The 144,179-nt window shown below is 41.9% G+C and overlaps 1 protein-coding gene and 1 pseudogene across 4 annotated transcripts; both read left to right on the top strand.

Moving 5' to 3' along the window:
* The first annotated feature begins 21,241 nt into the window (after positions 1-21,241).
* LOC102390767 lies at positions 21,242-23,272 on the top strand (annotated as a pseudogene).
* Positions 23,273-27,461: 4,189 nt separating this feature from the next.
* SLC28A3 (solute carrier family 28 member 3) lies at positions 27,462-104,396 on the top strand. Of its 4 annotated transcripts, none has more exons than XM_006059093.4 (20): positions 27,462-27,716; positions 30,916-30,978; positions 31,141-31,270; positions 66,316-66,414; positions 70,260-70,342; positions 73,320-73,411; positions 75,272-75,461; positions 76,517-76,661; positions 77,893-78,006; positions 79,978-80,055; positions 82,771-82,851; positions 86,831-86,911; positions 88,815-88,940; positions 90,589-90,719; positions 92,605-92,773; positions 93,174-93,371; positions 98,998-99,079; positions 100,544-100,642; positions 100,879-100,999; positions 102,756-104,396. In XM_006059093.4, exons 3-20 carry the CDS (start codon positions 31,193-31,195, stop codon positions 102,880-102,882), a joined length of 2,094 nt encoding a protein of 697 aa, XP_006059155.2. In that variant the 5' UTR covers positions 27,462-27,716; positions 30,916-30,978; positions 31,141-31,192; the 3' UTR covers positions 102,883-104,396. The 4 variants fall into 4 exon arrangements, with proteins under 4 accessions (XP_006059155.2, XP_025137740.2, XP_006059156.2 ...); XM_025281955.3 differs by having other exon boundaries at positions 30,908-30,978; XM_006059094.4 differs by lacking the exon at positions 30,916-30,978.
* Positions 104,397-144,179: the final 39,783 nt, after the last annotated feature.

Genomic DNA, 144,179 nt, shown 5'->3' with positions numbered 1-144,179 from the left:
TGGAAGACGGAAACAGATTCTTTAAAATGGGTTTATCCACACCCAGTCAGCAGGAGTCATTAAAGCATGCTTCGAGGTGAGCTGGGGAAAGAACCTGGCATCTGGCCCTCCACTAGGGGAGGAAGCACCAGAGGTCATCTGCAGTTCCCCTGGTAGGTACAGATATCACAATTTCCTTTTCCTTTTCTGAAATGCTTATATTTGTATAACTCAACAAGTGTGCAATGGCTGTTGCTCAGAATTAGCCCTGTGACCCTATTTGCAGGTTTATTCTTAGAGGCCAATCTGTTTTTTAAAAGATAATAATTATGATTTATCTATTTTTGGTTACACTGTGTCTTGGTTGCTCCACTCAGGCTTTCTCTAATTGCAGCGAGAGGGGGCTACTCTATCACTGTGGTGCATGGGCTTCTCATTGCAGTGGCTTCTCTTGTTGCAGAGCACAGGCTGTAGGTGCACAGGCTTTAGTAGTTCCAACACACCGGCTCAGCAGCTACGGCATGCAGGCTCCAGGGCTCGCAGGTTTCAGTAGTTGTGGCCCACAGGCTTGAGTTGCCCAAGGCACATGGAATCTTCCCAGATCAGAGTTCTAACTCATGTTCCCTGCCTTGGCAGGTGGATTCCCATCCACTGTGCATGCCTGCTATGTAGCTTCAGTTGTGTCCAATGCTTTGTGACCCTATGGACTATAGCCCACCAGGCTCTTATGTCCATGGGATTCTCCAGGCAAGAATGCTGGAGTGGGTTGCCATGACCTCCTCCAGGGGATCCTCCCGACCCAGAGATTGAACCCACATCTCATATCTCCTGCATTAGCAGGCAGATTCTTTACCACTAATGCCACCTGGAAAGCCCAGCCACGAAAGTCCTAAAAGATCAGTCTTGTTTGGGATTAATTGTTGACAATCAGCTCATTTAAAAAGTGTTTCTTGGGAATTCCTGGCTGTGTTTCATTGCCGTGGGCCCCAATTCAATCCCTTGCCCCAGGAAGATCTGCAAGGGGTGCAGCTGCTACTGCTAAGTCACTTCAATCGTGTCTGACTCTGTGCGACCCCATAGACGGCAGCCCACCAGACTTCCCCGTCCTTGGGATTCTCCAGGCAAGAACACTGGAGTGGGTTGCCATTTCCTTCTCCAATGCATGAAAGTGAAAAGTGAAAGTGAAGTCATGGTGCAAAGTGGCCCCCAAAAAAACTGCTTCTTGAGAAAAAAGAAAAAGTAAAACAAGAAAGAAAGAAAAAAATAAATAAATAAATAAATAAATAAAAAATAAAAACAAAAAGTGTTTCTTGAGAGGAAGAAAACTAACATTTACTGAGTGCCTACTCTCTTCCAGCCATCGTGTTGGGGGTTTTAAGTGTGTCATTCATTTAATCCTCATAATGAAACGTCAGAGCTCTTGGGATTACCCTTGATCAGTTTTCATCCTCTTCACTCTACATGTCTATATATAGTCAACTCACATTTCTATCTCCAGCTTGATTTCGGAGGGCCACTATCAGAACTCACTCAAACTTTTCTCCGCGTCTCTACATCCATATGACCCATGGAAAATCTCAAGTATTTCCAAGACCCTCCTGCCCATCCCACCTCACCTCAACCATTAAACTCTGATATGGTCTATCTCAGTAAATGACAGTGAAATCAACTTCAAGGCTCTGTATCTTTTTTCAAATTGCCACTCCCCATACCTTCTTCTTTAATGAAACTCTCCCAGTAGCTTCTGTGGTTCTTAGACTAGAATACAGATGCCTGAAGGGAACACGTCCAAGACTTGCTCTGTTTTCTCCCATTCTAGCCTCAAAGGCCTTGAAGTTCGAGATTCCTTTCCAATCCAGGAACTTTATCACCTCCAGCTCCATAGAGATTTAACATGAGATTAGTCTCTAAGTTTTTTGCAGTTTAATACTTTAAAATGAGGCCTTAGCATTCATTCCTAGGCTCTAATATATGTCATAGCTTAGACATATATGTATGTCTAATATATGTCATACCTTAGTCTCAAAGACATTTTAGTATGACATCCCTTATTTGTGGAATCTAAAAAGAAATGATACGAATGAACTTATTTACCAAACATAAGCAGACTGACAGACTTCAGAGAATGAATTTATGGTTGCCAGGGCAAAGAATTATGGGAAGGGATAGTCAGGGAGTTTGGGGTCGACATGTATACACTGCTATATTTGAAATGGGTAACCAGCAAGGACCTACGGTATAGTGCAGGGAACTCTGCTCAATGTTATGTGGCAGCCTCAATAGGAGGGGAGTTTAGGGGAGAATGGATACATTTATATATGCACGGCTGAGTTCCTTTGGTGTCTACCTGAAACTATCACAACATTGGTAATTGGCTATACTCCAATGCAAAATAGAAATTGGGTTTAAAAAAAAATAAAATATAAAAGTTTTTACAAAGGTCCCCCCCCCCAAAAAAAAAAAAAAAAACAAATAAAAAAAGACATTTTAATTTGAGTACTCTGGTTTAGTTCAGTTCAGTTCAGTCACTCAGTCGTATTCGACTCTGCAACCCCATGAATCACAGCATGCCAGGCCTCCCTGTCCATCACTAACTCCCGGAGTCTACACAAACCCATGTCCATCAAGTCAGTGATGTCATCTAGTCATCTCATCCTCTGTCATCCCCTTCTCCTGCCCCCAATCCTTCCCAGCATCAGGGTCTTTTCCAATAAGTCAACTCTTCCCATGAGATTATTCTCATATGCATGCTTCCTCCCAAGTTCAGTTCATTTCAGTCACTCAGTCGTATCCGACTCTTCGCGACCCCATGAATCACAGCACACCAGGCCTCCCTGTCCATCACCAACACCCAGAGTTCACTCAAACTCATGTCCATTGAGTCGGTGATGCCATCCAGCCATCTCATCCTCTGTCATCCCCTTCTCCTTCTGCCCCCAATCCCTCCCAGCATCAGGGTCTTTTCCAATGAGTCAACTCTTCTCATGAGGTGGCCAAAGTATTGGAGTTTCAGCTTCAGCATCAGTCCTTCCAATGAACACCCACGACTGATCTCCTTTAGGATGGACTGGTTGGATCTCCTTGCAGTCCAAGGGACTCTCAAGAGTCTTCTCCAACACCACACTTCGAAAGCATCAATTCTTCGGCACTCAGCTTTCTTCACAGTCCAACTCTCACATCCATACATGACCACTGGAAAAACCATAGCCTTGACTAGACGGACCTTTGTTGGCAAAGTAATGTCTCTGCTTTTCAATATGCTACCTAGGTTGCTCATAACTTTCCTTCCAAGGAGTAAGCATCTTTTAATTCCATGGTTGGAGTCACCATCTGCAGTGATATTGGAGCACCAAAAAATAAAGTCTGACACGGTTTCCAGTTTCCCCATCTATTTCCCATGAAGTGATGGGACCAGATGCCATGATCTTCGTTTTCTGAATGTTGAGCTTTAAGCCAACTTTTTCACTTTCATCAAGAGGCTTTTTAGTTCCTCTTCACTTTCTGCCATAAGGGTGGTGTCATCTGCATATCCGAGGTTATTGAGATTTCTCCCGGCAATCTTGATTCCAGCTTGTGTTTCTTCCAATCCAGCGTATCTCATAATGTACTCTGCATAGAAGTTAAATAAACAGGGTAACAATATACAGCCTGATGTACTCCTTTTCCTATTTGGAACCAGTCTGTTTTTCCATGTCCAGTTCTAACTGTTGCTTCCTCACCTGTATACAGGTTTCTTAAGAGGCAGGTCAGGTGTTCTGGTCTTCCCATCTCTTGAAGAATTTTCCACAGTTTATTGTGATCCACACAGTCAAAGGCTTTGGCATAGTCAATAAAGCAGAAATAGATGTTTTTCTGGAACTCTCTTGCTTTTTCCATGATCCAGTGGATGTTGGCAATTTGATCTCTGGTTCCTCTGCCTTTTCTAAAACCAGCTTGAACATCTGGAAGTTCACGGTTCACATATTGCTGAAGCCCTTCCTCCCAAACACATCCACAAATGGGATAATAGTACAGATATAAAGTTCTGCAACTCACTTTTTTTTTCACCATACTCTGCAGAATCCTTTAATATCGTAAGTCCTTATAGACATGCCTTATTCTAACTTCTACTTATTCTCTCATGGTATGAAATACCATAATTCACCATTTCTCCTATAAACCATTCTAATGTTTTTCTCTTAATAAGTCATCATGAATATATTTGACCATCTGTCCTTTAAGATTTGTGTATTTCTGTAAGACAGATTCTTATATGTGTAATGTTGGATCATATGAAAGGAGCATTTTTAAAATGTTTGTCTGTTCTGTTTGGCTGCCCCAAACCAAAGTCTAGAGTTGGAAGAAGTATTAGAGGGCATGGGGTCAATTATACTTTATAACAGAGGAGGAATCTTGGAACAGAAAGGTGACACATGGAGATCAGAACAGGGTTAGGATGAGAGCACAGGTTAGAGATACTGATTTAGAAAGTGTCACAAAGGTAGGGGCAGGGGGGAACTGGGAATCTAGAGAAAGATGACATCTAAAGAAGCAATCACTCCCGCCCCAGGGGAAGTAGAGGGACAGTAGCAATTGGAATGAAGAGAATCAGACTGGAGAGAAGGTCAAGGAAAGTGTAGTGCCATCAACAGAGCCAGGGGCCAGAGAAATTAAGGAGAATGAGACTTATGGAAAGACTCCTGGGTTTGGCCAGGAGGGTTTATTTTGTTTTTTTTGGTAGAGAGGTTTGGTCAGATACTTATCAATGATGTGTTCGAGATTTCAACACAGAAACAAGTACCACTTATTGCCTATGTTCTTTTAAAGCCCTCTAAACCACCCAAGACAGAGGGCGAAGAGCCAGGGTCACACAGCTGGTGAGGGGCTGAAACCTGTTCTCTACACTGCCATGTTCCCCTGCCTCCTGCACCACAGGAAACCGCATGTCTCTCCTGAATCACTTCCAAGGATCTGACTTCCAAATGTGTTGAGTCCTCAAGTCTTCCCCTATCCCTTTCTAACGGCTTATGGGGTGTCCAAAAAACTCACTTAACGCCCAGGTACCACCCACCCAGCCTGCTACACAGACCATGCCCAGCAGGACATGCCCACTCTGGGCCACATTCACAGCCTCCAGCAGACCTGTGAGCCAGGCTGACCTGGAGCCCCTGATTGGCTCATTGCTTGTATCTAGTGCCTGCTAGGCACCCTGCTTACTAAAGGCATGATGAATGATCTCTGTAAGAATTATTAGAAAATGTCGCCTTTCTGGTTCATTATTTTGCACATTCATTCAAAAATCTCACTCAATTCTTAATAGTAAGAGGCAGTCCCACCTCCCAGTGATGGAGAACTTGTGGAGTTCTCTGCCTACTGCTAGGCTCAGAGGAGAAACATGTGAAAAGACACAGCCTTAGCATCCAAGGATTTCAGAGACTAGCAAAAGATTTAAGAAAAGTAGATAATCACTGCAAAGTGCATTTAGCTCTGGATACAATACCACTTTGCTAATCTTGTTTAATCCTCACAGCCTCAAATAAATATGTAACAGGAATCAGTGGTACAAATGAAATTAAGCAAACTCCACATGTGAGTTTTAAAATTCTCCATATAGCCCCTTCACTCCTTTTTTTATGTTAAAAAACATTTATTTGGCTGTGTCAGGTCTTAAACTGTAGCAAGCAGGATCTTTGCTGTGGCATGTGGGATCTTTCATTGCAGCACATGATTTTCCAGTTGTGGCTTGTGGGCTTAGTTGCTCTATAGCATGGGGGATCTTAGTTCCCTGACCAAGGACTGAACCTGTGTCCACTGCACTGGCAGGTGAATTCTTAACCACTGGACCACATTTTACTCCCTTTTTGCTTAGAGTAATTGGTTGCCCAGATCTCTGCATCTAAACTTTTCTTCCTTCCATTGATCTTGCTTTGGTTCTCTATACATAGAGCAAGTATCATTAACGATGCTGAAAGTCAATGCAGTATAAAATGAAAGCGTGTGTATAAGAGGGTTGTGAAAGTTGGAGGTGGGTAAATAGGTGGGAGTCCCTGAGAGTAGGTGGATCCCAGAAGCCTGGCCCATGTCACCTGGGGAAGCCAAAAAGGCATCACAAAGGAGGAGGCCCTTGAGGGGGAGAGGCTTGAAGTGTGGGGTGAGTTTTGCCTGGTGAACTACAGGTGGACAGTAAATGAGGAAGTGAGGGTGCCAGGGTGATGTTCCATACAGAGAAATCACATGTGCAAAGCATGAACTCAAGGAGTTCAGTCTGGCTGATCACATTGTTGTCGAGGGATGAAAGATAATGCCTTCTGGAGGGGGCAAAGATCAAGACTTTACCTATTTGGCTTAGGTGTTTTATTTCCCCTGTGGATGAAATGTCACATGAGAAATACTTCTTGGGCAGTCACATGAAGATAAACTATTGTAGAAAAGAACTAGAGGCAATAAGTTAGCAAAAAGTTATGGCTATACTTTAGGTGAGAGGAGGTGATTGTCTGAATTGAGCAGGTACTAAAGGTGATTGAGTGTAAGATGTGAGAATAAACTTTCCCCCAAAGTTCTGACTTGGGAAGCAGGGTGAATGGCAGTGCCACATACAGATAAAGGAGACAGGAATGGGAACCTGTTTGGGTGGTTGGTTTCAGGGTCGGTCACACTGAGTTGGTAGTGCCTATGAGACAGCCAAGTGGAGATGATTCCAAATATGGGTGCAGAGCATCTGCCTTCTGGAAATTTGGACTTCCTTTGCTTCCTTTGGGGGCTTCACAGGTGGCACTAGTGGTAATGAACCTACCTGCCAATGCAAGAGACATAAGAGATACAGGTTCTTCATATCCTCCTTCTCTCTCTCTCCACTAGTTCTTATGGAATTATGGATCTTTAAGAATGATACTGAAAGCTCAAGATGCTTTCTCCAGAACTGCATGTGTGGATGCATGCATAAGCAAAATCCTCCTGTGTTTTCCCCTGATTCTCGCAAAAGGACCATTCTCATAACACTTCTGACACCAGCTGGGTGTCCTACGACTCAACTCTGATACCATCTACCTGGAGACAGCATCAAATCCCACAGGTTAAGGGCTCAGTCCTTCAAGACCTCCCACGCTCCCATTTCAGATGCCAATCATGAGTCCATGATATCACCTGTGCTTCTGATCAGTACAGGTTCCCATGGCACTTTTATCAGGTTGGATTAATTAGAAAAATCCCAAGAGTCTCCATGGCTTGATCTTTCTGGTGACCAGCCTCCATCCTAGAGCCACCTAGGAGCCCACCCAGAGTTGCCTCAGTAGAACAAAAGATGCTCTTCATGTTTAGGAATTTACAAGAGTTTCAGGAGCTCTGTGCTCGGAAAGGGGAAGGAAGACCAAATGTGTATGTGTTACAATAAATCACCATATCACAACTTGCATGCAGAATGTTTGGATGACTTCTAGAGATTCCATTCAGAGAAAGTCTGTAAATCAGTAAATCATACATCTGTGGCAGAAGCCCTGGGGACACTAATTCCCCACGTGGGTGGAGGAAGGGAAGTGACAAAGGCAACTAAGAGGGAGTGGCCAAGGGTGGAGAAGTACCAGGAAAGGGCAGCGGAAGTGCAGGGTAACTGCAACCAAAGTGGGCCAAGATTCAGCATCACAATAAGGATTGCCCAAGGCTTATGGATTTGCAGTGAGGAGGAGTCACTGGTGACCTCAGTGGATGAGGCCCCTATAGTGTGATCAGGCTCAAGATGTGGAGAAGTGACCTGCAGAGGAAGTGGATTTAAGGAAGAGTTGATTCATTGGAAAAGACTCTGATGCTGGGAGGGATTGGGGGCAGGAGGAGAAGGGGACGACAGAGGATGAGATGGCTGGATGGCATCACTGACTGGATGGATGTGAGTCTGAGTGAACTCCGGGAGTTGTTGATGGACAGGGAGGCCTGGTGTGATGCGATTCATGGGGTTGCAAGGAGTCAGACACGACTGAGCGACTGAACTGAGCTGAACTGAACCATTTCTTTCATTAAGGGTCTGTTCAGATCTGAGGTCATTATCCACAGATCAGCATTGACTGCCCTGCACATCTGAAATGCTTCTACCAGTGACAAACAACCAGTTCAGTTAAGTCACTCGGTCATGTCCAACTCTTTGCCACCCCATGAATGGCAGCACGCAGGCCTTCCTGTCCATCACCAACTCCCGGAGTTCACTCAGACTCACGTCCATCCAGTCAGTGATGCCATCCAGCCATCTCATCCTCTGTCGTCCCCTTCTCCTCCTGCCCCCAATCCCTCCCAGCATCAGAGTCTTTTCCAGTGAGTCAACTCTTCGCATGAAGTGGCCAAAGTACTGGAGTTTCAGCTTTAGCATCATTCCTTCCAAAGAAATCCCAGGGCTGATCTCCTTCTGGATGGACTGGTTGGATCTCCTTGCAGTCCAAGGGACTCTCAACAGTCTTCTCCAACACCACACTTCAAAAGCATCAATTCTTTGGTGCTCAGCCTTCTTCACAGTCCAACTCTCACATCCATACATGACCACAGGAAAAACCATAGCCTTGACTAGATGGACCTTTGTTGGCAAAGTAATAGCTCTGCTTTTCAATATGCTATCTAGGTTGGTCATAACTTTCCTTCCAAGGAGTAAGCGTCTTTTAATTCCATGGCTGCAGTCACCATCTGCAGTGATTTTGGAGCCCAAAAAAATAAAGTCTGACCCTGTTTCCACTGTTTCCCCATCTATTTCCAATGAAGTGATGGGACCGGATGCCATGATCTTCGTTTTCTGAATGTTGAGCTTTAAGCCAACTTTTTCACTCTCCACTTTCACTTTCATCAAGAGGCTTTTTAGTTCCTCTTCACTTTCTGCCATAAGGGTGGTGTCATCTGCATATCTGAGGTTATTGAGATTTCTCCCGGCAATCTTGATTCCAGCTTGTGCTTCTTCCAATCCAGCATTTCTCATGATGTACTCTGCATAGAAATTAAATAAGCAGGGTGACAATATGCAGCCTTGACGTACTCCTTTTCCTATTTGGAACCAGTCTGTTGTTCCACATCCAGTTCTAACTGTTGCTTCCTGACCTGCATACAGATTTCTCAAGAGGCAGGTCAGGCGGTTTGGTATTCCCATCTCTTGAAGAATTTTCCACAGTTTATTGTGATCCACACAGTTAAAGGCTTTGGCATAGTCAATAAAGCAGAAATAGATGTTTTTCTGGAACTCTCTTGCTTTTTCCATGATCCAGTGGATGTTGGCAATTTGATCTCTGGTTCCTCTGCCTTTTCTAAAACCAGCTTGAACATCTGGAAGTTCACAGTTCACATATTGCTGAAGCCTGACTTGGAGAATTTTGAGCATTACTTTACTAGCATGTGAGATGCGTGCAATTGTGGGGTAGTTTGAGCATTCTTTGGCATTGCCTTTCTTTGGGATTGGAATGAAAACTGACCTTTTCCAGTCCTCTGGTCACTGCTGAGTTTTCCAAATTTGCTGCCATATTGAGTGCAGCACTTTGAAAGCATCATCTTTCAGGATTTGAAAGAGCTCCACTGGAATTCCATCACCTCCACTAGCTTTGTTCGTAGTGGTGCTTTCTAAGGCCCACTTGACTTCACATTCCAGGATGTCTGGCTCTAGGTCAGTGATCACACCATCGTGATTATCTGGGTCGTGAAGATCCTTTTTGTACAGTTCTTCTGTGTATTCTTGCCACCTCTTCTTAATATCTTCTGCTTCTGTTAGGTCCATACCATTTCTGTCCTTTATCGAGCCCATCTTTGCATGAAATGTTCCCTTGGTATCTCTAATTGTCTTGAAGAGATCTCTAGTCTTTCCCATTCTGTTGTTTTCCTCTATCTCTTTGCATTGATGGCTGAAGAAGGTTTTCTTATCTCTTCTTGCTATTCTTTGGAACTCTGCATTCAGATGCTTATATCTTTGCTTTTCTCCTTTGCTTTTCACTTTTCTTCTTTTCACAGCTATTTGTAAGGCCTCCCCAGACAGCCATTTTGCTCTTTTGCATTTCTTTTCCATGGGGATGGTCTTAATCCCTGTTTCCTGTACAATGTCACGAACATTGTCATTCCATGGAATGTCATTCCATAGTTCATCAGGCACTCTATCTATCAGAGCTAGGCCCTTAAATCTATTTCTCACTTCCACTGTATAATCATAAGGGATTTGATTTAGGTCATACCTGAATGGTCTAGTGGTTTTCCCTACTTTCTTCAATTTCAGTCTGAATTTGGCAATAAGAAGTTCATGATCTGAACCACAGTCAGCTCCTGGTCTTGTTTTTGCTGACTGTATAGAGCTTCTCCATCTTTGGCTGCAAAGAATATAATCAATCTGATTTCAGTGTTGACCATCCGGTGATGTCCATGTATAGAGTCTTCTCTTTTGTTTTTGAGGTCAGAGCGTCGGAGGTCAGGGGAGGCGGCCGGGGGGAGCTACCCCACGCCCCCATGCCCCCATGCCCGAGGCCAGGGGCGGCTGGGAGGAGCAACCCCACGCCCGAGGCCAGGGGCGGCGGCCGGGCGGACCAACCCCACGTCCAAGGAGCCGTGGCTGTGCCGGCGCAGGAGGGCCTAGAGGAGCTATCCCACGTTGAAGGTCAGGAAGGGCAGCAGTGAGGAGATACCCCTAGTCCAAGGTAAGGTGCAGTGGCTGCGCTTTGCTGGAACAGCCATGAAGAGATACCCCACGCCCAAGGTAAGAGAAACCCAAGTAAGACGGTAGGTGTTGCAAGAGGGCATCAGAGAGCAGACACACTGTGAGGGCATACTCACAGAAAATTAGTCAATCTAATCACACTAGGACCACAGCCTTGTCCAACTCAATGAAACTAAGCTATGCCCGTGGGGCAACCCAAGATGGGTGGGTCATGGTGGAGAGATCTGACAGAATGTAGTCCACTGGAGAAGGGAATGGCAAACCACTTCAGTATTCTTGCCTTGAGAACCCCATGAACAGTATGAAAAGGCAAAATGATAGGATACTGAAAGAGGAACTCCCCAGGTCAGAAGGTGCCCAATATGCTACTGGAGATCAGTGGAGAAATAACTCCAGAAAGAATGAAGGGATGGAGCCAAAGCAAAAAGAATACCCAGCTGTGGATGTGACTGGTGATAGAAGCAAGGTCCGATGCTGTAAAGAGCAATATTGCATAGGAACCTGGAATGTCAGGTCCATGAATCAAGGCAAATTGGAAGTGGTCAAAAAAGAGATGGCAAGAGTGAATGTCGACATTCTAGGAATCAGCGAACTAAAATGGACTGGAATGGGTGAATTTAACTCAGATGGCCATTATATCTACTACTGCGGGCAGGAATCCCTCAGAAGAAATGGAGTAGCCATCATGGTCAACAAAAGAGTCTGAAATGCAGTACTTGGATGCAATCTCAAAAGCGACAGAATGATCTCTGTTCTTTTCCAAAGCAAACCATTCAATATCACAGTAATCCAAGTCTATGCCCCAACCAGTAACGCTGAAGAAGCTGAACGGTTCTATGAAGACCTACAAGACCTTTTAGAACTAACACCCAAAAAAGATGTCCTTTTCATTATAGGGGACTGGAATGCAAAAGTAGGAAGTCAAGAAACCCCTGGAGTAACAGGCAAATTTGGCCTTGGAATACGGAATGAAGCAGAGCAAAGACTAATAGAGTTTTGCCAAGAAAATGCACTGGTCATAACAAACAACCAGTAGCCTAGATATTATTTAGACAGTTCAAGTCTCTTGAGAAATGAAAATCAGGCCTAAGAATAGAACATTTTGAGGAAAGAGTGAGGAGATCTGAGAGGGCAGTGAGTAGAGAAGAAAAATAAAATGAACAAAGAGAATTGTGAGTTGGTCTATGTGGATTGTTGGAGGATGGAGGGAATGAAAAGAGCTCACCCAACTGGAAAGGTATCTTGAAACCATATAATCAGTGGTAAGTTTATTACAGGGTAACCCCCAGGGTGGGATTGGGTGAACCATGACTTAGAAGCATTCACAGATGTACTCCACACCCCCAGGGGCCATTGAGACAATTTTATAGTTAACCTCAGGTATGGGGGTAAGTGGGCTTCCCTGGTGGCTCAGTGGTAAAGAATTTGCCTGCCAGTGCAGGAGATGCAGGAGATACGGGTTCAATCCTCGGGACAGGAAGACACCCTGGAGGAGGAGGAAATGGCAACCTGCTCCAGTATTCTTGCCTAGGAAATCCCATGGACAGAGAAGCATGCTATAGTCTGTGTGGTCACAAAAGGGTCAGACACGATTTAGTGACTAAAAACAACAATGAGGTAAGGGCTTGGAAATAGGGTGTGTGTTCTTAAATCAAGATGATTGAATGGGTGACTAGTCTCATGGGTGCCAGGAATACATTCTCAAAGGTCTTCATCATTGTTAGGGGACTAACAGAGCATAAAAGCCACCTGGTCCTGATGATTAATAAACAATATGTATTATCTGCAAAGCCATTGACAACAGAGAAGTGATTCACTGCACAGCACATTTCTGGGTAGGGTCAGCAGAAAGATAGGGAGGACTATATGGGCCCAAGATGGTGTCCATTACGCTAACAGCCACACATGGGTTCACATTTTTTTTTCCTTTAGAGACTAAAATTTGAGTTATTTTCTATTTTACACATGAAATCAGAAATTAATAAACTTGTTGGGTAAAGTCATTTCGCTTAGAGACAATAGACGCATAAGATATGACAGTTTCCTGTCAGCAAAGAGAGCAGAAATGTGCTTGGTTTATAATTAAAGGATAAAAAAATTATTACTCAGCTTTAAAAATATACATGCATTTAAATAACCCACATCTGCAGTGAGGCTAATCCACTGCACATGGAGGTTATAATTGGAAAATGGATGAAAGAGCAACAGGAAACTTTAAAAAAAGAAGAAGAAGAAAGAAAAAACCTTATTGTACAGAAGAGTGTGAAAAAACAGCCTTGTGCCTTGGTTCTTGGAATTAATGCTTCCTGTTTATGAATTACTAATTCTTCTTGGAACCACATGGAAAGGCCCTTTTTTACTGGGTGTCACTGTGTGGACTCAAACAAATGCCTGAGCGCCCACACTTCAGAGTTTGTCTCCACTTCTTACTCATGATCTGATCTCCTGATCCACTCCATATTATCAGGCTCACTTCACAGGAGTCTTGGGGCCTTAGCAGAACTTCTTTGATCAAGATTGCAAACTTTCTGTGCACTTAGAAAATCCTATGTATCATTTTTGTTGATCAATTTATAATTATTTATATCTATATTCTTAGCTATAAGAACAGTACAGTTAATACTTCTACGATAGTTCTGATAATGTGCCAACCATTAGTTGAAATGCTTTTCATACCAATTCACTCAATCTTTATAACATATGAATAAAGAAAGACGGACTGAGTCAATAAGTCACAGATAGGAATGAGCCCAGATAATCTGGTTGTTAACCACGACCACCTTGTTCTAACCTATATACTCACCACCCAGAAAGTGCAAGAGTAGAATAAAAACAACCATGTTCCCACCAGGCAAAAGTAACAACTTTCAATCCAATTTGATTTATAACATTTCTTTGTTAAAGAACCCAAATACTGCACACAGATAGCCAACTCTGTTGTCAAGGGACCCCACGGCCACTGACCCAGCCTTCCTTGTCTTGCTCTGAGACAATCACTGTCATAAATTTAATTGCTATTCTTCCAATCTGATCTGTAGAGATGCCACAGGCACTTTCAAGTAAACCAATGCCCTCTATTATTACCTGTTTGCTACCTGTTTAAGGAACTCTAGACTTCAAAACCTCCCCACTAAAAAACCCTACACTTGTTACAGTCAATCAGTTCAGTCACTCAGTCGTGTCTGACTCTGTGCGACACCATGAATCACAACACACCAGAATCACACACCCCATGAATCAGAGACCCCATGAATCTTTGCACACCCTGTCCATCACCAACTCCCAGAGTTCACTCAAACTCATGTCCATCGAGTCAGTGATGCCATCCAGCCATCTCATCCTCTGTCTTCCCCTTTCTCCTCCCACCCCCAATCTCTCCCAGCACCAGACTCTTTTCCATTGAGTCAACTCTTCGCATGAGGTGGCCAAAGTATTGGAGTTTCAGCTTTAGCATCAGTCCTTCCAAAGAAATCCCAGGGCTGATCTCCTTCAGAATGGACTGGTTGGATCTCCTTGCAGTCCAAGGGACTCTCAAGAGTCTTCTCCAACACCACACTTCAAAAGCATCAATTCTTTGGCACTCAGCTTTCTTCACAGTCCAACTCTCACATCTATACATGACCACAGGAAAAACCATAGCCTTGACTAGATGGACCTTTGTTGGCAAAGTAATATCTCTGCTTTTGAATATGCTATCTAGGTTGGTCATAACTTTCCTTCCAAGGAGTAAGCATCTTTTAATTTCATGGCTGCAGCCACCATCTGCAGTGATTTTGGAGCCCAAAAACATAAAGTCTGACCCTGTTTCCACTGTTTCCCCATCTATTTCCCATGAAGTGATGGGACCAGATGCCATGATCTTCGTTTTCTGAATGTTGAGCTTTAAGCCAACTTTTTCATCTCCTCTTTTACTTTCATCAAGAGGCTTTTTAGTTTCTCTTCACTTTCTGCCATATAGGGATGTCATCTGCATATCTGAGGTTATTGAGATTTCTCCCAGCAATCTTGATTCCAGCTTGTGCTTCTTCCAGCCCAGCATATCTCATGATGTACTCTGCATATAAGTGAAATAAGCAGGGTGACAATATACAGCCTTGATGTACTCCTTTTCCTATTTGGAACCAGTCTGTTGTTTCATGTCCAGTTCTAACTGTTGCTTCCTGACCTGCATATAGGTTTCTCAAGAGACAGATCAGGCAGTCTGGTATTCCCATCTCTTGAAGAATTTCCCACAGTTTATTGTGATCCACACAGTTAAAGGCTTTGGCATAGTCAATAAAGCAGAAATAGATGTTTTTCTGGAACTCTCTTGCTTTTTCCTGATCCAGCGGATGTTGGCAATTTGATCTCTGGCTCCTCTGCCTTTGCTAAAACCAGCTTGAACATCTGGAAGTCCACGGTTCACATATTGCTGAAGCCTGACTTGGAGAATTTTGAGCATTACTTTACTAGCGTGTGAGATGAGTGCAATTGTGGGGTAGTTTGAGCATTCTTTGGCATTGCCTTTCTTTGGGATTGGAATGAAAACTGACCTTTTCCAGTCCTCTGGCCACTGCTGGGTTTTCCTAATTTTTTGGCATATTGAGTGCAGCACTTACACAGCATCATCTTTCAGGATTTGAAATAGCTCAACTGGAATTCCATCACCTCCACTAGCTTTGTTCGTAGTGATGCTTTCTAAGGCCCACTTGACTTCACATTCCAGGATGTCTGGTCTAGGTCAGTGATCACACCATCGTGATTATCTGGGTCGTGAAGATCTTTTTTGTACAGTTCTTCTGTGTATTCTTGCCACCTCTTCTTAATATCTTCTGCTTCTGTTAGGTCCATACCATTTCTGTCCTTTATCGAGCCCATCTTTGCATGAAATGTTCCCTTGGTATCTCTAATTTTCCTGAAGAGATCTCTAGTCTTTCCCATTCTGTTGTTTTCTTCTATTTCTTTGCATTGATCACTGAGGAAGGCTTTCTTATCTCTTCTTGCTATTATTTGGAACTCTACATTCAGATGCTTATATCTTTCCTTTTCTCTTGCTTTTCGCTTCTCTTCTTTTCACAGCTATTTGTAAGGCCTCCCCAGACAGCCATTTTGCTTTTTTGCATTTCTTTTCCATGGGAATGGTCTTGATCCCTGTCTCCTGTACAATGTCACAAACCTCATTCCATAGTTCATCAGGCACTCTATCTATCAGATCTAGGCCCTTAAATCTATTTCTCACTTGCACTGTATAATCATAAGGGATTTGATTTAGGTCATACCTGAATGGTCTAGTGGTTTTCCCTACTTTCTTCAATTTCAGTCTGAATTTGGCAATAAGAAGCTCATGATCTGATCCACAGCCAGCTCCCTTGTTGGTACACTTGTTTACTTTTGCTTAGACTACCATTCTTGAACCAGGGACTGAGATAAAGCCTACACAGAGCTACAAGAACTAATGAGGCTCCATCTGGAGAAGTTTTAATGCTGAAGCCAGACAGTTATTGTTGTTTAGTGCCCAAGTCGTGTCTGACTCTTTTCAATCCTGTGAGCTGCAGCACGCCAGGCATCTGTGTCCTATACTATCTCCCAGAGTTTGCTCAAACTCATGTCCATTGGGTCGATGATGCCATCTAACCATTTCATCCTCTGTTGCCCGCTACTCCTTTTGCCCTTTTTTCCAGTGAGTTGGCTCTTCACATCAGGTGGCCAAAGTATTGGAGCTTCAGCTTAAGCAACAGTCATCCCAATGAATATTCAGGACTGATTTCCTTTAAGATTGACTGGTTTGATCTCCTTGCAGTCCAAGGGACTCTCAAGAGTCTTCTCCAACACCACAGTTCAAAAGTATCAATTCTTCGGTGCTCAGTCTTCTTTCCAGTCCAACTTTCACATCCAGATTATGTGCAGAATATTCAGATTGGACAGGGGAGAAGCAAAGAACGCCTTTACAGAGATTGGCTTCTGTCTCTGCCCCTAAGGCAAGAGGAGCTCAAGGCAAAATTCTTGGCTTGGTCTCTGGGTCCTTCTCTTGGTTTCAGGCCCCACAGATAAAGACATGGATCTTTGTTTTGTTCACTGATAACACCTAAGTGTCTAGAATAGTGTCTGGTTCATGACAGGCTCTCAATAAATGTTTAGGAACTGGAGATGCCAAAAGCAGAAGAGGAACAGTGGGGAAAACTCAAGTCTTCAAGGCAGACAGCACAGATTGGGTTGTCTGGCTCCAGGAGGTTCTAGCTCTGTGACCTGGGGCATGGTGTTTAACTTCTGAGGTCCTTGTGATTCTATAGGCCTGAACAGGGAAGGTGTTCCACCATGGTTCATTGGGGGGACAAAGCAATTCTGCGTGGGGCACCCATTGCCCTGTCTCTGCTGTCTGCCAAGGCTATACTCAGTCTCCACTCCCTGATCACCTCCTCACCCAACTCTGGAACACAGAGACCTCAGCACTGACAGGCTCCTTTGTAATCAGCTGCCCTCATTTAGGAGGAACAAAGGGAGGCAGGGATTGGAATCTGAATTCCTATTTACTTCCTGTGACTAAACTGCACAGGGAGAGTCCTGGGGAAAACCCAGTCTGCTATGGCTAGTGACACGCACTGCACATATTTACAAAGTCCTTACTCAACTTTGATGGTTCCCTGACTCAAATCAACCTTGAATGGAGATAAGTAAATGCAGCCTTTTCACAGGACCTGAGCCCCATGTTTTACAGAAACACTCAATATCCAAGCTGATAACTTTGTAAGGATTTTTGAACAATTAAACTAATATTTATCAAATATTTACTGTATCTGAGGCACTATTGTAGGTCCTGGAGTTGCATCAATGAACAAAAACAAAGGTCTCTGCGGTAACAGAGTTTATGGTCTATCAGGCAAGCGGATGATTGGTGTGGTCAATAAGTACATTTTACTGTTCTGTTAAGTGACAGTGTCATGGAATTTTTATTCTGGAACAAGAATTATGATCATAACAGATTTAAAAGATTTAGTAAACAAATATTTGTTCGCTAAATCCTGAAAAGAGTAGAATCAGGGCAGCCCTCAGTTTTATTTTAGAAGATGTTAAGAAAAATAAGACCAGTGTCCTGCCCACTGACTGGGAAACATCACTTTTATCTTACATGCATGTGTCCCAGGTTTTAAAACACAATCATGCTGAACGACATCTTAATATCCTGTTTTGTGTCATCTTTCTTCCCCACATGGCACACATTTAAGGTCCCCTTCACCTTGCCCACCTCTCTTCCCAGGCTCATGGTGAGGAAATTGAGGGTCAGCGTCTCTAAGCAACTGACTCACCCAGGTTCTACAAGTAGATTATTAATGGAAGAGTCTGGAACTTGGGCCCTGACACTTTAATGGGTTCAACCGGAAGTCTAGAATCTCATGTGCTGGACTGGGATGAGGGCAGGAGAGGGGAGATTATACACAGACATATACAGAAAATACAACAATAATAGCTAATTTATTGAGTCTTGAAAGTGTCAGGCTCTGGTCCAGCAATTTCACAAATATTATTATTAGGTCCTCAAAAAACCCTAAGAGGTCTAAGGAACTGAGTCTCTAAGAGATAGCCTACCCTGCTCAAGAACTCAGCCTTGAAGAGGGAAATTTGGGTTAGAACCAGGTAATCTAACTTTAGAGCTTTCCAGGTGGCTTAATGGTAAAGAATCTGCCTCCCAATACAGGAGACACAGGTTCGATCCCTGGGTCGGGAAGATTCTCTGGAGTAGGGAATGGCTACCCACTGGAGTATTCTGCCTGGGAAATCCCATGGGCAGAGGAGTCTGTCAGGCTACAGTCCATGGGGGCGGCAAAAGAGGCAGCTTCTGTTTTAGCAACTAAACAACAATCTAACTTTAGAACTTTTAAGAAAAAAGACACCAAGACATCCATATGCAAAAACAGAAATGTTGTGTACTTCACATTGTCCCACTTCAGAAGCTCATAATATCTGGTGGACCCACTCAAAACAAATTGTCCGTTTGAACTGAGATTGGCCTGATCTCTCTTTTTTTTTTTTTTTTTTTCAAAAATAAAATTTTTTTAATTTATTTATTTTAGTTGGAGGCTAATCACTTTACAATATTGTAGTGGTTTTTGCCATACATTGATATGAATCAGCCATGGGTTTACATGTGTTCCTCATCCTGAACTCCCCTCCCACCTCCCTCCCCATCCCATCCCTCTGGGTCATCCCAGTGCACCAGCCCTGAGCATCCTGTCTCATGCATCGAACCTGGACTGGCAATCTGTTTCACATATGGTAATACACATGTTTCAGTGCTATTCTCTCAGATCATCCCACCCTTGCCTTCTCCCACAGAGTCCAAAAGACTGTTCTATACATCAGTGTCTCTTTTTCTGTCTCGCATATAGGGTTATCATTACCATATTTCTAAATTCCATATATATGCGTTATTATACTGTATTGGTGTTTTTCTTTCTGGCTTACTTCACTCTGTATAATAGGTTCCAGTTTCATCAACCTCATTAGAACAGATTCAAATGTATTCATTTTAACGGCCGAGTAATATTCCATTGTGCATATGTACCACAGCTTTCTTATCCATTTGTCTACCAATGGACATCTAGGTTGCTTGCATGTCCTGGCGATTATAAACAGTGCTGCGATGAACATTGGGGTACATGTGTCTCTTTCCCTTCTGGTTTCCTCAGTGTGTATGCCCAGCAGTGGGATTGCTGGGTCATAAGGCAGTTCTATTTCCAGTTTTTCAAGGAATCTCCACACTGTTCTCCATAGTGGCTGTACTAGTTTGCATTCCCACCAACAGTGTAAGTGGGTTCCCTTTTCTCCACACCCTCTCCAGCATTTATTGCTTGTAGACTTTTGGATCGCAGCCATTCTGACTGGTGTGAAATGATACCTCATTGTGGTTTTGATTTGCATTTCTCTGATAACGAGTGATGTTGAGCATCTTTTCATATGTTTGTTAGCCATCTGCATGTCTTCTTTGGAGAGATGTCTGCTTAGTTCTTTGTGGCCTGATCTCTTTATTCTGCTGTTTCTCTGTGCCCCAGGCCACTGTGTCACCTGTGTCCCACGAACTTGGCTCCACGGAGTATCCAGCATCCCACCTACTGTCCACTCACTTATTTAAGACCAGCTGATCATCTTTGCTCAAGAAGTCTCCTAATAAGGCTTTTCAAATCCTGTCATTCCTTTTATACTTGCATTGTATAAAATGTAGCTTCTCATCAACTGGGGCTATTTTGTTACCTTGAAATGCTGTTCCTATTGGATGATGTAAATGCTTACTTTTCTCCATAACTTTCACAGTAAGGAATTAAATTTGCTTAAGTGGTGACAAGCATGAGGGGATTTTTCTAGAGTTTTCTTTTTAAGAATGGTTATGGACTCATGAACTTTTGTAGACTTGATACTGTTCCACTGTAGTAAACATTGTCCTTTTGGATGTTAAAATCATCTTAACTTTGATTACTTTTGAAGCCCTTTTCAGATCATGTTTAAATGCAACCTCAGGTTTAAAAACTTCCTTGTTTCTAGAAGTCATAGGTGCACCTGTCTGGTTCTTCTCAGGGGGATGCTATTTAGAACCCTTCCGAGCCCCTACATAGCTGTGCTGCCTCTGCACTCCCTCCAGGCCCTGTGCCCTGTGATACCCAAGACAGTCAGCACCTTCAAGAAGATTGGATGGTCCCAGGCAGCTCGCCTGAGGAGCTGAGAGTCGAACTGTGAGAATGAAGCAGTCCAGGGACTGCTCCAAGTCTAATGAAAAATGCTCTAGAGCCAGAACAGAGCCACAAGGCCCTGGAAGACTTGTGAGCAAGGAAGAGAGAAGAACAAAATGAGGCAGATGAGGGCCAGGCATTCTCCCGGGTTCCTCCACTGGCAGAACAGTGATGAACAGTATCTCAGTACCTGCAATTCTCACTAGAGACACTGGGAATAGGATTTCTTTTTTTTCCTTTTCATAACTAAAATTTGTATTGAGTGAATGAGTGAAAGCTACCCAGAAAGACTGGTTTTGATGACTGTTAAATCAGGCTGCTGCTGCTGCTGCTAAATCACTTCAGTCGTGTCCAACTCTGTGCAACCCCATAGACGGCAGCCCATCAGGCTCCCCCATCCCTGGGATTCTTCAGGCAAGAACACTGGAGTGGGTTGCCATTTCCTTCTCCAATGCATGAAAGTGAAAAGTGAGAGTGAAGTTGCTCAGTCATGTCCAACTCTTAGTGACCCAATGGACTGCAGCCCACCAGGCTCCTCCGTCCATGGGATTTTCCAGGCAAGAGTACTGGAGTGGGGTGCCATTGCCTTCTCCATTAAATCAGGCTGCTGCTGCTGCTGCTGCAGCTGCTGCTTCTGCTGAGTCACTTCAGTCATGTCCGACTCTGTGCAACCCCAGAGATGGCAGCCCACCAAGCTCCCCTGTCCCTGGGATTCTCCAGGCAAGAACACTGGAGAGGGCTGCCATTTCCTTCTCCAATGCGTAAGTGAAAAGTGAAAGTGAAGTCTCTCAGTCATGTCCAACTGATAGCGACCCCATGCACTGCAGCCTACCAGGCTCCTCCATCCATGGGATTTTCTAGGCAAGAGTACTGGAGTGGCTTGCCATTGCCTTCTCCTTAAATCAGGCTAATGAATGCTAGTAAAGCAATGGGTAAGTAAGAAACTAAAGTTAACAGAAAAACTCAGAAACAGAGGTTTTCTTGCTTACTTTTACATAGTTTTCTGTGTTTATGATTGTTACACTACATATGTAGGACATTGTCCTTTCCTGCACAGTAGATTGAACAGACTTAAATACCAATGTTTCCCTGTGTTCCCAAATAATGCTGCAACTTCCAGATGTTCTACCAACTGCTCTAAGAGCCCTGACACTATCTCAGTCTTCTGCCAAAATGTGAAATAACCAGGTAATGATGGATGAGGTTGAAAATATGAGCTCAAGGTGTGTTTTAAACATTTACTTTCAGAATTAGAGCAACTTTTAAGGGCCACTTATAACTTTGGGGTACTTCCTTAAATTTTTAAAATTCAATATCACTGACAATTACTTGGGGCATCTCTATTATTCTAAGTCACATAACTTGACCTAGAAATGACAAGTTTTACTGGTTTAAAGATATATTATGTAACAGAAGGAGAAGGCAATGGCACCCCACTCCAGTACTCTTGCCTGGAAAATCCCATGGGTGGAGGAGCCTGGTGGGCTGCAGTCCATGGGGTTGACAAGAGTTGGACACGACTGAGAGACTTCACTTTCACTTTTCACTTTCATGCTTTGAAGAAGGAAATAGCAACCCACTCCAGTGTTCTTGCCTGAAGAATCCCAGGGATGGGGGAGCCTGATGGGCTGCCATCTATGAGGTCACACAGAATCGGACATGACTGAAGTGACTTAGCAGCAGCATGTAAGAGAAAACCCCTATTCCAAAAACCTTAATCTTTTTAAGTAGCAGAATCTTTGCTGTTTTTAATAAGTCTATCCCAACTCTGAGCATAAATAGTAAAATATGTATGGAATCTGTATTTAAGCACATGGGGGGAATACATGGAGTAACATTGTTTCAGAGATGTAAAAAAATACAAATTAGGGTTTCTGAGTTCTCTGGATGTCCAGTTGTTAGGACTCCATGCTTTCACTGCTGAGGATGCAGGTTCAATCCCTGATCAAGGAACTAAGTAAGATCCTGCAAAGCTGTGTGGCACAGCCAAATAAATATGAGTTTCTGGGGCAGGGAGCAGCCAGGCCAGGGTGGGGGTTTGTGGGGAGGGGGTTGCACTGTATGTTCTGGTGACACCTGGCTGTCTGTTGGCTCCAGCCCCACAGGTCTACTTCCTCAAAGGGGGATATGAGACCTTTTAATTGGAATATCCTGAGCATTTCATGGACATAATAATTATTTCACAAGACAAGGTTGAAGCTAAGAGAGCCCTCAATGAACAAGAGTGGGAACCAGTGCTCACATCAGCTATCGGCCAGCTGTTGAACAAGGCAGCCCTGTTACAGTTCTTCTGTTCCTCAACCTTGGAAACGCCTACCATGCATCCAAGTGTGTGATCCTTACCAATCTGCATTTCACAGCCCCACTGAATGTCTCCTACAGATCTCCAAGGCCTGCCCAGCCCATCTACACTACAAAGGGGTCCCTGCAGAAGACAGTCCCGAGTCTGACATTAGCTCCCACTTTCAAGAAGCCATAGGCTTCACAGAATGTCAGGGAAAGGAAGGAAAGGCCCTGGTCCACCGTGAAACTGGGCTCCTCCATTCACCCACCATCTGCAAGGTTAACCTCACAAAGACCAAGCAGTTCTGCCTGAAGGAGGCCTTCAATCCCATCAAGAACCTCCTCCTCTTTGGTCTCCCAGGTCAGCTCCTGCACTATGGCTCTGAGATCCTGCCTTCCGAGCCACCCCCCAGCTCCCTCCTGCGGAGGGGAGGCAGTCAGTTCATCATTCATGGCCGTCTCACCATCATTGAGCCCTGTCGTGCAGGTCTTCCACTGCATGTTCCCTAGCTCCATGCTGGTACCAGTGCTGACCCTCCTCAGGGTCTCAGAGCTCAGCAGGAGCCCACAGCCACACATGGTCCTGCTAAGACTGGGTTGGGGCACCAGCCCAGCCAGGAACAACTGTGGTTTTGTTTTCCAAACTCACGGATATTTCAGACCATTGCAACACTGAAAACCTCAGGTTTTCATGTCATGCTATCCCCGTGGAACAGCGAGTGGTCACCAGGCTTGCAAATGAGCTTTACTGACCTCAGGGATAGGTTCTCAGGACTGAAGGCAGGCCCAGCCATTATGAGAACACAGTGTATGTGGCTTCTGGGCCTCCAGACATCCTGTCTTCAGGACTGCTCGGTCCTTGAACTTCAAAGTTCACCTCTTCATTGTCTTATTGCATAAGTACCTGCAGGAACAGAGGGTGGGGAGCCAGGAGGGGAAAGGTGTTGTTAGACTAGAAGAAAAGGAAGCTATGAAGCCAATTCATTTTCCACCTTATTTAACTTTGGAAATCTCTGTCTGTGCTTCTTCAGGGCATAAGCTGTCACCATCTGGTCAGGAAAGTAACCCTACAGGGTTTGTAAGGACACCATATATATGCTGATTTGAACTCTCCCTCAAATGCTGTTGAGACTCCTTCATGGGTCCAGTGGAGGTGGTTGGCTGAAGCAGCAAGACATCAGCTCTCTGACTTTGCTTTTCACTGTGGGTTCTTTCTGGGACCTAGACCTTTAGAGTGATTCTTTTTGTTCTTGAAACTTTCTTGTTGTATGTCTCCTCAAAGCAACTCCTGTGTCATTTGAAGTCATTCTTCAGGCTACAGACCAAAAATCACCCTTTAAAGTGAAGGAGGAAAAGTGTAACTACTGTGTGTTCTGAGTCAGTGGCATTGGAAACGTTCATTTCCCCAGCTTGCCATCCTTACGCATGCCTGCCTCTTCTCTCATGACTCTTGTTTTCTTCCCTGCCCTTGGGAGTAGGTTTCACGCTATTGACTTCTGAGGTTCGCAGATTTCACAATTTGATACTACTTATTTCATGTATAAGCTATTTCTCCAGGAGAAAAAGCAATGTCTTTTTTTTTTTTAAGCAATGTCTTAAAAATCATACAGATGTGAAGAAAAGCAGTATGTTACTGATTGTTGTTATTTTTATGGTGCAAAATAAAAAAGTAAAAGGGAAACATGTATATACAAATTAATTTCCCTGTCCACATACATGACACATAGGTTAAATTTATAATTAGCATATATGAATAATTCACAAAACATCTTTTTGTACCTTTTTATTTTGTAACACCTCATTAGCTTTATATAACACCTCAATAGCTCTCATATACATTTGCGTGTTGTTTTGCTCTGAACCACTTAGGAATAAATTATAGACATCATACCCCTTTATTCCTCCATATTCCAAAGTCTATTTCCTGAGGTCATTCTCTAACATAACTATAGTATCATTATCAATATGAAGAAATTTAAGATTATACCTTACTATGACCAAAATTCAAATGTGCTCAATTGTCCCTATGTTGGTCTTTATAACAAACCTTCCCCTTGGTACAGGACTCACTCCAGGATGATGTACTGCATTTATCTGTCAAATATCTTTGGTATTCTGTAATCTGGATGGACTCTCTGTCTTCTATGTCTTCTACAAACATAACAATTTTGAGAAATATAGTCCAGTTATTTTGTAAAACATCCCCCAATTGGCCCCAATTAGACTCAGGTTATACATTTGGGGCAATAATTCCACAAAAGTGATGTGGTGTCCTGCTCAGTGCTCATATCAGGAGGCACAGAATGTCACTTTCCCCCATTTCTGGTGACTATTTGGTAAGGTGGTGTCCTCCAGGTTTCCCCATTGTAAAGTTTCTCTTACTTTTTCTTTGATTAATACGTACTTTGTGGGGAGACGCTAAGAAGCACGTAAATGTCCTTCTCATCAAATTCTGCCAGCCACTAACTTTAGCATCCATTCATAATTCTTGCCATCACAGCTGCAAAATGGTGAAGAAAACACATTTGAGTGGTCTCTTCTCCACAGATTGCAATATTTTTTTCTAGTAGCAGCCTTATTTAGCTGACCATCCAAAACCACCTATCATGGCCTTGCAAACTGTGTCTTGTTTTCTCGTGCATTGAAAAGGAACAAAGAATATTTCCCCTGGGTTGCCTCTTGGGGCAGCTGCTGGCAGATTTGCCCTGGAATCTTGAGTGTGTGCCTTCTTCCTACAATGCACCAGATACTTTCCATGTGGTACCCCATCAAACTCTCCCAGTAGGCCTGTTAGAAGGTAGGCAAAACTCCGAACCTCATTTTGCAGGTAACAACAGATATTTAGAGAGGTTTCTGGTGAGTAACTTGCCTGAGGTTCCAGCTAGTTAGCGTTAGTAAGAGGCAGAGCCTGGGTTGGCAGCTAGACTGAGCCCAGAGCCTACATGCTTAACTGCTACCTTACACTGATCCAAAACATACTCAGGGCTTGTTCATGGCAGGACCAGGAGTAGGGTGAGCTGGGCAAGAGGTCTGGGGTACAAAACTTAAGAAGGCTCTCACTCTCAGGTCCTGACCCTGTACTCACTGAGAGTGAATGGCCCCTTAAAACGTGCACCCCAGATTCTGCTTACTTCACCCTCCTCCCAGCGCTGGTTCTTGGGCAGGGCCAGCCATGGGCACTAACCTCCTTCATAGTTCATTATACAGTTCACACAGATTCCTGGGACAATGGGAATGCAAGATCCTCCTTTGGTCAACAGACAAACTATTCAGCCTTGAGCCTGCTCTGCTCTAAGTGATACTAAATACAGAGACTAAGTGGGTACCATCCCTGTCCTCCTGTCATTTGCAGATCCAAGCATTCACTTTCAGTGGAATCATATATGACAGGTTTTCTTGGGGCTTCTTAGGAATTACCTCAGTGAAGCACTGGCACATCTTTTGGGGATTTCGAAGTATGCAGATGGATTAAACTCTGCTTTTTTCCATTTTATTAAGCTTTTTCCATTCATCTTGGTTGTAGTTTGCTTTTCCCACTAATAGACTGAACACTTTTGGGTATTAACTCAGTTGTGCTTCTCTTGGGCTTTACTTCCTTCCAGAACTTAGCTCTTGACAGGTCTAGGTTTCAGACACTTGGGCTCAAATCACGATGCTGCCACTTACTAGTTATGTTCTTGGAAAAGTCACTTCATCCCCTGAGCCTCAAGTGTTTCATCTGTGAAATGGGGCTATCAACACCTCATTTGTAGGGCTGTTGCAAAGATGAAATGGAAGCACTATAAGTACCTAAAAGGTGCATGGCAATGATCAACAGATGCTAGTTCTCTCCCCTTTGGCTTTACTGGCCCACCCTTGTACCAAGATCATCTGTCTAAGGATTATAACTAAAGTGATCCAGAAGGCCAAGTAATCATAAATCATGGGTGGGCATTATCCAGGCAGCAGATTCTACACCTGGCCTTTCCTAGTACCAGCTCTACAGCGGGAGTGTTGAAAAGCAAAATCTAACTTCAAAGGTGATTTTGGTGGAGAAGCATCTCAAAGTATTTTCTATTTCAGACACACATTCAGTTCAGTTCAGTCACTCAGTCGTGTCCAACTCTTTGCGACCCCATGAACTGCAGCACACCAGGCCTCCCTGTCCATCACCAACTCCTAGAGTTCACTCAAACTCATGTCCATCAAGTCGGTGATGTCATCCAGCCAACTCATCCTCTGTCGTTCCCTTCTCCTCCTGCCCCCAATCCCTCCCAGCATCAGAGTCTTTTCCAATGAATCAACTCTTCACATGAGGTGGCCAAAGTACTGGAGTTTCAGCTTTAGCATCATTCCTTCCAAAAAGCACCCAGGACTGATCTCCTTTAGAATGGACTGGTTGGATCTCCTTGCAGTCCAAGGGACTCTCAAGAGTCTTCTCCAACACCACAGTTCAAAAGCATCAATTCTTTGATGCTCAGCCTTCTTCACAGTCCAACTCTCACATCCATACATGACCACAGGAAAAACCATAGCCTTGACTAGACGGACCTTTGTTGGCAAAGTAATGTCTCTGCTTTTTAATATGCTGTCTAGGTTGGTCATAACTTTCCTTCCAAGGAGTAAGCATCTTTTAATTTCATGGCTACAATCACCATCTGCAGTGATTTTGGAGCCCCCAAAAATAAAGTCTCTCACTGTTTCCACTGTTTCCCCATCTATTTCCCATGAAGTGATGGGACCAGATGCCATGATCTTCGTTTTCTGAATGTTGAGCTTTAAGCCAACTTTTTCACTCTCCTCTTTCACTTTCATCAAGAGGCTTTTTAGTTCCTCTTCACTTTCTGCCATAAGGGTGGTGTAATCTGCATATCTGCGAAGGCGCAGGAGCCGCTGAGAGGAGCTACCCGCCGCCGGAGGCTAAGGGCGGCGGCCCCGCCCGAGGTTAGGGGCGGCGGCCGGGAGGTGCTACCCCACGTCCAAGGAGCGGGGGCTGCGCGGGCGGGCGCTGGAGGGCCGAGAAGATCTACTCCACGTGCAAGGTCAGGAGGGGCGGCGGTGAGGAGATACCCCTCGTCCAAGGTAAGGAGCAGCGGCTGCGCTTTGCTGGAACGGCTGTGAAGAGATACCCCACCTCCAAGGTAAGAGAAACCCAAGTAAAACACACATTATTGCTTTTCTTTTTCTCACTCTTGGATTCTCTCTTAATCTAACTAACCAACTCAAAAATTCAAGTTCGTTAGATTAGGGTTTGTAGCCATCACAGGATTACATTTTTAGTTTACTAAACTACTTCAAGATGTATTTTAAAAAAAAAATGTTAGTCTGTAGTACGTGAAATGTCCTTCCAGGGATGACAGCAGGAGCAGATAAAAATCATGCTGAAACATGTAATACATTGTTCTCAACATGGGAGAAATGTTGTGGACAATTTTTTTAAATTCATTTTACTCTTTTTGGAAATATGTCACCAAAAGGAAAAGAATGACCTTACTATAGAACTACATACATGAAGCAAGATCTACTGACATGTGTTTAGAATTTTTTACTTGCATATTTTTGATAAATTTGAAGGGGGTGGGGAAGTTTTTCGTTTTTCTTTAATATTTGAGTTTGTATATACAGTCCATGGTTTGGGGTCTAAAAACCAACTTTTATGGAATGGAATAGAACATAGATCCCTTGATTAAAAAGTCTAGTGATTTGATTGCTATGCAGTGATTTCAAAGTTTAAAATTGAGTTTGAGGAACCCTGCAATGAAAATAGCTGATGCAGTAGAGTTAAGAGACAGTTTCCCAGGCCTTGGCACAAATTATTCCTTACAAATAATGATTCTGCGCAACTGGGGAATGATTTAATATGCAGTCTTGGAAAGTTGCAAGGCTTTTTCACCTCATTTTCTGATCACAATGTCTATCTCCAAATTGTTTAAAATGAGCCATAGCTTCTACCAAGGTACCATCAAGTGATAGTCCCATGAATAGTCCCAAGTTAATTCTTGTGCTGCCAAGAAAGTCAGAATTTTCATTACTTCTAAAAGCTCTTAACCAAAAGTTTCAGATAGATAGCATTTTAAGTTAAAACTTCTCTGGAAATGACTATCTATTTTTGCATTTTAGCATCCTACTTGTACATGCAATTTGCCCTAAGTAGCTCTCAAGTTTTCCTTTTAGCTGGTATTGCCTTAGAATGATGGAGAAGGCAATGGCAACCCACTCCAGTACTCTTGCCTGGAGAATCCCATGGACGGAGGAGCCTGGTAGGCTGCAGTCCATGGGGTCTCAAAGAGTCGGACACGACTGAGCGACTTCACTTTTACTTTTCACTTTCCTGCTTTGGAGAAGAAAATGGCAACCCACTCCAGGCAAGAACACTCCAGTGTTCTTGCCTGGAGAATCCCAGGGATGGGGGAGCCTGGTGGGCCACCGTCTATGGGGTCGCACCGAGTTGGACACGACTGAAGTGACTTAGCAGCAGCAGCAGCAGCAGCCTTAGAATGAAATGAACAGGTCACTGTGTCTTTCAATCAACACTGTAGTGTGATCTTGCTTGTACTGTGACCTGCTCTCAAATATGCTTGTATCTTTTCAAACATGCTGTCTACAGCCTAGGGGAAGAAAAAATATTGGGTTGTTGCCTGCAAGAATGTCAAGACATTTGAATCACATTTCTGCAATTACAACCATAAACAGAAGAAGGAAGGTTTTTCTTTTTCTTTGGAGAATAAGGATCCTCTCCAACTATAAACTAGATTGAGTCTTGAGCAGCCATAGACAATATATAAATGAACGGGCATGTTTGTGTGCAAACAAAATTTTATTTATGAACACTGAAATTTGAATTTCATATAGTTTATATATGTCATGAAATATTCATCCTGTCAATTTTTTCAACTGTTTTAAGATCTGGAAACCATTCTTCTCTGGGGCTGCCTAAGGACAGGCAGAAGGCTGGGTTTAGATCTTAAGCTGAGTTGTAGTTCGCTGTAGTAAGCAGCAGAGCCAGGATTTGAACCCAGGCAGTATAGGTCCAATGAGCTCTTAACATACACACAGACACACACATATGTATATGTGTTCATATCATCATATTGTATATATGTATATACGTATACATGTATATGTGTTCATATATACACATATGTGTGTATACACATATTCAATATGATGATAATGATAGTAAATCACACTCTTTATAGAAAATTTAGCAAAGGATGAAAGAGAAAATAGCAACCACCCTTAAAACCACAACCCAGGACTTCCCTGGTAGTGGTGGTACAGTGGATAAGAGTCTGCCTGCCAATGTAGGAGTCACATGTTCAATCCCTGGTCCAGGAAGATCCCACGTGCCATGGAACAGCTAAGCCCATGCACCATAACTACTGAGCCTGAACTCTAGAGCCTGGGAGCCGCAACTACTGAGCCCATGCGCTGCGATTACTGAAGCCCAGGCACCACAAGGAAGAGTAGCCCCCATTCACCACAATTAGAGAAAATCTGAAAGCAGCAATGTGGACCCAGTGCAATCCCAATAAATAAATAAAATAAAACATGCAGAGGATTAAAAAAAAAACACACAACCCAGAAATAACCACTAGTAATATTTGATATCTTCTTCCATTCTTTGTCTACTGTACACAGCATTCAATTTATACATTTTAGTTTTTCACTTAACATAAACATTTTTCACATTTGCACACAGGCCTCACAATTATAATAATGAATAGATACACGATAGTTCATTTTAAATGTACTAGGGGAAATTGCTGTTTTGGAAAAAAAAAAAAAATTCCACAGCTAAAAATTTCATAGAGGAAAGAATCTTTTAGGTTGGTCACTTTTCGTTTACTGCTACATCTTTGCATTTATTTTTAAGATATTTTGATCTGGACCATTTTTAAACTCTTAGAAGTCTTAAACACTAGACCCAGGGAAGTCCCTCTAGGAGTTGAATTTTTTTGAAGCAACCCTGTTTGCTGGCAGGGATAGAGTAAGAAGGCTTTGGAATCCACCAGACCTGAATTTGACTTTTCACTGTCCATTCATCAGCCAAGTGGCCCTGAGCAAACCATTAACTTTTGTTACTCTGAGATTAACTGAGGTGATGTTCATGGACACCTCAGTTTTCCCTTGTTTCAGGATAAATCAAGACCACCATATGTAATATCTAGAACCTGTGTTCACAGGTATTGTGTAGCACAGAATCCTGGTTACTTGGTAATTGCCAGCGCTTACGTTTCCTGCCACTCACCACTCCCAGTGCCCAACACTAGCAAAGGAATTAGATTCTTTCACTCAAGACTGTAGAGAAAATGTCCTTTTCTGTTTTGAGCACCACAGGAGTCTTCTTCCCTGAGTGAAAATGGACTGGCAGGAATGGGGATAATGAGAAGGAATAATAAGGTAGGTGGACCTGACCTGAAAGCGTCTACCCCGCCCCTCGCCACTCCTGCCCCACCCCAACCAGGAGATTTAGATCAAAGTTCCCAACCTGAATCCATGGCCTGGTGCCTATAACAGCAGGTGGCATTCTGACTTCAGCAGAGGCTGTGTTTGATTTCACAGGTACAGCGGATCTCCAGCCCAGACATCTGAAAAGACTCCGGAGCCCAAGTCCATGAGCAGCAAAATCTCTCTGGAGCTGCAGAGGGTGGCGGCCCTCCCAGCCCAGGGTTGCAGCAACACTGGCTTTCAGGTGAGCAGAGCTCTTGTTTTATGTTTAAGACCAAGTAGTTAATGTTCTTTCCTGGCCTTTCTGGCAAGTTTCTTCACTAAAGCAGAGGGATTATTGTAATGCAATAAGGTTCTTAATGGTTCTCTTTAAGCCTATTATTCTTTCCTTCTTGGGTTGACAAACCTGAAAAGTCTCTTAACTGAACTTGTTTTGATCCCTGATCTGCCCTGTCACTTGAAAACAACACTGTGCTCTCCTGCTTGTGTTTAGGGCTCATATGGCATGGATATAGTATTTACCTACAGACAGTTTCCCAAAGAACTGGTGAGTGGGGAAGATGGGGAAGAATCCAGATCCTGAACGTAGTCAGCACCTCAGAGTCCCTTCCTCTCTTTCTTTAAGTATACATGTGTATTCTTTTTTCCCACCAAACTTCAAACTTTTTATTTTGTATTGGGATATAGTAAATTAACCAGGTTGTGTCAGTTTCAGGTGAACAGCAAAGGGACTCAGCCCTAAATATCCCTCAACCCCCTCTCCCACCCAAGCTGGCATATAACATTGAGCAGAGCTCCAATCCTTGTGGGTTATCCATTTTAAATATAGCACTGTGTACTTGACCTTCCCAAACTCCCTAATTAACTATGCCTTCCCCCAGCAACCATAAGCTCATTTTCTAAGTCTATGAGTCTCTTTGTTTTGTAACTAAGTTCATTTGTATCATTTCTTTTTAGATTCCGCATATAAGGGATGTCATATAATATTTCTCCTTCTCTGCCTGACTTACTTCACTCAGAATGGCACTCTCTAGTTTCATCTGTATTGCTGCAAATGGCATTATTTCATTCTTTTTAATGGCTAAGTATTATCCATTGTGTATGTGTACCACATCTTCTTTATCCATCCCTCTGTCAATGGACATTTAGGTGGCTTCCATTTCTTGGCTATTATAAATAGTGCTGCAATGAACATGGATACTTTTGGATCATGTTTTTTTATGAATATACGCCCAGGAGTGAGATTGCAGGGTCATATGGTATCTCTATTTTTAGTTTTTTAAGGAACCTCCATACTGTTCTCCATAGTGGCTGTGCCAATTAACATTTCCAACACTGTAGGAGGGTTCCCCTCTCTCCACACCCCCTCCAGCATTTGCTGTTTGTGGATTTTTTGCTGATTGCCATTATGACTTGTGTGAGGTGATATTTCATCATAGTTTTGATTTGTATTTCTCTAATAACTAGCAGTGTTGAACATCTTTTTTGTGTGCCTGTTGGTCATCTGTATGTCCCCTTTGAAGAAATGTCTATTCAGATCAGAGTTCCTTTTTCTTAAAACAGGTATTAAATCCTCTGTCAGATCAGGCCTGGGTACCTGCCCCACACAGCTGGGTTTTGCAAACTGTCATGTCATCAACCAAAACTCACTGAGTGAGTAATGCTGCTTGGCCCAGGTCCATATGCCACAGGAGACTGTCAACAGAAAATACCAGGCTTTCCGACTGGGTCTGGGACAGGGATTTTTCAAGGCTGTTCCCAAGTATGCTTCCTTTCCTAAGCTGACATTCAACCTGGGAAGCCCATGTGAACAGATGTCAGAAATCCCTTAAACTTCAACTTCGATACACAAACAAAACAAATGTTTAAGCAATAGCAAAGAAAGGAACAAGGAAGGTAAAAGGGTTTGACTCAACCCTGAGTTGTCCTGAGTCTTGTGCAAGTTACTGTAGCCTCCCTGAGCCTCAGCTTCATCATCTGTGTATTTATCACAGTCATGCTCATCTCACAGGTTATAAGTGTAGGGGAGAGAAAATCTTTCCCTCTACTGCCTTAGATTCAGCTCCTGAGGTCTGTGAATTAAACTGACAAATGGGAGATTAAATAGGAGAAAAGGCACACAAATTTTATTAATATTTTTAATTTTCTGTACACATAAATTTCACAGAAAGAAAGTAAAAATCCCAATGAAGCAGTAAGACTCAGAGGCTTATATACGTTTTTTAAAAGGATGATAAATTGTGGAGAAGTGTATAGACAAAGGAAAGAGGGATTGGGCTTTTAGGGTCAATAAATTGTGGGGAAGTGACTAGGAAATATGTGGCGGTAACTACTGGAAGATAAGATTAAGATACCTGTGAGATGTCGCCTCACCACCTCTGCCTCCAGTGATACAGACTGTTCAAGCACTGACCAGGTTATCTGTCCAGTGCTAGACCTTCAATAAGAATTTCCAGAGACACCTATTTACTCAGCACGGTTGTTAACTGCCCCCTAGATATGGCCACCACTAGGGAGGGAGCCAATTCAAGAGGGAATAACACACTATTCTGTGTCACAGATGTTCAGAGAACATCAGGTATCGCTTACGGGTAGGCAGGGATTTCCCAGATAAACAGGGAAGGTTGTGAACAGAGCATCTCCAACAAAGAGAACTGCCTGTGCCCTGGCCCAGGACCTGAAAGAGCCTGTGTGCTCTGAGTAGAGAGGATGTGGAGCTGGGGGGTGAAGGGAGTGGGGGAGGCTGGTGTTAGACCATGTGGCCTCCATGTGTGCTCATCAGATGTCCGAGAAGGAAACGATCAAAATTTATATGATCAAAGTATTAAAGTACTCCAGCAGTACTTAAAGGTGAACAGAAATGGGAAGAGATTTGTGTGTGGTTGAGATACCAGTTAGGTTAGTCTGATGGTCAGAACCAGGTTATAGGCAATGGAAACTGATGCTGGGTGACAGTATTAATACTAATTAATACTAATTAGAGGCCCCCCTGCAGTGGGATCGTCAGGGAGAGGAATAAGAGCTCCCCTGCCCGTGAATATTTCCACGACTTCCTCTGTAATATATGTAAATGATGTATGTACTATATGTTTCTTAAAAAACAGTCTTAATTCACCCAGGCTGCTGTAACAAAATATTGCATTGGCCAAAAAGTTCATTCAGGCTTTTCCCATAAAATCTTACATGAAAACTCAAACAAACTTTTTGGCCAACCCAATATCTCGGACTAGGTGGCTTGTTATTGTTCAGCTGCTAAGTCGTGTCTTGATTTTTTGCAACCCTATGGACTACAGCACGCCAGGCTTCCCTGTCCTTCACCATCTTCCTGGAGTTTGCTCAAACTCATGTCCATTGAGTCGATGATGCTATCCAAGCAACTCATCCTCTGTTGCCCTCTTCCCCTGCCTTCAATCCTTCCCAGCATCAAGATCTTTTCCAATGAGTCAGCTCTTTGCATCAGGTAGCCCAAGTATTGGAGCATCAGCTTCGGTCCTTCCATGAATATTCAGGGTTGATTTCCTTTAGGATTGACTGGTTTGATTTCCTTGCAGTCCAAAGGACTCTCAAGAGGCTTCTCCAGCACCACAGTTCAAAAGCATCGATGCTTAGCCTTCTTTATGGTCAAACTCTCACATCCATTCATGACTACTAGAAAAACCATAGCTTTGACTCTACCGACCTTTGTTGACAACGTCCCAAACAAACTTTTTGGCCAACCCAATATCTCTAACTGGGTGGCTTATAAACAGAAATGTATTTCTTGCAGTTCTGGAGGCTGGGAGGTCCAAGATCAAGGCATCAGCAGATTCAATATCTGGTGAGGCCCCCATCCTCACAAAGACAGAAATACCAGGGAACTCTCTGAGGTCTTTTTTTATAAAGACACTAATCCCATTCTTGAGTTAATCACGTCCCAAAGTTTCCATCTCCTAACATACCACTCAGGGCATGAGATTTTCAAAATAGGGATCTGGAAGGGGGGCGAGGCATAAAGTAGCAAGTGCCTAGCACAATATGAACATAATAATAGTAGCTCTTGGTACTCAGGTTAAAAAGAACGACACATCCACATTTCTAGCTTGAGATGTCAACTTGGAAGTGATTCCCTTTACAGAGATAGAAAATCTAGGAATCAGGTTGGAGCAAGGAAGAGAATTACTTCATTTTGAGGCCTGTTTGAAATTCAGATGACACCAAACATTCAGATAAAGATGGGGATGAAGCAGGAAGCTTTGTGCACACCTGCACCAGAGCCTGGAAGGGACACTATACTTTGGGGGGCTGTTAGCAGAGAGGTGGGCAAGGGCGTGGATGAGACCATGGGAAGGGAACCTGGGGAGCACCAGTGTTTCAGGAACTGGAAAGTCACAGGAAGAGAGGACAGAACCAGGTGAGGGGGAACAGTCTGGGGAAGCTGAGGGGAAACGAACTGCAAGGTCAAAAGCAAAGACTCCTCCATGGAGGAGACAAGTTCATTTGATTTGCTAACTTGGATATCACTGGTCACTAGGGGCAGGGTGGGGGCCCGGGACAGTTTGTGTTGTGAGTAGGTGTTAAGAGCCTGGAGAAAATAAGGATAGAAAAGACATTCCTCTGGCAGAGGGGAGAGAGGTGGGCTCAGAAGAGGCAAGATCAAAGTTGTAGGCAGGGTTTTTCCAATCACTGTAAAATGTAACATGCAGAAAAACACATAAAACCAGATAGACAAGGTATTAAAAAATACCAGCCAGGTCAAGGAACAGGACACTGTCATCCCTCAGCTCGGACAGTCCCATCCTGCACATTCTGTTCAACTGCCTCCCTCCCTCAGGATAGCAAAATAAAATAGGGAACTCTAGTCAACATCTGGTAATAACCTACAATGAAATAATCTGCAAAAGAATATATAGACAGAACTGAATCACTTTGCTGTACACCTGAAAGCACCAAAACATTATATAAATCAACTATACTTCAATTTAAGAAAATAAAATAATGTGGTAATTCTGAAAAACAAGTACCTCCCCCCTTTCCGGGGTTTGTTGTTGTTGCTGTCGCCATTATGGTTCCTGTTGGTTTGTTTATTGAATTAACTGAACTAATTCTATGGAGTCTGCATTTATTGTCATGGGGTCGCTAAGAGTCAAACACGACTGAGCGACTTCACTTTTACTCTTCACTTTCATGCATTGGAGAAGGAAATGGCAACCCACTCCAGTGTTCTTGCCTGGAGAATCCCAGGGAAGGGGGAGCCTGGTGGGCTGCCGTCTATGGGGTCGCACAGAGTCGGACACAACTGAAGCGACTTAGCAGCAGCAGCAACAGCAGCCACTAAAGGCTCTGTTCAGTGAGTTTAATAATTAGTTATGGATCTGACATGAATTCCCAAGTGCCTGAAACCAATCAATGTCCCAGTCCATGCTAGGGGCTCTGTGACTGCTGGGGAGGTTGTCCGCAGTCCTCCGGCAGGCCAGCTCCAATTCCGTGTTTACGTGACTCCCTGCTTCTGCTGAGTTTCCACATCAGTCAGAGAAGAGAATTTTAATTTTTCTCAGATCTTTCTCAGGCATGTCCCTGGGCTTCTAGTTTCCCTTATGGATATCTCATTCTCCAACTTTTCCTTTACATTTTTGTTTATCTTGCTGTTTTCTCCAACTGTCATCACCATCTCAGGCAGCTGCCTCCAATGTTAAACCAAGGGAAATAGTATTGGGTGAACGATGACTCAAGAGACACAGGTTTGATCCTTGGGTTGGAAGATCTGCTGGAGAAGTGCATGGCAGCCCACTCCAGTTTTCTTGCCTGGAGAATCCCATGGACAGAGGAGCCTGGTGGCCTACAGTCCATAGGGTCACAAAGAGTTGGACATGACTGAAATGACTTTGCATGCATACACATACACAAATGCAGACTCAGATTAAATAAAGACAAGCCTTGTGAGTGGGAGGAGCTGCAGGACAGGTCAAACAAGGGCTGTGATCTTGAAACTAGACTTTGGGAGAGTGACATTCCCATTTTGCCTCTTCCTTAGGAAGCTAGGCTGCTTAGTTTTCTCTGCTATTTCAGTTGTTTTTCAAGGTCATCATGACTCTGGGGAGAGTGGAATAGGACTAGAGAGTTCAGACACCACAAAGCCTGCAGTTCTGAGAGTCAGTCATTTTATTTGGAAAAAATACTCTCTGGATTGTCATAAGCCTTTGGTTAATTTCCAGAGCTCCGAAAAAGTGATTTTGACCATTTTTCCAGTGTTCTTGTTGCCTTTATGAAGGTGAGGAATTTGAGATGTTCTTATTCCATCATTCCTGCCAATGGTACCAATAACCTTAGGATTTTTTTTTATATTTTTTTAATTTTGGGGGGAGGGGTCTTCTTTTCTGCATGGGCCTTCTCTCCAGTTGTGGCAAGCAGGGACTACTCTCGAGTTGCAGCTCCCTGACTCTAGAGCATAGGCTCAGTAGTTGAGGCACATGGTTCTAGCTGCTCAAAGATGTAAGGGATCTTCCCAGGTCAGGGGTTGAACTGGTGTCTCCTATATTGGCAGGCAGACTCTTTACCACTGACCCACCAGGGAAGCCCAATAAACTGAAATTTAAATAGCAAAGTTAGAATGTCATAAAGGAGTATGTGTATGATTAAATGACGAATGGTTCTAGCCACATCTGAGGCTTCAGGAGAGTATGAGTAGCTTTGGGAGGAATGCACCGGATGATCAGTCATGAGTACAGCAAGGACTAAGGTTCTGAGGCTTACAGCCATCATGGCTGCCTTTTACCAAAACTGGGGAAGAATTCAGGCATCTAATGGTCACAGGAAAAGGAAAGGAGAAGCGGGAGATTAAATGCTTTATTTTCCTACCATGAATATCCCTTCTGATTCTAAGAGGCTTCTTTTGAGGTTCTACATGTTGGTTGCATGGAGTAAAACCTGATTTGTTACCTATCTCTGGCCCTGATTGTCATGCAGATGTCATGTCAGTGATGACTAAAAGCCCTTGATCAGTCATGGGAACGCCAACTGAAACTGGCTCACAGGGCATTGTGTGCTGCCAACACAGCCCCAACCTCCACACCTCTAAAGGACGGGCTGCCAAGGTTTTCAGGAAAACATTCTTACCTCAGTTAAGACAGATCCAAGACTGGTTACCAGGCTTCCTCTCTCTCTCTCTGTTTTACCACTGATTATAAAACTTCCACTCCATAAGCTCTTAATTTAAAAGGAAGACAGTGATGCTTGCAGACCCATTTTATCTAGACACTGTTGATGTTGATGACAAACTAGGCCCCGGATGCTAACTGCACTGTTGTTTGTCAAAAAATATCAAAGGTGGGAGAATTTGAAATTTTATATAGAACAAATTATTGGGAGCATGAACCCCAAATCTCTATCATGCCGCAGAAATTTGGAATTTTGTTTTCATATTGTTGATTTAGGCAGACATAGAACAGCATGATTTTCACTTAAAGCCAGGCTCTGGAGTTGGAGGCATCTAAATTCACTCCACGCGTTGGCTAAGACCTTTGGCTCAGAAGCCATTTATAGTCTTGGCATGCCTGGTCATACTTTCTTTTTCCTTTGAAAATCAGAAAGAAAGAGAAGGTAATATCCTTTGATAGTAAATAGAAGTTTCTTATGAAAATCCTGGGAGTCACAAGGTTAAGAAAACTCTCATGGGTTTTCAGGAACAAAGGAGATGATTACTGGGAATGATTGTCAGGAAATATACCTGAAGACACCTTGGTGTTCCTTCCAATCTCCTGGTTTTATAAATTCAAGCCTTTGTTTGTTTCATTCCTTCCAAGAGCCAAAACTCTTTCAACATAAAGCATAACATTTATTGATTCAACAAAAATTTATTGTGTTCTGACCTCATGCCAGACATTATACTAGGAGCTGAAAACAGGGAGCTTCTGTTAGGTTATATTAGGTAACAGTGGCAAAGTAGCACAATATAGTCTGTAAAGAGTGCTATTCATGATGCAAGGAGGTGAGCTCCCCTAGACTGGGAGTTGGAGAAAATTTCCTAAATGTTCAAAATGCGTATCTACAGGCTTTCATTCCCTCACTAACTCATTCTACAAATATCTTTTGAGCACCTACTCTGAGCTGTTGCTGTTGTTGTTCAGTCGCTATGTTGGGTTCGACCCTTTTCCCTGTCCTTCACTATCTCCCAGAGTTTGCTCAGACTCTGAGTCCATTGAGTCGATGATGCTAACCAAGCAACTCATCTTCTGTTGCCCCCTTCTGCTATTGCCTTCAGTCTTTCCCAGCATTGGGGTCTTTTGCAGTGAGTTGGCTCTTCACATTAAGAGGCCAAAGTATATGGAGCTTCAGCTTCAGCATCAGTCCTTTCAGTGAATATTCAGGGTTGATTTCCTTTAGGATTGACTGGTTTGATTTCCCTGCAGTCCAAGGGATTCTCACACATCTTCTCCAGCACCACAATTAAAAAGCCATCAATTCTTTGGCGCTCAGCCTTCTCTATGGCCCAATACTCACATCCATACATGACTACTGGAAAAACCATAGTTTTGACTACGCAGACCTTTGAGCTGAGTGGATGGAAAATGCTCATTAGGGCCCAAAGGGTATAATTCCCCAGGCCACCATATGAAGAACTATTTTTTTCATATGACATTATGTGGAGAAGTCAGGGCCCTGAATGAAAAGATATGAGAGACATGAACAGGAAGATGGAAAGGGTGGTAACAAGAGGCATACCAGAATAGAGGACAGTTCTTTATTTACCTCATGGCTCTTTGCTAATTTCAAAATCTTGGTCCCAAGAATCTAAAACCAATACGTTTACATTTAAAACTGAATTTCTATACTCTGTGGACTTAAGAACATTCTAGAATAAGTTAGCCAGCCAGATTATAAGAGGTTGCAACTAAAGTCATGGAATAAATTCCTCATTGAGAGGGAGGGATAAATTAGGATTACATATACACACTACTGGGCTTCCCCGGTGGCTCAGCTGGTAAAGAATCCGCCTGCAGTGTGGGAGACCTGAGTTCAATCCCTGGGTTGGGAAGATTCCCTGGAGAAGGAAAAGGCTACCCACTCCAGTATTCTGGCCTGGAGAATTTCATGAACAAAGTCCATGGGGTCGCAAAGAGTCGGACACAACTGAGCAACTTTCACTTTCACTATACACACTGCTGCTGCTGCTGCTGCTGCTGCTAAGTCGCTTCAGTCGTGTCCGACTCTGTGCGACCCCATAGACGGCAGCCCACCAGGCTCTGCCGTCCCTGGGATTCTCCAGGCAAGAACCCTGGAGTGGGTTGCCATTTCCTTCTCCAATGCATGTAAGTGAAAAGTGAAAGTGAAGTCGCTCAGTCATGTCCGACTCTTATCAACCCCATGTACCAGGGTCCAGCCCCGGTAGGATCCAGGGATTCCCTCGGGAGGACGGCGTCGGCGATTAAAAGATAAATAATAGATAAAAGGAGAAAGAGACAGGGAAAGAATTTTGCAGTTAAGGAAATAGAGGAGAGAAAAGAGGCTAATATTCCTTGGTTTACGCAGAAAGCTAATAAACAGGACTTGCTCTGTTCACGTAGGCCGCAGGCGCCCTCTCGAATCGAGGAAGGTGCCCCACCCTGGGCACCTTCTCGAGTGGGTCTTAGAAGCCCAGGCAGGAAAGTGAATGCACAGAGCCCCTGCGCTCCATGGAATCAGCCTGAATAGGAAAAAGAAAGAGAAAGAACAACATGGGGAGACCGAGCTTCGGTGAGCAAGGCCCGCACTTTATTTTCCAAAGTAGTTTTTATACCTTAAGTTGTGCATAGAGGATAATGGGGGAAGGGGTAGAGTCATGCAAGGTCAGCAGTCCTTGATCCTTATCAAAGCCAGGCTTTCTTCCTGCAAACTTATTATATGCAAAAGTTTTAGATGATTTACATCATCTTCTGGCCAGGAAGCCTGTTAACATTTTATGACCCTTTTCCTCAGAAAACTTATTTTTCTCCAAAGGTGATAATTCTAAAGTCAGGCATCACCCTCCAAAAGCATTAAATAAAGTTGCATACCTATAGGGCAAAAGTGGTGGGCTATAACAAGAAAAGAATTAACTCAAGGGTCCAAAGTTACAAACATTAAAGCTACTACTTACATTTCTATACACCAACTATATTAGTCAATACACTCCCAGGGACACAGTAGGTAAGGGATATGGAAACTTGGCAGCAAGCATTAGCTCAACAAAGAAATCCTCTACTAGTTCTATTTAACAATTTTAGAGTTTTAAATTGATTTTCTTACAGAGAAAGGTGGTTGGGGATAGCCCCCCGTTAATGTCAGAAGAGTTGGTGAAAGTCGTAAAATAGTAAAACAGACAGATTTTGGTTTTGGGGTAGACGCTCAGGCAGGCCCAGAGGGGCACCCCTCGAGTTCTGGCTCACCTTGCCCACCAGAACTCTCCCACATGACCTTTGTCATGGGTGGGGACTCCCGTGCTGACTCCCGGCACCCATGAACTGCAGCCCACCAGGCTCCTCCACCCATGGGATTTTCCAGGCAAGAGTACTGGAGTGGGGTGCCATTGCCTTCTCCCACTGTACACACTACTATATATAAAATAGATACATAACAAAGACCTATTGTATAGCATAGGGAACTATAGTCAAAATCTAGAGATCTCGTCAAGAAAATTAGATATACCAAGGGAACATTTCATGCAAAGATGGGCTCGATAAAGGACAGAAATGGTATGGACCTAACAGAAGCAGAAGATATTAAGAACAGGTGGCAATTCGTTTTTCTTTTATTCTCTCTGATTCATTTATTTCTACCATTCTATCTTCTAATTCACTAATCCTATCTTCTGCCTCTGTTATTCTACTATTTGTTGCCTCCAGAGTGTTTTTAATTTCACTTATTGCATTATTCATTACATATTGACTCTTTTTTATTTCTTCTAAGTCCTTGTTAAACCTTTCTTGCATCTTCTCAATCCTTGCCTCCAGGCTATTTATCTGTGATTCCATTTTAATTTCAAGATTTTTGATCAATTTCACTATCATTATTCGGAATTCTTTATCAGGTAGATTCCCTATCTCTTCCTCTTTTGTTTGGTTTGGTGGGCATTTATCCTGTTCCTTTATCTGCTGGGTATTCCTCTGTCTCTTCATCTTGTTTAAATTGCTGAGTTTGGGGTGTCCTTTCTGTATTCTGGCAGTTTGTGGAGTTCTCTTTATTGTGGCGTTTCCTCGCTGTGTGTGGGTTTGTACAGGTGGCTTGTCAAGGTTTCTTGGTTAGGGAAGCTTGTGTCGATGTTCTGGTGGATGGAGCTGTATTTCTTCTCTCTGGAGTGTAATGAAATGTCCAGTAATGGGTTATGAGATGTCTATGGTTTTGGGGTGACTTTGGGCAGCCTGTATCTTGAAGCTCAGGGCTGTGTTCCTTTGTCGCTGGAGAATTTGCTTGGTATGTCTTGCCCTGGAACTTGTTGGCCCTTGTGTGGTGCTTGGTTTCAGTGTCGGTATGGAGGCGTTTGATGAGCTCCTGTCAATTAATGTTCCTTGGAGTCAGGAGTTCCCTGGAGTCAGGGTTTGGACTTAAGCCTCCTGCTTCCAGTTATCGGTCTTATTTTTACAGTAGTTTCAAAACTTCTCCTTCTATACAGCACCATTGATAAAACATCTACGTTAAAGATGAGAAGTTTCTCTACTGTGAGGGTCACTCAGAGAGGTTCACAGCGTTACACTTCAGCATCTCTCTCGGTCCTGACAAAAGAGCAAAAAGGAGACATAAAAGGAAGCAGGAAACCATAACCAGGTTGAAAACAGGACATGGAAAAACTACACCCCAAGAAAATGAAAAACAGGCTGAGGAAAAAATAAAAACCAGGGCTACTAAAAGAATTAAAAGAAATGAGGACAATCTCAGAGACCTCCAGGACAATATTAAATGCTACAACATTCGAATCATAGGGGTCCCAGAAGAAGAAGACAAAAAGAAAGACCATGAGAAAATACTTGAGGAGATAATAGTGGAAAACTTCCCTAAAATGGGGAAGGAAATAATCACCCAAGTCCAAGAAACCCAGAGAGTCCCAAACAGGATAAACCCAAGGCGAAACACCCCAAGACACATAGTAATCCAATTAACAAAGATCAAACACAAAGAACAAATATTAAAAGCAGCAAGGGAAAAACAACAAATAACACACAAGGGAATTCCCATAAGGATAACAGCTGATCTTTCAATAGAAACTCTTCAAGCCAGGAGGGAATGGCAAGACATACTTAAAGTGATGAAAGAAAATAACCTACAGCCCAGATTATTGTACCCAGCAAGGATCTCATTCAAGTATGAAGGAGACATCAAAAGCTTTTCAGACAAGCAAAAGCTGAGAGAATTCAGCACCACCAAACCAGCTCTCCAACAAATACTAAAGGATATTCTCTAGACAGGAAACACAAAAATGGTGTATAAATTCGAACCCAAAACAATAAAGTAAATGGCAATGGGATCATACTTATCAGTAATTACCTTAAATGTAAATGGGTTGAATGACCCAACCAAAAGACAAAGACTGGCTGAATGGATACAAAAACAAGACCCCTACATATGTTGTCTACAAGAGACCCACCTCAAAACAGGGGACACATAAAGACTGAAAGTGAAGGGCTGGAAGAAGATTTTCCATGCAAATAGGGACCAAAAGAAAGCAGGAGTAGCAATACTCATATCAGATAAAATAGACTTTAAAACAAAGGCTGTGAAAAGAGACAAAGAAGGTCACTACATAATGATCAAAGGATCAATCCAAGAAGAAGATATAACAATTATAAATATATATGCACCCAACACGGGAGCACCGCAGTATGTAAGACAAATGCTAACAAGTATGAAAGGAGAAATTAACAATAACACAACAATAGTGGGAGACTTTAATACCCCACTCACACCTATGGATAGATCAACTAAACAGAAAATTAACAAGGAAACACAAACTTAAATGATACAATAGACTAGTTAGACCTAATTGATATCTATAGGACATTTCATCCCAAAACAATGAATTTCACCTTTTTCTCAAGCGCACATGGAACCTTCTCCAGGATAGATCACATCCTGGGCCATAAAGCTAGCCTTGGTAATTTAAAAAAAATAGAAATCATTCCAAGCATCTTTTCTGACCACAATGCAGTAAGATTAGATCTCAATTACAAGAGAAAAACTATTAAAAATTCCAACATATGGAGGCTGAACAACACGCTGCTGAATAACCAACAAATCACAGAAGAAATCAAAAAAGAAATCAAAATTTGCATAGAAATGAATGAAAATGAAAACACAACAACCCAAAACCTGTGGGACACGGTAAAAGCAGTCCTAAGGGGAAAGTTCATAGCAATACAGGCACACCTCAAGAAACAAGAAAAAAGTCAAATAAATAACCTAACTCTACACCTAAAGCAACTAGAAAAGGAAGAAATGAAGAACCCCAGGGTTAGTAGAAGGAAAGAAATCTTAAAACTTAGAGCAGAAATAAATGCAAAAGAAACAAAAGAGATCATAGCAAAAATCAACAAAACCAAAAGCTTGTTTTTTGAAAGGATAAATAAAATAGACAAACCATTAGCCAGACTCATCAAGAAACAAAGGGAGAAAAATCAAATCAATAAAATTAGAAATGAAAATGGAGAGATCACAACAGACAACACAGAAATACAAAGGATCATAAGAGAGTACTATCAACAATTATATGCCAATAAAATGGACAACATGGAAGAAATGGACAAATTCTTAGAAAAGTACAACTTTCCAAAACTCGACCAGGAAGAAATAGAACAGGTGGCAAGTATACACAGAAGAACTGTACAAAAAAGATCTTCATGACCCAGATAATCACGATGGTGTGATCACTCACCTAGAGCCAGACATCCTGGAATATGAAGTCAAGTGGGCCTTAGAAAGCTTCACTACGAACAAAGCTAGTGGAGGTGATGGAATTCCAGTTGAGCTCTTTCAAATCCTGAAAGATGATGCTGTGAAAGTGCTGCACTCAATATGCCAGCAAATTTGGAAAACTCAGCAGTGGCCACAGGACTGGAAAAGGTCAGTCTTCATTCCAATCCCAAAGAAAGGCAATGCCAAAGAATGCTCAAACTACTGCACAATTGCACTCGTCTCACATGCTAGTAAAGTAATGCTCAAAATTCTCCAAGCCAGGCTTCAGCAATACGTGAACCGTGAACTTCCTGATGTTCAAGCTGGTTTTAGAAAAGGCAGAGGAACCAGAGATCAAATTGCCAACATCCACTGGATCATGGAAAAAAGCAAGAGAGTTCCAGAAAAACATCTATTTCTGCTTTATTGACTATGCCAAAACCTTTGACTGTGTGGATCACAATAAACTGTGGAAAATTCTGAAAGAGATGGGAATACCAGACCACCTGACCTGCCGCTTGAGAAATCTCCAAATAGGAAAAGGAGTACGTCAAGCCTGTATATTGTCACCCTGCTTATTTAACTTCTATGCAGAGTACATCATGAGAAACACTGGGCTGGAAGAAGCACAAGCTGGAATCAAGATTGCCGGGAGAAATCTCAATAACCTCAGATATGCAGATAACACCACCCTTATGGCAGAAAGTGAAGAGGAACTAAAAAGCCTCTTGATGAAAGTGAAAGAGGAGAGTGAAAAAGTTGGCTTAAAGCTCAACATTCAGAAAATGAAGATCATGGCATCTGGTCCCATCACTTCATGGGAAATAGATGGGGAAACAGTGGAAACAGTGTCAGACTTTATTTTGGGGGCTCCAAAATCACTGCAGATAGTGACTGCAGCCATGAAATTAAAAGATGCTTACTCCTTGAAAGGAAAGTTATGACCAACCTAGGTAGCATATTAAAAAGCAGAGACATTACTTTGCCAACAAAGGTCCGTCTAGTCAAGGCTATGGTTTTTCCTGTGGTCATGTATGGATGTGAGAGTTGCACCATGAAGAAGGCTGAGTGCCGGAGAATTGATGCTTTTGAACTGTGATGTTGGAGAAGACTCTTGAGAGTCCCTTGGACTGCAAGGAGATCCAACCAGTCCATTCTGAAGGAGATCAGCCCTGGGATTTCTTTGGAAGGAATGATGCTAAAGCTGAAACTCCAGTACTTTGGCCACCTCATGCGAAGAGTTGACTCACTGGAAAAGACTCTGATGCTGGGAGGGATTGGGGGCAGGAGGAGAAGGGGATGACAGAGGATGAGATGGCTGGATGGCATCACTGACTCAATGAACGTGAGTCTGAGTCAACTCCGGGAGTTGGTGATGGACAGGGAAGCCTGGCGTGCTGCGATTCATGGGGTGGCAAAGAGTCGGACACGACTGAGCGACTGAACTGAACTGAACTGAATATATATATGAGTCATTTTGCTCTACTCCTGAAACTAACATATGTTATAAATCAACTATACATCAATTAAATATATATGTATATTTCTCCATGAAACATGATCAGAAAGTAACCCATTAATATGAGACAAGGCTCTTTGCATCATGAGAAAGTGTCAGTCACAGTCTAAAAGGGGCCAGAACAGGCATTAATAGCTCCCCTTCTGGACCACACAGTTACCTTACTCTGCTGACCTGCTCAGCTTTGGAAATGTACTGATCATCCTACACTGTCATCCATATTACTTTATAACTTCTCTAGCTTTTAAAAAATCTTTATTTTTCTAATTCTAGTTATTGCATTCTGAGCTTCTCATCCACTCAAGACTAAAGGTTCAGGAACATTTACAAGGAGTAAGTTGGTTAGAGAGTATTGGTCTGACTTGTGCAGCCAGGGAGGTTTGAAACAAAGTAGTTGCTTAATTGAGGGGCAGATACAGGCAAGCAAAGCAGAAGAGAAGCAAAGGTCTAGAAAAGGGTATGTTGGATCCAGCAAGGAGGGGCAGATTCAACAAAGGACGTTTCCAGGAAACTGAATATTTGTGGCTTTCTGTTGCTCCACACGGCCATTTCCTTGTTCCCTTGCAGAGCACAAGGTCTTTAGGTCAGGGAAGAAAGAAGAAAGGAGTAGGAAAGGAAGAATTTAGAAAAGCACAGGTGGGAGTAAGAAGTAGTCTGCAGTGTTCCAAGCACTGGCCATAATGTGACTTTGACCTTGGCTGGAGATGGCAAAGGGCCTCTCATTAAGGAAGAAGTAGGGGAGAGAAAGGGGGTGAACTCGAAAAAAGCCAGACTGTTGGAGGTTGGGGAAAGTGAGGATAACAGGACACAGATACTGAGGTTGAAAGCTACATATTGAATTATTCTGAGGAGGGCAAAACCCCCTGGATTGAAACTTCAGAACTAGACTACTAGTTCTGTGATTTGGGCACACTACCTAACTTCTTTCTTTTTTTTTTTTTTTTTGGTGCACTTTTTTTTTTTTTTGGTCTTCACTGCAGTGTTCAGTCTTCTCTAGTTGCTGCTCACAGGCTTTAGAGCGTGGGCCCAGCAGTTGAGGTACATGGATTTAACTGCCCAACAACATGTGAGATCTTAGTTCCCCGACCACAGACTAAACCTGCGTCCCCTGCATTGGAAGTCAGATTCTTAACCACAGGACCAGCAAGGAACTCCCAAGTTACATAACTTCTATACCTATTTTCTTATCCAAAAATAGTTACTGATACCCTGCATCATAAGACTTTTGTGAAATTAATGTAAAGTGCTGCTGCTGCTGCTGCTGCTAAGTCACTTCAGTCGTGTCCAACTCTGTGCGACCCCATAGATGGCCGCCCACCAGGCTCCTCTGTCCCTGGGATTCTCCAGGCAAGGATACTGGAGTGGGTTGCTGTTTCCTTCTCCAATGCATGCATGCATGCTAAGTCGCTTCAGTTGTGTCCGACTCTGTGCAACCCTATGGACTGCAGCCCACCAGGCTCCTCTGTCCACAGGATTCTCTAGGCAAGAATACTGGAGTGGGTTGCTATTGCCTTCTCCAAATGTAAAGCACTGGTACCTAACAAATGCTCAAGTATTTATTACTAATGCTCAAGTAACTATTATTTAAACCATTTAGGTGGGAAGGCTATTTTGGTGCAGGTGAAACCACATTTTGAACTCTTAAGTGTGAAGTCTGTCTCTTCTTAGCAAGTCTTGGAATCCACCCATGGAAAAACTGAGAGATGCCAGCAAGCAGATCTGAATTGTTACCATGTCAACTGAACATAAAACCTTATGTCCCTAAGGTCCCCCAGCACAATGGAGAGCTCAGCTCTCAATACCTGGGGCTCTTCACAGCACTTTAAAAAGTGATTTACAAATATTTTGGTTTATTCTGGGGCTTCACCAGTGACTCAGAAGTAGAGAATCCGCCTGCAATGCAGGAGTTGCAGAAGACACAGGTTTGATCCCTGGGTCAGGAAGATCCCCCTGGAGTAGGAAATGGTCATCCACTCCAGTATTCTTGCCTGGAAAATTTCATGGACAGGAAGAGCCTGGGGGGCTGCAATCCATGGGGTCACAAAGAGTCAGACATGACTGAGCACGTGCAAGCACTACAGATATTTTGGTTCATTTTGATTCATGTTCTATTTAGTCAAATGAATTTCTTTTTAAAATTTTTTGTATACTGTAAGTTTCTAGCACTTAATTAGCACTCTGTGGAAAGAAGTGCTTAATGGCTAATGTAATTTTGAAGTGAAGTGAAGTGAAAGTCACTCAGTCATGTTCAACTCTTTGCAATCCCATGGACTATACAGTCCATGAAATTCTCCAGGCCAGAGTACTGGAGTGGGTAGCCAGTCCCTTCTCTAGGGGATATTCCCAACCCAGGGACTGAACCTAGATCTCCCACACTGCAGGCAGATTCTTTACCAGCTGAGCTACCAGGGAAGCCAAAAACCAAAATTTTTCCAATTGTGAGCAAAGTCAAATGCCTACAACATAATGATATGCTATAAAAATCCCATGGACAGAGGAGCCTGGTAGGCTACAGTCTATGGGGTCGCTAAGAGTCGGACACGACTGAGCGACTTCACTTTCACTTTTCACTTTCATGCATTGGAGAAGGAAATGGCAATCCACTCCAGTGTTCTTGCCTGGAGAATCCCAGGGACAGTGGAGCCTGGTGGGCTGCCATCTGTGGGGTCGCACAGAGTTGGACACAACTGAAGCGACTTAGTAGTAGTAGTAGCATAAAATACTGGAATTCTAAGTAAGGATAATATTTAGAAATAAATGACCATAAGTCCCCACAGTAACTCAAGAATCAGGCATGACTGACCCAGACTTTATCCTGCAGGTGATTCAGGCTTTGGCATAAAACAACCTGCTTTGTTGTTGTTGTTGTTTTCCCACACTGCATAGCTTGTGGGATCCCTGACCAGGGATTGAATCTGGGCCCCCTGCAGTGGAAGCTCAGAGTCCTAACCACTGGACCACCAGGGAAGTCCCTGAAACACACCTTTACATGAAGAGGGCTGGACCGTGGCTGAAGCAGGAACTGAAAGTAGACTTGGGGTTGATTTCACTGAACTTGCAGGAAGGTCCCAAGGAATACCCACTATATAAACCAATCATTGCAAAAACAAAGCAGGATTTTGCATAGCTTAGGGGATACTCAAGGTATGACAAGATGAAGTTACAAGATGAAGGTATCATTAATGATATCCAATGTCTCTTGATACCACCCGCATCTCTTCTTCCCTCTTTCCCTTTTCTTCCTTCTTACTCTTTCTCCAATAATAGACATTAATGAAGAGCTGAAGCTATGTTTTCTGTGGTTAATTTTAGAAATGAAATTAATAAATTAATTGAAAGAATAAAGTCATTTAGTGATTTGTCTGACCAAATTGCTTCACAGACAAGTGTTATATTCCTCACAGTTTTTGTTTAAGTATTAGACCATACATAATTTTAATTTTTCTGTGTGTGTGATTAACAGGTCTTTTATTGGTAGTAAACAATCAGAATAGTACATATGCAGTATTTAGTAGACATGATAAAAGTTAAGAAATTCAAAACCTGTGTAAAACAAAACACTGGAGAAAAAAATCAGACAGCTCCAGAAATACAGTGGGAAAGGTCCTCATCATCCTTTGATTGCACCTTGTACTCTGTACCCAACAGAACTTACCATACTCAACAAAAGAAGAAATACAGAGTTTTTAGTATTGAGTGTATTTAAGAGGATTAGACACATTTCCTAAGAATTTCGCAATGACAAATAAGTGATCCTTTTGCTGGTAAAGCAGACTGAAGTAGGGAAAGGAAATTAACTTGTATTCTGTAACCATTTTAAATAATTTCTCATTTTTCAAACTACTTTTATAGCAGAAGTACTTTACTCTTGCACAATATTAATTACTTTGCTGTACATGAAAGCCTGTGGTAGGCTGATTATACAATAAGACTACAAACAACTAGGGGTACTTTTCTGATGTCAGAAGAGTACACAAGACTGAAATATCTCCAAAAGTACATTAAAAACTCATCAGCATAAACATCAAAGTATGTTATAAATATAATCAGGAAAAAAACACAATTGCTAAAATGTGGTTTAGAGCAGAGCCACTGTCTACCCATGGCTTCAAGTGGCAATTAGTGTTCATAGCAAGTTTAGATGCCTTTACATTTACATGGTCTTGTATGGATGTGAGAGTTGGATTATAAAGAAACTGAGCACCGAAGGACTGATGCTTTTGAACTGTGGTGTTGGAGAAGACTCTTGAGAGTCCCTTGGACTGCAAGGAGATCCAACCAGTCCATCCTAAAGGAGATCAGTCGTGGGTATTCATTGGAAGAACTGATGTTGAAGCTGAAACTCCAACACTTTGGCCACCTGATGCGAAGAGCTAACTCATTTGAAAAGACCTTGATGCTGGGAAAGATTGAGGGCAGGAGGAGAAGGGGACGACAGAGGATAAGATGGTTGGATGGCATCACCGACTTGATGGACATGCGTTTGGGTGGACTCTGGGAGTTGGTGATGGACAGGGAGGCCTGGCGTGCTGCGGTTCATGAGGTTGCAAAGAGTCGGACACAACTGAGAGACTGAACTGAACTGAACAGGACCCCTCTACTATACTGACTTATGCACCCTTTTAAAATTACTTTACACAGCCCAAAATTTCACGAAGAGGTTCTGATGTCATTACTAAATGAGACACTCTTATTCCTTACATCAGCTTTGTCACCAACTGAAAATGCCACCTTATTAATAGCCACAGCTCTGAATATGTGGAGCTTTATTATACATGGATATCTGTGTGGGTTCTGTCCATAAAAGGGAGAACGGGGTGTTTATCCTTTCATTTGGTGTTTGGATGCCATGCTGCTGCTGCTGCTTAGCTGCGTCAGTCGTGTCTGGCTCTGTGCGACCCCATAGATGGCAGCCCACCAGGCTCCCCCATCCCTGGGATTCTCCTGGCAAGAGCACTGGAGTGGGTTGCCATTTCCTTCTCCAATGCAGGAAAGTGAAAAGTGAAAGTGAAGTCGCTCAGTCGTGTCCGACTCTTCGAGACTCCATGGACTGCAGCCTACCAAGGCTCCTCCATCCATGGGATTTCCTAGGCAAGAGTACTGGAGTGGGGTGCCATTGCCTTCTCTGTTCGATGCCATAAGGCATAGGAAATGTATAACAAATTACCTCTGAGAATATGAATCATTCTAAAATTGAAACTGTCTAGATAGGGAGAAGAGAGAACCAAGAAGGCCCAGAACTCTGAGAGGACAGGTTAACAACAAAAATAACAACACGAACAACAACAAGAAACCCTAGAAGTGTGGGTGATAGGTAATAACAGAGACAGAATGATGTTTTCAGGCCATGTATAATAAATAACACAGACCCCAAATTTCAAAGAATTATGTAATTCCAACTTGGGTTCTAATACCAGAACCAACAACCACTTGGGCTTCAACATTGATGGAACTCTTGATGGAGTCACAATCTTATTACAGTTGAGATAAAGAGAAAGTGATTTTATTTTTTTGCCTTTCATTAAAGCTATCATTCCAGGTTTTAATCAAAGATCCAAGAATATTTGTCCTACCAGGCTGGAATGATGTGGTTTGGAAGTTCAAGGTACATTTAAAAGTTGCAACAAAATATAGATAGCCAACATGTCTTAATCTTTTGATCTTTGACAATCAGGAGCCCTACAGAAATTCCACCAGCAGCCACGTGGCACAAGGTAGAAGCATTTTTATAAACAAAACACAATCTGCAATCACCTCGCCTCCTAAATTTTGATCCCTTCAGACAGACTAGAGATTTACCTAGTGAAATACTTCAGAGAAGGAAATGAGAATAAGAAGAACCTTAATTTCAGTTGAGAAATTCAAAAGGATTTTATTCTTGTTTATTAATTTTTTTCTCAAATGTGAGATGTTTTGCTTGTAAGAGCATTTCTGGTTCCCCCTGTGATTAAATGGGTTGAATCTTTGGAATTTCAGACACAGCCAAGTTTATTCCAATTAACCTGTTGAAGTGGTACCTTGAACTTTCCAATAGTTCTTATACCAACTATGGGGCTTCTCAAGTGTTTCTAGTGATAAAGAATCCACCCACCAATGTAGGAGACACATTTGATCCCTGGGTCAGGAAGATCCTCTGGAGGAGGAAATGGCAACCCACTCCAGCATTCTTGCCTGGGTAACCCCATGGACAGAGGAGCCTAGTAGTCTACAGTCCATGGGGCTGCAAAGAGTCGGACACAACTGAGCGACTGAGCACTATCACTAGCTGGCATACTGACTATAATGAAATGATCAGTTAAATAATTTATGGTTGACAGCTTTGGAGAAGGAAATGGCAACCCACTCCAGTACTCTTGCCTGGAAAATCCCATGGACAGAGGAGCCTGGTAGGCTACAATCCATGGGGTCACAAAGACTGAGTGACTTCACTTTCACTTCCCTCTAAACTTCCTAAGAAGAGGGACTGTATATGCAATGCCGAGTAACTAATACAGTGTCTCTGTCATAGTAGGTGCACAGTAAGTATTTGTTTAAGGAGTAGATGAGAGTTCTTGGGAAAGAGCCCCAAAGAACTGTACATAACAGTTAAGGGTTGAGTGAAAAGGCTTATACAGTACAAAAGAAGCCCAGATGGTAGGGGAGAACTAATAAAATGTGATCACAGAAGTCAGGGACAAGAACATTTCAAAGAGTACCTGGTCCATTGTGTACGATGAAAACTGGACTTAGGGAAATGGAAACCATTGATTTACTTTAGCAAGGGTGATTTCTAGCATGGTAGGAATGAAAGCCAGTTCAGCATGGGTTAAAGAATGAATATGAGGCAAAACGGAAAACCAGTATCTTATCTAATCAGGCTGTTGTAACAAAATACCACAAACTCAGTAGCTTAAAGATAACAGAAATTTATATCTGGAGACTGGAAGCCCAAGATCAGGGTGTCAGCATGGTCATGGTTCTATTGTGAGCCTTCTTCCTGTCTTATAGTCAGCACCCTTGAAACCCCTGTGTCCTTGTGTAGTGGAAGGGGTAGGGATCTCTGTGGGCTTACTTTCACAAGGGCACTAATTATTCCCAATCATTACAGCTCCACCTTCATGACTCAAGCAACTCTTGAAGGCCCCACTTCCTAATACCATCATCTTTGAGGGTTAGAATTTCAACATAATGAGTTTTGAGGGGACGCAAACATTCAGATCATAGCAACCAGTAAGTGCAGATAGAAAACTGGTTTTTAATGGGAGAAGAATTCTTGACTTCACATAACAAAAAAAATTATTGAAGATGCAAATGTTAAAAAATCAAGAGCAAAGGAGGTTGAGTATGGTAGTTCCTGGGAAAGCACAGAGCCCTGTGCCTGACCCAGAATAAGAAGTACAGAAGTTGTCATATTATTGTTCCTAGGATTAGCTTCTCTGTGGGTGTCTTGAGACCTCTCCCTCTCAAGTGTATCTTAGGAGTCCTTGTGGGAGTGTCCTCAAATATTTAAACAATCAACTTAAGTCAAAGAAAGGCAAAAGAAACGATAACAGGAAATTGGAACCAGGCTGAAATAATCACACATTATCAAGTACAGGTATCAGAAACTAAGATAAGAGTGAAAGACAGCTCAGCAGAAGGGCAGTGATGTCTAGGAGAGTACAATTCTACATGTATATGACTTTTAGCTAGTCCTAGGATCTAGAAACCATATGTGAAAAAAGGAAAACATACACATATGTGTGCTAGAGAAATTTAACTCCACTATTGGGATAACTTGGTAGACTATTCCATTATGAAGTTACATTTTTCTCTTTCTAATTAGTAAGTGATCTGAGCTGTGATTCTTCAGGTCCCCAGTACATTTCACCCCACGGTTTTTGCATCCATTGATGACCTTTTCCTCAATCAATTGTTACCTTAGGATTTGCAAAATGTTGACTTTCATTTTGTCAGTATTCCTTACCTTATTCTTTTCTTTTGACAAGAATAAACTTCCCTTTTTTTCTTATTTCTCTCTTTTTGAATATCACTATGGACTAATATTCCTTCTTATTCATCATCTTATAATTAATTACCAACATCATATTATGAAATTTTTCAAACATACAGAAAAGTTGAGTTTCATAGTGGACACATCACCTACAATCTATATTTTACTGCAATTTATCACATATTTCTTCATCTCTGCTGTCCTTTATCCATCTGTCATTCCACCTTATTTTTTGGCGTGAGTAAGTTACAGACTTTATTCTTATTTTTCACTTTTTGGTGTTCAATTTGCCCCAGATTTGGTCAGTGATCTCAGAATGCTTTTTACCAATGACTGGATTTATTTATCAGATATAATCACCCTAGACAGGATATTAAGTAAGCATTCAGAGTATATAAAAATGAGGTCATGGTAATGGTTTTTACCAGGTTCCAGCTTCCAGACTGCCAGAATCAGAGGGGGCCCTTGGGTTGGCCTTCGTGGCACCTCTATCAGGCAGCATCAGGGGAGTGGCACCACCAAGTGGGCGTTGCAGGCAACAACCACTCTCCAGTCTACCTGAGCTTGGTCTGGTTGGGTTCCAGAATTACACTGGAAAATAATCTGCATTTCATCTTTTAAATATAACCCAGGAGAAGGCAATGGCACCCCTCTCCAGTACTTTTGCCTGGAGAATCCCAAAGACGGAGGAGCCTGGTAGGCTGCAGTCCATGGGGCCGCAAGGAGTCAGACACGACTGAAGCGACTTAGCAGCAGCAGCAGCAGGACTCTGATGATTTCTGATAGAAAAAAAGTCATTTAGAAAAATCATATGATGTCAGCCTCAGACAATTAAACAGGAAGCTTAACCATCATTTTCTCCTTATTTCAAGAATCTATAAGAATCAAATGCAAAGTTCTTTATTCCTGGGCATTATGTGATTTATCTCACTAGTAAATTTACTGGATGTTAATGTGAATAGACGGAGAAGGCAAGGGCAACCTACTACAGTACTCTTGCCTGGAAAATCCTATGGACGGAGGAGCCTGGTAAACTGCAGTCCCTGGGGTCACGAAGAGTCAGACACGACTGAGTGATTTCATTTTCACTTTTCACTTTCATGCATTGGAGAAGGAAATGGCAACCCACTCCAGTATTCTTGCCTGGAGAATCCCAGGGACGGGGGAGCCTGGTGGGCTGCCGTCTATGGGGTCACACAGAGTCGGACACGACTGAAGCGACTTAGCAGCAGCAGCAGCAAGGTGAATAGAATCAGACATAAAACCAGGACCTCCAGGGACAAATAAGATTTTTTAAAAAAGGTCCATATTCTCCCAGATGTATTCATTTATGGTGGCTTCATAACTAAGAGATACATCAGCTGGAGAGTGGGCAGGGAAACCTTCCCAACAGGCCTGATGAGAAAGGAGCACATTCCACTCCATAGACCAAGGGGAGATGGAACCTCATGTTTGAAATGTATGTGACAGGAACCTCACTACAGTGAGTTAATAAATACAAGTAGAAAAAAGAATTCGTATCTGTTGCATAATTTTCATCCTTGGCATTGAAATTAATGTGGTTATTGGAACTTACCACTGGACCTTGTTGGGTTTTTTTCCCTTGTTTTAAAATGTGTTAATAGAGATGCATATATGTTATCCTATCACAAATTAATTTCAATATTTTAATAACTGGTATTTCAATATAATTGGCTTCCTTTTAATCCTATATATTTAATTTTATGTTTTTAAAAGCATTCTGAAATGGCTCTGTTAGCTCCACCCACTGTCCTGCCCCAGAACAGCTCCCAGAAGTTGTACATAGCTTCAGTCACAAAGGCAGACTTCATCAGAACTGCTGGGAGGTTAGGAAACATGCCCTTTTCTGGGAAATCATAGGTCCTGCTAATATTCAGAGTTGTGTTTCTAAAGGAAATGGGGAAGAATAGATTTTGGGGACAACTAGCCATCTCAGCCACAATATATATTTTTTATTGGAGTTCAAGAGATGTTAGATTTCTATTCTCTGTTATTTTGGTTTTCCTTTATCCTTGCTTTCCCATTTGATTTCTCATAGACTGAAAGTGTTCTCTCAACCTCTTTCTAAACATGTCTAAATTTTTCTCCCTGTTTCCCTTATTAATCCATGCCACTTGTATATAGATGGCCATACATTAAAGAGTGTGAGTGTACCTTGACCACTGGTATTTTTTTGGACATAGTCATTGAATTTTTTGTGCTCTATTCAGCCTGGATTGGTTAAGATGATGACCACTGAGTCATTTTCAGTATATGGTTGTGTTCTGTTATTCTGTCTGACTCAAACTGATTTGCTTGCTCTTAGCTCTTCTCCCTGATAGCTCAGTTGGTAAAGAATCCTCCTGCAATGCAGGAGGCCCCAGTTCAATTCTTGGATCTAGAAGATCCACTGGAGAAGGGATAGGCTACCCACTCCAGTATACTTGGTTTTCCCTTGTGACTCAGCTGGTAAAGAATCCGCCAGCTATGTGGGAGAACTGGGTTCAATCCCTGGGTTGGGAAGATCCCCTGGAGAAGGGAAAGGCTATCCACTCCAGTATTCTGGCCTGGAGAATTCCATGGACCGTATACTGTCACAAAGAGTCAGACGCAACTGAGCGACTTTCAAAAAAAAAAGCTCCTCTCATCATATTTCAGGTTGTAATTTTTTTTTTAATCTTTTCATTGTTTGGTTTGGTTTATTTTTGTTTGGTTTCCTCTGAAGATGTATTTCTTTGTTTATTTTAATGGTTCCTTTTATAACCAACTTAAAATTGTGAATGATCACAGAATTTGTATATTTTCTACTTTCCATTATTTTATTGCCTTCTCTTCCATCACTTGATTTTGGCTGACTATATATGTTTCAGCATTTACCTTTCTACTTTAAACACCGCTACTTAAAATCTCTTCCAGTTTCAGAAATTAAACATTGAGGAAACAGGCCTACTTAGCCTACCATTGATCTTTTTATTTCCTCCTCCCTCAAGCGGTGCTCTGATCATTTTTTCTACATTAGTAGGGATTATAACGTTTATAACGTTATAACCTGTTCTGGAATCTTAATCCCTAGATTGTTTTGGGTTTTGATTCATTAAAAATAGATTCAAAACATACTATCACTTATTTTGCCAAAATTTCTCCATTTGGCTATTTTTTCCTTGAGAAGTTTCCTCAACAAAGCTCACCAGGGACTTCCCTGGTGGTCCAGTGGTTAAGACTTAGCCTTCCAATGCACCAGGTATAAGTTCGTCCCCTGGCTATGGAGTTAAGAGCCCACATATCTCATGGCCAAAAAACTAATTCATGTCAATGAATTGCAAAAACCACCACAATATTGTAATTAGCCTCCAACTAAAATAAATAAATAATTTTTTTAAAAAAGCAAAAAAAAAAAAAAAACCAACACATAAAGCAGAACCAATTTTGTAATATATTCAATACAGACATTAAAAATGGTCCACGTCAAAAAAACATTCTTAGAAAGTTCACAGAAGTCATAGTCCATGAGTATTTGCATGCTTAAAAGTATTCTTTTTAATCCAACAAATAAAACCTTCCTCTTATTTTTCTCCTCCAGGTATAGAACTCTACCTCTTTCTGCTTTTCCTTATATTTCTATCCTTAGAGGTTCCCCTTGCCTCTGGCTCACAAAGATCATGAGGGGAGAATGTCATCAGTGTTCTGTAGCCCTAACACCTTGCACCCAACTCAGAGCTCCCATTAGAACATTCAGAGGTAACAGAGGATTGTGCCAGGGCAGTGTGACAATGAGCCCCAGGCTGGTCAGGTGCTTTCCTCCCACGATATTGCACCCAATCTGTCAACCCATACAGGCTTGGCAGGAAGAACTGAAACGTTTCACAGAGGAGCAGTCTAGCCAGTGCCCATCAGCTCACATTAAGGATTACGTAAACCCAAGACTTGAGCCAGACGTTGCATGAGTCAAGAGGGTCAGGAGCAATAGGTAAAGTTTAGAGGCTTCTGGAATACTGCCTTTGAAAATGCAACCATTCCAAGGCAATGCTCATGCAACTTGGAAGAAAATATAGAAAGTAATGGCCTTTTAAAATTTTTATTTTATTTTGGCTGCATCTCAAAGCATATGAGACCTTAGCTCTCCAACCCAGGATCAAACCCATGCCCCTAGCCTTGGAAGGCAGTGTCTTAACCACTGGTCCACCAGGGAAGTCCCAGGAATAGTCTTAAAATAGTTGACATTTGTAGATTTTTTAAATAGATGATAGATAGATAGATAGGTGGATAAGTGGTGGGGTTGGGGGTAATAATGGTAATTTGAAGAAATTAAATTCACAAAACAGATGTTGACTTTTACAAGCCAAGTTTTGATAAGAGGACAAAGTGACTAAATGCCCCAGAACAAGCAAGCAAGTAGCAAACTAAACCATAAAATTAACATTAAAAAAAAAGAAAAAGAAAGTCAATACTTTCAAAGTACTTACTATGAGTGGCACCAGACTGGCCACACAGCCCCCTTAGTTAAGTAAAGAATGCTGCGTTCCCATGTAATAGAGTATGAGGCCTCAAGAAATTAAGGCTGGATTTGAACCCAAGTGTGACTATGGAACTCAAGCTTTTTAATCATAATGCAGCCACAATTCATATAGATAATTTATCAATATCCCAAGAAGCAGTTGCCTGAGATTTATGCTGAGTCATTGCCTATGATCTATTTGTATTGCATTTTGGAATTTTAAGTTACTATTTGAAGTAGTTGCTCTATAGTTCAGTCGCTCAGTCATGTCTGACTCTGCAACCCCATGAATCACAGCACGCCAGGCCTCCCTGTTCATCACCAACTCCCAGAGTTCACTCAAACTCATGTCCATCGAGTCGGTGATGCCATCCAGCCATCTCATCCTCTGTCGTCCCCTTCTCCTCCTGCCCCCAATCCCTCCCAGCATCAGAGTCTTTTCCAGTGAGTCAACTCTTCGCATGAGGTGGCCAAAGTATTGGAGTTTCAGCTTTAGCATCAATGCTTCCAATGAACACCCAGGACTGATCTCCTTTAGGATGGACTAGTTGGAGTCTAGTCCTAATCCATTTTCAGAGAAATGGATACAGAAAGGTTAGATCACTTGAAGAAACTCAGAAAAGCAGCCGAAATTGGAGATGTATTACTGACACCTTCACTTAGACACTTAAGGCTAAAAATATCAGAACGCAAGATGACCTTCTTAAGGAAGGAGAGAGAGCAGTCTTGTGCTAGCCCCCACCACTGGTAGTGTTAGTCACTCAGTTGTGTCGGATTCTTTGCGAACCCATGGACTGTAGCCCACCAGGCTCCTCTGTCCATGGGATTCCTCAGGCAAGAATACTGGAGTGGGTTGCCATTCCCTTCTCCAGGGGATCTTCTTGACCCTGGGATGAAACCCCGGTCTCCTGCATTGCAGGCAGATTCTTCACCATCATCTTCATCATCTTCACTGAGTCACTTCAAGTGGGTTACCGCTCGTAGAGACACTGTTTTATCTGTTAGTGTATGATTCTAAAACAGTCATTGAGCACTTCTGAGCCTGGCACTGTGCTGGGCACTTGGTACTCATCAGAGAACAAAGGACAGAGTATCTGGCTTCTCAGCTCAGGGTCCAGGGGGTAAAATACAGATTTACCCAGTCTCAAGTCCAAATGACATCACATTCCCATTTTCATTGCAGGCATTGGGACTTCAACATCCATGGCAATATTCAAGGTGTCCCTGCCTCTCAGAATGTACCACGTTGTTGCTTCTATTACCAAATTAGACACAAGGCCACCCTTCTTGGGGCTTTGGTCAAACTGAAGCACTTCTGGCTTGGTCAGGGAGTTCTTTGCTGCCCAGGTTTATGCTGCCGATAATGAAACTGAGTTTGGTGCAAGCAAGACAGGCTTTGCCAGAGAATAGAGAAGAGCTCACATTCTAAAGGTACCTTCTTCCCGGAGGGAGAGCAGTCAGGGAATTCCCAGGACCAAGAGGTAGACAGGTCATCGGGCTCTAGGAAAGGGGTGGAGATTTCCAGGGGCAACCAGGGCATGCTCAGTCTTCCATGCTCCTTTGCACACGGCACCGATTGCACCTGGTGCTGCTGCTGCTAAGTCGCTTCAGTCGTGTCTGACTCTGTGTGACCCCATGGACGGCAGCCCACCAGGCTCCCCCATCCCTGGGATTCTCCAGGCAAGAACACTGGAGTGTTGCCATTTCCTTCTCCACCAATTGCACCTAGCAGAGTACAAATCCCCGCTTTGGGTGATGAAGCAAAGGTAACTCTTGGATACTTCCGGGTTTCATCTTTGCAGGCGCCTTCCTGTGGTCATGTCAGAGCCAGCTTCGGGTGGTTGACCACTGTATATCTCTCCAAGCATATATCTCCCCCAGCACAGCTACAGAGCATTTCTGCCAAACGCCAGGTACTTCGGAAACAAACACAGAGATAAATCAGGCAAATGTCCTTCAGCTCTCAGGTGTTGGTATGGAAACACAGAGATTAAATCAAAGCAAGGAAAGCAGTGACCCTCAGTCTGCTTTGTCCTCTATCTGGTTTTGCTGTGGGCCTTTATGGTATCCTATTGAGAAAATACAACTAGCCTGTACAGCTAAAAACCAGATTCTATGCCTAGGGCCTAGGCTGTAAAGCATGAATAACACTTTGAGGAAGTTTGCATTAAAGGTGGACAGAGATTTGGAAATAGATACACACATATTAGAGAAGGAAATGGCAACCCAGTCCAGCATTCTTGCCTGGGAAATTTCCATGGACAGAGGAGCCTGGCAGGTTACAGTCCATGGGGTTGTAAGAGTCAGACACAATTTAGCAACTAAACCACCACTACCACCACAGTCTTATATACATATTAAATACATGGAAAATAAGCAACCTAGATCACCAATCTAATCTGTTTGAGCACTATAAAACCCTCCACCCAAGGTATATTATCAAACACCTCCTAAAACTTGCTATGTAATGCCAAGCCCTAGAACAAATTAAGGAACGTCACAGCAATTCCTGGAGCTCCTTGTCAGCATCACTCTGCCTGCTGGGAAATCTCATCTTTGATAAACCTATATGCTCTACGTCCAGCCAAAGATTAGGGTCAAAGTCTCCTTGGAGGAAGATTTCCGTTCTTGCTCCAGGTCTCAAAGCCAAGCTGTGCCCCGCTCAGCAAGGCCAGTCTCTCAGTCAGAGCATGTGAGGCCAGAGCAGTTTGTATAAGCAAAGTGGAAAGAAAGGCCCTCCTGGCATAGTGATACTAAGTCTCGATAGAGACACTGCAGCTGAGAAATGGAAGCCGTGTTGGTTCAATCAGGGCCACAGTCGGAGAGAGAGACCAAGTGAGTGGAGCAGGCGTGGTTAGAAGAAGAAAGAATATTACACTCATCATGGAGACATGTGCTATGCTGTCCTTAGTCACTCAGTCATGTCCGACTCTTTGCGAACCCATGGACTGTAGCCCGCCAGGCTCCTCCGTCCATGGAATTCTCCAGGCAAGAATACGGGAGTGGATTGCCATTCCCTTCTCCAGGGGAATCTTCCTGACCCGGGGATTGAATTTGAGTCTCCCACATTGCAGGCAGATTGTTTAGCATCTGAGCCACCAGGGAAGCCCCCCATGGAGACATGACCTGCCCACAAATGTAGGAGTGCCCACTCATGTTATTTAAAGGGCAAAGTTGACTTAGAATCTGTCTAAGGTAGGAAGGCCATCATGCTGGCATAAGAAATGACCGCCAGAACCTAAAACAAGTTTAAAAGTGACCCCAGCCTTTCTGGAATCTTAGGTATCTGTCATTTCTACTCTAATCTAATGTTAATAGCTATTGTCCAAATCAGGCTTTCTTAATTGAAAGGGAATTCAATCTGTAGGTATACTGCTATGTGTTTAGACATTCCCAAGGCCAAAAGGCCTTGGCCCACTGGCTAAACTCTACGAGTATATTAGGGCCTGAGGTTGGAAAGTCTTAACTCAGATTCCATCTCCTGTACTTCTGGTTGTACATGAGTTGGGGAATTTACTTATCTTTGCCTTAGTTTCCTCATGTGTAAAAAGGATGATCCCAATAGTCACCTCACAGGCCTCTATAGATCCAATGCAAAATGCTGTAAAGGTTTCATGCAGTGTCTTAAACCCACTAAATATTATGTAAGCTCAGGTGTACATAAAAGCAAAAACCAAAAGTAATAAGGGAGAAGTGTGTTTCCTGAAGATAAGTCAGGAGGTGGGTCGTGCAGAGGCAGAGTGGGAGTTAAAGTTTTCCAGGGGCCCAAGGCCCCTCTAGTTCACCACTTTGACATCACAAGGATGGGCCTTTGTGTTCATGACCCAGTTGGAACCATCCACCACCAGGCAGCGGGACAGAGGAGAGGCTAGAAGGAATAAAGAGGACCTGCCAGCCATCTCTTAAGGAGCATCCCCAAGTTGCCCAACTCAGGGCTCCACTTCTATTTACATTTCATTGACCAGAATTTAGTTAAAAGGGAAGCTTGCAATTGTCGCCTTTATTTTGGGTGGCGATGTGTTCAGCTAAAATTCTATAGGAGACCCCTCCCACCCACAAATAGATGCCAGTGGGGAGGAGGGTGATTTCAGTTTTCAGGACTATGTTCTAGAAGTTGTGTGGTTTAGAAACTGAATGAAAGGAAGAAGTTAACTTAAAAGGCTTCTGTCCATCTGTACTCCCTGGAACACTGACTGCGGATCTATAGTTGCTTGAACCACATGGAAATGCAAGATTAAAAAGACAAGGTAGGGGAACAAGCCCAAACACCAAGTACTCCTGGGTCAAGGATCTGCCCTCCAGCGGGGGCCCAATCCAAGATCATCCCCTTAGGACACACAGCCACTAAGGTTAAGTAGAGAAGTTAAAAGTGCTGTGCTGTAAATTGCTTAGAAGTACTCATACACCACACCCACAACGTTGTTACCCATTCAGGGAGCAGGTATGCCCTCAGAATACACTCATGGTTGTAGGAGTCCAGTGTACTATGATATCTTTCAATCCGAATTGCTAAATAGATGGGGGAAAAAAAAACAATGGGCTAAGAAGTAATTATGGGCCACCTATTATAGCACGTAGGAGTCCAATTTAAAAAGAAGCAGATAAACAGGTATTTTAAGGGTCATTTTTCAGGCACCAATTAACACCCATAAACACCTTTGCTTCTGCTGAAAATCCCCAACTGGGAGATATTGTTCTTCTGAACAATGCTGAAAAGCCAAAGCATGTACTATAGTGGGGGTAAAACAATCCCATTACATGTCCAGAGGTGCCCACTCTACCCCTCATTCAACCCCTACACTGCCACCCCCACCCCTCTCCTCTTGCATTAACCCTATAAAGGTCAGCTCCATCCTGCACCGAGCTGCTCAAGGAAGTCTCCAATTCTGCCACTAGGTGGCAGGAGTAATCTGCACCTAGGAGCAGAAGCTCTTGGAGCCAGAAAATGATAGGAGTTGGAAAGGGACCATGAGAACACCAAGTCGAAACTGTCGTGTAGATGGGTGGATAGTGGTAGAAAGATGTGACCTGCCCGGTGTCACCTGTGTATTTAGGGACCCAAAGGACCAACCCCCCTCAGTTACCTAAGTCCTGTTTTTCCAGCTCCTGTTGGGTTTGATTTTTAGCTTTTTATTAAGTAAATTTTCAGCACTCATGAAAGTTATAAGCAAGGAGCTGGGCTAAAGTAAGGTGTAAGCATTTGTAACACACAAAAAAAGCAGTTTGGCCACAAGACTTTTATGCATAAATCAGGGTGCTGGAAGTTAGACTTTATTCACGTTTATACAGTCCTGTGTTCCAATAGGGGATCACCAGATGGCTCAGAGGCAAAGAATCTGCCTTCCAAGCAGGAGTTGCAGGTTTGGAACATACATTACAAGTTGGAATTGTACTTTTTTCCCTAGATCTGTGGGGCCAGCCAGAGATCTAAAGTTAAAATGAAACTCACAGAGGGACTTGCCTGGTGGTGCAGTGGGGCATGGGTTCCATCCCTGGTGGAAGATCCTACATGGCTAAAATTAATAATCAAACTCACACACTTGTTTCTTTTTCAAATCAATGTCACAGCTGACAAGGCTAGCAGGAAACATTTCTTGAAAAGATAAAAGCACCTATCTGACCCTGTTTATCTATCTACGGCCTTACTTGGAATAAAATGCCATCTAAAAAGGCTAGTTGGGGAAGAGATGGGAGAAAGATTGGACCAATCCCAAAAAGGTAAAGGGAAAATGAGCCAAGTGTTTGTCACATTTGGGAAAAACAGCTAGCGGTCAAGATACACCTCCAAGAGCAAACCCTACTCAGTTTGTAAAAGAAAAATCAGAAAAAGTTAAAGCCAAATCGGTCTCACAGAAGAAGGCATTTTTTATCATGCTCATTACTACTAGAGAATGCTTTGCTGCTGCTACTGCTAAGTCGCTTCAGTTGTGTCTGACTCTGTGCGACCCCATAGACGGCAGCCCAACGGGCTCCCCGGTTCCTGGGATTCTCCAGGCAAGAATACTGGAGTGGGTTGCCATTTCCTTCTCCAATGCATGAAAGTGAAAAGTGAAAGTGAAGTCGCTGAGTCTTGTCTGACTCTTAGCAACCCCATGGACTGCAGCCTACCAGGCTCCTCCATCCATGGGATTTTCCAGGCAAGAGTACTGGAGTGGGGTGCCATTGCCTTCTCCGAGAGAATGCTTTAAACCAAACAAAACATATTTTAACATCTCACAAATCCAACATCTAAGAATAAAATTATCCAGCCCACAGTTAACTATATTTTGTTTCGTTTTATAATTTGAAAGTCTGTGTGAAGTGTTGAAAAGGAGGTTGGAAAGCTGCACTCTCATCTCAGCTCTGCTTGTTGGAAGGCTACATAGCCTAGTCCCAGCAACCTTCTTCCTTCTGTCTTCTTCAAGTTGGACCACACCAATCTTTTCCATCATAACAACACCAACAAAAATCATGCATGTTTCAAATATAAGTAATGACTTTCAGTACAACACATGCATTTTTCAGATCATCATCTTTTGTAGTTGAACCATGCTTTATCTTTAAATCTTGTTTAGAAGGAACTGCTAATATTTTGCAGGTTGTTTTGCAGGATAGAAAGCATCTCAGACACAAGGCAGGAAAACTTAATCTGGGCCCGGAGAAGGGCACATAGTTCTGTTTGGGTGGGTGCTCCTTCATGGTGCCTGCAAGGGGAGCGGAGTAAGACGAATGAACAGGATCGAGCAACCCTGAACTGTGCTGAGGAGTGTACAATTGACTCCAGAGCCCAGGAGTCGCATTTTATTATGTAGAAATAGTAGCATAGAAGGAATTTACATACAGATCTGAAGGAAAGAAAGATTAAAAGCAGAGAAACTGATCAGGAACATGTATAATCAAAGAAGTGGAAAAATACAAAACATTTAAGCTTTTGTTAGTCTTGTACTTACAGCATTCATAGCTTTCAGGGAAAAAATATGTGAAATATAAGTCATCTAAATTTTTAACTAAAACATATTTTTGGTACCAGCAACCATAGGTACCATTAGATTATAGTAGAAAACAAAAGGATTTAGAGAACTCCCTGGCTGTCCAGTAGTTAGAGCTCTGTGCTTCCATTGCAAGGGGCTTGGGGTCAATCCCTGGTCAGGGAACTAAGATTTCACAGCCAAAAAAAAAAAGGAAAGAAAACAAAAGGATTTACATTTCTAGGCTGAGATAATCTTTTTCCTTATGTGGCTTTTACAGACAGTAAATTTTCAAATTTTTTTATAGTCATTTCTATTTCTTTAAGTACTAAGATTCATTGTTTCTTTCTTTAATCAGCTGACTCATCTAAACACTTCTTTGTTGTCCCATCCCTCAAAAGTCTTTGAGTAACATTCATTGAAAGAACATTTCTTTTTTGGCTCTGAAATTTGATTTTTGCAATCCTGTATTTTTTCTTAGAATGATGAAGATGGCTTTGGAAACCAGAACACATCAGGAAATGACCACTCACTAAGGAATAGAGTTGTGCAAAACAGAGAGCATGAAAATGGCAAACAGGTATGACTGGAAAACAGTGAATCTGTCACCATGGCAACTGCCGTGCAACAGCTATGGGGACTGAAAGTCTGGCACTCAGAGGAGCAAGTTAAATGGCAATTAGAGTGGGTATGGCAGGATCATAAGGAAAACACATATGCACAAACAAAGATTTTGTGCTTATACACCTGTCCTCTCTGATGGAGAGAGTACCCAGGCTTGCTCTGACACCTCGTGATTGCACATTCCAAACTCCATCCTAAGACAGAAAGCACCGGCTTCAACAAAAACATCTCAATTTTAAAGTAAATGAGGCAGACAAGAGGAAGGTTCTAAGACACGGTTCTAAAACTGTGTTTGTGACACCCTAGGGCTCCTCAATGACATCTAACTGTACACAGCAAGTTGAGGTGCTCTGTGACAAAACCTTTTATTTCTTTTATATATCGAATTCTGGGTAGGATCTTATTTTTTTTGTTTGCCTGAAAATATCTGTATTATGTCTTCGTTTTTGAAGGATATTTTCACTGATTATAGATTTTTTAATTAAATTTTTATGAAGTATAGTTGATGTACAGTATTACATAAGCTACAGATGTAAGGATCTCATTTGAAAAAAAACCTGCTGCTAAAAAGGGAGCAAATTACCTATGTATATCATCCTTTAAAAAGTAATTTTGGGGGGGTGCCATATTTTAGGGGGAGTTTGCTCATGATAAATAAATAGCTTATTTGAAGTAGAAAATTTGAAATACTATTGCAGCAAAATTTGGAAGACAAATAATGAACTGTAATTCCAGAAAAAAAAAAAAATCAGTGTCTAACATATTGGAATATAGCTTGTTTCAATCCAAGTTACCTATACATCTACGTGCATGTCAGGTATATTGGGATTGTGCTTTCATATTATTTGGTAATTGTCTATTTCACTTAATATATTCTAAAGTGTTCATATCAGTAAGTGTTCTTCAACCAAAAAAAAAAAAAAGAGAGAGAGAGAAGATAATACTTCTTTTCAGACAAAAGCCTGCACATGGATGATTATACAAGCTTGATTCATAATCACCAAAACCTAAAAGCAACCAAAATATCCTTCAGTAGGTGAATGGATAAATGAATGGTGGTCCATCCAGACAATGAAATATTATTCAGCACTAAAAACAAATTAGCTATCAAGACATCAAAAGAAATGAGGGACCATTACATATGTATTACTAACAGAAGCAATCTGAGAAGACTCCATACTGTGTAGTTTCAACTAAATGACATTCTGGAGAAGGCAAACTGTGGGAACAGCAAAAAGATCACTGGCTGCCAAGATGGGAGGGAAGGTGGGAGGGAGGGAAGGACAAATAGGCACAGGGGATTCTCAGGATGGTGAAAATACTCTGCATGATATTATAATGGTTGATACCTGGTATTAAACATTTGACCAAGCCCATAGAATGTATAACATCAAGAGTGAGCCCTGATGTAAACTATAGACTTCATGGGTCCATCAGTTGTAACAAATGTACCACTTTGGTGGAGAAGTCAATAATGGGAAAGGCTGCATGAGGTAGGGGGCAAAAATATATGAGAAAACTGTACCTTCCTCTCAATTTTGCTATGAACCTAAAAAAATATGCTCTTAAAAGTCTTGGTTTAAAAATTGTTTCACAAAAAAAGTCAAAAACAAAAATTAAGTATTATTATAAATAGAAATATGAAGACTGAGGAGTAGCTACTGGTTGGGTCACAGTGGTCCTTAGGTGACCTTGGCAGTGACCTTAGCAGAAGCCATCTCAGTAAAAGTTTGGTCACAGAGAGTTGAGAAGTGAACAGGATATGGAATGTCTCTGAACGTAAGGACAGTTCTTTCAAGTGGTTTGACTGTCAAGGGAAGGAGGGAGTGTAGATGTCCCATGACTGTGGGGTCAGGAAGGTTTTGTTGTTTTGTTTTGTCTTGTTTCAAAGATGAAAAGGGGTTGAAAAAACCAAAAGAGAAAACAAAGAAATGCTAGACATTCCATATGGTAAGTAACTTGGGACAATTTTAGTCAAAGAAAATAATGATGAAGATCATTTAAGTGAAAATTTTACCAAACTTTTTCTCTTGGCCAAGCGTAGCGTTAGGTGGGGGAAAATGAGAAGGGCTTCTCTGAACCCCTGACCTTTGCAGCTGCAGCCTGGACTCAGCTGGTCTCTATTACAACCATCCTTGTGCCTGAGGCCCAGCCCACGACCTGGAGGCAGCCTAAATCAGGAGCATAATGGGAGTTTGGCCTCAAAGGACAAGATAATCTTTGACGATCCTTTCAGAGACATGCTAATAACTAATTTCCATGGGTTTTGTTGTTGTTGTTAAAGAGAAATGAAAGCCTCATGGGATCTGACAACAAACTAAGTCTGAGATTTGGCATTATACCTCTTGAGCATGTTCAAAACTGCTTAACAGCTGCCTACTGCTGCTGCTGCTAAGTCGCTTCAGTCATATCTGACTCTGTGCAACCCCATGGATGGCAGCCCATGAGGCTCCCCCATCCCTGGGATTCTCCAGGCCAGAACACTGGAGTGGGTTGCCATTTCCTTCTCCAATGCATCAAAGTGAAAAATGAAAGTGAAGTCGCTCAGTCGTGTCGGACTCTTAGAGACCCCATGGACTACAGCCCACCAGGCCCTCCGTCCATGGGATTTTCCAGGCAGGAGTACTGGAGTGGGGTGCCATTGCCTTCTCCAACAGCTGCCTACTCCCTCCCAACCTTCCTTTGCCTTTGCTTACAATAGCTGGACCTGTTTGAGACATTATCACAGAATGATGGGAGGCAGGAAATCCTTCCCACCATCACAAGAATAGAACGGGTCATGGATGCTTAAGAGCTCCAACAGTACTTATGAAGATTGTCCATAAAAGATATCCCAGGTTGGAACTTCCCAGCAGGACAGTCCAATGGTTAAGGTTCTATGCTTCCAATGCAGCGGGCATGGGTTCCATCCCTAGTTGGGAAACTAAGATCCCACATGCTGCACAACACCCCCCCCTCCCCCACTGCCCCCGCCAAAGAAAAAGATAATGCAGGTACAAAAAAGAAAAGGTGAAAGTTGCTCGGTCGTGTCTGACTCTTTGTGACCCATGGACTGTAGCCCACCAGGCACCTCTGTCCATGGAAATCTCCAGGCAAGAATACTGGAGTGGATAGCCATTCCCTTCTCCAGGGGACCTTCCTGATCCAGGGATTGAATTCGGGTCTCCTGCCTTGCAGGCAGATTCTTTACTGTCTGATCCATCAGGGAAGCCCAGGCATATACATCACTCAGTAACTAGAGCAAGGGCTAGTTGAGTGAGGAAATATTTCCCCTTAACCCAACTGATAGAAGAACCCTAGTTCCCAAGGGTAGTTTAACAGCTATGGAAGATGCTGAGCTACTGTTCATATCAGAAGACCAAGCCTTGGGCTGCCAGGAAAATAAAAACAGCCTTAGTCTCAGTTTTCTGGAAACTGGGGATAACAGAATATAAAGGGAGATTTATGTAGCCTTTGGTATTAACTTCATTGATCACTTGTCTGAAAACAGAGTGGGAATTGAATGATTACAGTAGAGATAGGAACTAAAAGCAGAGATATTAGCCCATTGGCTGAAGAAATGGAGAAAATACCAATGGCTCCTTTTAAGTAAAGGGAGAGATAAATGAACCTAGATTTTTTTGTGACAAGGGGAAAAATCTCTGAGCAGTTGATAATTGGAGACATCATCTTGCATAATAATTTTAAAGTAATTTAAATAATTTGGAAAAATTTCCTTACCAAATTCTGAGCAAAAGAGATCAGAGTCCATTATGCTCAGCATTCTCATCATCCATCTCTGTCCCCGTGTTTGATTTCCAGGTAGAAGAGCACATCACCATGGAGCAGGATTCTCTAAGAAAGGATGAAGAAGAGGAGGATGATCAAGAAACACATCGAAAAGGGTACAGGTTCAAACCATAGAAATGTTCTTGGGCTTCCCTGGTGGCTCAGACAGTAAAGAATCCACCTGCAATTCAGGAGACCTGGATTCAATCTCTGGGTTGGGAAGATCCCCTGGAAGAGGGCATGGCAACCCACACTAGTATTCTTGCCTGGAGAATCCCCAGGAACAGAGGAGCCTGGCGGGTTACCGTCCATGGAGTAAGTGACTAAGCATGCACAGCACCTCCTAAGCAAAGTGGTTTTGCCACTTTTTTATTCTCATCTAATTTTTAACATTAATTATGATTTATCAGAGATAGTCACCACCAATCTTCCCTCCCTACTACCCACCTAACAGCATTTTCAGAAAAATTAATGAAACTCTAGTATAATCAATGTGGTAAATTCAAATTGCTGATGTCCTAGGAACCCAATATCCAGGACAATCTTCTAATTAAAGCTGTAAATTGCCAACTAATTGCCGCAGTCCATGCAAAAGTAGTTAATTCATCTTCTCAATGTTCAATCAATGAGCAATTGATTTCTCAAAACCCAATTCACTTTTAGTCCCAACAAACTTGCTCTTACCTCATGGTATCATGAAAATAGTCCATGTCCTTTTATCACTCATTAGCAGGAGAGGCAAATTATTACTTTTATTTTTTGGACCAGAAAAATGAAGCTCAGACTTAGCCAAGGGTTTGTCAGCTGCAAAAAAGCTATTTTAAATTTCAGCTTCTGATTCCTAGTCCAAGACTGTCTCTATCATAACACTAAAGTATTTGTAAATTTTCTAAATTCCTATTTAAATTTGGTGTTAATTCCTGAGTCTCTGAGGAACTTCTTGTGTATCAGAAGATAGAGCTGGTCAAAATTCAGATTGAAAGTTCTTGTCACATATACATCATAAAGAATTTTTACCACTATGAGAACCTACTGTATAACACAGGGAGCTCTACTCAGCGCTCTGTGGTTACCTAAATGGGAAGGAAACCCAAAAAAGAGTGGTTATATGTATACATATAGGTGATTCACTTTCCTGTACAGCAGAAACTAACACAACAGTGTAAAGCAGCTTATACTCCAATAAAAATTTTCTTTTTAAAAAGAATTTTAACTGTGTTGGAAACCTGAATTCAGTTTCATCCTCATTTTAGTTCAAGAATCTCTGCCCTTGGAGCCAAGAGATTCTCTTGGGTGGTCAGAGGTACTCAGGTTTCATCAGTGTTAATGGGTGGAAAAACAACCACCAAGAGATTTGGAGTCATTCAGCCTAGATAACCAAATGGCCAAAGCGACTATTTCTAGCCACTTCCTTTTTTTGCAGTGTCAGGTTGCTGTAATGGACTGTACACACTCCCTGCAATTAAACAGTCTGATGAATTTGACCTAGAGTAGATGGATGTGCTCTGTTGAATGTTGCTGTCTGACGCTGCTGCTTTGTAACACTATATCCACAACTGAGGACAATGTATGAGCAGCCTGTCCTAAATTAGACCACGAAAAATTTAGTCTTTATTGTACTTATACTCCCTCAACATGTTCTAGAACAATGCCACTAATTCTCAGTACACCGATTCATACACATACATAAGACAAAATGTTCATGAAATAAGGCCTGTCATCACTATGTGTGACATGCTCTGAGATGTCCTATTCTTTTGTTTAAGGACAGTTATCACGCACTGTATGAAAAATTTCACAACTCACGAATGGGTCCCAACCCACAGCTGTAAAGTATTGTTCCAGAAAAGCAATAAGAACTCCCATTTCATTTATCTAAGAATTCAACAAAGGCCTGTCAAGCACTCAGTGTCCAAGCTGCTGATGTTGGGCTCAGACATCTATTCTCCATGAAGTGACAGTCAGTCAAGGCTTCATAACAAAAGAGATAGTAGGAATCATCTCCTACTATCTTTGATTATGAAGGATTATCTCCTTCATAACCAAAGGAGATAGTAGGAAGAGGTTGCAGAGGACTACCTCTGTCTGAGGAAATGCAAGAAGGCTTTGAGGAAGCGAAGGGCTTGAGCAGTGCCCTGAACCGTGAAGGGGACTGTGACATGGACACGTGGGCACATGACTGCTGGAGGGAGGGGAACTGGAGAATGTTTACCAAGGGGCTGGGAGGTCCCAGCTGGGGTCTGAGTCCTTTGAGATCCTGGAGATTGTGAATCTTCTATACAGGAGAAAGGGTTATTTTAGAAATCCTATCCAATGGCCTGAAAGTGGTCATGATTAAATGTGCAAGTAAATTCCTTCCATTTAGCCTCAAGTAGGAGAGGAGAGGCCTGCGTTGGGAAGCACACTGAGGAAAGAGGTGTATGCAGGAAAGCCAGGGTTCAAAGCAAGCACAGGGGGACTGGGAACACCCGGGAGAAGAAAGGACAGTTGTTGTGGGTACCACCCTGGAACCTCTCCGGACTCCCTTACTGGTGTACACCATCTTCCTTGGAAGAAGTGATCAGATGCACACATGGCTTGCACACTCCACACCACCCTGTAACAAAGCTCTGGGCAGAAACAAAGACATCAACAATTCCAGAACCTTCTGAGAAAGCTATATCACAACCCATTGGTTGACAGCCCTCAAATCCCCAAAATCCTACTTCACTTTTCAAGCATCTTGTGAAGACAGTCACTCTTCCACTAGAGAGGGGGTGATCTAGCCTAGTGAGAAACAGTCTCAACCTATGATTCATTCTCAGCTTTTGGTTGGTTATCCTGTCCTCTGCTTTATTTCTGGGAGCACATTTTCTGCATCTCCATAATCCCTCAGAGCTTGGCATATCCATTCAGCAAAGGTTGAGCCAAACCATTGCTGATTTTGGTTTAAAATGAAATGAGTTTCTTATTTCTATTTTGTAGTACACATACCTCATGAATAGGTTTACCTGATGACTTACAAAGCCTAATCTACTATAGCTTTAGTGTGCCAGGATATGTCGTGTATGTGGTGTTTACATCTGCCTACTTCTTGCCTTTGTGTTGTTACAGGTGCCTGGAAAGGATGTGTGGGAAGATGTCTGATTTTTGTAGGAAACACAAAACAACCCTTTGGTACATCATCTGGGGCATTTTAATAGCAGGTAAATAGCAAAAGGGAATGGGATACTAGTGTCTCTTTTCCAGGTTCTCTCAAATATCAGTTTTCTGTAGAAAACAAATAAGTCTTCCCTTCCCTAAATCATCTCTGAGTCATCCAGAGAGGAGAGAATTTCACCATAAAGCCCCTGAGTGGTGGGTCTCGGCTTGAAATGCTCATGTAGATAGCTGTTCTGCGTGCTAAGTCACTTCAGTTGTGTCTGACTCTTGTGACCCTATAGACTGTAGCCTGCCAGGCTCCTCTGTCCATGGGATTCTCCAGGTAAGAATTCTGGAGGGGGTTGCGATGCCCTCCTCCAGGGCATCTTCCCAACCCAGGGATCAAAGCCAGGTCTCTTGCACTGCAGGCAGACTCTTTGCCACTGAGCCACCAGGGGAAAGCCCCATGTCCTGTTTATGCAGCCAGCAGCTGACTTTTTAGATCGCCTACTCCCATGGTCTTTGTTAATGTGGTATGGATTTGAGGGTCAGATAATGCAAATTCAGGTAACTGGAAAAATGGTGATAATCACAAGGCAGCAACCTAATTGAAGGGGGGTGAAATATCCAATCAATTACTGCTTTATATGAACACAGAACAAGGAGGAGCCTAGGGTCACGAAGCCCTCTCCTCCTACCTGAAACCAGGACCAGGGTGTCTTCACAGATGAGCAGGTGTTCTGCTTTGACTCCCTCCAAACAAAGGGCCCCAGGGCCCATTTCAAAGACCATACCTGTCTGTAAAATGTGAGCCCTCCCACTCAAGTCCATGGACATTAGTCCAAGATGGCTGGCCCCAAGAAGTCAGTGGTTTCCCGGTCTCACACTGCCAGAACAGGGAGCATCAGGGTTGAAAGCATGCTTGCTTGCTTTCTACCAGCCCAAATAGTATTTTGCAGACCATACTCAAAACCACACAGCTATGCCATTGTAGTACAAAGTAAGCAGATGGTGTGGCCATGTGCCAAGGCAACTTTATTTATAGACTACAAATACAAATATACAAATACAACTGTACTTGCCACCTACAAAAACAAGTGGCAGGCCAAATTTAACTTGTAAACAAAGCCATGTTTGCCAACTTTTAATGGAAAACCTTGTGTTCTTATCCCAGAATCTCCTCTTCTAAAGCTATCAGCCTAGTCATCACCCACCTCTTTCCTTTAGAGATTCTGTAGCATGTCGGTGTTGTGGCATTCAGAGATTTTCCTACTTAAGTTTAGGCCAAATCTGGGCCACAAACCAGGAGACTCAATAATTTTTGCCAGTGGTTGCTTTGGTGCCTGGCCTTTCTCTGTAGAAGCTCATCTGCTGAGTCTGGGTATCAAAAAAAGTAGTCAGTACTAAGCAAGAGGCTTCCCTGATGGCTCAGATGGTAAAGAATCTGCCTGCAGTGCAGAAGACCCGGGTTCGATCAACAGGTTGGTAAGATCCCCTGGAGAAGGGCATGGCAGCCCACTGCAGTATTCTTGCCTGGAGAATTCCATGGACAGAAAAGCTGGGAAGCTATAATCTATAGTGTCATACAGACTTAGACTTAGCACTAAAGTGACTTAGCATGCACCCACTAAGCAAGAGCCCCAGTGATCAAGCAACAAGATTCAGGAATTCAGAAGTTTCCTTAAGAAAAAAACCTGGCACCCTGTGCTTCTAGCATTCTTGGAGAGACTATTTTTTTAAAAAAATAAAGGAATTTAACCGACAATACAATCCTTATCATCAGAAGGGCCAATAGCTATGTCAAGAGCACCCTTGTGTTCAGTGGTTTCCTGGTGGGCCCTGCCCTTGGCTGAGCCAGATCAGTGCTGGAGGCTGGTCTCCAGCTGACTGGTGATGTTCACTGTCTGTATTTGCTTCCTGCACAGGTTACCTGGCCCTGGTGATCGCAGCCTGTGTGATGAACTTTCACAGAGCCCTTCCTCTTTTCGTGATCACCGTGGTTGCCATCTTCTTTGTGGTCTGGGATCACCTCATGGCCAAATATGAGTCTCAGATAGCCAGGTTCCTGTCTCCAGGCCAAAGGCTACTGGACAGCCATTGGTTCTGGTTGAAGTGGTAAATGCACTCAGTTCTTTTATTGTGGTTGAGAGGGATGTTAGTCTTTTGCAACACTGTTCCATAGATTCATTCTAAAATTGCTTCCTCATTGATGGGATATTAAAGCTAGGAACAACCTAGGGAATAATCCATTAAAAAAATTTTTTTTAAACCTTTATTTTATAAGCAGGACATGAAGGCCTAGATCAGGCAGTGATTCATGCAAGATGTGCTCAAATGCCCCTACAAACTGCCTTCATTTCAAGTGCCACTAAATGATAAAATGTTGTCCGAAAGTTGGGATGGTTCTGACTTGAAGGGGTGACTTTCTCTCTGGGCATCTGTAAATTATTAAAAGCAACTCTCTCTTATAGGACCCCTGTCCTGCAGGTGACTGTTCAGGGCTTTTCTTTCAGCCTGTCTCTTTGGGAGCCCCACTGTCTGCAGGTGGCCCTGCAGGGTAGGACCCAGAACCCATTCTCCTCAGTATGGCCAACATGGGATCTACCAGGAAAGTTCACACATTCTTGGCCTAATGACCAGGGTTGTACAATCCCAACAGAGCATCCTCTCCAGCTCTGCCATTTACTGAATCACTCCTGTTTTGCCCACTGGGTTCTCCAGGGAGTCAGAACCAGGTCTAAAATCCGACTTAGCTCTCCGAGGCTTGGGTGGGTCCCCCAATGCAGAGGACACATTTCAAGTTCTTCCTTGAGAGGAAGAAGGTAATGCTTCACCCATCTCCCTAAATGGAGGAGAGAATTCCCAGCAGCTCTCAGGAAGAAATCACCAGATTTCTTCTCCAGGCATCCTTTCTCCTCTCTGACCCCTTTATGAATACTGCACCAGCAAAGAGTCCAAGAGTTGTGGAGTATTGGGGATACATTGCTTCATTTTTTGACTATGTGCCTTTCTAGCTACACCCAAAGACAGTCTTTTGAAATTTCTAGAAACATAATTTCCAAGTGCCAGGATGTGTTACTCAATATGTTTTGTTTGTACATTTAAGCCTGATTAAGATTTCCAAGTTAGCACAACAAATGATGCCAAAGCATCCTTCCTGATTTTCTTAGGGTGATATGGGGCTGTCTGATCCTGGGAGTTATTCTCTGGCTGGTCTTTGACACTGCCAAACTGGGCCAACAGCAGCTGGTGTCTTTTGGAGGACTCATAATGTACACTTCCCTGACATTTCTATTTTCCAAACACCCAACAAAAGTAAGTATGAAATCAATCATTTTTTTTCTCCTTTTTTTCCCTCATGTGTAAATTGCTCAGAGTAATGAGTATTAAAGAATTGAACTGCTATTCCATATTTTTCTTACCTTGCTATGATATTTTAAATGTTAATAGTTCTATTACTCTACCTTTTTCATTCTCAGTAATTTTCCAGTTGTTCAACCAGTGAGATATTCTCTTCTGTCAAGTCTGATTTCTACTTCTGTACCCCCATCCCCCCATTAAACACACATACAAAGAAAACCCATCCATTTTGATCCAAGTTTCTTCAGGTCAGTAAATAACAATATTCTACCATTGGATTCTGCAGTTTATCAAATTTCTATTTGCCGTTGAGGTTATTTTACTCCAAAAATTTGTCCTTAAGCAGTTTTTTTTACATTGAATTCAATTCTCATCCTTGTTTTATCATCCTGGAACCCACTAAATCAGTAAGAATTTTGAGATATTAAAACTTTCACATATGATTCATAACAGCAAACTTTACTAGCTGAAAGTCTGAAGACTTTACTGGCTGAGTGATTGATCCAAAAAAAAAGAGCATTAATCAAAGACCAAAGCCACTTAATAAGATCCAAATTGCTTTCCCTGTTTAGGTGAACATCTCCACTGTTTTCTGTGCCTCCAGTCCCATAGTTCTTTGCATAGCACTCATCTCTGCACCAAAAATGAAAGCACTTGATTGTCCGTTTACATGCTGCACTCTCTTGGACTACATTAGAGGTAATTGTGAAATTACAGTGAAATGAAAGCCCCTCCACAGGGTGGAATTTCACTTAATTCACTTACAAATTGTCAGATCAACAAACCTTGGACACACAGAGAAGTCATGTTCAGCCTTTCCATTTTCCAGATGGGAAAATAATTATATATATCTAATATTTACATGACTGGAAAACCAGATCCTTCCTCCTTTAATGACTCTCTAAAACTACTCTTCATGTCTAAGTGATTTTATCATGACAAAATGGTTACATACGTTTCCAGGACTGAAGGCTTAAACTCAGGTTTAAGAAGAAGTAGTACAATTCTGAGATTTTTAGTATAATTCTAAGGAGGAATTCTTTGCTCACAGCTGCTTTGGCCTCTGAAAGAAGGTGAGTCACAAGCCATATCTGAGAAGCTTCCAATAAAATAGTGATCCTCTGGTAATTTATGCTGAGTGTAGCATTCATTTTCTAATAAGATGTCTCTTCTTCTTTCTGTATAGGTTTACTGGAGGCCTGTCTTTTGGGGAATTGGGTTACAGTTTCTTCTTGGCCTTTTGATACTAAGGACAGAACCTGGATTTATGGCTTTTGATTGGTTGGGCAAACAAGTTCAGGTAAGTTCAGTTCAAAGGACCACCTTGTTCTTTATAGTGCTTTTAACATTCGAATATAATCCTTAAGATATATCAGAAATAAGTTTATTTATCTGCATTCAATTCAGTTCAGTCACTCAGTCATGTCCGACTCTTTGAGACCCCATGGACTGCAGCATGCCAGGCCTCCCTGTCCATCACCAACTCCCAGAGTTCACTCAACTCATGTCCATTGAGCTGGTGATGCCATCCAACCATCTCATCCTCTGTCATCCTCTTCTCCTCCTGCCCTCAATCTTTCCCAGCAGGGTCTTTTCAAATGAGTCAGCTCTTCGTATCAGGTGGCCAAAGTATTAGAGTTTCAGCTTCAGCATCAGTCCTTCCAATGAACACTCAGGACTGATCTCCTTTAGGATGGACTGGTTGGATCTCCTTGCAGTTCAAGGGACGCTCAAGAGTCTTCTCCAACACCACAGTTCAAAAGCATCAATTCTTCGGTGCTCAGCTTTCTTTATAGTCAAACACTCACATCCGTACATGACTACTGGAAAAACCATAGCCTTGACTAGATGGACCTTTGTTGGCAAAGTAATGTCTCTGCTTTTCAATATGCTGTCTAGGTTGGTCGTAACTTTCCTTCCAAGGAGTATGCATCTTTTAATTTCATGGCTGCAGTCACCAGTTGCAGTGATTTTGGAACCCAAAATAATAAAATCAGCCACTGTTTCCCCATCTATTTGTCATGAAGTGATGGGACCAGGTGCCATGATCTTTGTTTTCTGAATGTTGAGCTTTAAGCCAACTTTCTCACTCTCCTCTTTCACTTTCATCAAGAGGCTTTTTAGTTCCTCTTCATTTTCTGCCATAAGGGTGGTGTCATCTGCATATATGAGGTTATTGAGATTTCTCCAGTAATCTTGATTCCAGCTTGTGCTTCCTCCAGCCCAGCGTCTCTCATGATGTAATCTGCACAGAAGTTAAATAAGCAGGGTGACAATATACAGCCTTGACGTACTCCTTTTCCTATTTGGTTGATTCAAATTTTAATTCCATAGCATGAGTTAGACAAATAATTTTGTTTATGTGGAATATGTTAATCTGCCAAGTTCATTATTATTTTGGTTGTCCCTTACCCATATCATGGGCTTCCCTGCCCATGGGAGACCTGGGTTCAATCCCTGGGCTGGGAAGATCCCCTAGAGGAGGGCATGGCAACCCACTCCAGTGTTCTAGTCTGGAGAATCCCCATGGACAAAGGAGCCTGGCAGGCTACAGTCCATGGAGTCACAAAGAGCTGGACACAACTGAGTGACTAAGTACCCATGACATCACTTCTCTATCTCATTCGACCCCTGCATCCTGTCCCAGGGGCCACTCTTCTAAGATGCTTCCCCAAACAGAGAAACAAACCTCTATGCATCCAGTAGTAACTAGTACCCGCCGTGTACCATCTATGTCCCCTGGAGGAGGGCATGGCAACCCACTCCAGTGTTCTAGTCTGGAGAATCCCCATGGACAAAGGAGCCTGGCAGGCTACAGTCCATGGAGTCACAAAGAGCTGGACACAACTGAGTAACTAAGTACCCATGACATCACTTCTCTATCTCATTCGACCCCTGCATCCTGTCCCAGGGGCCACTCTTCTAAGATGCTTCCCCAAACAGAGAAACTAACCTCTATGCATCCAGTAGTAACTAGTACCCGTCATGTACCATCTATGTCTTCTGGAGCAAAGTATCACACCCAACTTATTCTTTAGCACCCTAGAGTCAGAGTGAATGTCAAAAATGCCAGGAAATCTGTATGCAGCTACAGTCCTAAAATATACTTGCCGGCTATCTACTGGCAGGGCAAAGTTAAGAAAATTAACTCTCCAAGTCTCTCTGCAAGTTTTCTGGGTCCTCACCCTCGTCAAAGCCTGGTTGGCCTTGTGGATGGTAACTACTGTTTCAGCGTTTGTAATGATCTGCTCTTTTCCTTTCTGTAATTCAGACGTTCCTGGGGTACACTGATGCTGGTGCTTCATTCGTCTTTGGTGAGAAATATACAGACCACTTTTTTGCATTCAAGGTAAAACCAAACACTTTTTTTCTGTGTAGACATTTCCTTTTCAGGGCTTCTTCATCTGCAGATGTTCAGATAGACCCTAACTGACCAGAACCCAGGTATGTCACAGGGGCACAGCACAGCACCATCTTTTCTCCTTTACAATTTACCTGAAGTCAATGGGCTGAAAACATATTATTTTGTTATTATAACATTAAGGAAAACTTCCCTAGTGGTCCAGTGGCTAAGACACTGAGCTCCCAGTGCAGGGGGTCTGGGTTCAATGATCAGGGAGCTAGATCCCACATGTCGCGACTAAGATTATGCATGCCACAATGAAGATCAAATATCCTGCCTGCCACAGCTAAGCCACGATGCAGCCAAATAAATAAATAAATTTTTTTAAACATTAAAGAGAACACATAGAGGAAATCAGAAATACCGAAACATAGGCAGATCTCAGAGATGTTGCAAATTCAGTTCCAGACCACCACAGTAAAGTGAATATCACAATAAAGTGATCACACAAATTTTTTGGTTTCCCAGTGCACATAAAAATTATGTTTACAACTCTACTGTTGTCTATTAAGTGTGACATAGCGGTATATCTAAAAAAAAGTACATACCTTAATTTAAAATCACTTTATTGCTAAAAAAATACCAGAACAATCACAATAGTAACATCAAAGATCACTGATCACCATAACAAACATAGTAATAATGAAAAAGTTTGAAATATTGTGAGGATTACCAACATGTGACCCAAAGACACAAAGTGAGCAAGTGCTGTTGGAAAAATGGTGCCAATAGACTTGCTCAGTGAAGGAGTGCTACAATCCTTCAATCTGTGAAAAATACAACATGCAAGAAGCACAATAAAGTAAAGCACAACAAAACAAGCTATGCCTGTACTTTGGGGAGTTGTGTAACATTTGCTGATATACTTACGAAAGCTCATATGGGGTAATAGGATCTGAGATTTCAGGGGAAAGAACATGAGGTACCTGGCAATGAATATGGCTGCTAATGACTTCCCGGTCCAGGCTCAGTGACAGCGCTGCACTCAGGAAACTTCTTAATCTCAGACAAACGGGGACAGCTGGTCACCCACATCAACCTCTGTTCTTACAGAACCATCCCCATGCTAAACCTTTCCCCTCTTTCCTTCAGTACTGCCTTCACTTTGGCAGGCCTGCAGGCCAGGCCTTCTCCCAACCACAGGAAGGATGTTATTTTACAGGGGAAAGGCAACTTGGTGACTTAGCCCCAAGGTCAGGCCTAATCAATTCTCTCCCAGGCCTCCCACAGCCCCAGGAAGCTCACCTTCCTCTGGGAAGTCCCTACAAATCCTCGATGATAAGTCAGAAAAAGCATTTGGCTTTTTCTTCAGATTTCTTTTTTATGGCATGCTATTGTTCCTATATTTTTTTATTGTTTTCTCACTCATGGACTCCATTTACCTTCAAATTACCTTGGCCACCTGCTATGCTGAATCTTTTTTTAAACTACTGATTTGATACTTTGGTGCTGAAATAACTAAGCCATCTCTGAAAGGTCCAGTGTTTACAAACTAAGATAGAAATATGTTCCTATCATAAATTGAATCCAGAATTACAAAAAATAAAATCACAAAGAAGGAGGAACTTGCTGTTCAGGCTGCACCATTGTCTTCAGACCTCCCCACCACCACCACCACCACCACCAAGAACAACACCTGTCCTCTCCCCAGGGCATCCTTTCTGCCAAAATAGATTCCCTGTGGGAATGTTAGTGAGATGAGCCCCTTTAACTCCTTGAAGCTTTCAGGAAGCCTCTGCCTGCCCATTAAAGCCAATAAAAGCACATAAATGAGTGCATTCTGAATAATGGCACAAAAAGTCTTTTACTATATATTATTAATAGAGTTTTCTAAATTAGATCCTGTACAAATTGTCTCCAGTCATTCTGTGTCTCTGGTGGCAGCTTGTTCCTGGCCATTTAGCTGGGAACAGAGGGAAAGGGAACAATGGAGTAGGGACGGTGAGGGATCCAGACCACAACCCAGTGTGGTTCATGCAGGGTAGAAACTGCTCCCTGTAGAAACGCAAGCTGCATGGAAGGCATCCAAAGAGCATCAGGAAAAGATCTAGAAAAAGACAACCTTCATTAACACAGAAGTAGACTAGTTCCAAAGTCTAATCTTTGTATAATGATTCAAAAATCTATAAGTAAAATATTCATTATTCTAAAAACTAAATGCATGAATGCTTGCTCTATAGGAGGCATTATTTAAGTACCTACTGTGTCACTACTATGAATAAAGACCTGAGGTTGCTCGCAGTTAACCTTGATCCAAGTTGCTCTGATAATAAGTAGTGAATCCTATGTCTGTTGAATATCAGAATAACAAAGATATCTGCCAGTGGTTTTCAGTTTCTTGATCTAATTATTATAAATTTCCTCCCCCAAATGTCATTGCTTCTCTAGAAACTGAAGTAAGGAAAGCCCATCATAGTAGGATTTTTTTTAAGTTTCCTATGAAATACACTCAAGTTTATCCTGAACGAATTAGAAGAAACTGTATGTAGATGAGGAAATTGCCTGATAAAAGTGTTGTTTATTCAAGAGAAGTTTCCGGTATTTTGATGACATTTCAGAGGGGAAAAAGGAGACAGAAAGAAGGAGATTGATCTGAAACCTACTAATACTGCTGGGATCAGTGTTAACCTATGGCCACTCTTGTCCTCCACCCACCCCTAGGTCCTGCCCATTGTGATTTTCTTCAGCACTGTGATGTCCATGTTGTACTACCTCGGATTGATGCAGTGGATCATTAGAAAGGTACCGGGACTAGAAGGAAGTGGGTGACAGGGGTAGAGCTGATTATCTCAGGGACAAAGTCTTGAATGTCTTTTATCTGGATTTTTACAAACTGCCTTTCCCTTCGTACCAAAATCCACTCCTACCCCAAGGTATTAGATTCAAACCCCAAAATCCTCCATGGATCTACAGAGGGAATTTTATCTCCAGGATTTCTAATAACGCTGTGACTTGCGACTCCCTGGACATCTTCATGAAACCTCAGCAGTTATTCCTTTAGCCAAAGAATTGACTTCAAGAAGTTGGGACCAGATTGTCCTTTCATCTTGACTATCCACCCATGCCTTACACAAAGTCACTGCTTACCCTCAGATGATAACCCAAATGGATCTTCCTTGTCTAGGAGTTGCTAGAGAATCAAAGGAAGAAAGGAAAGCTGCTGTTCTCTCATGAGGGCTTTTGTCAGCATGCAAAATATTTTTTTTTGGGGGGGTCTGAAAAGCTCATCTCAGTCCTGCTGCCCCAACACTGTCAGTCCTACATCATATTATATTGCAAAACTCAGTAATTTATAAGTTAGTTTAAATGCACTCAAGAACAAGGCAGCGTATAGAGGTTTTGGGCACAGCCACAACCCTCCTTTGATCCCTGTAAATAAATAAAATGGGGAGAGAGCCAGAATACCAGTAGGATTAAATGTTTCAGCAAGAGTGCCAGAGTGCATAATTTTCTGACTGTCAATTGAAACACTTAGCATTCCTGTGTTTCATGTCGAAGCAGGAAGGAAGGAGAGAGGATGCAACAGAAAGTCCCCATTCTTGGGTGGGGACTACAGTCTCCGGTTGGAAGAACCACTACAAAAGTGGGACTGTCAACCATGTTTGAGACTTAGGTAGAAAAAGCCAAACCTCAACTACATCCCATTACTTATTAACTAAGCAATCTCTGACAGAACAACTAAACCGTTCTGTGCCTTGGTTTCCTCTTCTGTAAAATGTGTCTAACTATAGGACCTCCCTGAGAGGGTTATTATAAAGATTAAATTCATCACTAGAACAGGGGCTTAAAATAGTCCTTGGAATGCTGTGAAGACTGACATGACTGTTAGAAAATATTATAACTTATTACTCGGAAAAAAAATCAATACATTACTTCTACAAGATAGACATGTCAAGAGACATTCATTGTATAGTGTTCAAAGAATATACAATGACTCAGACTTCAGTTCAGTTCAGTTCAGTTCAGTCACTCAGTCATGTCTGACTCTTTGAGACCCCATGGAGTGCAGCACACCAGGCCTCCCTGTCCATCACCAGCTCCCGGAGCTTGCTCAAACTCATGTCCATTGAGTCAGTGATGCCATCCAAATATCTCATCCTCTGTCAACCCCTTCTCCTCTCGCCTTCAATCTTTCCCAGTGTCAGAGTCTTTTCCAATGAGTCGGTTCTTCACATCGGGTGGCCTAAGTATTGGAGTTTCAGCATCAGTCCTTCCAATGAATGTTCAGGACAAATTTCCTTTAGGATTGACTGGTTGGATCTCCTTGCAGTCCAAGGGACTCTCAAGGGTCTTCTCCAGCACCACAGTTCAAAAGCATCAATTCTTTGGTGCTCAGCTTTCTTTATGGTCCAACTCTCACATCCATACTGGAAAAACCGTAGCTTTGACTAGATGGACCTTTGTTGGCAAAGTAATGTCTCTGCTTTTTAATATGCTGTCTAGGTTGGTCATAACTTTTCTTCCAAGGAGCAAGTGTCTTTTAATTTCATGGCTGCAGTCACCGTCTGCAGTGATTTTGGAGCCCAATAAGGAAAGTCTGTCACTGTTTCCATTGTTTCCCCCTCTATTTGCCATGAAGTGATGGGACTGGATGCCATGATCTTAGTTTTCTGAATATTGAGTTTTAAGCCAACTTTTTCACTCTCCTCTTTCACTTTCATCAAGAGGCTCTTTAGTTCTTTGCTTCCTGCCATGAGTATGGTGTCATCTGCATATTTGAGGTTATTGATATTTCTCCCAGCAATCTTGATTCCAGCTTGTGCTTCATCCAGCCCGGTATTTCGCATGATGTACTCTGCATATAAGTTAAATAAGCAGAATGACAATATACAGCCTTGACATACTCCTTTCCCAATTTGGAACCAGTCTGTTGTTTAGTTCTAACTGTTGCTTCTTGACCTGCATACAGATTTCTCAGGAGGCAGGTCAGGAGGTCTGGTATTCCCATCTCTTGAAGAATTTTCCAGTTTATTGTGATCCACACAATCAAAGGCTTTGGAGTAGTCAATAAAGCAGAAGTAGATGCTTCTGGAACTCTCTTGCTTTTTTGATGATCCAACGGATGTTGGCAATCTGATATCTGGTTTCTCTGCCTTTTCTAAATCCAACTTGAGCATCTGGAAGTTCACGGTTCATGTACTACTGAAGCCTGGCTTGGAGAATTTTGAGCATTACTTTGCTAGCGTGTGAAATGAGTGCAATTGTGCAGTAGTTTTAACATTCTTTGGCATTGCCTTTCTTTGGGATTGGAATAAAAACTGACCTTTTCCAGTCCTGTGGCCACTGCTGAGTTTTCAAATTTGCTGGCATATTGACTCAGACTTAGCATTCAAGTAAGATTTGATCAGCCTGCTTTATGCACTATATAATGAAAACGCTAGGTGGCGTCTTGAGGGACTCCAAGGAGCTGGCAATGGCACCCCACTCCAGTACTCTTGCTTGGAAAATCCCATGGACAGAGGAGCCTGTTAGGCTGCAATCCATGGGGTCGCTAAGAGTCGGACAAGACTCAGCGACTTCACTTTCACTTTTCACTTTCAGGCATTGGAGAAGGAAATGGCAGCCCACTCCAGTGTTCTTGCCTGGAGAATCCCAGGGACGGGGGAGCCTGGTGGGCTGCCGTCTATGGGGTCGCACAGAGTCAGACACGACTGAAGTGGCTTAGCATAGCAAGGAGCTCCAGTCCTTTATTTCTCAGTGCAGAAAGAATTCAATGAAAGGCATTAGAATAGGATGCTTATGAGTTTTACAAGCAGACAGGCAAAAAGGTGCCACGCCCTGAGAAACTAGTGGGCTACAGTCTTATAAACAAAGGAAAAGTGCAGAGAGGGAAAAAACCATGTTCTTCCTCATTCTTGAGTAGACCCCATGCTTCCATCATCAGCTCCTCCTCCATTCTTGGCAGAGGAGTTTTTTGTCTTCACCAGGTCAAGCCAAGACTGTCATGGCACTACGGAAAATTATTTCAGATCTCAGTACAATGAGGGTCTTCCACTTTGAAGTGTTACCTTTTCATAAATTATTGTTTTTATGTGTGCAGAGAGCATGTTACTGAACTCGCTGAGCAGGATGTGGGTCTCATGCCACCATTGTTTTGTTGTTTTGGGAAATGTCTTGTACTTCCGTTGCAGGGTTTGTTGCTAAGCTAGCTCGCTTCGTTTTATGCTTAAGCAAATCTGCTTTCCTGAGTAATCATTAACTTACAAGAGTCTCCCTTTTTTTTTTTTTTTTTTCTATTTGCATTCCCTTAGCGTGAAGGCAATGGCAACCCACTCCAGTACTCTTGCCTGGCAAATTCCATGGACAGAGGAGCCTGGTAGGCTGCAGTCCATGGGGTCTCTAGGAGTCGGACACAACTGAGTGACTTCACTTTCACTTTTCACTTTCATGCATTGGAGAAGGAAATGGCAACCCACTCCAGTGTTCTTGCCTGGAGAATTCCAGGGACGGGGGAGCCTGGTGGGCTGCCGTCTCTGGGGTCACACAGAGTCAGACACGACTGAAGCAACTTAGCAGCAGCAGCAGCAACAGTGTGATTTGCTATTTAATCACCTACTTTGTCCCTTTATTCTGTCCCTATCAATAAGGTATATATATTCAAGTTTAGTACAATTGTTGAAGTCCTCAGCATTTTCCTCCATTTTAAAGATTTTTATCCCTACTTTGAAGTTCTGTGTGTACAAACAATTCTTTACTGACTTTATCCTTGTTTGCCTTTTAGGTTGGATGGGTAATGCTAGTGACTATGGGAACATCTCCTGTTGAATCTGTAGTAGCTTCTGGCAATATATTTATTGGACAGGTAAGTTGTAATATCAAAAAAACAAAACATCTGCTAAAATGGATACTCTTTCCAGAAAGAGAAAAAAAAATGTTTTTAATGACAGTGTTATTTCCTTTACTGTAGGAGGAAGGTATCAAGATAAGGAACCCTCAATATTAATAATGTGTAGACTCCAAGGGTAGAGAGAGAGAGAGAGAGAGAGAGCGCTCTTCTAAGAGACTCCATGCCCTAGTGTGGAATTTGGGTTCTTGGAAATTTATGGAGAGGAAGAAAAACTGAATCATTTTATCAAAGCATAGGGCTTCTCATGTATAGATTCTCAACAAATCTTTTCTGAATTAACTGAGTTGTTGAGGTTTCTGACCCACCCATCAAATGCTAGCAGCTCATCTACTCAGATGGAGTTCACCATTCATCTTGAAGCTGCAAATATGTAACAGGCAGCCTCTCATTCTCTAGTACTAATATAAAGCTTGTGGCAATGAAAGAGACCAAGAAAGGCTTTCCCCCAAGAACCATGCAGCCATATCAGTACTTAAGCTCATTCTCAACTTATCTGAACCGTCCAACAGTCTCTTTGCTGAGCCTAAAGAAAAATGCTGATGAGCAAAAGCATTTTCACCTTCCTTATCTATCACATGCATTTTTGCCTGAAGTCCATTTAAGCAGAGAAATATGTTGCCAAGGGACATCTCTCAAAATGGCAGCATTCCTAAGGGGTATATAAGTAAGAAATCCTCATCACTTAGGATACATAACTTCAGGCAGAATGGAATCACACACCAAGGAAACCAGGTATGAATACTTGCTAGCATGGCTATGCAAGGAAACTGAATTTGAAGCAAAAATCAAGTCACCCCAAAAAACACATGGCCCCAAATTAAAAGGCTTACAATTGCTCCAGGCGGCTGAGCCTTCTGATTGGTAAGCCTAGCTTACTAGCCTAGAGCAGAGCTCTTTCCCTAGTAGTTGAAATTATTATAATTATAGCCATAAAATCCCTCAGGACTAATTAGGGCACCATCTTGAGCTGATTACTCCTACCTGCAGGGTAAGAGGGCTCATGTACTGAGTTTCTATGCAGTCCATAAATTGAAGCTCAACACACTCAATCTTATAGAACAATTAGAAATAATGAGGGGAAAATTGTAAAATTGCACACATGCTCCAGTGGTGCTCAATTTGATACTTAATATGTACTTAATGTGCTAAAAGTACAGCTATTATTTATGGAGAGTCCCACACCATAGGCCACCTGCCCTCAATGGAACTCAAGCCTTTACAACTATATTCTAATTGATGCCTTTCCATGCAAGTAGAGGTGGTTCTCTGATTTTCAATTAGGGAAAGGCCCATGGGCACCAGTCCTTGTTATTGCTGGTATTTTTTAATACTTGTGTTTTTGTTTCCCTATGGTATCAGCAAAGAGGTTAGGGTATGTTGGGATGAAGCTGGGAGATGGGAAGTCACAGAGGTTTGGGAACCAGAGTTCCCAAGGCCAGGCCACTGGATAGAGTTACTTGGCCCATGGTTGTCCAACCTTAGAAAAGAGTACCAAGTCATCAGAGTCCAATCCTAGGGTAGGCAGGAGCCTTACATAAACTGGCCTTACAAACTTCACACATGACTCTGTATATACACTGCCCTAGAGTCCAAAAGACCCAGACATTGATGGTATAGGTTCTTAAACATGAACACTCATCAGAACCACCAGCAAGTTTGTTAAAACACTGCTGCTGGACCCAGCCCTAGAGTTTTCCATTAAGTAATTCTGAGAATTTATGGGTCTAACAAATTCCTGGTCAAGCTGATGGAACTGGCCTGAAGTCCACTCTTAGAAATTCTGCTGTAGAGAATGGAATTTTGAGTAGTAGCCTCTCCTCCTCAGGGAACGTTGAATCTGGTCACTTTGTATTTCCAGACCGAGTCTCCTCTGCTGGTCCGACCGTATTTACCATATGTCACCAAGTCTGAACTCCACGCGATCATGACCGCTGGGTTCTCCACCATTGCTGGAAGTGTCTTAGGTGCATACATCTCTTTTGGGGTAAGAATGTTTCAGGCTTAACTTAAGGAAAAATTCAATCTTTTTTTTTTCTTTACTATTGTTATTTCGGTTCTTTCCTTTACTACTGCTGCCAGATAAGGAGGCAAAAAGAGTATCCCTTTTTTCTGTATAGATGGTCACAGTTCTTTTGGCATTTGAATAGAGTGACCCCCAAGGAGCTTTGGTGTTTCACGTTCATATCCCAGCCACCTAAACATGAACTATATCCAACCATACCAGAATGAAATCTGGTATTTCAATCATAACCTCATATTATGAGGTTACTTCGGGTGAAAATTTAAATATGTAAAAAAAAAAAATTTAATTATTACAGATACTAGTTAAAGGCCATCTAGGTCAGGCATTAGCAAACTCTGGCCCAGGGGCAAATTTAGATCACTTTGGTTTTTTTTTTTTTTTTTTTAATAACTACAGTTTAATTGGAAGCCAGCTATTCCTGTTCATTATCTAAGCAGCTTTTATGATACAGAGTTGAGTAGTTGTGGCTCCAAAAGCCAAAACTATTTACCCTTTACAAAAAGCTTTTTCTGACTCCTGGCTTACAGCAGAGATTCTCAAAACCTATTTCACATTAGAATCACCTGGGATTTTTAAAATGTTTTTAAAAGCCCTAATGCCCAGGTCCATACCCCAGAGTAATTAATCCAGAATCTCTTGGGATGAGACCCAGGCATCAATATTATTTTTCAGTCCTCAGATTTCATTGTATAGCCCAGTTTGAGAGCAGTTGGTCTATGGGATGGGGCTGAAGAATGTTACGGTAACCAGTGCACATGCCTCGAGTACAGAGCTTAGAGCCTCCAGTGGAGAAATGGAATAATATAGCAGTTGCGTGGTCCAGCTGATGAGGAATTCATATAAGATAGGCAAGTTTCAATCCAGGACTTCATCCAAATCTTACAGAGCCAATCAGTGGGAAGAAGAAAGACAAAAAGGGTAGAGACCTCAGGAACAGCAGTTTGACTCATGCCCCAGATGGATCGCTGTAGGAATTCTGCCTACAAAACTGTGCTGGATGGAATGGGAGTGGGGAGGGAGGAGCAGATTCTATAATTCTGGAAACACAGGGAAGAGAATCCAGAAACAAGATGAGGTTGTGGGAGGGAAGGGGAAAGAGTTTAAGCAGAACTGCAGTGAGGAAAACAAAAACAACTTACAGATTAAAGGGACTCTGAATAAACAGATATTATGTAGAGGCACAAAGGACATCAGGAAAGCAAAAGGAAGATGGAGAGGGGTGTATGCATGCCTGCACCCCAGATACCCATCACCTAAATTGAGGACATAATGAAATAGCTTTAGGGGCTATTTGAACATTTGAAAGAACAATAGAGAGGTAGAGTTATCATCTTTGAAAGTTCCTAAACACAGGATTAATTCTCTTCTGAAATGGTCAAATTTGGGTTTGTGCTTCTCCAAAAGATGTGGTCAATTGATGCCATCTCCCTTCTCTCAAGTTGATGCCCAGGATATGACTATTGAGCTTTTCCAAGCCTCCAAAGAAACACTGATTTCTGGCACAGAATCAATGCCTGCCCGTCACCTCCCTTGTAAGGCATTTGGGTCATTCATTTTAAACACAACAGAAAAGCTAAACCTTAAACTGGTCTTTCTCTTGAAATCACAGGTTTCATCCTCTCACTTGTTAACTGCTTCAGTTATGTCTGCACCTGCGGCATTGGCTATTTCTAAACTTTTTTGGCCTGAGACAGAAACACCTAAAATAAACCTCAAGAACGCCATGAAAATGGAAAGTGGGTAAGTGGGACAAGTTCACCTAGTTAATAGTTAATCACTACAAAAGTAGGAGGCTGGGGGTGGGGGAGGAGAGTTTTGCTGCAGTCCAAATTCAAAGTGCAGCAAAAATTTTATTATCAGAGAACACAGTGAATTAAAGTGAATTTAATTTCCCATAACTATGTAGACTCTATCCAAAACATCTTCTTTCAACACTCAAGGAAATCTTTCCTAACTACCAGCACCTAAATGTCAATACATTTCCTTGACTGTTCATTGTAGGCATTTCATTTAACTAACTTTTTTTTAGATTGAAGTATAGTTGGTTTGTGATATTATATTAGGTTCAGGTGAATAGATCGTTAATTTTAAATATCATATAGAGTTCATTGTGGATCCCCTGGTAGCTCAGCAGTAAAGAATCCACCTACAATGCAGGAGACACAGGAGACATGGGTTTGATCCCTGGGTCAGGAAGATCCCCTGGAGAAGGAAATGGCAACCCACCCCAAGTATTCTTGCCAGGAAAATCCCAGAGGACAGAGGAGCATGGCAGAATGCAGTCCACAGGGTCACAAAGAGTCAGACTCAACTGACCAACTGAACCCACACATAGGCTTCACTGGGCCATGATTTAAGACTGTTGGAAAATCATAGGATCACCATTTCCAGAAGTTTCTTATATAATAGGGATGATGAGATATGATATTAGTATTCCTAACCCCTCTTAGGTTCATTTACTTTTTGCTCTTTTTGAAAGAAAGAGAAAGGGGTGGGAAAAAATAAGGAATTTAGGGTGTTCAAAAGTATGTCATTATATAACGGAATTTATCAACCAATATGTTTCTGAGATTCATCCATTGTTTGTATATAGAGAATCATAACCATGAGTGGAAAAGCAAGTTGCCAAAGTATCTATATGGAATATGTGGATTTCACTTATAAAGCTAGCAAATGTGTAAACTAACACAATATATTATTCAGGGGAAAGAAAATTAAAAAGAAAGGAAATCTTAAGCAAATCCTAGTGGGCCAAGTACCTCTGAGATTAGAGAGAAGAAGATGTGATTAACGAGGGAGTGCTCAAAGCTGATGTGACATTCCATTTCTTAAATGAGATGATGGATGCATACACAGACCTTCCTTGAATTGTTACTTCTTATACTGTGAACTCGGAGAAGGCAATGGCACCCCACTCCAGTACTCTTGCCTGGAAAATCCCATGAGTGGAGGAGCCTGGTAGACTGCAGTCCATGGGGTCGCTAAGAATTGGACACGACTGAGTGACTTCACTTTCCCTTTTCACTTTCATGCATTGGGTAAGGAAATGGCAACCCACTCCAGTGTTCTTGCCTGGAGAATCCCAGGGACGGGGGTGCCTGGTGGGCTGCCATCTATGGAGTCGCACAGAGTCGGACATGACTGAAGCGACTCAGCAGCAGCAGCAGCAGCAGCATACTGTGAACTCCCGGATGAACTCCGGGAGTTGGTGATGGACAGGGAGGCCTGGCTGCTGTGATTCATGGCGTCGCAAAAAGTTGGACACGACTGAGTGACTGAACTGACTGACTGATACTGTGAATATTTTATAAATATTCTCTAGAAGCCATCAAATATAATTGTTTAAACCTGTAATATTTTATTCTTTACCAATTTTTTAGTATAAATTATTCCCCCAAATTAAAAGAGTGGTATAACACTTAGACACTCATATGCCCATCACCTACTCTCAAAAACTAAATCCTTTCATGATTTCGTGGAATTCGGGTGAGTATTTCAGCCAGGACATGGGTCTGAGAGTTTGTCTCTCCATTCGAATGAGCTCCGATTATGCCATTTCTACACCTATGATGTCCATCCACTGACAATCCTTTAGTAATTCTGGAATTGCTATTTTTTGATAAAGTGATTCAAGGAATCTCCTAGAAGCTGCAACACAGGGAGCATCCTCATCCATTTCCCTGGTGGCGAACATTGCCGTGAATTTGATTGCCTTCTTAGCTCTGCTGTCTTTTATGAATTCAGCCCTGTCCTGGTTGGGAAACATGTTTGACTACCCACAACTGAGTTTTGAGGTACAATTCTATCATATTCCTCCTCCTTTACGTTTCTGCCAATCTTTGTTAAAAATAAAGCTGGTTTATGAATTGTCTATAATATACTCTAACTGGCTATAGTGCACTCTTCTACCATGTACAGATTTACCAGGAACCCCCCAACTTCCCACCCCTCTCTCCTCCTTCCCCCAACACATTCATTCCTGACTCCTTCCCCCAAATCCTTCCTTACTTCAAATGACCAGTTTCAACCTTTACTCCTAAAGGATAAAGAGAGGCTAGAGGAGGCACAGGGATTTCTGTGCCTAAGGACATAGAGGGGATGGGAACAATCTGGTCATAGGCATGAGACCCAAGAACTGGAAGCAAATCACTGCTCTAAAGAGGTCTTCTTCTTCTTTTTTTTTTTTTTTTGTAGGTAATATGCTCCTACATCTTCATGCCCTTTGCCTTCATGATGGGAGTAGACTGGCAAGATAGCTTTATGGTTGCCAAACTCATAGGTTATAAGACATTCTTCAATGAATTTGTGGCTTATCAGCAACTCTCAAAATTGATCCATTTAAGGCAAGTGGGTGGACCCAAATTTGTGGATGGTGTGCAGCAATATATATCAGTGAGTACATTTCCTTCCTGATATACTTCAACACATACATACACTCATCAAATAGCTGCTGGTGCCTCTGTGTGTCAGGTACCATGCCAGGTATTTGGGGTACATCAGAGAAGAAAACAGGCCCCAAATCTTTGACTTCACAATCGGGCTACGTTGAGTTAATCACAGGGTATGCATGTGCACATGTGTGTATGTGATTGTGTGTAGAAAGAAACACAGCTAACCTTTACCACTGTGATCATTTACTTTTGAGCCACTATCAATGCAAATCCATGAGCTGGGATTATAGCCAATAGCTCAACTGGTAAAGAATCCATCTGCAATGCAGAAGACCCCCGTTCGATTTCTGGGTTGGGAAGATCTGCTGAAGAAGGGATAGGCTACCGACTCCAGTATTCTTGGACTTCCCTGGTGGCTCAGCTGGCAAAGAATCTGCTTGCAATGCAGGAGACCTGGGTTTGATCCCTGGGTTGGGAAGATCCCCTGGGAAAAAGGAATGGCTACCCACTCCAGTATTCTGGCCTGGAGAATTCTGTGGACTATATAGTCCATGGGGTCGCAAAGAGTCAGACTCAACTACGTGACTTTCACTTTCACTTCACTTTCACATCAGATATTTATGGAATGTCTTCTTTGAGCACTGTGCTATGGATGGCTGCCACAGTGTTAAATGAGTGATAAAGCCTCTGTTCTCATGGGACTCATCATCTACTGATCATGAAGTTCTCTTTCTTCCTGTTTAAGAAACTGTTTGATCTCTGAGAAACTGCCCAAGTGCCGCCTAGTGCCTATATTAAAGAGGCAGTGAGACACAACAACTATCCTCCAAGTGAATGAGGGAAGAAAAAAAGCTCAGGCCCTATAATTATGTCACGATTTCAGGTCCATAGCCTGCAAGGAGATGTTCATGTTTACTTGGCCTTGAATGGGATGAGGGAAACCAGGTGAGGCTGTTATCTCAGCCATATTTGCAGCTGAGTCTCCAGCTTCTACTTTTCTGAAGAACAGAATTGTCACACATGGAAACTCTGAGGGAAATAGCGAACATTTCCTACCACCACCATTACTCATCAAAACAATCTGCTTGGAATTAACGTCCTAGGCACATATTTGGCTTCAAAGGGAAAGGGAAGGAAAAGCATGCTGTTCAAGGTTCTGAGACTGCCCACCTCTGACCATCTCTCCTAGCCTCCCAAACACCAAACACGCAGATTACTCCCACGTGTTACACAAATATAACAGCATACTCCAGGGGAGTATTGATTTGTATTTATGGTCAGGGGCATTTTGACCCACACATCTGAGATGAATAATAGCTCTGCAGGTCTCCTGTTTCTCAGTGTTCATTCTTCAACTGACCACACAATGGAGCTTGGCCAAACATCCTCATCATTTGGATGCCACCACAAACTAGCTGGCTTCCCTGCCAAAAGGAAAGAATAGGCTAAATTAAGTGAAATGTTTTCCATCCCCTACTGCCGGTTGCCTGGAAAAAGTAGTTTTGTTATTAAGCAAAGTGAGCTCTCAGTTCTGGCTGTACTAAGCAGGTTTGTGAACAGGTTATTAAGAGGATAGAAATAGAACAGTAAAGCTGATGTGGGTTGGGAGTGAGCCCAACCAGGGGCAGACTCACAGGAGGATATTTGGAGATAGGAACTCAATGGCTTTTGCTATTGTTGAGTCACAAAGGGGAAAGCATTTTGTTTTTCCAAATGTCTTATTTCCAATCAACCAAGTGGGGACGAGTTCTTACAATTTCTGTTTACCAACCAACAAGTGGTGGGAGTGTCCCAACATCTCTTGGAAAAGGTACAATGTGACTAAAGCATACAACCTGGGTCCATAAGGCAAAAACCCAGTGTTATCCATTGAATTATGCACACTGATGACCTTCATCTAAGTGTTCAGAATGCATATGTACAGATGGCCAACTGACACATGGAAAGATGCCCATCGCTAATTATTAGAGAAACGAAAATCAAACTGCAATGAGCACAATCGCACACCAGTCAGAAGGACCATCATTAAAAAGTCTACAAATAACAAATGCTGGAGAGGGAATGGAGAAAAGGGAGCCCTCCTACACCGTTGGTTGGAATGTAAATTGGTACAGCCACTATGGAAAATAGTATGGAGGTTCCTCGAGAGCTCAGTTGGTAAAGAATCCACCTGCAATGCAGGAGACCCCAGTTTGATTCCTGGGTCAGGAAGATCTGCTGGAGAAGGGATAGGTTACCCACTCCAGTATTCTTGGGCTTCCCTTGTGGCTCAGCTGGTAAAGAATCTGCCTGCAATGCAGGAGACCTGGGTTCGATCCCTAGGTTGGGAAGATCCCCCAGAGAAGGGAGAGGCTACCCACTCCAATATTCTGGCCTGGAGAATTCCATGAACTGTATACTCCATGGGGTCACAAAGAGTCAGACATGACTGAGAGACTTTCACTTTTCCTCAAAAAACTAAAACTAGAGTGACCATATGATCCAACAATCCCACTCCTGGGAATATACTCAGAGAAAAGTGTAACATGAAAAGATACATGCACCCCAGTGTTCATAGCAGCACTATTTACAATAGCCAAGACATGGAAGCAATCTAAATGTCCATCAGTGGATGAATGGATAAAGAAGATATGGTACATATACACAATAGAATACAACTTAGCCATAAAAAATAATAAAATAATGTCATTTGCAGCAACGTGGATACTAAGTAAAGTAAGTCAGAAAGAGAAAGACAAATACCATATGATATCACTTATATCTAAGTGAAATCTAAAATATAACACAAATGAAATTATTTATGAAGCAGACACAGACTCACAGACATGGAAAACAAACTTACAGTTACCAAAGGGGAAAGAGAAAAGAAAGGATAAATTAGGTTTGGTATTGGCAGATAAAAACTACTATACATAAAGCAGATAAATAATAAGATCCTACTGTATAGACCAGAAAACTAAATTTATTCCCTGTAATAAACCATAATGGAAAAGAATACATATCTGTATATAATAAATATATATTCTATATATCTGAATCATTTTGCTGAGCAGAAGAAACTAACAAAACAGTGTAAATCAAATATACTTCAGTTTAAAAAAAAAAAAAGAGGAATGCATATGTAGCATGTCACCCCCAGAATGAGCTCTTTATCACTCCATCATTTTCACCATCTTCTTTTTCTTAGAATAAACATAATACTTTCCATGTTTGTTTCTTTACACATAAAACGTACCATGGTACAGAACTCAAAAGGTACAAGAGGTGTACAGGGAAAAGAAAGTCATCCTCCCTATTTCTCTACGATTCAGCTCCTCTCCACATTTCACATCATGCTCTCTGCTGTTAGCAGAGATACTTTGCCCTTGGCAACGTATCTTGGATGCCTGTGACACAATATAAGCACATCATAACTTATTTCAACCAGTCCCTCGTTGATGAACACTATTACAATTTTTTAGCTATTAGAAGTAATGCTGCAATGACTTTCCTTGTACCTGTGGCATCCTTGATCCAGTACAAGGAGAGCTGAAAGAACTATTATTAATTTCCTAGTACAGTGCAGCTCTTTCTATCACATAACTCTTGGACAAAGGCTAAGTGGAATCATCCCAGCCTCCTTTTCCTCTTATTATAAGACCCTACATGGCCACATCTGTGTCCCTTCTTCCCCTAGATCCTCAGAAATGAGGAGGGAATCTTAAGCACTTTTTGCCATCTCCTTCCCCATGGCCTCTTAACAAGCTTGCCTATTTTTGAAGCCAATTGAACTAAATGAAAAAGCAATAGACTGAGCAGGGGACAAGAATGAGCTTTTCCGCAAACAGTGGACTGCCCAAATACTTGAAATATATATTTTTTTTCCTGTCTGCATGATGATGGAGAATATCAACAAAGGAGTTCTCAGAAATTGTGAAAGAGAAGAGGAGCTTTATAATCAACAAAAAAACTTACCATTACCACTTGAACCTTGAACATGAGCTTTTAAAAATTCAGTTAGTGAAAAAAAAAGAGGAAAAAAAAAGGCACTGCTACTTTTGATAGAGCGTTAGCCTGGTTTGTTCTTCAAACCAAATCATAGATTTTTCAGGATTTTGGTAAAGAAAATTATTGCCTTGGTCATGTGGGCGCCTTTGCCAGTTTGGCTGTGCCTCTGGTGAACAACTGAGCCCACTGAATCTTCCAAGCCTCCCACAGTCAGCTGCTCAATCTGAGGAAGATTATCTGGATTGAGCAGCATGTCTTGTCCATTGGAACAGAGGAGGAGGGTCATGCTCATGCTTCCAAGAATCCACCTGCCATCTTCTCATCTTTCTGTGTAAAAAGACTATTCACTCTCCTAGTACCTAATATTCCTATGATCTGGTCAGAGCTGAGGAAAAAAGAAAGGCAAGCACCCCACAGATAGCGGAAAGGAGCCTCTCTGCTATCTGTGAACTTCCTTTTTACTAAGATAATTCCTTTTCACTGAAGTATAATTTACATACCAAAAAAGGCCTGTATTTTGATAAATCTGTCACCTTTGTAACCACGCCCACAGTCAAGATAATGAACATTTCCACCACACCTAGAAAACGTCCCTTGGCCAGTTGTCAACAACACCTCATCCCACCCCAACCCAGTCCCAGGAAACCAGTGATCTTTCTCTCACTGTAAATCATTTTTGCTTGTTCTAGAATTTCATATAAATGGATTCAGGATTCATATTGTTGCATGTGTTCGTTTTTTCCTTTCTATTGTAGAGTAGTATCCTATTTTATGGATATCCATACTTTAACCATCTGGCTATTGAAGGACATTTGAGTTGTTTCCAGCTTGGGGCTATTGTGAATAAAGCTGCTTTAAATACTCATGTACAATCTCCTTATAGGCATACGCTTTTATTTCTCCTGGGAACATTCCTAGGAGTGGTATTAGTACTCATACAGGCTGTTCTGTTAATTCAATTGCAAAAAAACCTGCTAGGTATGTTCATATTTTACAAACAGGCTGTGCCACTTTACATTCCCACTAACAGTGTATAAGAATTCCAATTGCTCCACATCCTTGCCAACACTTCGTGTTGTTCATCTTTTTTTGCCGTTTTAATGGATGCATAGTGATAGTTTATTGTTTTCATTTAATTTTCATTTTCCTGGTGACAATTGATGTCAAACATCTTCTCCTGTGCTTATTGTGGCCACTTGCATATCTTTCATGAAATCTTTTTATCTGTTTTTTATTGAGTGCTTGTCTTCTTAATGAGTTATAGCATTTCTTTATACATTCTGAATAAGTCCTCTGTCAAATAAATGTAATGTGAGTATTTTCTAGAACCAATTTTGTATCAGCAGCAGCTAATACTTTGCCTGACACAATATAAAAGTTATCATTGAGCAGAAAATAGCATTTGTAGAGGCCAAGACTACCAATCTAAGAACTTCATGAAGTCTGAACCCACACAGCCCCTTTTCCTTCCTCAAAATTCAGGGGAAGATGGAAAAAACAATGGGTGTTTGACACCATACACTGTACATTTATCTGTCGATAGTGATTTCATAGTCAGATTTGGAAGCCCAGTTAGGATATCAGATTTACTAAACTAGGTCACATCATGTATACATCTGTGTGTTTATGCTTATTTCCAGATGCGTTCTGAGGCAATCTCCACTTATGCTCTCTGTGGCTTTGCCAATTTTGGTTCCCTGGGAATAGTGATCGGCGGACTCAGTAAGTGAAAAGAATATTCTTCACCACCAGATACAGTGTAAACGTGCTTCTGATCTCCATGTTGCTCTGTAACATTATTTGTGTTAGAAAAAGAGACACTGCAACAGCAGTAAATTCTTTGGGGTCTATTTTTGCCCCCGCTCTGCAATGTAGTTTTCCTATGTCTGTCCTGGCTAACATCAGGAGTGAGTTCAGTTGCTCAGTCGTGTCCGACTCTTTGTGACCCCATGAATCACAGCACGCCAGGCCTCCCTGTCCATCACCAACTCCCAGAGTTCACTGAGACTCACGTCCATCGAGTCAGTGATGCCATCCAGCCATCTCATCCTCTGTCATCCCCTTCTCCTCCTGCCTTCAATCCCTCCCAGCATCAGTCTTTTCCAATGAGTCAACTCTTCGCATGAGGTGGCCAAAGTACTGGAGTTTCAGCTTTAGCATCATTCCTTCCAAAGAAATCCCAGGGCTGATCTCCTTCAGAATGGACTGGTTGGATCTCCTTGCAGTCCAAGGGACTCTCAAGAGTCTTCTCCAACACTACAGTTCAAAAGCATCAATTCTTCGGCACTCAGCTTTCTTCACAGTCCAACTCTCACATCCATACATGACCACAGGAAAAACCATAGCCTTGACTAGACGGACCTTTGTTGGCAAAGTAATGTCTCTGCTTTTGAACATGCTATCTAGGTTGGTCATAACTTTTCTTCCAAGGAGTAAGCGTCTTTTAATTTCATGGCTGCAGTCACCAGTTGCAGTGATTTTGGAGCCCAGAAAAATAAAGTCTGACACTGTTTCCACTGTATCCCCATCTATTTGCCATGAAGTGATGGGACCAGATGCCATGATTTTAGTTTTCTGAATGTTGAGCTTTAAGCCAACTTTTTCACTCTCCTCTTTCACTTTCATCAAGAGGCTTTTTAGTTCCTCTTCACTTTCTGCCATAAGGGTGGCGTCGTCTGCATATCTGAGGTTATTGATATTTCTCCCAGCAATCTTGATTCCAGCTTGTGCTCCTTGTACAGATATTATTACCCCACTCAAAGATGACAAATACATTTCACTTTGCATGCCAATTCCAGTAGATTTTTAATGACCACCTGGAGAAGGATTCTGAGGTCCAGTGGAAGTTCAGTGGGAAAATGCTGTGATTAATTAATTCTGTGCCACCATAGGCAAAGAAGGGGATGGTGAGAGATGAGTTGCAGATGTTTGGGATCCCTCCTTGCAACCCATTTGCCTTGCCATGCCCTCAACACACTGTGAGGTCTCCTACACCAGAGAAACTTCTCTGGATGTGGAGCTCATCACTTAGTTCTTGAATCCTGAATTTTCCCACTCAGTTTACAAAAGGAAAGAAAAGTCAGCTGACCTGAGACTCCAGCCCTAGAACTCTCAGAGGCAGGGAATTTGGAATTTAAATCAATATCCTCAACATTAACCTTCCATACTTTCTTCCACATTCCCCAGCTTCCATGGCCCCTTCAAGAAAGCGTGACATCACCGCGGGAGCAATAAGAGCTCTGATTGCGGGGACCATCGCCTGCTTCCTGACGGCCTGCATTGCAGGTATTATATTGTGTTGTTTGTGTCCTGTCTCCCTGCACTCACAGGATGGCAACTATGGGGGGACAGTGCCCACCACTTACATACACAGCATATGTTGCTGTAGAGAGCTGAGAGGCAGAGCTGCTCTTAAGCATACTGTGATGTGAAATGTGCGGAGCATGGTGGAGAAGTCAAGAATAGAAGAGGAGTTCAGTGACATCATTAATTAAATAAATGGCACTCTGTTCCACTTCTAGGCATGCTTACCACCACTCCTGTAGACATCAACTGCCACCGCATTTTGGAGAATGCCTTCAACTCCGGCTTAGTCAGAAATACAACCAACGTCGTATCTTGTTGCCAGGGTCTACTGAGCAGGTATTGTACTTTTGATGATAACTTCTTTATAGTCATCATTAATAATAAAAAAAAAAGACCATCCACTTATTATAACTTCATAACTCTTAATACAAGACCCTGTGTGGCAGTTCCAACCACCTTTCATCTTTTTATTTATTTATGACCATACTGGTTCTTTGTTGCTGAGTGTGGGCTTTCTCCAGGTGCAGCCGGCAGGGGCTATTCCTTGTTGTGGCATTGTGGTGCATGGGCTTCTCACCGCAGTGACTTCTCACTGTGGATCATAGGTTTTAGGTACCTAGGCTTCTCTAGTTGAGGCACACTAGATTCTAGAGTGCAGGCTCAGTAGTTGGGGCACACAGGCTTAGTTGCTCCACAGCATGTGGAATCTTCCTGGACTAGGGACCGAACCCATGTCCCTTACATTGGTAGGTGGATTCTAAACCACTGGACCACCAGGGGATCCCAAAACACCTCCATCTTGACTTTTCTCAACTAAGACTAGAAACCATAACACTAACCAATGCTGCTCAAACATTTTAATATGCCCCCAGCTGTGTATTAGGCACTTTGTATGAATTAGCTCAGTTAAACCTTGCAACCACTGTATAAGTTGGGCACTATTGCTTTTTTAAGCATTAGATAAAATCAGGGCTTGGAGAAACTATGTCACTTACTGAAGCAAAATGAGTGCAAGCAAGAGTAAGATAGAAAGAGCCAAGAAAATTTGAGTCTTTCTGCCCACAGAGCCCAGACCCTTATCTAAGACCCTAGTACTAGTTACTAGGTACTGCCTCCCTTTCAAGAGTATCGAGCAATGCAGGCTACCCTGACAGCATGATGGTTATGAGCCTCAGTGGATGAGGGGCCATCATGCCAGCCCCCCTATCTTGTACAGTTTATATCTTCAAAATCAGTATCACCACTCCATCTGCCCTTCTTAAGGTGCAAGTTTTGGAGTTTTTTTAAATATAATTTTATCTTTTTTTTTTTTTTTTTTTTTTTGGCTGTGCTGGACTTTGGCTGTGGCATGGGCCTTTCTCTAGTTGCAGTGAGCAGGGACCACTCTCCGGTTGCAGTGCATGGGCTTCTCATTTCAGTGGCCTCTCTTCTTGCAGAGCATCAACTCTAGGGCATGTGGGCTTCAGTAGTTGAGGCTCCCAGGCTATAGAGCTCAGATTCAGTAGTTGTGGTGTATGGGGTTAGCTGGTCCGCAGCATGCAGGATTCTCTGAGCCCAGGGATCAAACCTATGTCTCCTGCATTGGCAGGGGGATTTCTTTCTACTGAGCACCAGGGAAGCCCCATGTGCAAGTGTTTTATAAAGATTGATTCTATCCTTTATTTGTTTACTCTGGAGGAAATAAGAGGAGTCTTTCAGGCCAAACAGGATTTAAGAGCCAAAACTACTTTGTCCTTAACCCACCCTAACCAGAATGTTAGGCTTCCCTGGTGGCTCAGATGGTAAAGAATCTGCCTGCAATGTGGCAGACCCAGGTTCGATCCCTGGGTTGGAAAGATTTCCTGGAAAAGGGTATCACAATTCACTCCAGTATTCTTGCCTGCAGAACTCCATAGACAGAGGAGCCTGGTGGGCTACAGTCCATAGGGTTACAGAGTCGGACATGACTGAGTGACGAACACTAACACTAACTGGAATGTGAGGGAAGAAATCGGCTTCCTACCCTGTGCTATGTCTCATGTGTCATCTTCTGTTCATCTTCTATTTCTGTCTTTGAAGTCTCAACTAACTGTTTTATTTTCTTTTGCTCCAGCACTGTTGTCAAGGGTCCTGGTGAGGTCATCCCAACCGGAAACCATAGCCTATATTCTTTGAAGAACTGCTGCAACTTGTTGAATACAGCAACACTGAACTGCAGTTGGATTCCTAATGTACTTTGAGTCCAGCCACCCCTCCAACAGAACTCTAAGTACAGGTGCTGAATGTTCTGCTCTGAGGAGAGTGGGGAGAAACAAGCTATTTCCACAGATCAATACTTCTGTCATGGAGTTTCAGCTTTAAAGAAGAAAAACAGGAGTGAATGCTTCAGGTCTATAGCATCTTCTTCCTCCCCTTTCTTCTCCTCCCCACTACTGAGAATTACTCATTTTGGTGTCCCAAAGTGACATGTTGTCTCCAAAAATGTTTCCTATCTCAGAAGGAGATTCTGGAGACGATGCAAAGATGCTTTTTAGTGAAATGTTCATCACCAATGATCTTAATGGCATAAAGACCACATTATACGAGGGAAAAAAATACTAATGACTGGATTAAAGGGACTTCACCCAAAAGAAAGAATGTGAGAAAGGTTTTGGAATACCTTAAGTAATTTATTTGTGTTTTCATTTTTGTCCATACACAAGAGTAATTTTTTAAATCCATGTGTAAATAGTTGATTTGTATGTGTTGTGTGTGTGTGTGTGGTGGTGACGAAGTGGGAACATAAATTATATGTACATGTCCTTGCCCTCTGTTCTATATGTTCTGGTGTCAGCCTTCATAAAAGCCTATGGCACAGTATGTAAGAGATGCCAATTATTCATATGTTGGTTCTCCTCTGTTTACTATGACTATTATTTTTCTCTCTCACTCTTTTTTCTCTTTTTAACTCTTTGCATTTTTCTACTCTGTTTTATTCCTGAGAGTTAAAGTTTTCCCCTTTTCAAATTCAAAAATTAATATTCATTTTTAATAAAAAGTGGCAATATTACACATATACCCCTTTCTCTCCATCCTATTCACTCCAGTCTCTTTCCAGTACCACACTCAGAAATTATTGTTAATGGACTAGTACTGAGGGAGGGAGATATTATTTCTGAGTCATGTGATGAGAATAGATAGTAAGGGGGTAAGGATCAGGCAAATGAGCTGGTGAACACTTGAGGCTTGCTGCCTCAAGAAATCTTATCAATACTCTGTGAACTTTGTGAGTGGCGCTGGGCTAGGTGGAAGTTTCCCTTTTCCCAGTAAAGCTACTCAGTCGAAGGTTTTGGTAGACAGTGATGTCTTCACTCTTCTTTGGCAGACGTAGATACTAGAGAGCTATTTATTCCTCATAGTATATCCTCCACCCACCTGTAGTCTTCTGAAATGGCAAAGATGGAGTGTCTTTGTGTTTCCTGTGTGTTTCCTTGGCTGTCGTCCAAAGTCACCCAGCGCTCTTTTGCACTCACCCAGCACAGAACGTTGCTGTCAGTCTATGCACCCTGACCTTGTTTCAAGCCAAGGCCGTGAAATGAATAATTTTGCATTCCGTCTTATCTGTGCCTGGAATGCGAAGTCTCCTCCCTTCTTTCTGAGTCTATCTTCACACTGATACAGTTTTCATTAACCTGAAAGTCCTTTTTCAAATACAGTATTATGAGTCCAGATATGAATGTTTCCTAATCTCAATAAAGAGGGACATTTACTGCTTCTTATTCTGCTTATTATTTTCCACTGATTTGCAAACAGAGAAGGGGTCAGAAGTGGCATTTCTCTCTCCAATCCAGAAGTTGTGGTTACAAACAAATTCTCTGACACCACAGAAGCCTTAGGGTCACAGCTAAGAATAGATTGGAGTCATGAAATATGGAAACTTTTCTTTGATTTTTCTTTCCATCGATAAAATCAGCACATCCAAGCAGTTAGGTCTGAGTGAGGTCTCTGTAACTGTACAGATTACTAACAGGCAATCATTTTGCAAATGCTCCCACCTAATTGTTCTCATGTTTCTATAGTTTAATTAGGCTGGTAGGCCATTGTGAAGAGCTTAAGACATGCACCTGCCCAATGAGGCTGACTTCCAATTACAGAACAATTCCAAAATCAGGAATGATTATAAAGAACGTATTAAAGGACAACAGTGTTCCAGGAAGGATTAAACTACAATGAATGTACTGGAGCAGGGGAAGCAGAAGCAATCATTCACATTTTCAACAGGCAGGAGCACAGGATTAAAGAAGACATGCTTGGTACAGGTGCACCATATGGTGCTAATTGTCCTAAAAAATACTTATCTTTTTACAACTGTGTGTGTGTGCATGTGTGCATGCGTGTGTGCTCAGTTGTGTCTCTTTGCGACCCCATGGACTGTAGCCCACCAGGCTCCTCTGTCCATGGAATTTTCCAAATAAGAATACTGGAGTGGGTTGCCATTTCCTTCTCCAGGGGGGTCTTTCCAAGTCAGGGATTAAAGCATCTCTTACATCTCCTGTATTGGCAGGTGGATTATTTACCACTTGTGCCACGTTTTACAATCTGTTAATAAAAACAACTTTTCATTTAAACTAAAGCAGGAAGAAAAGGTGCCATTGTCCATTCTTCTTCTGACTCTAAAGACAACAGGCATTCATGATGATGAGTGTATTTTCCTTTATATGACAAAGGCCCTGTGACTGCCCTGGATGTAGAGAGAGTTCTTCCTACCCTGGTCACTAGTGGGCCACTTGGCATTTCTATTTCAAAAGACTCTATAAAGTAGACAATAGTTCAGTTCAGTTCAGTTCAGTTGCTCAGTCGTGTCTGACTTTTTGAGACCCCATGAACCACAGCACACCAGGCCTCCCTGTCCATCACCAACTCCCAGAGTCCACCCAAACCCATGTCCATCAAGTTGGTGACACCATCCAACCATCTCATCCTCTGTCGTCCCCTTCTCCTCCTGCCCTCAATCTTTCCCAGCATCAGGGTCTTTTCAAATGAGTCAGCTCTTCGTATCAAGTGGCCAAAGTATTGAAGTTTCAGCTTCAACATCAGTCCTTCCAATGAACACCCAAGACTGGTCTCCTTTAGCATGGGCTGCTTGGATCTCCTTGCAGTCCAAGGAACTCTCAAGAGTCTTCTCCAACACCACACTTCAAAAGCATCAATTCTTCGGCACTCAGCTTTCTTCACAGTCCAACTCTCACATCCATACATGACCACTGGAAAAACCATAGCCTTGACTAGATGGACCTTTGTTGGCAAAGTAATGTCTCTGCTTTTGAATATGCTGTCTAGGTTGGTCATAACTTTCCTTCCAAGGAGTAAGCGTCTTTTAATTTCATGGCTGCAGTCACCATCTGCAGTGATTTTTGAGCCCAGAAAAATAAAGTCTGACACTGTTTCCACTGTTTCCCCATCTATTTGCCATGAAGTGATGGGACCGGATGCCATGATCTTTGTTTTCTGAATATTGAGCTTTAAGCCAACTTTTTCACTCTCCTCTTTCACTTTCATCAAGAGGCTCTTTAGTTCTTCTTCACTTTCTGCCATAAGGGTGGTGTCTTTTGCATATCTGAGGTTATTTATATTTCTCCTGGCAATCTTGATTTCAGCTTGTGCTTCCTCCAGCCCAGCGTTTCTCATGATGTACTTTGCATATAAGTTAAATAAGCAGGGTGGTAATATACAGCCTTGACGTACTCCTTTTCCTATTTGGAACCAGTCTGTTGTTCCATATCCAGTTCTAACTGTTGCTTCCTGACCTGCATACAGGTTTCTCAAGAGGCACGTCCGATGGTCTGGTATGCTCATCTCTTTCAGAATTTTCCACAGTTTATTGTGATCCACAGAGTCAAAGGCTTTGGCATAGTCAATAAAGCAGAAATAGATGTTTTTCTGGAACTCTCTTGCTTTTTTGATGATCCATCAGATGCTGGCAATTTGATCTCTGGTTCCTCTGCCTTTTCTAAAACCAGCTTGAACATCTGAAAGTTCATGGTTCACATATTACTGAAGCCTGGCTTGGAGAATTTTCAAACCAGCTCCCCTACTCATTCTGCCTCTTACAAAATAGGAAGACAGTGACTGAAACTAGGGATACATTTCATAGCCATGGAACAGATAAAAGCACTCAAATAACAATCTTGCAATTTTGTTCTCTGGCAATTGCCAACCCCCGCCCCTTTTTTTTTTTTTTTGACCATATCCTGTGGCTTGCAGGATCTTAGTTCCCCAACCAGGGATTGAACCCAGGTCCACTGCAGTGAAAGCGTGGAGTTTTAACCACTGGAGGACCAGGGAATTCCCCAACTACTTTAGTATGAGAAACCAAGATTAGGGAAAAAAACAATGTCTTGCAAGTCATGTTTACATGCAGAATCAGCTCCATATCTTCCATGTACTGGGCATGCTTCCAGTAATACTCATAAAATAAGAGGACTGTAGAATCCTAAGTCACTCATAAATGTCTCATTTCCTCGCACTTTCCAGCCCACCCCCACCTGGAAGTCATGTAGAGCTACCTATGATATAGTAATCTGTAGATTACTGTAGCTAATAGGGGCTTCCCAGGTGGCTCAGCGGTAAAGATTCCATCTGCCACTGCAGAAGACACAAGAGACGCAGGTTCAATCCCTGGGTCACAAAGATCCCCTGGAGTAGGAATGGCAATCCACTCCAGTATTCTTGCCTGGAAAATTTCATGGACAGAGGAGCCTGATGGGCTACAGTCCATGGGGTCACAAAAAGTCAGACATGACTGAGCAACTAAACAAAGGCACATAGCTAAAAGGAGAATTGGGGCACTATTCCCTGGTCTAATCTAAGTTTCTTCAACTTCAGAGTACATACCTCGTTTCGTAGTTATTCACTCATGTCTGTCTGACCCACTAGATAGACTACTAATTCCTATATATCTCCAGTACTAGTACCTGGCATCTAGTAGACAGTCAGTACATGTTTTTTCAATGTATGATTAATGCAAAATTAGTAACCGTCATATAAGCAGGGATAGTTAATTCAATCACTGTTTAAAAAACTTTTTAAAATAGCTCATCCAGAAATCCAGAATGCATACTTAGAATAAAAATTGCAAATTATATTCCAGCATATAACCAAGAAATTAGAAATCTTCCTCCCACCTCAGTTTCATTCCTCACAGTCAACACCAGTGAACACTGGTGTCACTGTGCATTTTTCTCAGCATATAATAAACTATTCAGTAAGTTATAACTATCAAACTGGAGTGAATGAGTCTTCTTTCAAATCTTAATGCCAGAATTACTTTCAGCTTCTATTTCTTGGCAACATCAAGCACATAGTTTTGCTAAACTTATAATAAACTGTACTGAACAATGATTAGTGAGCAAAGTGCAGGCAACTGGTCTTCATGATAATCAGCAAGGCCAGTCTGCAATTCAGGTGTGTCTCCCATGAAGCTAAATGGAATCATTAAAACACCCCAATGCCCAATGTGAATAGGTGTACTTAAGTAACCAGCTTCTTTCTGCTTCTATGAGCAAATTTGAAAAGCTGTTATAGGAAACAGGAAACAGCAAGCTGGTTGCCACTGCTGGCAAGTGTGAAATATGATTCAGCAGCTAAGCGTCCACCTCTGGACCCGAACTATCATTGTTCAGATCTGTTCAAATCCTGCCCCTAATTCAAATCCCAGCCCCATTACCTTAGATATATATTTATGTAACCACTCTGTGCCTCGGTTTCCCCATTTGTAAAGTGCAAATAAACTGTATAGTTTTGTGATAATAAAGTTAAATCATGTAAAGCACTTAGAAAAATGCCTCACAGAGAAAGGCTATAAAATACACTTGTATTATATATATATATATATATACACACATATATACATACACTTGTATATACATCAAGGTATAGTTTATAGACAATAAATGTATAGATTTTAAGTGTACATTTTGAGTGACTATCACCCCAATCAAGATGGAGCACATTTTCATCATTTCAGAAAGCTCCCCTGTCCACTCTGCCTTACCCCCATACTCCCATATTCCCAGGCAAGCCTGACAGATTTTCTTTCCACTAGAGACCAGTTCAGATAAATGGTTCAGCTAGAACATCATATAAATGGGTTCATACAGCACATGCTCTTTTGTCTCTTGTTTTTCTCGTTCAGCATAATGAACTTAAGTTTTGCCTGTCATTCTGTTTTTATCGCTGTTCCTCCATTGTATAACTACACCACCAGAGTTCGAAGCTGGGCCCTGGGCAGTGAAAACATGGAGTCCTACCCACTGAACCGCCAAGGAATTCCTGGAATTTTGCTCCTTATCATCCTTCCTCTCCCTCATAATCTTGCTGAATCTTTTTACTTATATGTCATTCTTCATGAGGACTTTCAAGACAGTTGGCTTCAGGCCACAGACTGAAAGGCTACAGCTCCATGACATGGTCACTCTTGGCTGAATACAGTGTTGATTAGCTGCTCCCACACAGCACGTAACAGTACTCTCACTCTATTGCACTCTGAGAAAAATCATTTGGCTTTCCTAAGTCTCCAATAAAAGTAAGAGTTATGTTAACATTTAACTTCATAGAATTCTAAAGCAAGAACATGAATTAAAAATATATAAGAAATGTAAGAAACACTTTGTAGTTTGCAAGTATTATAGGAAAGTACCATGCATCTTCAAGGTGAGCTTTGGTTATACATAACAGATTTAGGCTCCAGTAGTTTGCAAGGTACAGAAGTATCTATCAGCTGAAAATGTTGTTACTTAGGAGCCATGATAAACTTAACCCCATTTATGGGACAGGTTGGCCAGTTCTTCAAAGCATCTGTGCAAAACAAAAATTCAAATTCTCATTAGAATTCACCCATCAAAATTCCACCTGCCCTTTTCTGAGATGGGCATCTCAAACAGTTGAGAATTATTTGTGCTCTTTGACCATCCGTTCATCAAGGTCTGGCCACAGAAAACAGGCTATGTGGAAAGTGAGAGTTTCTGCATCTACTTAAACCAAAAGGAACCAAACAGAAGGAAACAATATATTCTTGGGGACTCAGGAGAGGTCCTCCTGTTGCAGCCTGACTTGAGTATTGCTTCCATAGCAACAGACTTCAGAGTTCTCAAACAAGAGCCAAGTGCTCACAGGAGGCTGCAGCTGGACACTCAAAAAAGTTTTTTCTCAAAAGCTACGAAAGTACTCAAAAAGAATTCAATTAAAATTCCATCTAAAATTGGCGGGCAGCAGGGCAGCGGAGGGGAGGGTCGTCTAGATGATCTGAAGATAAAGTTAATTTCTTAAATATTCTCTTTTCCATCTTCCCATTAATACTGGAATATGTTTCAGGAGAATTTCATTCAGGTTACAGTTTTTCACAAGTGCCTCTGGTCAAAAAGGCATTGTCCAGATATCAATAGCAAGGAGCAGGTCAGAGACCAAGTGAACTGTCCCAGCAAGCTGGCCAGAGCCTGGGGATCCCTGAGACGATAGGTGAGATTTGGGGCTCCAGAAGTGACTCCCTATGGTGGCCTGCTGCAACTGTATAGGGACAGGTGTTTATTTCTCTACCCCTTCTTATAATAAGCTTTTATAAATGCCTGATTGAAGAAGTAATCAGCTTATTTTGTAGAAAAATATTCATAATCTGAAGAAGAAAATAAAAACATCCATATCCCATCACAAAGTATAACAAGTACTAATAATCTGTGGGATACAGTCATTCAATGTGTGTGTGCATGTGTGTGGGTGTGGGTGTGGGTGTGTGTGTAAGACTTTTAAAATAGATCACTACTATTATTTATTTTGAGGCCAGCTTTTCCCTCGTAATATATCATGAACACTTTTTTAAAAATATTTATTTGGCTGCGCTAGGTCTTAGCTGCAGCATGTAGGATCTTCGATCTTCACTGAGGTACTAAAAAAGGGATCTTTTTTAGTTGGGGCATGCAAAATCTTTAATTGCAGCATGTAAACTCTTAGTTGTGCATGTGGGATCTAGTTTCCTGATCAGGGATAGCACCCTGGCCCCCTGCATTGGAAGCATGGAGCCTTATCTAGTGGACCACCAGGGAAGTCACTATTATAAACACTTTTGATTGTTAAGTAATCTCCTACATCATCATTTGTAAATGGCTGCTGTATATCCCACTGTATCACTGTACCAGAATCTAACCAATCTCTTACAGTTGACTATTCCAGATATTTCCCATTTTTCATGAGTATCAGCAATACACAGTCTTGTTTTCAACTCTCTGCACACTCATGATTAGTTCCTTGTAACACATACAAAAATGCTAGAGACACATAGAGATTTTTATCTCCCAGAATATTTCCTGTTTAACACTAAGACTCAGGACAGAGCCAAATGATCAAATTATGAATGGATAATGTATTTCGAGTACAAATTCAGCCTACTAGCTCAATTGCTGGCAATCAAGAAGGTCACTGAAACGTAATAGCAAGCCAGGACTTGTGTAGAATTTTATACACTACTGACATTCACTTTGTGAAAACCCTGGGTAAATGGCACACCAGGTTATCTTCATCCAATTAAAGATTAATTTTCTAGTTCCTTATTTGAAAGTGAAAATGATTTCTCTATTTTTTTCAATGGGTTTTTGTACTGCCAACACAGATTAACTGGGTATGAATAAAACAAAAGGAAGTTTGAGCACCAATTCCTGACCCACTTAAAGCTAGTCCAGGAGGAAAGAAGTTCTAGTCCATGGAGAATCAAAAAGTATGGTTCCCACTGGTACCACTGGATACAGGGCATGCTGATGCAGAGGACAGGTGAGCACTGCCTAGGTCCTGGGGCCTGGGTCTGTTCTTCCAGTTAGGGGAGGATCAGCAGTTTCACCAGCAAAAACAGGATCCAGAATTGTGTCCTGTCTCCTCAGGATGCATGATTTGCAGGGAGAGGGAGTCAACTCCCTGTACCAATGGTTCACAAACAACCACGCTATACACCTGTTCTGTGCTTAGCTATTGGCCACTCCTTTGCAGCAGAAGCCATCCACAGAACCCAAGAGGTAAAGGAAAGGATCCTTTCCTACCCCTACAATCTCTAAACTGGAGATTATAACAGCTACCCCAAAGAATTAGCTTTAAGTATTAAATAAATGTGTGGTGTTTGGCCCATAGAAGAATTCAATAAATTTCAGCAGTGATGATAAAGAGAAGGAAAATATTGCCTAGCTCACTCCTCTGCATAGAAATGCAGATTACCCAGCAGGTTCACAATAATGATGGTTCACAGATTAGTCTTTCCATTACACTCTGAACTAAAGATTTCTCTACATGCAGAAAGTGACATTAGCAATGATCTTGATAGTGATTTTACTGAACTTCTCACTAACCCAGTTTGAAAGGAGATTTCTAGGACTGTTATTCTCCTGAAACTGGTCTGCCAAAGTGAAAATGGCACATAAGACCAGGTTTGGATTCTAGTTTAGCCACTTCATCTCCGAGACTCTATTAGGAGATAACTGTACCTCCTCATTCTGACAAATAATGAGATAGTAAGATAAGTGGCTAGTACTGTTTGTCATATACCATATGTTCAATCCATGGGCTTCTTTTGTGGTTATCATCATCATGTTCTTTGTCATAATCATTAAAGATGATGGCTTTCTGTGAATGAGGACCAAAAAGGAGGGTAATAAGCACCAGAACTGGAAAGAAAGAAAGGACACATGATCAGAATATTAAGTTTTTAAAGGCAGAATGTGTTGATGGAGAATAGAGGGGTACATGTGAATAATATGTGATAAAGTTGGTAAAATAAAATAATACTAGAATCTAAGTAGTACAAAATTATCTCAAGTTTGCTGTGTGTTTGAAAAAAATTTTTTACTGTAAAATGTTTGGAAAAATTCAAGGCTACCATTTCTCTCTGTCCTTCTCATCCTCATTTTACTGTAAACGCTGCAGCATTCCCATTGCCCCCACCCCTACCCACCCACCCACCCCCTGTCCACACACACAAAACTTAAAGGCAAGGATGATTGATTTTTCCTTGTGCCCTGATATTTTACATAGAGTGAAAAACTTGTAATTCACTTCCTGGCCTAAACTGCAAGCTGTTTTTATGAAAGTGGTTCCCTCCCTTCCCCCAGAAGTCATACTTTTTATTTTCTTCTGGTTCAGCTGACAGCTCCAATTTGTCCATGACAGCAATCAATGTCTCTCACATCCCAGAATCCTCCCTCCCACCCTGTTGCTCTCAGGCCCCCAACTTCTGGAGTCAAATAGTTTCTCACCAGAAACTACAGAGAGGAAGAAGACAGGGCCTGGGATTGAAACCCTGTTTCCAGAGCACTTGAAATGTCAGTCAACTGCAGTTTTCTCTTGTTGCTATGGCACAGGTGACCCTGTAGAGTTGCCAGCCTGGAAACTGACAGACAGAGATCAGCATGCACTGGTTTCCATGGTGAGGAAGAACCTAAGCACGCTTTCTCCATGCCTATTGGTACCTGGCATGTCAGGAGCCCAGAGCTGCAAGAGAGTGCTAAAAGCCCTCATCAAATCGTTAACATTTAGGCAGGAATTCAATTGTGCTCAACTGTCTGAGGGTAATGCTTCACTAAAGAGATTGTCACAGGAAGGAGAAATGCTGGACCCTTAAGAAACCTGGAAAACAAAGTATTAAAAGCAAATTCCATGGTTTTTTAACTGACTTGTTCTTGTTCTTGTTCTTGTTAATTAAAGAAAAGTTTAACTCCATAAAGAAATGTTTAATCTTTGGCAATCAACTTCATTTAGTCTGATATTTGTCAAAATGCTGTCCCCAAGCTAACAAATCAGAAACAAAGATCATGGCATCCAGTCCCATTAGTTCATGGCAAATAAATGGGGAAACAATGGAAACAGTAACAGACTTTATTTTCTTGGGCTCAAAAATCACTGCAGATGGTGACTGCAGCCATGAAATTAAAAGATGCTTGTTCCTTGGAAGAAAAGCTATAACCAACCTAGACAGCATATTAAAAAGCAGAGACATTACTTTGCCAACAAAGGTCCATCTAGTCAAAGCTAAGCTTTTTCCAGGAGTCTTGTATGGTTATGAGAGTTGGACCATAAAGAAGGCTGAGTGCCAAAAAATTGATGCTTTTGAACTGTGGTGTTGGAGAAGATTCTTGAGAGTCTTTGGACTGCAAGGAGATCCAACCAGTCCATCCTAAAGAACTTTCTGAATATTTATTAGAAGGACTGATGCTGAAGTTCAAACTTCAATACTTTGGCCACTTGATGAGAAGAACTGACTCATTGGAAAAGACCCTGATGCTGGGAAAGATTGAAGGCAGGAGGAGAAGGGGACGACAGAGGATGGGATGGTTGGATGGCATCACCAACTCTATGGACATGACTTTGAACAAGCTCCAGGAGTTGGTGATGCACAGGGAGGCCTGGTGTGCTGCAGTCCATGGGGTCGCAAAGAGTCAGACATGACTGAGCGACTGAACTGAAGCTAACAAATCAAAATCTGTGAGGGTGGGGCCCAGGCACCAGCCGTTTTAATGATGTCCCTAAGGTCTTAGGTGCACTGATGTTTGAAAAATACTGCTCTAGTATAGCTATATAACTTTAAAGTTCCATAACAAAACAATTCCTGTCAGTAGCACCAAAACATGGGCTTTCCAGGTAGCGCAGTGGTGAAGAACTTGCCTGCCAATGCAGAAGCTGCAGGAGACACAGGTTCGATCCCTGGATCTGGAAGATCCCCCGGAATAGGAAATGGCAACCCACTCCAGTATTCTTGCCTGGGAAATTCCATGGACAGAGGAGCCTGACAGGCTACAGTCCATGGGGTCACAAAGAGTAGAACACGACTGAGCGTGCAGCATGAGTACCAGCGAGCACCAAAACATCTCACCATTCTGGATCCTTTTTGTCATGTCCTTACAACACCATGGCTCCCTAAGAGCTGCACTCTTTAAGGATATTTGTCTACCAAACAAATTTCATGTACAGTCAGCCCTCAGTATCCTCAGATTCCACATTCACAGATTCAACCAGTCCTGGTCGAAGGCAGTTGAATCAGTGGATGCAAAATCCATAGATACAGGGCTGACAGTACTGTGTCATTTTCTATAAGGAACTTGAGCATCAGCAGACTTAGGTGTCTGCCAGGGGAGTCAGAACCAATCTCCACGGATACCGAGGGATGATTATATTGAATGATAGTGATTTCCCCTTTTTATCAAATACTCATGTAACCCCCTTCAGCTCAGGTGAATGCATATTGCTCACTAGACTTTCAGAGATTAACAACAATCATTCAAGCTCTTCAGTCCTACCTTCACTGACACTTAGTGATCTGAGCATCCCAAATCATGATTACAGAAACTGCTGAAGAACTCCATCAAAGAGAGGTTCTGAGACTCGGACTCATGTTAAACAGAAGCAAAAATAAGATCCACCCTCCTCCTAAGGAATGTAAACTTATTTATTCTTTCATTACTTATAACCACCCCTGTCCTAGTATGGATAGAATTTAAAGTAATTCACAAAGATTCATAAAATAACCTAAATTGGCACAACCTTCTACTTGTTTCCTAATAGCTCATCTCCCTTTCCTTTACAGTATTACTACTCCTCATTTTTAGCTGAAACACATAGCTACCCACATTTCTCAACTGTCCGTATAGCTAGGTGTACCCAAATGCCTAAGGTCTGGTCTGTGTGTGCGTGTGTGTGTGTGTGCTCAGTCATGTCTGACTCTTTGTGACCCCATGGACTGTAGCCCACAAGGTTCCCCTGTCCTTGGAATTTCCCAGGAAAGAATACTGGAGCAGGTTGCCATTTCCTTCTCCAGGGGATCTTCCTGAAGACCTGGTCAATGGGATGTACATGAAAGCTGTTTGCACAACTTCTAGAAAGTATCCTTAAAAGGGAATATTGGTGTGTCCTTTCCTGATGATTGACTGTGGACATGATGGTAACTGTAACTTTCTTGGATCATGAGTTAGAAGTTGTGTGTTGAAGATGACAGAGCAACACATTAGAAATCTGGGCTCCTAATGATCGTGGAACTGCCATTCCAAACTTGGACTACTTACCCATAATTTTACCTGAGAAAACATGAAGCTTGTGTGGTGGCTCAGACTGTAAAGAAACTGCCTGCAATGGAGGAGACCTGGGTTTGATCCCTGAGTTGGGAAGATCCCCTGGAGAAGGGAATGGCAACCCACTCTAGTATCCTTGCCTGGAGAATTCTATGGCCAGAGGAACCTGATGTATCCTTCCTTGCCTGGAGAATTCTATGGCCAGAGGAACCTGATGGGCTACTATCCAGGGGTTGCAAAGAGTTAGACAGGACTGGGCACCTAACACTTTTACCTTCACTTCCTCTTGATTAAGCCACAGGCATTTTGATTTTTTCAGTCCAAAGGCAAATCTAATCCTTACCACTAAGGCAAATGAGGGGGGAAAGATTAAAAAACATGCAATAAAGAGAGAAATAAACTTAGGACAAAAATAAATACCATAAAGTCTTATGTATTTGCTGTGAATAAGCTGCAACTTTAGCTTCAAGCTTTCTAATGGTCAGTGCAACAATAGGACCTTTAAGGACACATCTCAGTGTCACAAGGTGTTTTTTTTGTTTGTTTGTTTTCATTGCTCAGGAGAAAAACAACTGTTCCTGATGCTAAGAGCAAATTCATTTATCTTAAGAGTCTCCATAAGGAGGGCGTCCATCCTGTAATATAATAACAGCAACTACCACAACTTTCTTATGGTAGAAACAATTGTTTCATGATGTTCTTCAATACAGTCCAGGAGAATCCAAGTTTAGGTAATTTGACATTGCCCAGTCCACCAGTTCACATAGTGTGCTAGATTGATGGCCCTCCTATCTCTCGCAACCACTAGCTGGCTAGGACTTAAAGAGGTAACAGGTGAGAGGATAAGAAGTGGTTTAAGAAGCCAAATTCTTATACACTCAACCCATCTCCAACTTGTCTACCACCCACACCACCACCATCAACAAGAAATGGGCAGAGCTGATATATCTTCTCTTTTATATTCCCCAACATTTCTTTTTATGACATTTTCTCCTTAAAAAAAAACCTTGAAGGTATTTTAATTTAAATTTTATAGATTATTTTAAACCTGTTAAAATTTGTGTGTGTGTGTCTGTGTGCATTGGATGAGGAATTCAGTGTGTAATTTTTCCATTTCTAATCCCTACATATCTCTGAATTGTACAATACCAGTAGATAATGAATAAAATTCAGGTATGCAAGGCAGTCATTTATCAAGAAAAAAAAAAGGCCACAGGGACTAAAAATTAAACTTATGGGTCATGTATCCTAACTATGGATACAAAGTGGCAAACATTAGCAGTTTATATCCCATAAAACAAACCAAAATGTTTTCCCGCACAACATTCTTTTGCTAGGGGCAGAAAAGTCACAGAGACACAATTTCAAAATTTCTAGTGAGGTGCCTTCTGATGGAATCTCATGCCTGCTCCATTGATTCTCCAGCATTTCAAGCAGGATCTTGCCCTGCAAAGAAAGACCTGCTGCCCTTGCCTGGGTTTCTTTCTGGCTTTATCCTGTTGAACGAATGATTTGTGAGAGTGTGTGAGGGAAGTGAGTGGTGAACATGTGCTACCTAGACCATTTGGTTACATACTTCACATCCAGCCTGTTCCCTTTATATACTTTGGCTAGGTTTTGTTAAGACATGCTTTCCTATCACCCAACATTAGATTTGAGAATAAAAGGATACATTGTTTTTTGTTTGGTGGTTTTTACCCTGAGCATTACTTGTTTTCATGATGCAGATATTGTTCTTAATTTGGTAGAGAGCTGAGAAGTCTATCTGCAATCATTCCAAGTAACTCAAGTCCCAGAGAAACAACACAAAATGAATTCCTCTTGATCCCTCAGAGAGGATGACAGAACATCTATTTTCCCCCATTTAATTTAAATTAACTGTTCAATTCCCCTAGGCAGCTACAGGCAAACATCTCAAAATTTTTATCACACTGGTCTAGTTGCTATCCCCCCATGGTTCAAAGCCACCTTTTCATTTATACATGGAATTCACAAAGAAATTCATTTCCCACAAACAATCTCTAATTAGGATCAGCTTAGTCTGAAACTGTGCAGCAAATAGGAAAATGAGAGGATTAGAGAATGCCCTTTATAGCAGCTACAAATAACTTTTTAATCAATCTGGATATTCCTCTCCAAGAAGTCACTCTTCTCTTCCATTGAGAAAATACACAATTTTTGCCTGTCATTAGAGAATCCCAGGGACGGGGGAGCCTGGTGGGGTGCCATCTATGGGGTCACACAGAGTCGGACTAAAGTGACTTAGCAGCAGCAGCAACACTCTCAGCATCATGTATAATAAAAGTAATAGTGAAATTTTTTTAAATGCCAACCAACATCTGGATAGATTTTTCTCATTTAAAACAGCTTTCATTTGCATTATCATCTCCTGTGATCTTACATCTGCTTTGTGTGCAGTAAAGTGGGTGTTTTTATTTCATTTCACAGGGACAAGGCTAAGGGGTTCACTGTGGAAACTCATGTTACTGTGGTTTGTCTGATCAACCTTAGACAAGCTGATGATGATGTCTCTGAATCTCAGCAAATCTATAAAATGAGGATAAAAATAGTACCTACCACAGACGGGTGCTGTGATGTGCAGTAACAGACATGCAGTAACCCTATAAAGCCTCATAACTGCTGGTTGAGGATGGAGGGGCGAGTTGGTCTTCCCAAGGACGGACAGTTTAATCTGCAGAACCAGGAAGAACCTGGCCTCTCAACTCCAGACCTGGGGCTTCCCTGAAGCAAGAATCCATTAAGGAGTGAAACTGGGGCTTCCCTGGTGGCTCAGTAGTAAAGAATCTGCCTGCCAATGCAGGAGACATGGATTCAATCCCTGATTCAGAAGATCTCACATGTCACAGAGCAACTAAGCCTGTGTACCACAACTACTGAGCCCACGCTCTAGAGCCAGGGAACCACAACTACTGAGCTCTCATGCCATAGCTACTCAAGCTCACATGCCTTAGAGCCTGTGCTCCACAACAAGAAAAGCCACCACAATGAGAAGCCCACACATGGCAACTAGAGAGCAGCCCCACTCACCACAACTAGAGAAAAAAACCACCGAGCAATGAAAATCCAGCACAGCCAGAAATAAATTTAAAAAAAAATTTTTTTTAAAGAAGCAAAACCAAGGTCCAATCAGACATTTACAACACTTACACACCTCTTTATTTCTGCCATCCTATCAGCTATATGAGCTGATGTGAGCTTAAAGAATGAAAGGATTAAATAACTGACTCTTCTTTGGGGCTGGAATGCCTCACAAACATTTGATGATCAATGGAAGAGTCTGTAAATAATAAATAGAACTCACAGAATGGTGCTTGGAATCCTAAAGCCTGGAAAATCTGTCACATGTTGCTTCTCTGATCCAGGACCCATAGGGAAAATGCACAATGCAGAAGTCCCCAGCCGGCCACAAGGTGGCGGAATGCCACCAGCAAGGACACTCAAGCCCATACTTCATAACGGAACAAATCAGGCCCTGGCGCTGATTGGTGTCTGACACCCAGGATGACAAAAGAAAGTCCAATTAACATCAGCCCTAAACTAGAGCTAATGCCAAACATTCTGCAAGTGCTAGTCGGCTTAAATGCTCAGCTCTTATTCCAGACAGTAACATAGGCACCTCATCAATCTTCAGCCACAAAAAGGAAGCTTGAGGTGACCATGACCATTCCAACACATATGACTATTTCTATTTATATTAATTCCAACTTTTAAACATATAACTTTAGGTGTTGGGAGCCATCCTCCAGAATCCCCAGAGCTCTCTTATATAATATTTTCTTATAAAGATGAAGATATCTAAAAAATTAAATTATCTCCATATAACTCAATTACCATAGAGACTTTAAAACCTGGATTTTCCTACTCACCTACCTGTTTCTGAGCTATCTTCTCTTTTACTCTCTACAAAAGTGAATGTTTCAACATTGTAAAGCAATTATTGTTTAATTAAAAATAAATTAAAATGACAAAAAATAATTTTTTTTAAAGTAAATGTTCAAGGAATAATGGAATAATTTAAATAATAGCCTAACAATATACAAGATTTTAAACAGACTGGTATTGTTTTAGAGTTAGATGGTAACTAGGAGATTATTTATTAATTCTTTAATGCCCTTCTTTTCCCATGGCAGAAAGCAGTAGTTCCAGAAGTTAGTTAACTTTCCTAAGATAACACAGAAAGTCAGTTCAGAACTGACACCTAAACTTTTGTCGTCTGACTTTCAGGATTATTGCTCAGTTGCCCAGTAGTGTCTGACTCTTGGGACCCCATGGACTGCAGCATGTCAGGCATCCTTGTCCCTCATGGAGTTTTCCCAAGTTCATGTGCATTGCATCAGTGATGCTGTCCAGCCATCTCATCCCCTATTGCCCTTTTCTCCTTCTGTCCTCAATCTTTCCCAGCATCAGGGACTTTCAGAATAGTTTGGACTAATTTTGATCTTTTATTTAACTATGTCAGAAAATTCATGATTGCCTTATAGAATAGAAAAGCCACTTGCAAGAAGGGAAAATACCCATCCAGTATCATGTCATGTATTCTAACATGAATTTCTGTGATAGAAATTACACAGCGGTTAAGACAAAATCTGAGAAGTATCATGATTACTACAATGATAAAGATCCCTCCACAAAAAAAGAAATAATTAAAACCCTAACAGATAATCTAGGAGTGAGTCTCTCTAGGACTTGAAAAATAACCTACAGGGTCACAGCCACTCCACTGAGGTATGAGATTGAATAAAATTCAGGCAGAAGGAACAAAATGCCTCTCCAGGGACTCTGGAGACCCAGAGCCTGTCTCGGAAGGTGTGATTATAAAGTAATGGGTCTGATTTTAAAAGAAACACAACCAGTGCTTACCCATCTAAGTGAGCAGTCACTTTGGGAAGCTGCGTATTTGTGCCAGAAATGCTGCAGCCATTTAAACACTAACTCTTCTTTGGGACTTGCCTCCAGAGTTTCACCATATTCTGCCAAATCGCTACCATGGGCATAAATCTTGGTCGTGTGAGGGTGGATTTGTTTCTGAGAAAACCTCCAGTCTGCTCTTGGAAGTAAGATGGGTGGTCAAGGCAGACAGTAATATTTTGGGATAAAACTGAGTTGCATATAGTCATTGGGTCAATTCCTCCTGTGGTTTATAAATTTGACCAGATGGTTCATCTAAGGGAAAGATTCACCTATTGAGGGGAGTCAGGAAAAAAAATTAAGGTATTACTAATATATGGGATTTCTTTGGAGGGAATGATGCTGAAGCTGAAACTCCAGTACTTTGGCCACCTCATGCGAAGAGTTGACTCATTGGAAAAGACTCTGATGCTGGGAGGGATTGGGGGCAGGAGGAGAAGGGGACGACAGAGGATGAGATGGCTGGATGGCGTCACTGACTCGATGGACATGAGTCTGAGTGAACTCCAGGAGTTGGTGATGGACAGGGAGGCCTGGCGTGCTGCGGTTCACGGGGTCGCAAAGAGTCGGACACGACTGAGCAACTGAACTGAATATATGCGTTACTGATTTCAAAATAAAGGCTTCTTAATTCCAGTTCTTAATCATTTTGCATCCACTGATGAGTTACTCTTTGTCTCTCCACTCACGTCTTAGTTCCTCTAAGGGAAAAAGCCGATTATTAGATTAAACAACATGAAATTGCACACTCAGCCATATTTGATCTACACAAATCATACAATTCAAACTCATACATTTGACATAGTAATCTTTAGCAAAGTAGCAAAAAGTAGTTCAACAGTGTGAAGCGATACCACCATGTTGAGATGGGTGTCAACACTGAATCACCAGAAAATGCTCCTGAACAACCCCATGAGAGGTAAACATCAGTTTCTACCCTCCATAGTTCTACTTTCTATACATTTAGGGGATTTTTCACTCTTTAATTTAAACTGCATATTTGAGGGTGAAAATGCCAGCCATGCATGCCAGCAAACAGCCTCTCACAAACAGGACTATTCTCAGTCTCATTCTAAGTCGTAACCGACACATCATGGCCTTATTCCACACATTTGGAAGCAGATTTGCCAACCTGGTCCCTCTAGGTCCTGAGGCTCAACTAGATAGGTCAGATGATTCAATTTGAACTTAACTGATGTAACTAAGGAACAGAGCGTACACTTGGCCTTTCCGCCTCCCTCCCGCAGGGCAGATGGGACCTTGCACATTATGATTGAAGTCATTGTTCTGTGTTATCTTTCCTTTCTGATTCTTTCTTTTTCTTTAAGATTACTTTGTTGCAAGAGTAATTTTTTTTTAGATATTTGGCTTCATTTTAAGAGTAAAATTTTTGTTCCAATTTTGAGATATAATCCTGTTTTTTCTTCACTTCATTTTTAGTTTCATTTTTCCTTATCCTGTATTTACCATCAAAACAGGATTAAAAAAGCTATTCCACCATCCCTTCATTTGAATATTCAGGAAGTGTCATTCAGTATCACTAACCTGCCCAGGAGAAAAGACTAAGGGGTTAAAGCAGAGAACTCTTGGATGTTATTTCAGCTTGTATGTCATTTAATGTTTGAGTGGAAACTGTGTCATCCATCTGCCTCCTACAGAATTCTCCTCTCAGGAAAAGCTTTGACTAAGGGGAAATGTCACTGGTAAAACCTGGCCCTGAGGAATTAACCAAGTGATACACAAAGTTACGAAGATCCCATGCTGAAGAGATGCTTCCCATTCAGAACACAGCATAGCCAGAGAAGACAAAGGCTGATGACAGAGCCCGGCACCTCCCAAGAGGCTCACACTCTGAGCCCCCATCCCATCACCTGCAAAAATCATCATCGGTGGAAAGTCAATCGGCACGTTCAATTATATTGTGACAAATTTTATGGTTCACCTGTGCCTCAAAATGGAACAAGCGGGGCTACATGACTGTAGAATTATGATCTCTGCTGGGGACTTCCTGATGAGCCTCAGGGTGGCCTGGAGGCATCTGTACATCCTTTGTGTTAGCCCAGGAGCAGGCTGACTGGCCTGAATTCCTGTCCCTTTTCATCACTGCTGCCTGGAAATGCATTTCTTGGTTTGTTTTCTTTTAAACAAACTTTTCTGATTACAAAGCAATATGTTTTCACTGTTAAAAGAAATTAGATCCCATGTGTACTGGATCATCACATTGTACATCTTAAATATTATGTGTCAATTATATCTCAATTAAGTTGGAAAAAATGAAAAATGTCAATAAGGAAAAAACAGGAAAATTCAAAACATCATATTCTTATTCCCGAAGGTTACCACTGTTAACACTTATGTGTATAGCATTCCACACTTTCCTTTTATGCAAATATATCCTATATACATATATAATCATTCATCTTTCCATGTTAACAAATCTTCTTCTAATCCAGTACTTTTCAACCCCCACTCCCATTGTATCCAAAATGTGTTACTGCTGGTTTAGCTAACCTGGCATCCAGTCCAGGACCAGGCATTATATCAGATTATTATCTTTAATTTTCTTTTAATCTAGGACTCTCATTTTTCGTTATACATCACGGAGTCCTTGAGGACAGCAGGCCGGGTACCTAGCAGAAGTCCTATCCTCTTAAACTTGTCCCCCTATCTTCATATTCCCTGTAAACTGAAGATTAGATCCAAAGGATGAGACACGAACACTTCCTGGCTAGGATCCATCAGAGAGCTGTAGTGTACTTCATATTGCCCCACACCAGGAGACAAGTAACACTTAGTTCCCTACCATTAGTGACGCTTTGATTGACCTCAGGATTAAGGGAGACAAGCTTAATCCACTCAACCAGGAAGTAATCTGTGGGGTGTTACGTTAGCAAATAATTTTTTGAGACTCTAAACCTTTGTAGCTAATATCCTGATCCTATATATATCATAAGTAAATAGAAAAGAACAAAGTGCACAAGTTAAATACCAAGAATGGAGTTAGAGTAAAAGAGAATGAGCAAGACCAAGACTTGAGGAGTGAGTAGTATTAGGGCATTCATGGCGCCTTTCCCTTTCCAAAGTAATTGATAGACTTTAATGCAGCTTGTCGTAAACTCATGAGCCCCAGGGACATTGAGGAGACTAAACACCTGATAAAGGCAGCACTGGTATTGTGTAATTTTTTTTTTCTTTTCCCCAGAAGACCTCTTCACAGATTGAGGGCTCTGATTTCTCTTTCCACATTTATTAGTCAAAGTTACAATGCCAGGCTCACATGTGCAAGTTCTTCAGAAACAAGAGCTGGATTTAATTCTCCCCAGAGGAGCCTAATCTAAGCCTGATCGGAGCGTGATTGCTTCAGCTGAAATCCCATTTGCTGAGTACTGTCCTAGCAACAAGGCAACAGCAGGATCTGATCCCATCTCCCCACACACTCGCTTTAGTCCCACTCTCCATCATGGGGGCCACAACTTTGTGACAATGACCTCATGCAGTGAGGTTGGTTGTTGAGCTATGGTTGCTGAGTTCACTGCTAGACAGGGGACATCAAATGGAGCCCTCTCCGGAATAGGTAGTATGAGGCACCCACCCCCAGGAACAAGGTGACTGGTCCTCTTGTTAATCACGGTAGTACATGCTGTACTGCTTCTCTGCTGGCTTTCTGAAGATGAGAGTGGCACATTGTTTCAGACAGCAGGAAAAACCTGAGTTTGTCAGTCCTTCAGGCAAGTATAACTGGAAAGGCTCACAAGAAGATGCCTCTGAACATGTTTACCTCTGTGCCTCTGAGCAAAACATTTGTGTGGTAACTCAAGGTGGCTTGTCTGACTACCAGGATGACCTAATTTCCAGAATAATAACAAAAATGTGCAATTAACCTGGATAAGGTAAGTTGACCCAGGATGTGAGAGGAAGAGAAAACAAACACCACGTACCCCAGAGAACACACACACACACACAGAGGCAACCAGAATCTGGCCTCACGCAAATATGATAGGTTTAGACAGTCTAGTTCAAGTGAAACTCTTAGGGCAGCTCCAATAAGTCTTCCTGTCTTTCCAAATAAATAGAAAGAAGACTTGAAAGCACTCCTGGGATGACTGCAGAGGTCTTTTGAGAGTTCAGAGTTAAAAGGGTTGCTTGCATGCCTGGTAGATACACAGCCTTTGGCCAAATGAAAATTCAATAACTTCTGACTAAATGATCCAACCAGGTAATCTCCTCCTAATGGCCATCAAGTTGAAAATTAAAAGGAAAAAGAATGCAATATGTAGAAAAATGAGTCCTAGAGGCTGTTCTACCTGTTGCTTCAACTCCAAGAAGGCTCCTCTGGTCTCTGCTTTTAAACCAGTTCAGCTGGAAGAGTGCCAGCCGCCCTGTCAGCCACGCCTTGTTGGCCACCTCTGACATGTAGAAAAGCTGAAAATAGAACCTTGAGCCATTTTCTCTGCAGCTCAACCCTATAATTCTGTCTTTCTAAATATTAACAGCAGCCCCATTATGCCATAGTTTTTAAAGTATTTGTCCCTTTTGTGATTTGGTTTTTGGGGTTGTTTTTTTTTTTTAGACAAGCATGACCACTGCACTACTTTTCTTTGGGAAAAAGCTTTTTATGTAAAGAATGAAGTGCCTTTTTATTTGCTTTTCTCCCTATGTAGCTAGGCATCTTGATGGATTTTATACTTGGTTAAAATCACCCAGAAAAAATCAGTAGGGAAGAGTAGAGTATTTCCTTAGTTACCCATTGGCTATAGTAACTGAAGTCCACAGAAATCCGTTTCCCATTTCCTATTATAGAATTTTATATGCACTTAAAATAATCACTGGGATGCGCTGTGTTTTCTTTTGAGCTTTTCCAGCTTGAGGTCTAAAGTCTGGTTGATTTCCCTCAGTTGCTTTCTTGTTTAAAATATTTTTTTTTTCTAATAAACACTCAATTCTGTTCATTAAACCAGTGACCTTTGAGTTTTCTAACAAAGTTCTCCAAACCTGAAGCTAACACTTGACAATGCTTTGATTGATAAGCACAAACAGATTAAACTGTCTGCCCTGGGATATATTTTTCTCCCTGACTTAGAAGGATTCCCTGCAATAGATGCTGGACTCCTTACAATCATAACCACAAGTTACTGCAGCTTGCCATTTTCAGCCTTAAACCAATACAAATACCCTTTCTGACAAATCAGTGGAATAGAATTTCTCCAGAGCCCCCAGCCCTCATTCTCTAGATCCTTACTTTAGGGGGCCTAACCTCAACCAAGCTGAACATTCTTTGCAAATCCCTGCTGCTGCTGCTGCTGCTAAGTCACTTCAGTTGTGTCCGACTCTGTGTGACCCCATGGATGTCAGCCCACCAGGCTCCCCCATCCCTGGGATTCTCCAGGCAAGAACACTGGAGTGGGTTGCCATTTCCTTCTCCAATGCATGAAAGTGAAAAAGTGAAAGTGCAGTCGCTCAGTCGTGTCCGACTCTTAGCGACCCCATGAACTGCAGCCCACCAGGCTCCTCCATCCATGGGATTTGCCAGGCAAGAGTACTGGAGTGGGGTGCCATTGCCTTCTCCGTTGCAAATCCCTAGAGTCTCTCAAAGATCAGACTTCTCAAAGATCTGACCTAAAACTAGATTCCGAGGCATTACCTCCCACAGAATCTGACTCACTAGGTCTTATTGGGGTCCATGAATCGGCATTTTTCAACAACCTCCTGTTCCCACCCCAAGCAAATGGTCCTTGGAACTCACTTTAACAAACACTTCTCCAAGAGTGCTCATCTCAATGGCTTTTGATCAATGCTGTGTTCATTCATTTACCCAACAGTGACCTGCTGTGAGCAGATTGTCCCTCAAGGGGCAGATAAATTTCACTTGGGCCCTACCCTCAAGAAACTAACTTATGGTCTAGCACGAAAAATGAGACGTGAACATAAATGTCTACTCAAAGGGAATAAGAGATTTGTCACCCAATCAGAGAAGAAAAGAGTCCAGAAGAGGAAGAGGTAACTTGGAGCTGGAGAGGGCTGGGGAGCTCGAGAGCTTTGTGGAGAGGTGACATAGACACTGAATCTGAAAGAATGCATAGTGTTTGGGCATATGGAGGTAGAAGAAGGACTTCCCTCGTGGCTCAGGGGTAAAGAATATCCACTTACAGTACAGGAGACACAGGAGACTCCAGTTCGATCCCTGGGTCGGGAAGATCCCCAGAGGAGAGCATGGCAACCCACTCCAGTATACTTGCCTGGAAAATCCCATGGAGAGAGGATACAGGCAAGCTACAGTCCATAGGGTCCCAAAGAGTCAGACACGACTGAAGTGACTAAGCACAAGCACTCAGGTAAAGAATAGAGGAGGCATCCTGGAACACAGCTGGTGTGAGCAATGGCTCAGAGTGGGTTAGTATGAGGAAGTAGGGGAAAGGAAGTCATTTAACAGGTGTGAAGCACTGGGAGCAAGAAAGGGCAGAAGGGCAAGCAAGCTTGGAGAAGAGAAAGTAAAAGTGAAAGTCAGTCATGTCTGACTCTTTGCAACCCCTAGGGCTATATAGTCCATGGAATTCTCCAGGCCAGAATACTGAACCATTCCCTTCTCCAGGGATCAAACCCAGGTTTTCCGCATGGCAGGTGGATTCTTTACAAGCTGAGCCACAAAGGAAGCCCAAGAATACTGGAGTGGGTAGCCCATCCCTTCTCCAGAGGATCTTCCTAACCCAGGAATCAAACCGGGGTCTCCTGCATTACAGGCAGATTCTTTACCAACTGAGCTACCAGGGAAACCCTTGGAGAAGAGAGTTGTGGCCAATCCTGGAGAACTTGGAATGCCAAGTACAAATTACAAGTTACTTTAGTTACAAGAGTTTAAAGTATACCTGGCAAAGTATGTGAGCAGAGTTGCAAGCAGTCCCAAGCTGCCCCCACAGTGTAGTCCTAAGATGCCCCCAGTGTGTTGCAACATGGTTGCCCTGGGCATTTGTCCAAGAAGGTGAGAAGAAAGTCTGCTGAGCTCTTCTCCAAAGGATCCCTCAGCCCCACTGTCCAGGAATCTCATACACTATTTCTCAGAAAAAAGACATTTCAAGGTGTCAGCTCACACCTTGTCTTACAGGAATCCACTAAAGTCAGAAATGGACCAGGGCTTTCAGCAGTAGATTTTACCACCACAGAACCTGTAAATGTTCCTTGAGTTGGAAGGAGAAACTATGTAGAGTGAGAATACTCCATACTCTCACACTTTTATCCTCTTGAGAACACTGCTACATCTCCATCATGTGCCACACACATACACATACACACATTTAAAACTGAGGAGAGACAGCTATAATCTGCTGGAAGGTTAAAAATAAGAACACAGCGCTATTAAGACTAGACTTTCCCTGGCAAAATTTCCCATATCCAGTTTAATGAGTAAGTTTTATTTGTGTGGATAGCACTTTGTAGACTTGCCAAAGGTTGCAGTTTCCCTATCTAGACCATAACCTTGAAATGAATCACTCTTTCTGCAGTCTTAAGAGCTCCACCAGCACCATACCCCCTCAAATGCAGGTTTTCTCCATTCACGGCTGACCATCCACACATCACAGAATTCTGTGAAAATTCTTAATCAGAAGGCCAGTACCTCTGAATGCACTTCAGAATTACCAATAGCATAGAGTAAATGAACAAATTGTACCAATAAACTCACCTCTTTTTCACCTTAGTCTAATCAGAAATACAAACAACATGTGCCAGAGAGAAATGAATTACAGTCAGAAGCAGAGACTCAGAAGAAGCTGATGGACATTAGGATTACTCACCCGGGTGATGGGTCATTTCTCTGGGAAATCTAATCAGAGGCGATAATAACATGTGCTTTTTCAGGGCAGGAGGGTTTTTTTTCTCTGCTTGCTTTGCAACAGCAGCTCAACCTTCAGCAAGTGCGGTATGTCCCTTGTGACCTTTTTGCGCATCTAATATAATAAACAGCCATTATATGAGGGAGTTAGGTATTCAGCGCCCACCTCTCTCTGTTGGTTTTATTGACAGGCTGTGCCAACAAACCAGAGAGTAGGTGCCTGGTCCTATGGCCAGACTGGCCCATTCCTCGTGTGACCTGCTTATTGTGGATCAGGCTCTAGAAGAGGCCATGAAGAATGACCTAAATGCTCATACCCCCTTGGCATGAATGGGCACCGAACTATCTTCAGTTAGAGCCTCCTGCAACTATCTCTGCCTATTTAAGCAGGTGCATGTGAAAGCAGATCAAAATGGGGTGTGGGACTGGAGTTAACAATACTGTAATGTACACTGGCAAGTTTCTATGAGAGTAGAGCCTTAATGTTCCCACAATAACAACAACAATAAAAGGGTGAGGTGAAACGTGTGTTGAGTAATCTTATTCCGGTAAACATTTCATAACATATGAGTCTTTCAGATCACTGTGTGCCTTAAACTCACACAATGTTCAATTATATCTCAACACAGCTAGAATTTAAAAAAATTTTTTTAATTAAAAAATATGGAATGCAGACCTTCCATGAGTCAACACTGGTCTCTGTGGAGACCCGGAAATAGCTGCTGGCCAAGGCCGGCAGGACTGAGAGCAGTGATAAAGAATCTTTAGCAGGAGATCAGTTGGCAAGCTGGTTCCTGCTGGGAGGACAGCTAGGACCTGCAAAAACCGTCCCTTTTTCCCCTGGGCCATGTGGGATGTCTGCCAAGGCTGCTGGCCCTGCCCCACCACCCACAGGCACAGCTTAAATGCTCACAGAGTTAACCCACACATACACACACACAAGCAAAGTGCCACTGGCTGGAAATAGAACACTGGAAATAGGGCTACCCTAGAAGGAGGCTCTGCAGATGCTTCAAGCTGGGATAAATCAGTGCTGGGAAACTTAGATTTCAGAATCCTGAAGCTAAGGGTCTAGAATTGTGCTTTTCAGTGTGGTAGCCGTTAATCACATGTGGCCACTAATGCTGGAAATTTTGAGAGCCTGAATTGAAATCTGAGCTGGGCTTTAAAGTCTAAAATATACACGGGACTTTGAAGACTTAGCATGAAATAGAGAATGCAAGATATCTTGTGTATAATTTTTATACGATAAAGTGTCAAAACAAAAATATATTGGATTATGTGTGTGTGCTAAGTCACTTCAGTCATGTCCTACTCTTTGTGACGCTATGTACTTGTAACCTGCCAGGCTCCTCTGTCCATGGGATTCTCCAGGCAAGAATATTGGAGTGGGTTGCCACGCCCTCCTCAGGGGATCTTCCCAACCCAGGAATCGAACCTGCATCTCTTACATCTCCTGGATTGGTGGGCGGGTTCTTTACCACTAGTGCCACCTGGGAAGCCCATGTTGGATTATACTAGATTCTTATTGCTAGTGTAACAAATCACTACTAAATTTACTGGCTTAAAACAACACCAATTTTTTAATATGACAGTCATGGAGGTCAGAAATCCAAACTGGGTCTCACTGAACTAAAATCCAGGTGTGCTCCTCTGTAGGCCGTAGGGGAGAAGCTGTTTCCTTGTCTTTTCCAGTGTCTAGAGGCTGCCCACAGTCCTTGATTCATGGACCCCTTCATCTATCTCCAAAGCCCACAGTGTTCCACCTGTCTGACCATTCTTCTCTGACTACAGTCAGAAAAGAATCTCAGCTTTTAACAATTCATGTGATTAGGACAGGCCCAGATAATCCAGAATAATCTAGATTTATCTCCCCTTCTCAAGGCCCTTCACTTAATCATATCTGTTAAACCCCTTGTGTCCTATAGGATAACATACCACAGGTGGCAAAATTAGAATGTGAACATCTTTGGAGGCCATTACTCTGCCTTCCACAAGGATGAAATACAATATATTATTAGGATTAAATTCATCAGCTTCTTTTTTACTTTTTTAATGTGTCTACTAGAAAAAAATTTAAGTTGCATATGTGGCTTTCATGTTAAATTTCTACTGGACATTGCTAGTCTAGGACTTTTTAATCACCAAAATTCACTACATGGATCACTTTAGGGTGCCCAGACCTTGTCTAGGGCACATGGGTACAGCCCTGAGGTGACCTCCACTCCTAGGGCACAGCCACATGGCATATACAGTGTGCTCCCAGAGTGACAACAGGCCGATTTGCCAGGGCATAGACCTAGTTTACACTGTGGTTCCAGCAAAATTAGTACCAGTGCTCTGGCTCACTCAAAATGCTCTGGTTTGGATGATGCATTAAATGTTTGTCCTGCTCATGTGTACTAGCTGCTCACATTATCAAGCAGAGCCTCCACTCGGTTTGCTCATGGAAGTAATGGGTTTACGTTGGTCTTCACATCCCACCCCACTGGACTGTCTTGGTCTTCCTCATTAGCAATGGCTCCATCAGCAACTACAGCTGACACATCACACTAGTCAGCTGTAAGCTAATCAGTTTCTGAGTTTTTACACTTTGTTATTGTCATTTTATAATTACAAAATAGCACTATAATTATAAAAATAAATTTCTACAAAAATCCATAATGTAGAAAATGTGTGTGTCCTGTAACTCTCCACACACGTCCCCATAGATAGATACCAGTGTCAATAGTTTGCCGAATATTCCTTCAGATATTCTCTTCTCTGTGCAACAGTTTTGGTTGAAGAGTCTCAGTTCAGTGAAACAAGTGTGAGGCTGATTTGTTAACAGGCTCTCCATGCCCATTCAGCATCAGGAAGACTGAATCTAGTTCAGCCAGTTAAACTCAATTGTCCAGTAATGATTAAATCCAGTTTAAATTTAATCTCTTTCTTTAGTTAACTGAGTGAAATTCGGAAAGTACAATTATTAGTGCTTAGTTCAAAGTCTCAGTCCAGAGGTTTGTCTGAAGACGCTGAAAGCAGAGAAAGGAATGTCAGACCCACTTTCCCAGGCCCTCTATTCTCTGCTCCAGTGCAGCTTTTATTGGTGTGTGTGTGTGTGTGTGTGCATTTGGAGGGAGCACCCACCTTTCTGCTGGTCACTGCTACCTCTGTGCAGAGGTGGACATGGAAGGGTGGTGCTGTCTATTGGATGGTTGGCACCACAGTGAAGTCTTCTGCCCAGCATGTTTTTGTTTAGGCAATAAGGGCTACCAGGCAGTGTGCTCACTCATGGGGCCCAGGACATGGCAGTATTGCTTTTCCTCTCCTTTCTAAACCACCCCAGTGGTAGGCACTGTACCTCTCTAAGGTACACATCTTCCACTTGGTCAGGTGCATCCCCCTCACCCAACATCCTCAGTCCTCAACTTTCACAAAGGAATCTCCCACCTGCTCTATTGTACTCCCCTGGGAACTGGGGGAGGGAAGAGTTGGCAAGCCAAGGGTCTAACCAGCACCTCCAATCCCACAATTCTTTAAGGGGTTTTACTTGTTGAGGCAACCCACAAATTCCAGGAGCAATGTGGGCCTGATGGCTGGGCTCCAGGGTTACCCTCAAACCTCAGAAGCAAATTTTGCATGTCCTTTCAGAGGAGTTCAAGTCTTTAGAGCATTAGCTGCCCATACTCCTTTCTTGGCCTTGCAATAAACACTAAACTTTCCTTCACCCCAACCCAGTGTCAGTAGATTGACTTTACTGCACACAGGTAAGTTAACACAAGTTTGATTCATTAGTATGAATATTACTGTCCCAAGAATCCTGTTGCCCCATCTGCCTCCTTCTCCAGCCATCATTGTAAATGGAACAGATGGTAATATTAAGTTCTTCTGGAACCCACTTCAGAAAGCCTGTGTGGTTGCTGGATGCTGAGGATCTCTCATTGTCACCTGGGGTTGATTCCTCAAGAATATGTAAACTTGGAAGGAACAGAAAAGTTTCTCCACAGGATTTACCCTTTCTGCACATCCTAATGGGCTTCCCCAGTGGCTCAGTGATAAAGAATCTGCCTGCAATGAAGGAGTCGCAGCAGAAGCAGGGTCAATCCCTGGTTCGGGTTGATTCCCTGGAGGAGGGCATGGCAACCCATTCTAGTATACTCACCTGGAAAATCCCTTGGACAGAGAAGCCTTGTGGGCTACAGTCCATGGGGTTGCAAAGAGTCAAACACGACTGCAGCAACTTAGCGCACACACACACATCCTAACAGATTTTTCTACTAAGGTGCCCCTCAGGACAAATTCTCTCAAGTCCTAGCATTGGAATGAATTCTACACAATTACTTCAATTGTTAAGTAAAACACACATAATAATTTCCAGTGTTTATGTAACTGCAACTTGAAGGCAAAACAAAAGAATACGGACAGAAGAAATGAAATTATGCAAACTTTGGCCAGATTATACCCATCTTAAACAAACAAGTCACAAATTGTCTAAGGGCGAAGTGATGCCCCAAGTCACTCAGTGGCTGCCTTTGCAGCACTCAGCTGCTGGCAAGACCAAAATGTAAATAAAACTCACCAGAAATGTTATAACATGGAGTCACAGAAATTGACCACAGAGAACCCCCCCAAAAAAATAAAACAAAAAGATGAACTATAAGAAGAGAAAGATAAGGGTTCCAGAGAATCAACTCAGAAAGTGAAACATCCAATGAAGAGAAATTCTAAAAAAGAGAATGAAAAAAGTAGAGGTGCAGAAATTATGAATAATCATAACAATAATGGTAATACATTTCAGATTGAAAATTTTCTGCACAGAAAGTGAAGAATCATGAAAACTGAATTTCAAAATGAAATCCTAAGAGAAAAATTATGACTCATACAAAGAACTGGCCATCATGTTAACATCAGCTTGAAGATAGAAGGTGCAATGCCTTCAAAAATTCTAAATGAAAATGATTCTCAACCTAGAACTCTATCTAGTCAAGCAATCAATCAAAGAAAATGAAGGAAATATTTTTAGATAGGTTCTCAAATTTTACTTTTTAAGAAAGTTAAATGGCAGCAAATATTGAAATAAATAGTTAAAAACACTTTTAAGCATTTCCTTTGGGAAGTGGGATATAGAGTTAAAAAGGAAGGAAAATTTTAGTACTAATATTTTAATTAATCTTGTAAAATATGCATTAGTTATCATATTTTATTATTTTTTCAATTATATTAAAAGAATAAGGTGACTAACAAGAAGTATGAAAAAAGACTATTGACTCAAATATATGGAGTCTGATCTATTCCAGATTTCCAATATTCAGTTATGTTAATCATCTTTTCCATATACAATATAATGTGTGTGTGTGTGTATTAGTCGCTTAGCCATGTCTGACACTTTCCGACTCCATGTACTGTAGCCCACCAGGGTCCTATGTCCATGGGACTTCCCAGGCAAGGATACTGGAGTGGGTAGGCATTCCTTTCTTCGGGTATAATATGGAATATTAAACATGATATAACATTTAGAAAGTTTAAAACATATCTAGTGAAATTTCTGAGGATTCCTGAAGCTGCCTGGGCATCCGGGGCTTGCCCAGCTGCTCACATCCCCACAGTTGGTGGTGGCCTTGGGTTCTGCCCCTGTGGTGGCCCAGGGAGCCACTAAGTGTGATGATGGGACAGGACTAATTAAAAGGATTCACCATATATCTTAGGACTTTTTACTAGAGCCTTGGGAGATAGTTCATGGGAGGGATGGGATTTCATTTTCTGGACATTGACCTGGTGTCTGTGAACATCTCCTTGAACTTGGTTATAGACTTGCTCTTCAGTTCCTTTAAGATAAAGATGAATGCCATGTCTGAGCCAGTACTGAAAACGTGGAGTTTAGAAGATGTTTGCAAAGAGGAGTCAACTCACAGATCAAGCCCTGAGCTTTTGGAGTGGGAGCACTGTCTCCAAGACACTTGACTACCAGAGAACTAACCCTAGGGAGTATCAAATAGTGAGAACTCACACAAAGAAACCACTTTAATACAAGACCTGACATCACACAACCACCAGTAGCACCCTCTGCAGGAAGCCTCATCTAAACAACAAACAAAACAAAAATACGAACCCAGCATCAGCAGATAGGTTTACCACCTCACTCAGCCTTGCCCATCAGAGGAAAAACAAACAAAGAAACAAACAAAAACTCAGCACAAATCTCACCCTATAAGAAGCTTACACAAACCACTGGACCAACCTTAGGAGGGCAGAAACCAAAAGGAAGAAAGAATTCATCCCTGAAGCCTGGGAAAAGGAGACCTCAAACACAGTAAGTTAAAAAAAAAAAATAATAATGAAAAGGCAGAGAAATACTGCACAAATGAAGGAACAAACTAGCAACACAGAAGTCCAAATAAATAAAGAGGACATAGGCAAACTGCCTGAAAAAGAATTCAGAATAATGGTAGTAAAGATGATCAAAAACCTTGAAAACAAAATGGAGGAAATTCAAAAGTCAATTAACAAAGACCTAGAAGAATTAAAGAATAAAGATGCAGAGACAAACAACACAGTTACTGAAATTAAAAATACTCTAGAAGGAATCAACAGCAGAATATCTGAAGCAGAAGAATGAATCAGTGAGCTGGAAGATAATAGAGTGGAAATAACTTCTGAAGAGCAGAATAAAGTAAAAAGAATGAAAATAACTGAGGATAGTCCCAGAGACCTCTGGGGCAATATCAAATGCACCAACATTTGAATTACAGGAGTTCCAGAAAAAGAAGAGAAAAAGAAAGGGTATGAGAAAATTTTTGAAGAGATTATAGTTGAAAATTTCCCCAATATGGAAAAGGAAATAGTCAACCAAGTCCAAGAGGCACAAAGAGTCCCAAACAGGGTAAATCCAAGGAGAAACACACCAAGACACACACTAATCAAACTAACAAACACTAAACACAAAGAAAGAATATTAAACGCAGCAAGGGAGAAGCAACATGTAACATGCAAGGGAAACCCCATATGCTTAGCGGCTGATTGTTCAGCAGAAACTCGGCAGGCCAAAAGGGAATAGCAGGATATATTTAAGTTACTAAAAGGGAAAAATCTACAAACAAAATTACTGTATTTGGCAAGGATATCACTCAAAATTGATGGAGAAATAAAAGGCTTTTCACACAAGCAAAAGTTAAGAGAATTCAGTACCACCAAACCAGCTTTACAACAAATGTTAAAGGGACTTGTATAGTCAAGAAATACAACAGAAGAAAAAAGATCTACAAAATTAACCCCAAACAATTAGAAAATGGCAATGGGAACATATATATCAATAATTATTTCAAATGTAAATGGATTAAATGCTCCAACCAAAAGACGCAGACTGGCTGAATGGATACAAAAACAATACACATATATATGCTGTCTACAAGAAACACACTTCAGACCTCAAGACACTTATAGACTGAAAGTGAGAAGACGGAAAAATATATTCCATGCAAATGGGAAGCAAAAGAAAGCTGGAGTAGCAATCCTCATAACATACAAAATAGACCCTAAAATAAAGAAGATTACAAGAGATAAGAAAGGACACTGCATAATGATCAAGGGATCAATCCAAGAGGAAGACATAACAATTGTAAATATCTATGCACCCAACATAGGAGCACCTCAATACAGAAGACAAACACTAACAGACATAAAAGGAAAACCTGATGTAACACAATAAGAGTAGGAGACTTTAACGCCCCACTCACACCAATGGACAGATCATCAAAACAGAAAATTAATAAGGAAACACAAGTTTTAAATGATACATTAGATGAGATGGATCTCATTAATACCTTCAGGACATTCCATCCAAATGCAGAATACATCTTCTTCTCAAGTGCACATGGAACATTCTCCAGGATAGATCATATCTTGGGTCCCAAATCAAACCTCAGTAAATTTAAGAAAACTGAAGTTGTATCAAGCATCTTCTCTGACCACAACGCTATGAGACTAGATATCAATTACAAGAAAAAACTGTAAGAAACACAAACACATGGAGATTAAACAACGCATTTCTAAATAACCAACAGGTTACTGAAGAAATCAAAAGGGAAATCAAAAAATTTCTAGAAATAAATGACAATGAAAACATGATAACTCAAAATCTATGGCATGCAGCAAAAGCAGTTCTAAGAGGGAAGTTTATGGCAATACAATCCTACATCAAGAAACAAGAAAAACATCGACTAGACAACCTAACTTTACACCTAAAGCAACTGGAAAAAGAAGAAGAAAAAACCAAAATTAGTAGAAGGAAAGAAATCATGAAGATCCAAGTAGAAATAAATGAAAAAGAAATGAAAGAAACAATAGTAAAGATTAATAAAACTAAAATCTGGTTCTTTGAGAAGATAAACAAAATTGACAAACCTTTAGCCAGACTCATCAAGAAAAAAAGAGAGACAAATCAAATCAACAAAATTGGAAATGAAAAAGGAGAGGTTACAACAGACACTGCAGAAATACAAAGGATTATAGGAGACTATTACAAACAACTCCATGGCAATAAAATGGATAATCTGGAAGAAATGGACAGGTTCTTAGAAAAGTTCAATCTTCCAAGACTGAACCAGAAAGAAATGGAAATTATGAACATCCCAATTACAAGCACTGAAATTGAAGCCGTGATCAAAAGTCTCCCAAAAAACAAAAGCTCAGGACCAGATGGCTTCACAGGAGAATTCTATCAAACATTTAGACAGGAGCTAATGTCTTTCCTTCTAAAACTCTTTCAAAAAATTGCAAAGGAAGGAACACTTCCAAACTCATTCTACGAGGCCACCATCACCCTGATACCAAAACCAGACAAAGACAACACACAAAAAAGAAAACTACAGACCATTATCCCTGATGAACATAGATGCAAAAACCTCAGCAAAAATTTTTTTGCTAAAAAATTTTAGCAAACAGAATTCAGCAATATATCAAAAAGCTCATACACTATGATCAAGTTGTGCTTATTCCAGGAAAGCAAGGATCATTCTATATATGGAAATCAATCAAAGTGACATACCATATTAACAAATTGAAAGATTAAAACCATATGATAACCTCAATAGATGCAGAAAAAGCCTTTGACAAAATTCAGCACCCATTAATGATTATAATTCTTCAAAAATGGGCATAGAAGGAACCTACCTCAACACAGTAAAGGCCATATATGATAAGCCTACAGCAAACATTATTCTCAATGGCAAAAAACTGAAAGCATTCCTCCTGAGATCAGGAACAAGACAAGGGTGTCTTCACTACTATTAATCAACATAGTTCTGGAAGTCCCAACTACAGCAATCAGAGAAGAAAAAGAAAAAGAACGCAGATCAGAAAAGAAGTAAAGCTCTCACTGTTTGCAGGTAACATGATACTGTACATAGAAAACCATAGAGATAGTATCAGAAAATTACTAGAGCTAATTAGGGAATTTAGCAAAATTTCAGGATACAAAATCAATACACAGAAATCACTTGCATCTATATACTAACAATGAAAAATCAGAAAGAGAAATTAAGGAATCAATCCCATTCACCATTGCCACAAAAAGAATTAAATATCTAGGAATAAGCTTACCTAAGGAGACAAAAGAACTGCACATAGAAAATTATAAGACACTGAAAAGAAAGAAATCAAAGACAACATAAACAGAAAGAGAGATGTTTCATGTTCCTGGGTAGGAGGAATCAATATTGTGAAAATGACTATACTACCAAATGTAATCTACAGATTCAATGCAATCCCTATCAAATTACCAATGGCATTTTTCACAGAACTAGAACAAAAAAATTTCACAATTCATATGGAAACACAAATGACCCCAAGTAGCCAAAGCAGTCTTGAGAAAGAAGAATGGAGCTGGAGAAATCAACCTTCCTGACTTCAGGTTATACTACAAAGCTACAGTCATCAAGACAGTATGGTACTGGCACAAAAACAGAAATATAGACCAAAGGAACAAGATAGAAAGCCCAGAAATGGATACCTTCAGATCAGATCAGATCAGTCGCTCAGTCATGTCCGACTCTTTGCGACCCCATGAATTGGAGCACGCCAGGCCTCCCTGTCCATCACCAACTCCCGGAGTTCACTGAGACTCATGTCCATCGAGTCAGTGATGTCATCCAGCCATCTCATCCTCTGTCGTCCCCTTCTCCTCTTGCCCCCAATCCCTCCCAGCATCAGAGTCTTTTCCAATGAATCAACTCTTCGCATGAGGTGGCCAAAGTACTGGAGTTTCAGCTTTAGCATCATTCCTTCCAAAGAAATCCCAGGGCTGATCTCCTTCAGAATGGACTGGTTGGATCTCCTTGCAGTCCAGGGGACTCTCAAGAGTCTTCTTCAACACCACAGTTCAAAAGCATCAATTCTTCGGCGCTCAGCCTTCTTCACAGTCCAACTCTCACATCCATACATGACCACAGGAAAAACCACTGGTCATCTGTGGTCTGTGGTCATGGATACCTTATGGATACCTTATTTTTGACAAAGACAAGAATATACAGTGGGGCAAAGACAGCCTCTTCAATAAATGGAACTGGGAAAACTGGACAGCATGTAAAAGAATGAAATTAAAACACTTCCTAACACCATGCAAAGATAAACTCAAAATGAATTAAAGACCTAAATGTAACACCAGAAACTATTAAACTCTTAGAGGAAAACATAGGCAGAACACTTGATGACATAAATCAAAGAAAGATCCTCTATGATCCACCTCCTAGAGTAACGGAAATAAAAACAAAAATAAGCAAGTGGGACCTGATTAAACTTAAAAGCTTTTGCACAGCAAAGGAAACTATAAGCAAGGTGAAAAGACAACCCTCAGAATGGGAGAAAAGAAGAGCAAATGAAACAACTGACAAAGGATTAATTTCCAAAATATACAAGCAGCTCATACAACTCTATGCCAGAAAAACAAACAACCCAATCAAAAAGTGGAAAAAAGACCTAAACAGACATTTCTTCAAAAAAGACATACAGATGGCTAACAAACACATGAAAAGATGCTTCACATTACTTATTATTCAGTTTAGTTCAGTTCAGTTGCTCAGTCGTGTCCGACTCTTTGTGACCCCATGAATCGCAGCACTCCAGGCCTCCCTGTCCATCACCAACTCCCGGAGTTCACTCAGACTCATGTCCATTGAGTCAGTGATGCCATCCAGCCATCTCATCCTCTGGCGTCCCCTTCTCCTCCTGCCCCCAATCCCTCCCAGCATCAGAGTCTTTTCCAATGATCAACTCTTCACATGAGATGGCCAAAGTACTGGAGTTTCAGCTTTAGCATCATTCCTTCCAATGCACACCCAGGACTGATCTTCTTTAGAATGGACTGGTTGGATCTCCTTGCAGTCCAAGGGACTCTCAAGAGTCTTCTCCAACACTACAGTTCAAAAGCATCAATTCTTCGGCACTCAGCTTTCTTCACTGTCCAACTCTCACATCCATACATGACTACTGGAAAAACCATAGCCTTGACTAGACGGACCTATGTTGGCAAAGCAGTGTCTCTGCTTTTGAATATACTATCTAGGTCGGTCATAACTTTTCTTCCAAGGAGTAAGTGTCTTTTAATTTCATGGCTGCATTCACCATCTGCAGTGATTTTGGAGCCCAAAAAAATTAAGTCTGACAATGTTTCCACTGTTTCCCCATATATTTCATCAAAACCACAATGAGATATCTATCACCTCACACCAGTCAGAATGGCCCTCATCAAAAAGTCTACAAACAATAAATGCTGGAGAGGATATGGAGAAAAGGGAATGCTCTTGCACTGTTGGTGGGAATATAAATTGATACAGCCACTATGGAAAATGGTATGGAGATTCCTTAAAAAACTAGGAATAAAACCACCATATGACCCAGCAATCCCACTCCTAGGCATATACCCTGAGGAAAGCAAAATTGAAAAAAGCACATGTATCCCATTTCTCATTGCAGCACTATTTACAATAGCTAGAACATGGAAGCAACCTAGATGTCCATCGACAGATGAATGGATAAAGAAGTTGTGGTACATATACACAATGGAATATTACTCAGTCATATAATAGAACACATTTGAATCAGTTCTGATGATGAACCTAAAACCTATTATACAGAGTAAATTGAGTCAGAAAGAGAAAGATAAATATCATATTCTAATGCACATATATGGAATCCAGAAAAATGGTACTGAAGAATTTACTTACAGGGCAGCAATGGAGAAACAGACAGAAAATAGACTTATGGACATGGGGAGAGGGGAAGAGAGGATGAGATATATGGAAAGAGTAACATGGAAACTTACATTACCATATGTAAAATAGATAGCCAACAGAAATTTGTTGTATGGCTACAGAAAGTCAAACAGGGGCTCTGTATCAACCTAGAGGGGTGGGATGGGGAGGAGATGGGAGGGAGGTTCAAAAGGGAAGGGATATATGTATACCTAAGGCTGATTCATGTTGAGGTTTGACAGAAAACAACAAAATTCTGTAAAGCAATTATCCTTCAATAAAAAATAAAGTAAAAAGAAAAAAAACATATCCAGTCATTAAAGCCCTTTATTTAATATAAATATAACATGCAAATCAACTGTTCAACCATAAACATGTAGCATATGGCTTTGATGTTTCTTATGTTTAAAATGAGAGGTGAAGTTACCATTTGCATGTTATAAGAAGAATGTTGTTTAAATTTTTTCCTTTAGAACTTTTAGCATTTTTCTAAATTTTCTCAATTAAAATAGACTGCTTTTCTAATCAGAAAAAAGTTTAAAGGAGATACTTTTTAAAAGATGATGTATTTGAGTTTAAAAATAGATTCAAATGCTACTTTGATAAATACATAAATTTAACTAGAAAAGAAATAATCTAAAAGAGGAAAATATTTTTTTAAAGAGAGAGAATAGAAAGGAACAATAACCCTGTATCATACAAGAACAATGGTTTTTCTAAGAGACTCAAACCTAACAAAACACATTCCAAAAGAATTTATTTCACATGTTTTATTGTATGAGATTCTCAACAATGTTACTCAAAATGCCAGGCCATGGGCTGAGGATGGAAAACTCTCCATTACCTAAAGCCTGCTCATTGTGATGGTAAATGTTATAACATAAAATGAAAAGAAGCATTGGGCTGCTTCCTCCCTAATGTAGAATCCCAAGCAAGAGGGAAAGAGAAGAGAGGGAAGTGATGACAAAACTCCCTTCATTCTGAAACTGTTGCCCATGTACAGACAATGAATCTACAAAAAGCTACCAAGAGTCCCTATGAACGCATGGCTCTTCTTTGCTAAGCAAGGCTGTTACACAGAGAATTACTGAGAGTTTCATGTCAACAGGTGACTTGATGGAACCCTTTTCCCTCACCAGTAATTTACTTAAATGCCAAGAATCTTAATGCTGACTGTCAACTTCTCCATGTAACATTTAACACATGTGACTTCACTTTAAGTACTTTAAAAATGCATTATCATCTCATCTCAATTTACTGCAGGATCTCAAAGAAATACCATTTCTTGAAATGAATTGTTACATAAATCATAGCTGCCAAGTGCTATGACAAAGCCAGCCTGATTGCCCAACACCCCAGAACACACACAAAGGCAGGAAATCTTCTGCTCTGAAAACAAAGAGAAGACATGTCTGTCTGTTACAGAATTCCCAGCATCAAGGTGTGCCATTGAAGGGTTTCAAAAATTCCTATTGGGACTTCCCTGGAAATCCAGTGGTTAAGACTTTGCCTTTGATTCCTGGTCCGGCAGCTAAGATCGCACATGCCTTGTGGCCAAAAACACCAAAACATAAAACAGAAGCAACATTGTAACAAATTCAATAAAGACATTTTTATAAATGGTCCACATTAAAAAAATCTTTAATAAAAAAAATTCCTTTCCTAAAAAACTAGAAATAAAACTACCATATGACCCAGCAATCCCACTACTGGGCACATACCCTGAGGAAACCGGAATTTAAAAAGGCACATGTACCCCAGTGTTCATTGCAACACTATTCATAATAGCTAGAATATGGATGCAACCTAGATGTCCATCAGCAGATGAATGGATAAGAAAGTTGTGATACATATACACAATGGGATATAACTCAACTATAAAAAAGAATGTGAGTCAGTTCTAATGAGGTGGATGAACCTAGAACCTATTATAGAGTGAAGTCAGAAAGAGAAAGACAAATATCATATATTAACAAATATATATAGAATCTAGAAAGATGGTACTGACCATCCTACATGCAGGGCAGCAAAGGAGACACAAATGTAAAAAACAGACTTTTGGACTCAGTGGGAAAAGAAGTAGGTGGGATGATTTGGGAGAATAGCATTGAAACATATACATTACCATATGTAAAATAGACAGCCAGTGGTAGTTTGGTGTATGATGCAGGGAACCCAAAGCTGGTGCTCTGTGACAACCTGGAGGGAAGGGAAGGGAGGTGGGAGGGGATTGGGAAGGGAGGTGGGAGGAGATTCAGGAGGAAGGGGACACATGACTATGGCCAATTCATGTTGATGTATGATAAAAACCATCACAATATTGTAAAGTCTTATCCTCCAATTAAAATAAATAAATACGTTTTTAAAAAATAAAATTAAAAATTCCTGTTTAAAAGTAAAATGCAGGTTTCTGGGGCTTCCTGATACGTTCTGCAAATAACCAGACAACCACCTGGTCCAAATGTTGGGGAAACATGGAGAATGGCCTTGGAAGCTGGGATGATTTCAGCACCTTGAGACCGCCTCAAATAGAGGGATGTGGCTTAACCGTCCCCAGGATGCCTGGTCTAATATCCAAGAGCACTTACACCAGAGCACCTTGGACAAAGGTCTGAAAAAACGGCTATATTGAGCCTGAAGCAGATCCTCAGGTATGTATGTATTATATGTGTTAGTCTCTCAGTCATGTCTGATTCTTTGCGACTCCATGGACTAGCCCGCCAGGCTCCTCTGTCCATGGAATTCTCCAGGCAAGAATACTAGAGTGGGTTGCCATTCCCTTCTCCAGGGGATCTTCCCAACCCAAGGATCAAACCTGGGTCTCCTGCATTGCAGGCAGACTCTACCATCTGAGCTACCTGGGAAGCCCAGATCCTCTGGTACCTTCAGGTAAAAATTTTCCCAAAGGGTCTTCAATGATAACCTGCTTGGTCCCAGGAAGAGCACAGGCTCTAAGGAACCCCAAAAGGCACTGGAAGCACCAAAATAGAGCAGCATCAGCTCCCATGGCATAAAAACTACCCCGGATGTTTTACGGCATAAATTATAATTAAACGCTCCAGAAAATCCAGTGCTTCCTGGAGGCCACGCCCAGCCCCTCGAACCTGCCTTCCACAGCCACCACATTCTGACAGGCATGAATCAGAACCTTTCCCTGAGTCCTGCAGGTACCCTGCAGGAAACTCAAATTCTGCCCAAGGGCTTCAATTTCCCTCATGCTCTTCCTCCATCCCTATTGCCCATCACACCACCCAGGGGTGTCCAGTGCCCCAGCCTGGTGACCCAACTCATCATCAACCAGACTCCTGCTCCACTTCTGAGATTGCTTTCCACACTGAAGCCTGCCAAACTACGAAGCAGCTTTCAACTAGTCTCCCCTGATGAAGTAAGAAGTGCTTGCCTGTTCCTCTGTCGCCATGGTCCCCACAGCAGGGGCGTGAATGGTGTCACATGTCTTTTACTGCTTTTCTCAGGTATCCACTCTC

This window comes from Bubalus bubalis, chromosome 3 (assembly GCF_019923935.1).
Source record: "Bubalus bubalis isolate 160015118507 breed Murrah chromosome 3, NDDB_SH_1, whole genome shotgun sequence".
Lineage (NCBI taxonomy): Eukaryota > Metazoa > Chordata > Mammalia > Artiodactyla > Bovidae > Bubalus > Bubalus bubalis.
This window is presented reverse-complemented; position numbering and strand designations above follow the sequence as displayed.

Bases quoted from the DNA above. Each gene is read 5' to 3' on its own strand.
- SLC28A3 (XM_006059094.4), top strand. From the start codon at position 31,193: ATGAGCAGCAAAATCTCTCTGGAGCTGCAGAGGGTGGCGGCCCTCCCA. The intron at 80,056-82,770 runs GTAAAACCAAAC...ACCCACCCCTAG, and splicing joins ACCACTTTTTTGCATTCAAG to GTCCTGCCCATTGTGATTTT. The intron at 86,912-88,814 runs GTAAGTTGTAAT...TTGTATTTCCAG, and splicing joins GCAATATATTTATTGGACAG to ACCGAGTCTCCTCTGCTGGT.